This window comes from Podarcis pityusensis (genome assembly GCF_964106645.2).
Source record: "Podarcis pityusensis genome assembly, chromosome: 4".
Lineage (NCBI taxonomy): Eukaryota > Metazoa > Chordata > Lepidosauria > Squamata > Lacertidae > Podarcis > Podarcis pityusensis.
Genome location: NC_138027.1, coordinates 37,198,547 through 37,318,475, shown reverse-complemented (window position 1 = coordinate 37,318,475; position 119,929 = coordinate 37,198,547). Strand labels below are relative to the sequence as shown.

At 41.5% G+C, this 119,929-nt stretch overlaps 1 protein-coding gene across 1 annotated transcript; it reads left to right on the top strand.

Annotated features, from left to right (window-relative positions):
* The first annotated feature begins 24,940 nt into the window (after positions 1 to 24,940).
* Positions 24,941 to 111,144, top strand: MYH15 (myosin heavy chain 15). Its single transcript, XM_081002594.1, has 42 exons — positions 24,941 to 25,086; positions 26,674 to 26,777; positions 29,151 to 29,294; positions 32,495 to 32,651; positions 35,590 to 35,617; positions 37,317 to 37,410; positions 38,458 to 38,478; positions 39,694 to 39,786; positions 41,878 to 41,941; positions 42,052 to 42,150; positions 44,706 to 44,809; positions 48,611 to 48,749; positions 49,512 to 49,630; positions 50,709 to 50,858; positions 52,087 to 52,257; positions 53,349 to 53,528; positions 54,907 to 55,039; positions 59,076 to 59,149; positions 60,070 to 60,157; positions 60,280 to 60,397; positions 61,580 to 61,703; positions 64,743 to 64,879; positions 66,318 to 66,573; positions 71,870 to 72,112; positions 72,856 to 73,032; positions 73,649 to 73,794; positions 74,785 to 74,875; positions 77,450 to 77,839; positions 80,853 to 80,979; positions 83,015 to 83,133; positions 83,527 to 83,723; positions 86,145 to 86,494; positions 89,087 to 89,211; positions 95,857 to 95,972; positions 96,712 to 96,904; positions 98,217 to 98,420; positions 99,802 to 99,927; positions 100,941 to 101,111; positions 101,407 to 101,511; positions 102,216 to 102,311; positions 104,733 to 104,870; positions 111,010 to 111,144. The coding sequence occupies exons 1-42, from the start codon at positions 24,996 to 24,998 to the stop codon at positions 111,025 to 111,027; spliced, it is 5,820 nt and encodes a 1,939-aa protein (XP_080858720.1). The 5' UTR covers positions 24,941 to 24,995; the 3' UTR covers positions 111,028 to 111,144.
* Positions 111,145 to 119,929: the final 8,785 nt, after the last annotated feature.

The following is a 119,929-nucleotide window of genomic DNA, read 5'->3' as shown; positions in this document are numbered from 1 at the left end:
AATTGATTTACTTCTTCATAGGCTGTTTGGGAGAATAAGCATGAGAGAGATCAGAAACAGGTTTAAACAATTTTGCATTTGGAGAAACATGGATTATTTTGCAGGAAATAGAACTAAAGAATTTGTGTGACTATATATTTCTGGAGGAGAATAAGAAGAGGCCAGCACACAAGCACATGGCAATCATAACTTGATTTTAAAGTAAGTGTTTATTTTGTTCAAAAGTCACAAAATTTGCAGTCAAGCAGAGCTTTTTAAAAGTTGCTTTCTCAGTTTCAATTCCAATAATCAGTAGAGGGGTTCACAAGTGAAAAATAATTTGTGAGTGAAATACATTTATAGTTCATCGGTACAAATTTGGCATAATCCAAATAAGTCTCATGGTCTAATTGTTGGACTAGGACAGGGATGCCAACTTGAATCTGGGGGCCAGGTAAGCCCCTCCCTCCCTGCGTAATCGATCATAAGATGTGGAGCATGCACACCATTTGAATGGCATTGCCCATGAACTTTGGGGGGGGGTAGCCTCAAATATTTTATTGGGGGGACCGAAGGGATCTCGGCCCATAATGAGTTGGCTCCTATGGACAAGGACTTGGAAGACCAGGATTCAAATCCTCACTTCGCCATGCAGCTCACTGGATGCCCTTGGGCCAGTCACTGTCTGCCTAACCTACCTCACAGGGTTTGAGGGAGGATAAAATTGGGAGAACCATGCATGTCACCTTAAACTCCTTGGAGGAAATGTGGAATATGACTATAATAAATAAAAGTGTTGCGCATACATCGCGTATCCTCCACCAAAATCAGTAAGACTTGAAAATGGTGAACCTTGACTGGATCATGGCTGTGGGGGTTTACCAAGCAGCATGTGCGAGGAAATGCTTAAGCTACTAGGAAGTACTTTTAAGCTAACTGCTGTTCCTTAGGATTAGAATATTTTGGGTATATATATATATATATATATATATATATATTAGTTTTCCAAATTTATAACAAACATATCCACAAACATAAAAATAAAACATCAAAAAACAAACAAACATATATCCTGACTGTAGAAATTCCGCTTTTGTTATTGTTAAGTGACTTTCTCAAATCCCCCTGGCTGAGTTTCCATATAAATCATTGTAGCAGTTTTCCAAAACTGATTTCACATAAAATTTACTTAGTCCATTAACATCTTTCTTTTCATTTTAACTTTTATCCCTAGTATTCTACAACATCACATATTTAAATCCTAAGCCAATCTGATACTCGCAAGTAATTCTATTTAAGTTATCTTAACATATTTAACTAAATAGTCTTTGAATTTCTTTCATTCCTCTTGATATTCCTCCTCCTCCTGGTTGTGGACTGTTCCGGTCAGGTCGGCTAGCTCCGAAAAATCCATCATCTTCATAGGATTAGAATATTTTGTGCAGCCAATGGCCAAGATGAGTCTCTGTTCTAAATTTGAGGAGGAAAATAACTGGCATATGCTGGGCAATTCCCTCCCCACCACCACATTACCAATAATGAATAAAGCAACTATGTAAAATGGGGTTTCTTTTCTGTAAAGAATATATTAGATCTATATTGTTGAATGGGGGGAATTTATAACCAATGAAAACCATTGTAAACAGTTAAAATTGTTAGGATTGGAATATCACTTGTAGCTTAATGGTGAATTTTGGACACATTGGAGATGTAAAAGATTTGGATTATCGTATAAGATGCAGGAGGAAATGATTAACAATAGGACCCACAAAGGGGAGGAGGGAAGTCCAGGAGATTCCTTGGAATCTTGTTTTTCTGTTGTATGTTCAATATGTGACTGTAAATTTTTAATTTGAAAAACCAAATAAATTTGTAATAAAAAAGATCTATATTATTGATACTCATTTTATATCCTTATCTATTTGCTAGTGCTACCAACTTACTTTCCTGCTCTTTCAATGCGTCTACCCATTCAAATGCCAGACTTGGCAGTTTTCATCCGAATTTGGTTTATCAGAACTCATAAATGCTGAAGGAAACTTCATTGCTTTTTAATGCTCGAATACAACTGCAGATGAATTACATCTTTCCCCCAAATGCTCTCCTAATGATCCCCAAGCACTCTACACCCTTTGGCACTAGCTAGAAGCATCTGTCCTCAGGGCATGTGTCAGTTAAGATGCAGCTCTACTTGATGGTTAGAAGGGGGAGAGCTTTTTCGACAAGTGACTGTAAATAGCTGGAGCCAGGCTGATCTCTTCTCTATCAGAACTTGACAATTACATAGGAGAAGCTGCCTTCTACTGATTCAGGCCATCAGTCCATCTGTCAAGAAAGAGGAGAAAATATGGAGGAGGGAAATGGGGTTACCTGGAAGGGGAAAGTGGTTTTTTGGGAGATGTTAATTGAAGGAGAATTAATTTGCAGCGAGCAACCAAGAGCAGCACTGAAGGAGGGAAGAAGTGCTGTTTCAATCAATTTTTTAAATTTATTTTGTGGTGATCCATGTAAAAGAACATGCGTAGGGATGCCTGTACCTGATAAGCATGGAGTAAAGAGAGTAAGTAGGGAATGTTTTTTCTCCTTTTCTCTACAAATGAAGCCATATGGCAGGAGATTTAGGGCAGACTGAGGCACGTACTAATTCACACAGTGAAGGTTAAGGCTATGGAATTTGCTTCGAAAAGATGTAGCAATGGCTGCCAATTCTGGTGGCTTTGAAAGTTAGAAGGTTAGAAGAAGAATATTTGCATCAGCCACTAGCCACAAAAATAAAATAAAATGTACTGAAGATAGAGATAAAAACTTAACTATACAAAATACATACTCTAGGCATCAATATTCAAATAATCTTATTCTAATTGCTCCTATTTTTTAGCAATTTTTGCTGCGACCTGATTATCTTGATCTGTTAGAATAAAGGACACAGTAGCAATGGTTGAGCGACCTGGTATGGATAGTAGTAGAGGGGGAATAACCTCACTCCTCAAATCTTTATAAAGAGTGCAAGCTCGAAGCACGTGGGCTACTGATTCAATACAGTACTGCCATCTCTACATGGACATAACCGTTTTTCCAGCGGGGTTTTTTAAATTGACCCTCAAGTACAGCTGAAGGCTTTCATAAGTGAAAGCGTGTCTGTATTTTGGAATTGATAAATTTAGCAAATAGGGTGCCAACGTATCAAAACGACTAAGTGGAAAATAATCACACCATGGATAAAATTTCCTTATCGTGGCCAAATTATTCTGTTGCTTGATATATAGGCACTGTCTAATTAAATTATTTGCTTTAATGAAACCCAGTGTTAATAACTGTTGTGGTGATAAACCAGAAAAGTACAGTGGTACCTTGGGTTAAGAACTTAATTTGTTCTGGAGGTCCATTCTTAACCTGAAACTGTTCTTAACCTGAAGCACCACTTTAGCTAATGAGGCCTCCAGCTGCTGCCGTGCCGCTGGAGCACGATTTCTGTTCTCATCCTGAAGCAAAGTTCTTAACCCGAGGTAATATTTCTGGGTTAGCAGAGTCTGTAACCTGAAGCGTATGTAACCTGAAGCATATGTAACCCGAGGTACCACTGTAAAGCTTTTGGTTGACAGTTTTAGTCCAAGTGCTCTCATGACAATCTTACAGTACTAAATGCTTTTTCCTTTGCATATTTCTGATGTGTTCCTCATGACACTGTTGACTGAAAAATAAGGTCGAGGTATTTAAAAACTTTAACTTGTTTGATCAACTGATGGTTCCTATGCCATCTATGGGCCCTATAGTTTATTGAAAACACCAAGACTTTAGTTTTCTTGTAATTCAGAGCCAGCTGTTCTCTTTGGTGGTATCCTGAGAATGCCCTCAGCAATGTTTTTAAACCCACTTTTGTTTGAGAGAAGTATGGCATCATCTGCGTAAAATAATATAGAGATGGCTTTTGTGGCCAAATTAGGGGCATGATACTCTGGGGATGTTAAACTCTGGACAATATCATTTATATATAAATTAAACAGTGCTGGAGCCAGGATACAACCTTGCTTAACTCCCTTTGTAGCTGGTACAGATCCTGTGAGCTGCCCATTTGTAGAGGAATGCATTTCAGCAGTGCTTTTATATATACATTTAATCAAGAACAACAATATGTTATCTATACTTGAAGAGTTCAACTTATCCCATGGTCTTACTCAAGAGATTGAATTGCATGCAGCTTTCAGATCAATGAAAGCTGTGTGTTGCACACCACCTGGTTTCTTAACAATACTTATCTATAAAATGGGCTAGTACAAAGCAATGGTCTATAATGGATCTGCCTTGTCTAAATCCTGCTTGCTCTTCGGCAAGAATAGCTTCATCAGTTATCCAGTCAACTAGCTTATTGTAAAGATGCTTTGCACATAATTTGCTAATTACAGGTAGCAAACTAATTGGTCTACATATAGCAGGATTGGATGTAAGGCCCTTTTTGTTGTTTTTTTTTAATATAATATTTATTGGAGTTTACAATAAGAATAAATGTAACAGACAATATAGCAAATATCTTAACATAGTTTCACTTTTTTTTTTTTTTTTGGACTTCCTCACATCTCCCGCTCCCACTTTCATCGTTATAACTTTTTAGCAGCAATTTGTTATCTTATTTGCATTCTTATATCCCTTCTATATTTCATAGTCTTCTAGTTCTCAAAAAAAGAGTTATATTTTCTCAATCTCACTTATTTTCTTAAATCATCTAAGTTAGTGGTGCTCAGTTATTTATGATCTAGCATCCTGCTTAGCATTCACTCAAGTTGCAATGTTTTTGTAAATAGTTCTTAAATTTCTTCCAATCCTCCTCCATCCTCTCTTCTCCCAGGTCGCGGATTCTGCCAGTCATCTCAGCTAGTTCCATATAGTCTATCAGTTGCATCTGCCATTCTTCCAGTGTGGGTAGATCTTGAGTTTTCCAGTACTTTGCGAGAAGTATCCTTGCTGCTGTTGTTGCATACATAAAAAATGTCCAATCCTTCTTTACCACCCCTTGGCCGACAATACCCAAAAGAAAGGCCTCTGGTTTCTTAGTGAAGGTATACTTAAATACCTTTTTCAGTTCATTATAAATCATTTCCCAGAACGCCTTCACTTTAGGGCAAGTCCACCAGAGGTGGAAGAATGTTCCTTCGCTCTCTTTACATTTCCAACACTTATTATCAGACAGGTGGTAAATTTTTGCAAGTTTGACTGGGGTCATGTACCATCTATATATCATTTTCATTACATTTTCTTTCAAAGCATTACATGCAGTAAATTTCAATCCAGTACTCCACAACCTTTCCCAGTCCTCAAACATAATATTATACCCAATGTCCTGTGCCCACCTTATCATAGCCGATTTGACCATTTCATCTTGTGTATTCCATTTTAACAGCAAGTTATACATCCTTGAAAGTACCTTAGTCTTTGGTTCTAACAATTCTGTTTCTAGTTTCGATTTCTCCACCTGGAACCCTAGTTTCTTGACATTTTTAAAAACTTCTTTAATCTGAGCGTAATGTAACCAGTCTCGCACTTTATCCTTCATTTTCTCCAAACTCTGCAATTTCCAATTGTCTCCATCTTTTTCTAATATTTCCCAATATTTAGGCCATTTAGCCTCCATATTGGGTCTTTTTCGGGCCTTAGCTTCCAAAGGTGAAAGCCACCTTGGAGTTTTATTTTCCAACAAGTCTTTATATTTTGTCCAGACATTAAACAGTGATTTTCTGACAATATGGTTCTTAAAGGCCTTATTTGCTTTAACCTTGTCATACCATAAGTATGCATGCCATCCAAAAGCATTGTTAAACCCTTCCAAATCCAACACGTCAGTGTCTTCGAGAAGTAGCCAGTCTTTTAGCCAGCAGAACGCTGCGGCCTCATAATACAACTTTAGATCTGGCAGGGCAAAGCCCCCTCTTTCTTTCGCATCAGTTAATATCTTAAACTTAATTCTGGGCTTTTTGCCCTGCCAGACAAACTTGGAAATATCTCTCTGCCACTTCTGAAAGCACTCCGTCTTGTCCAAAACCTGAAGTGTTTGAAACAAAAACAACATTTTTGGCAATACATTCATCTTAATAGCAGCAATTCGGCCTAACAAAGAAAGTTTCAATTTTGACCAACTATCTAAGTCTCTCTTGATTTCTGCCCAACATTTTTCGTAGTTATCCTTAAATAGACTTAGATTTTTTGCTGTTATGTTTACCCCTAGGTATTTTACTTTTTTAACCACATTAAGTTCTGTCTCTTTCTGAAACCGTTCTGACTCTGTATCTGTTAAGTTTTTCCCCAAAACTTTAGTTTTCTGTTTATTTAGTTTAAATCCAGCCACCCGACCAAAGTCATTAATCAGTTGTAATACTCTTTTCGTACTAGACTCTGGCTCCTGCAGGGTCAAAACCAGGTCATCTGCAAAAGCTTTTTAATTTATATTGTTTTTGTCCGACCTGAATTCCTTCCACCAACCGGTCCCCTCTGATCATATTCAATAGCACTTCCAGAACCGAAATAAATAACAAAGGGGAAATAGGGCAACCTTGTCGTGTTCCTTTTTCAATTTTAAACTCCTCTGTAACCACATTATTAACTATCAGTTTGGCTTTCTGCTCTGAATATATCGCCTCAATCCCATTCTCAAAACCCCGTCCCACTCCCATTTCTTTTAAGTTTCCCATCATAAATTTCCAGGAGATGTTGTCAAAGGCCTTCTCCGCATCTATAAAAATTAAAACTGCTGTTGTGTTTATATCTGTTTGCAAAAGTTCCAAAATGTCAATAATGTTCCTTGTATTAGCAAACAAATGTCTACCTGGGAGAAAGCCTGCCTGGTCCTTATGGATTACTTCATTTAAAACTTTTTTAAGTCTACTTGCCAAAATGTCTGCAAATATTTTGTAATCCACGTTTAAAAGAGAGATGGGACGATAGTTCTTAAGTTGTGTCTTTTCAGCTTCCGTCTTTGGTATTAATGTGATAAACGCTTCCTTCCACGACTGGATGTAAGGCCCTTTTTGAATATAGGGATGACTACCGCTGTGGTCCAAACTTCAGGAAATAACTTTGAAAGTTATTTCCATCTAAAATAAAGCTATTAATGGCTATATATTGCCTTCAGTATCAGAGCTTGTCTCTGAATACTAGTTGCTGGGGATCATGAATGCTGCTATTATTATTATTATTGTTGTTGTTGTTGTTATTACATACATACATACATACATACATACATACATACACCGTCTCTTTCCCTGACAGGGACTCAAGACAGCTTACAGATAAGAATAGCTAAGAATAGAAATTGTTCTAGCCCAAATGTGTGGAGGCATCTGCATCAGCCGTGGCAAATGGTACATTCTAAGAAAATGAAAAAGAGGTTGATTTCCAACTGTTTACCCATTTATCTGGAAATAAAACCTATGATTAAGAGGGCACTGTTAGTGTTTTTAAAAAGTGCTGATTGACAGCATCACTTGGCCATTTTTAGCTAACCAACAAAAGTGGTATCGTGAGAAAAAGCTTACCGCATTTTTCGCTCTATAAGGTGCACTTTCCCCCTCATAAAAAGTAAGGGGAAATGTGTGTGCGTCTTATGGAGCGAATGCAGGTGGGAGGCTCTGCTCAGCGCTCCCTTTAAAGAGCCGCGTGGAGTGTGTGTATATATTTATATATGCATAAAATTATGTGGTAGAATACAAATAATTAGTATGGTTTTAATCTGCTTCAGTTTCAGTTGACCTTACCAAAAAAATATTCTTGGGAATTTTTTGAGGTTTGTAAGCTCTCTTTCCCCACCCCTGAGGCAAAAGATCTCTGAAAGTGTCATTTGGCTGCCCCAGCCTCAGAAAGCAGCATCTTCATTCCAGGATCCCTTTCATATCAGAACTGGCTAGCCAGGAAGGAGGAGTGCTTTAAATGAGTCTTTGCAAAATAAGGTAAATACAATATGCCAAGATAATGGTTTCAAAGTAATGGCAAGTACAATACATTCGGGGCTCCAGCTCTGCATTATGTTATTAAAAACTAATTTTGTCTGGAGGCAGCTGTTGTGCTGGCTGGCTATTACGGTAAAATAGCTGGCTATATTGTTTATGTTAGTATTCAAGGGTTACATTTCAACTGTCTTATAAGACAGCCAAAAAGCTTTAACATCTGAAAGGAAATAAAAGGGCATAGTAATTTCAGACTCAAAAGGCTTATATGATAAACTCTGAAAAGCAACACTTATCAGTTACACTCAAGTCTAGCCTCATCGCAGGGGGAAAAGGTCAGGGGGTCATTGCTGTGCCTTTATTTGCCTTGTGTCAAGTGCTTTTATTGTTTCCCACTCTGCCTCCTGAGGACATTTCAATCAATTTTTAATTCATACCCAACCTTTGAAATTGCCTTTTCTCACCCCCTTGCTTTCAAAGTTTGCCCAGATTATGAATCCCACTCATTTCTAGACCACTTCATGCTGTTGCTGAAGGAGGCTCTTGATAGAACACAACTTACAACACAACAGATGTGCCTTTTTTTTTATTTCTGGCATTTAGAATCCACTTCTCTCCCTGATATAAAGTACATGAGATGGCGTTAAGATTCCTGTTGCACCTTAGATACGTTGCTGTTCGTACTGCAACAGATTAAGGACAAAATTAGTAGCCAAGGTGTGAGAGAGCTGCAAAATGTTAAGCAGCGTTAGGGAGGCCTACATTGGCTCATGGCCTTGCTGCTTGGGTGGTTGTGGTATTTTAAACCCTTCTCTGCTCATTTAGGATAAGACTTCTGCAATAAAAATGTAACAGATCTTAAACCAAATATGGATTATTGACAACATGAAAGTGCAGGGATGCCCAGTTAAGCCCCACCCTGCATAATTGATCACAAGACACGGCGCATGCCCACCATTTGAATGGCAATGCCCATTAACTGGGGGGCAGCACCCTCAAATATTTTAGGCGGGGCTGAAGGGACCTTGGCCCCAAGGAGTTGGCTCCTATGTGAAAGTGCCATAGTTTGATCAGTTGAAAGGAAAGCAAAATTTCCCAAATTCTGAGCTAGGGCCAAAGAAGGGAAGTCGAAGCAGGATGAAGTGAATGTGGAAGTCACGTGGAGGAAGGATGAAAGAAAATGGCAGTCTGGCGAAGGTCATTGGGTACAAGTTAAGTGTGAAAGAAGGAATGTCAAGAGACGAGTAAAAATTATTGGGAAAGTGTGTTCGTGTGTCAATATAAAAAGTTTTCTGCTTAAAGCCTCTAGATCAGTAAATTTTGACAAAATTGGGCATGCTATGTCATGCAGTCTCCAGAACAAATGTACATGAAGAAAACTAAACTCACTTCTCTACAAGGAAATCACAGCGGCAAAGAGCTTAGCAATTTCCAAGAGGGAGTAGATATTATTTTAAAAGTCAGTAATTATGGTTGGTTATGCCAATCTCTGCCCCCATCCACATCCATGCTGTGACTAGCTCTGCCCTTGCACCACGGCCTCAGTAAATTTTAGCCCTCCCAAGTGGGCCCTGAGGATGGAAAGTTTGAGAGCCCAAGATGAAGAGGAAAAATGTTAATCCAGGAGGACTCCACTTAACCTGGAGACTTATGTCCTTCAAAGAAGGGGCTTTGAATTTGGAGCAGAATACCAGGCAAGAATTTTTCTTCTGAGTTGAAATCCTATCCCAGTACTCTCTATTTGTGAGAAAAATGGTTCTAACAATCTAACACGCTACATGGTGAATAGATTTATTCAGTGCTTAAAAAAAAAAAAAAAGTTTAGAGGTACTCTTATTTTCCTACCCATATTGAAATATGAGGCCAAACCTAGATTCACAAAATGTTTAGGGGTATGCGTACCTCTGTGTCGCCCAGGAAAAAACCACTGGATTTATTTGAATAAGGGCTGCTTTGAACACTTTGACACAGAAGGCTTAGAAGAGACAAGAGGAAAATCCTGAGGCCACCCAGATTTAAGCAATGCCGTAAATTATGTAGTAACACTTCCCTCCCCCCGCCCACTTGCAGCGAGGTGTGATCTCACATACCTGTGGTATATGAATGAATATCACCGCAATGTTGCTGAGCCGATTGGGTCTTTCCCAATCAGTTGTTGTCTTTTTCCTGGTAAAGTGAAAATCATTTCAACGAAACCCATACAATCAGCCCTGCCTGTGTGGCGGAGTAGGACACTTAATTTATAATAGACAAATTAGCAGGGGAATGATCAAGTAAGGATGCCTTTAGGAAATGCGTTTGTGGAAGAGGCATTTTGTTCTGTAGCCTCAAAAGATTTACTGTGTCTCAGACAAAAGTCCGTTGGGGCAAAGTGAATAGTGGCATTATTATGAAGCTTACTTAACACTGCAAAAAGTTTTGAGAAACTTGGGTGCAATCCTGCCTAATCTCCTGGTGTTAAAGACTGAGGGGATGATCCTTCTGAGGGGCTTGGGCCTCAGCTGTGCCTGCCTGGAACCAGTGCAGTAAAAAGAAAAAGGAAAAAAGGAAAACCATCACCCTCCTGTGAGCATCTGCCCAGAGACAATGGAGGACTCCTTACTCTGCACCTTCCAGGCCCCAGCTCATATTGTTCTGTTATATAGAATGTATTATAGAAATGTAAATATTGGATGCCACTTGTTCGGATAAGTACCATCATTCATTTCTAAGACTTCTAAAGATTCTGAAAGCAAGCTTCAATTTTATTTAGAGCCACTTTTAAAACTAGGCAAACGTTGGCAAGCTAATAGAAAACTCAAGTGGTGGGTGACTGGCGGGTGATAGATGCATGTGACATGACTGGGTGGGGGACACTGTGGTAACAATAGACAAGTGCACTATCAGTGGGTGATGATTAAGGCAATGCAGACACAAACATTCTCCCTCTTGATTAGACAGATCAGCTGTTTTCTCCAAATTCTAATCTTGACTGGATGAGTTTTAAAAACAGAAATAAAATCCATTCAGTGTAATAACATCTTTGCTGGTGTAGTAGAGCACTCATTAGCAAAAAAAAAAAAAAGTTATAGCAAATAAATATTTTTCAGTGTGAACGGACTGCACAAATCTATTTCATTTTTTTTAAACCAAAAAACCTCCCAAACAAACCCTATAGGAACTTATGAATAGAAATTCATTTGCACAGAACCAACCTGTCAATCAGACCTGCTGTTCCGTAAGGATTTGTGCATCTGTTTGATGTCTTTCAGTTAAATAGCAGCCCTTTATAGCAGGCCATACCAGCTGCTTGGAATGTCTGTCGCCTTTATTTCAGAATTCTGTGGACAAGATGCTGGCACAGCTCCAAGGGGTCCTTTTTGTCTTGGACTCTTGACCTAATTAATACCCCTCATAGGCGTCAACTTGGGGGGACCCTAAGTTTCGAAACACCCACAATTTTTTTACTGTGGGTGCCTGGCTAGTCGACCGAATGCAGCGTGCACATGACGTCACACAGCACAATGTCATGCGCATGCTGTGGCATGCCGTGTGATGTCACCTGTGTGACATGTGACATCACATGCAGATGGCTGACACCCACAATGTGGGGCAGAACCTCTGGCACACCTGATATCCCTATTGCACCTAGCAATATCTTGCCCACAATACTCATGATGTGCAGCTTGATGAAACACCTGTAAGGCTGAAGTGGCCTATGGCTAAGTTGGCTCTTCTCACGCTTGGCATACATGTGTTAAAGAGGCATGTTGAGTCTTTTTTTATGTAATGCACATGGAAATATTACTGTACATCATTATGATTTTTTTGTTTTGGTTAATTTAACAATGTGCAATAACAATAGAATTTTGGTTTAATTTTTTAAAATTCAAAAACGTATATTGTTGTCCTTTGCTACATTCTTGAACAGGATATGAAATTAACTTTAAGAGAAAGAGAACTGAAGGACAGCCTTCACCATCATGATGTCCTTCAGGCAACCATCAGCCTCAGGCAGCACAGACTGCTTTCCATGTATATGTGAAAGCCTTTTTCATCCACTGTGAGGCAACTCATGCAGTTCTCAGATTTAAAACCAGAAAAATAATGTTTTGGCTCTTCTACCCGGCTAGCCCCCAACTAGTACTCTCTGATAAGGGCTGGGGAATCTAGCTAGGCACTCTAGCTAGGATTCTTCTGCCAAATGGCTGAATAAGTGTATGGGAAATGCATTCGGACGACAAAATGTATTGAGGAGTTAGTGATCTGACACGGAGCACTTCCTGCCTCTGTTCCTTCCCCCTCCCGCACACTTGTTAAGTTTTTTGATGGTATGAGAACAGTCTTTAATGTCCTGAGAAAGTTGGGAGGAGGTGAAGGCCCCCACACAGCTGCCTTAATCAGTTGTGGAACAGAATACTGGGTACCTTCTTTGATGCTGGACATTGTTTTGAGAAAGTGAGGCATTGGGAGGAGGTGGCTAATGGACGATCTGCACGTAACCAGTCTTGGAAGCCCCACAGGCCGTCTATAAAATTGGACGGTTTGGGCAGAGTTTCTCTGAAGCTCATGCACAGACTGATTGGCCGCAGGGCCATGCAAACTAAGGTTACCTGGGAGAGTCACTTCACCACTTCTTGAGGGCTTCTAGGTGGCAGGTTGAAGTGTTTGCTTGGTATGTACACATTGCTTGCTGTTTTGGAATAAAATCTTTAAACTTCTCACTCACTTGTATATTTTGTTTTGCTTCTGAATCTCATTTTAAAAGAACCACAAGAAGCATGAGAAGTAGATACACATGGCAAACCCCAAATACTTAATAAATGAATGGATTTCTTGGATTAACATCAGCGGTGATCTTCATCCCCCAGGTCCCTACCAATATTTGCAGGGTGGGGGGTTAATGTCACACGTCCCTTTGGATCCAGCTTTGGCTTTTGCCTTCTGTACTTGGAGCCCAGTAGTTGCTTCGTGAGTGTTGGTGATGACTAATAAGAGCTCCGAGAGCTCCATCAACCTCGCTTCCTGCAACTGAGTTCTCCCGCTAAAGGCATGACCTATTTAGAAGTTCTTAAGATACAATAATGATCAAATGTCAGCAGGACAGAATGAGTAATGACAGCTTTGAAATTTATCCCTACTTAGACTGGAATAGCTGGGGTTGGTGGGAGGGAGGAGTGGCACTTGCATAGGGTGTTTCAGTAGACAGTTGTGTGCTATGCTGCCAAGCACTCTTGTCCACTTGAAAACACATTAGAGATTAGGCGTGCCTTTGTCTGCTTGGAACCAGCGAAGTATGCAGCATTATTTTCCTTTTGCGACCTGAGAGTTTCTTTTGATCTCTTCTCCTGACGCAACTCCAAACTGTAGGCCTTATTGAGGCCAAAGAACAATAGGGCATTTTCACACGGCATGAAACAGATCTAATTGCTTTTGCATACGCAGGGCAAACTGTCAATCAGGCGTTCAATAGGTGGCTTTCAAGAGTAAATCCGGCCATTTGCTCACCACCTGGGCACCATTTCAATGCATTTTTCATAGGCTGAGTAAAGAGCCCAGGAGAGCCTCAGTGACAAGCTGACCTGATTTCACAGTGAGCAAAAACTGCTAATTATGATGACTCCATTGCAAGGTTTGCATGTGCCGATTCTACAGATGGCCTGGTTCATAGGACTAAACCAAAGGAAATGGTGGAGGGCTGCTGTCAGATTTTCTGTGATTTCTGTGACTTTTGGCAACTACCTGCAGTAGGGGTGATCTGCAAATTACCAAACGATCAGCCAGCAAAATACTGCCATTTCATTACTGTGGATGGACCTCTCTCCCTAAGGTTTTGCCTTAAAGAGATGCTCAAATAGAATCATGCTGCCAGAACAGGACTTCGAGGCAGAGGCCCTAGGACCCAGGACACCACTCAACAGAATGAGTAGGAGAACACTTTCCTGAATCTAAGCATTAACCATATGGTTGGTTTGAAAGCCACACTTAACAGTATTGTATTTTTACAAGGGGTAGGGGATTGACTTAAAATGCAGAGATCATAGCGAATGGGACCAACATCAGCACTGGATATCCTTAGGCAGTTGCCAGGGATCCAGCGCTTTGCGTGGGACCCACCTTTAATTTTTATTTTGGCTCACTGGTCACTGAGTCTATCTGTCATTTAAATTTTATGTTGTAGCATCACTCTGAGCAGGAATGGCCCACCCATGAGGCAAGGTGAGGCAACCACCTCAGGAAGCAGAATGCATGGGGGCAGCAGACCCAGAATGCATCTTCTGCTGCTGCCACCACTGCCTGCCACTGCCATGGTGGCCGTGACAGCTGTGGCATGCTCCTTAGAGGAAGGACCTGCTGTTTCCTTGGCAGCCCCTCCCCCCCCCAAATATTGCCTCTCCAGCAGCAGCCTCTTGGTGAACAGGTTCCAAAATGTCTTGGGCCAACCCTGGTTCTGGGAGGTTCAAATGGCAGCTGCTAGGCACCTGGTGGTGCTCAGAGTGCTGATGCTGGCTGCTACCACTGCCATCTCTATGAAGTAAGCTTCCCAGGTCCCAGAGGAGAGGGCCTATCCAAAGATCTACTCACATCTGCCACTAAGCCTGGTTGTCACCAAGTGCTTCTCCATCTCCATGTGCGGCTTCAAGATATAGTGGCTTGCATCACTATCATCATCATTACAACTATTATTTCAATTTTTCATGGACCCTTCACTATCTGGTCCCAGGGAAGGAGGCTACAACCATCTAAAATTCAGTACTCAAAACAGTTCAAAACAAATTACAGTGGTACCTCGGGTTGCAGACGCTTCAGGTTACAGACACTTCAGGTTACAGACTCTGCTAACGCAGAAATAATACCTCGGGATAAGAACTTTGCTTCAGGATGAGAACAGAAATTGTGCGGTGGCAGCAGGAGGACCCATTAGCTAAAGTGGTGCTTCAGGTTAAGAACAGTTTCAGGTTAAGAACGGACCTCCAGAACAAATTAAGTTCTTAACCCGAGGTACCACTGTATAATCACAGGAACAGGATGGGTCCTGAAAACATGCCAAAGACCAGGGTAAAGAGGCGCATTTTCAGCAAATGACAGAAACTGTAGAATGAAGGTACCAGGTGCATTCGGTGTGGAGGAAATGCCACAGAAAGTACCCTCTTCCAGGCTGCCAGCCCTCGAACACATGAGGGCAGTGCAACTACCAAGATGGCCCTCAAGAGGATCTGTAGGAAATGTGGTCTTTCCTATAGTGGGGGCCTGAATCTTTCAGAGTTTTAAACAGTAATGTAAGCACCTTGAATTGGGCATAGAAATGAACTGGCAGTCCAGACTGACATGGACAATGCTTGACAATAGTAGGCAATTGCAGTTTCTCCGTGCTGGTCTTTTAATAAAAAACATGCTTCAGCACCCAGTCTTGCCTCTGGAACAGATGTTTTATACCCAGGGCATTATATGAAAGAACAAAACTGTTGACGTCAGTTACCAATTTTAAAAAAATGCATCTAGTTCTTCATTTAGAAAGGAGTAAGGTGTCATAAGTAGATTTTACACAATCCAGACAACCACTCGAAGATTGTGGCACTCTATTTCACACTATCTCTGTGCCTAGAGAAGATAAATCTTATTACATTCTTTTTCCAAGAGGCAATGTTATTAAAAATAAACTAAACTAGTTGCAGGATAATTTATCAGCATTTCTTATGTGCTCTTGTTTTAACCTACCAATTAAAGGAATTTTGACCTTTCCACATAATTAGTTATGGTGTTTGTTTTGTTTCCAAATATAACAAAGAAAAGTCACCTTTCACATGAATTAGTTCAAACAACGGGAAACATAAAAATATGACTGAAATATTATCACAATGAAAACAGCCAAAGTTAGTAAAGAAAGCAAATTAGCCATTTCTGACAGCAGCTAGAACTTGAAATGATACATATGCCAACAGATAAGGAACCATTTATCATCTCAGTATGGGGAAATGGTAGAAATGTTTCCACCAGCTGTACTTATTTGTGCGGTATCTGATTTTCTCACTATATTGCATTAAACATCCTGTGGATACTAAGTCTAAGAACTTTGCTGCTGTATACTGACTTTCGAAATTTGAAATGTTGATGATTAGAGGTCCCATGTGGGTGTTCAGACTACTTGCATGTAGGGAGAGTAGAAAGTGTGTTGCAAAGACCTTCCCCCTTCAGTCAGTCGTCAACCCTCCCCGAGTGAGGGCAACCGAAGCAAGAAACCTCTCACCACTTGTGGAGTAGAGCAATTTATGTTCTAGACTCTAAATTGTATGGAGTCTCTATGTGTAAAAGAAGAGAAGAAGGGTTTGGATTCGATATCCCGCTTTATCACTACCCTAAGGAGTCTCAAAGCGGCTAACAATCTCCTTTCCCTTCCTCCCCCCCAACAAACACTCTGTGAGGTGAGTGGGGCTAAGAGACTTCAAAGAAGTGTGACTAGCCCAAGGTCACCCAGCAACTGCATGTGGAGGAGTGGGGATGCAAACCCGGGTTAACCAGATTATGAGTCCACTGCTCTTAACCACTACACCACACTTGGCTCTGCTTCATAAAATCACCCTCCAACTCACAGAGGGCTAAAAATGGACTGAAGGTGACACACTGAAGGGAGCAGAGAATTATTTGCACACATGCAAATAATTTGGACATCTAAATAAGGCAAAGGTGGCCAACCAATTAGGATTGTCTTTCTTCAGAACTTGGTGGAGCCAATCAGATTTCAGAACTCTCTGGGGATCTTTTCATTATTTTTGAAGACTGCCTTTTTGAGGCACATCTGTGGAAGTACAGGTTAATTACACTTCTTGACAGGGTTTCTGTCCCACACCCTGCCTTCACAACAATGTCCTCCTGGTTATAAACGAGGGGGTTGCAGCCCATCTTGTTTGATGATGCAGCCCATCTTGTTTGAGGCAGCATCATTTAATCAAGCTCTTACAGGATCAATAATTTGTTCCTCAAACAGGGTGAATAAAAAGGATAAATATATATACACCCGTAAAATGAAATGAAGTTCTCTATTCCTGATTTTTCTAAGTTGGGAAGGGTGTGTGGAATAGCTTCAAGGATCAGAGAATAAGAAAATATTTCATCTCCTCTTGTTTGTTTGTGTTTAAATGTTGGAGTGGGATACCTTCCCCCTGTGGCTCTGGTGTTCTCATGGGTGTACATGACTCACAAAGAACTCTGTGCATATGGAACTTGGTGTTTTTTATGCTGTTTTCTACAAACAATAGGGGAACTTCTCATACATCCATAAAGCTCTTCAGCTCATTAAAAAGAAGAATGTAACCATGCCATGTGGGAAGCCCAGCTGCTTATAAGCAGTTCCTAAACCCAGCGGAATACTTTGTTTTTACACTGCAACATTTTGGTATAAAATGTTTTGGGTTTTACAAAACCGGATGAAGGAGTGTTGGCTCTTAGCACGTTCTGGATACTTTTAACAACCTAACTGGAGATGGATCTCCATTGCAAGGCTGCTTTCAGGGACATTGGATCCAGTCATGCTTAGGGGAAATATATTGCAAACAGGCTTTACTTAATTTACACTGGCTTTCCCTAATTTATTTGCTCTGCTTTTACTTCATGGTTACATCACATTGGACATTCCTCTGGTAGAATAATGTTGAATCAATTTGGCTGCTCAAGGCACTTTTGAATGCAAAAGAAAAAAGCTATTATTTTGAGTTTGTGTTTTCAGTGGAGAAAGAAATATAGTCAATGGGCATTTAAATTGTGGTGATAGATTATAGAGAATGTGGCTTCTTCCCGGTTCAGGTGCACATTCATGCAATCTTATTTCAGCTATTGTGTGAAAGGTCTGCACCATGAATCCTGCCAGTAATTGGTGCCTACAGTTTGAAGGAAGTTGTTATTTACTTTTTAAAGAGATCCAGTCCCTTGCCTACTGAACCTAATTATCTTGTTATTGGGTCACCAATTCTCAAAGCCTGTTGAATCAACACTTTTTGTGAAAGTCCTATCTTCTGCAAATCTTTATTGTGGCAAGCTCTCTTTCCCCTGGGCAAGACGGTTTAAAGAGCACATTAGCAAGAGCAGATATAATCCGTAAACAATGGCTTTATACTTGGCTGGCTCAAAATAGCTAATTGCCTTTCTGAGTAGAATCTAGGAATAGAACATCCAACCTTTGCTCTCTCTCTTTTTTCACTGTTAGCAGCATTCAACGTTTGCACAAGCAGACTATTTGGAGCCTTGTTAGCACTTCGGCTTCTAGTCAACTTAACATAACTTGCAGTATTTCCATTCCAACAGGACATCCAGACTGCACATGAACCCTAAGGCATTCAAAGATGTGGGAAACTCATACACTTGAATGCCTCTATATTAATAAGGATTTTGGACCAGGAGCTTTCTACCATCTTTGAATGGTCTGCCAATGGCAGCCTTATCTGGAGCGTACATTTTTATAAGTTTGAGGTTTGAGAAACTGCATTCACCACTTGCCATTGAACACTAGAAGTGTGAGAAGTATCCTTACAGCAACAGAAACATTAGGCACAATATTCAAGATTTTTTTGTTTTTGTTTGCTGTAGTATGAAGAGAAGTACTCTTTGTGGCAGCATAGACTTTGAAAGTCTTTGGGCTATTGTTATAAGTTCACAGCACAGCTCTTCAGCATCAATATCTTTGTTTCCATTGTGGATCGATTATTTTTCCAAATTCTTGCAGGCCTTAAGTACATTATTAGTAGAATTTTTTTTAAATAATTCCAAATAGGGAATTAGTATATTGTTGCATCTGTTATATCAACAGATTGTATGGTCATGTCTAAGAAAACACAGGAGGAACCTACTGTACTTTGATTTTCTGCTTTAGATCTTGTGGTGCCTCTTCTTGGGCCTCATATTCAAACTGCTATTTCTTTCTCCCTTTTCTAACTTGATCTGTCTCAAGGTTTGGTGGTATTTCTAGCTCCTTGCGATCTCAGTAGCATTTATCAAAACTTTGAGAACTCTGCATCCCACAAGGTAATAACTGATCACTCGCAACTGGATTGTAGCTGAATTTAAATCAGCTTCCTTATTTTTCGGAAGCTTGCTTGTAAGTTTGACTTCAAAAAAGGATGTTGTCCCATGTAACAAGGGAATCTCACAAACTTGAACTTACAAATTGTATCACCAAGGACCTTAGCTTCAATTTGGGAATTATTTCCAGATACAATGGTACCTCGGGTTAAGTACTTAATTTGTTCTGGAGGTCTGTTCTTAACCTGAAACTGTTCTTAACCTGAAGCACCACTTTAGCTAATGGGGCCTCCTGCTGCTGCTGCGCCGCCGGAGCATGATTTCTGTTCTCATCCTGAAGCAAAGTTCTTAACCTGAAGCACTATTTCTGGGTTAGTGGAGTCTGTAACCTGGAGCGTATGTAACCTGAAGTGTATGTAACCCGAGGTACCACTGAAAACCTTTTAGGCTTGTGTCATCAAAGATTTAAAAAGAATGCATTGCATGATACAAAAGAAGGGCACATGGGTTAATGTCCAGGACCCTTTTTCATATGCCATTTTCTTTGCTTTTCATGTCACTCCCATTATCATAACCTTGACCATGCAGATTCCCAACTGGTAATCTCATCTGCTCAAGCTGTCCAAAACAGTTTCTGTTATAAAGGCACCTGTAGTAGTAGTAGTAGTAGTAGTAATAATAATAATAATAATAATAATTTATTATTTGTACCCCGCCCACCTGGCTGGGTTTCCCCAGCCACTCTGGGTGGCTTCCACAAAGACCAAAAATACACTAATATAGTGTAGTCTCCTTTAGAACAATTCCCAATAAATATTATCTTAGATAACCTCAGGCCCAGACATATCATTATCTGATTGTTTGATTACATCAGCATAACACACAATCATTGTCATTTCTTCTACTTGACTAACATCAGGTGTGAAGTCCATAATAATTGAGTAGTTTTCATTGAGGAGGTAAATCTGTGTCTGGATGCTACCATTGCAGATAAGGGCTTACCTGATTGAACACTGTACCATATGAAACATGCCCCCTGCACAGAAAACGTATGGTATTTTTGAGCCCAGACTTGCTCCTGATAGGCTTATTTTCTATGTGCAGGGTACTCTAGGGATGTGGCCAGAAGTTGCACAGTCTGGACCACAAGTTCTCTATGTCAGTCAGATCTACATCATCTAACTATCCAATTCTCTGACTTTACTAGTAAATAAAACACTTTGTACTATGCATGTATTAAATTCCAACAGCTTTGAAAGTTTATAAACTACCGTATTTTGGATCACACTTGTTCGTCCCAATCTAGAGAGACATATCAGGATATGGATATGTCTTCTTCTTGCAAAACCCACTTTTCTGGACTGGAAGCATCTAAATGCTTCCCCCTATCCACATTCTGGCACATGAATAGTAGCTTGAAGGATGTTTCTTTCAAACTGGTGTGCTGTTAGTTCCAAGTAGGCCCTGGAAAACATCTTTTTCCAAGTCACCCTCCTATTCTATTCTGTAAACTGCAGTACCCCGAGTAGAATTTTCCCAGGTGATCAAAGTGATACAGGGTTAGGCAGTCTTTCAGTTCATATGCATGTAGGTCTGTTCATGCAGTCTAATGAATGCTTGTAGGGGTGTGTGTGTGTGTGTGTTGGGGAGGGGGTCGTCTTTTGACATGCTCTTCTTTCCTCTCCTCCATGCGTGCTCTCTCATTGAATTGTTTGTCTGCAGAGGGCTATGAGCTTTCCTTCCTGAAAAGTAACATCCCAACAATCCTCGAAAGTTACTGGCTTGCAGTTCGTAGTTTTTCGATTGAAGCGAGCTATGATTAGACAAAATTCTGCCCCCCTCCCCAAATTAAAAATAAAAACAATGTGTATTGCTTAATGAAAGGATGCTGAAGATAAACCACATATCAAGTAGCAAACCACTCCCCTTAGAATGCCACACATGCTGAAGTGCTTTGTGGTTTTTTTCCTCTTCTTCTTCCAGGGCCCAGAAGACAAATATAGAAACAAGGGGAACTGTTGATGCCCTGTACAACGTTATCATCAATGACCTTGGTAGAAGGTGTATATAAAGTCCAGAGCAAGCACAAACCCCTTACTTGGTCCTTTACTTTTCAGGGTAGGTACCAATCTCTCTTCTAAATATATATTTGTAGTCCAGAGTGCTGTAACCTTTTCTCAGTATTGTATTTTATGCTGCTAAGATGTAAAGGTTTTAGTTTTGATAGCCGTGTTTAAGTTGCTCTGTGATGCTGCCAGCCAGCATGGGGGCTCCGGGAAGAGATCTCTCTGCTGAGACCCACAAAGCCAAACGCTCAATCAGCTGGAAAGAACCATATTCCTTTTGAAAGGAGATTCCTGTCCTTGGTATGCTGAGGATGGGTTGATCATTTATTATATGCAAGTCATGTTTTCTATCTTTCCAAATACCTTAGGGAGCTTTTCAGTTATACAACTTAAATGCTCCGGTGGATCAGCTAGCTAAAACATGCTTAGATGAAAACGAGGCTGAAGCACCTTAGAAAATGCACAGCCTAAGCCAGTTTTCAGTGATGTTGCAGACAAGAAAACACTGGTTGGGATTGTGGAGGGCAAAAAAATACAAATTTTTGCTTTGGGTTTCAGTGGGGAAATCATTCCTTTTAATTTCTCGTTGTGTTTCACTCCCCGCCCCCTCCAGAGGCGTTATTTCTTTCAGAGACTATAGGCTGCCCCATAAATTTTAATCCTCCCTCTTTCAGTCCTGAGCTTTCATACCCACACCAGCATTCATGCCCAATACCTGTTTAGCCCAGGAAGTATGCCCTAGTTAAACTTTGTATAACCATCACATCATTCATACTGTGCATGCAATGCATTATTTCCTGGGAATCTGTGAAACTTGACTAATACTGAAGAGAGTCAATGAATGGAAAGGCTTCATGAGAGAGTCTCTTATGAGTCAACTCAGTTCCAGGTGGTTCAGTCTGCAATCCTTTACCTAAGAATGAACCGTACTGAACTCACTGGGACTTGCTTCAGAGTAGACTCATTTAAGAGTGCAGTTTCAGTCTCCGATGCATGGACACATACAGATTTGAGACAGTGAAGACACGAGGAAGAAATCCTGCAGTGTTCTTATATTTGGTAATGAGATTGCAAGCTTGGGTCAATTGCTATTGATGTAGACGAAAGTTAATGAGGCCTCTGGTACATAGAGGTTAGGTGAGCTTTCTGCTTTCTAGTTTTTAACAAGGCTGTCTTGTTGTAACATCATGCATTGACTGTTAGAGCATTTGTCTAAAGTTAAGGAGGAATGACAGCAGCATGTACACTTCAAAACAGAAAAAAAATCTTGCAATTGGACCAGAATATTTTGCTCAGTTGTTTCAGTAATAAAATAGCATTCGCTGCACCCAAATACAGTACCCATTGAGAAAAACCCGGTGTCAATTTAATGTTTCCCAATGCAACCCTTCTCCCAGTTGGTGCTTGATTTTGGAGATGAAAATATATCAGAGTGCTAGAACCTGCTGCAGCAAGATCCGAAGGGACAGTTTTAATACAAAATTCACTTCGGTGCAGGATGAGAATAATGCACAAAATGAATGAGAGCCGAATGGCTATTTCATTTCCCTTTAAATGAAACTTCTCATTTAAAGATGGCTGTGATTTCAGGCACAGGGAGAGTGATGTTTCAGCACTCCCATTATAAACCTGTAAATGGTTTTCATTCTAGCTGGTCTCTGCTGGCCTACATAGATGGAAAAACACAAGTATCGCATGACTACAGACTGTTCTGTCTTGAATCTTGTGTTAATTGAAGGTTAAAGTTAGCTATCTTCCCCCAGATTGCTCTTCTGTCCCTCTACCTGTACATTACGTCACTAAATACAGAAGGCTCATTATCCAAGCGTTAAATATTTTATTATTTAGAAAGCAAAATACACAAGGATCCTTCCCCCGCCCCCATTACCACCACAAGTATTCTGGGATGAATAAGATAAAAGGACCTGTTAAAGGTGACAATCTTGTGCATAGGTACCCCACTGAACACAACAAGACATTGTTCAAAGTAGGCATCCTTAGGATTGTACCGTTAATAAACTTAATGCCATTAATCTGCTACTCTTTAAGGGCTGCATGTTTGGGAAATATTACTCCCAATCAATCAGTCCTTGGTAAGATTCCCTTTTCCTTCCAGAAGCATTTCTTTATTTTCTCACTATAGATCACTATTGCAGCTTGTTTTGAGAGATCTACCAGATATGGCACTGGATGGGAGACAGACATAGGGTTTGCTCAACTTGGCCTGCTCTACTGTTTTTTTAAAAAAAGTGAACACCTTTATTCACACACAGATTCCTCATCAAGCAGTCTATGTATTGCTGAGCCATGAGAGCAACTGATGATCTCTTAAAGAACATTGTCTTCATGGCTTATATTGCCAGCTCTACCTGTGTCCTTAGAAAGCCAGCACCAGTCTAGATTAGACAAATACTAGGCAAAATGAACTGATGATCTGACTTAGAATAAGGTAGAGACGAATTTTCGGAGCGCAAGCTAAAATGATAGGCCATTTGTTTTGTCTATGTTTATTGAATTGTCTTTTGGATATGTTGTGAGTTGTCTTGAATATAAATGAATTAAAGCTTTCAGTGAAGATTAATTACAATAAGTAAATACAATAAATATGCATAGGAGTGCAGCAAAAAAAAAAAACAGAGAAAGGAATAGAAATATTTTAAAGAAATAAATTAAAATTCCTTCACCCGTGAATGATCACAGAGTTTTCCTGCATTCCTGGCTAAGGAAAGGGCCTTCAGACCTGAGTCTTTGTATCTTTATACATGCATGCACGCACACGCACACATACACTTTATTTCTAGCAAATCTTAATCAGATCTAAGAAACAACCTGTTCTCCAGGTCAGATTTCAGCCCTGAAGTCACAAATCTCCACTCATTCACCTGAGAGTTGGGCAGCACTTGCAGCTTGGCAGAACCCTGCTGCCACCTTCTGGCTTCCATGTGCCAGGCTCCCACAGCCAATGGGAGATGTTGCTGCCTCTCCCATCAGCTGAGGAAATTAAAACTGGCCTGCCTGCCAACTGGCCAATCACAGGTAGGCCTGTAGGTGGTGCTGGGGTGGGCGGGTGGACGGACCTGACTGGGACACCAGAGGAAGTCTTTACTCAGGTCTGCTCCCTGGCCATTTAAAGTGGTCCACCTCCTTGCCTGGCACTGTCTTTCAGATTTCCCTCCCTCCTTCCCTTCCCCTTGGCTTCTTTCTTTGTACTGGTATTCGACTGACCTTGCTATGGATTGCTTCAGTCTCCGTATTTGGGGCCAGGGAGGAATTTCACCCTCAGGCTAATTGGGCCTGTCTGGTTTGTTTGCCTTCCTCATAGCAATCATCACAACTTTGGTGGTTATGGCATTGGGTTTGATCCTTAGTCTTTGCCCAAGGTGAAGACCCTTCCGTGGCAGTAAGGTATTATATTAAATGAATCCAGGCGGAGGAGCTTCTGTCCATACACCCAGGTGGCAGTTAAGGGCCATAGCACTCCCTAGCATGGCAAAACTGTCAGATGGTATCCATTTGATGTATGTCATAGGTCATCCTTTAGCAGGCTTGACCCACTAACTGACCAGCAGGCAGGCTGGATAATAGCAGAGATGCTCAATACCATGCCAGACTTGCATCCGTACTCAATAAAGTTGTGGTCTAATTTGAACCCATGATGCTTCTCTGAGTCCTTGCTTTAATTGTTGCAGTGGATAAGAGACTGGTGAGCTACATTGCCTGGGCACACAACAAACCAACTCCGAACATGTGTGGGATTAATTTTCCGTAACCCTGTACAACTACAACTTATCTCTCAAATACCACATTGCAGGCAGCTTTTAGCTGTGCAGAACAGAGTGACAAGACACACATTTGAAAAATAAATGCATGCATAGTTCAGCTTTCCTTGGAAACTGCTGCCATGTGGAAGTGCTATATATCGCTCTGCTTTGGATATTAGATAGATAGATAGTAATTTTGTTGTTGTTACAGGCTAGATTGCTTTGTTTTTCTTTTGGGGAGTGCAACTTTCAGCTTGCTCGCCAAGATGATGGACATGTCGGAATTCGGGGAAGCTGCTCCCTTCCTCCGGAAAAGTGACAAGGAGTTGATGGTGTTGCAGACTGTGGCTTTTGAAGGTAAGGTATTAGTTGTTGATTCTGCCATCAACCAGGAAGGCTGAATGATGCATACTTCTATAGCTTATGATTAGAAGTTCTATCGTAAAGGGCCAATGTCTTTACAGCAGTCTGTTTAGACTGGTGCCCCTTATACTTCTGCACTTTTTAAAAATGTGCATTTATTCTGCTGGTCTGACCAGCTGCATGTTCCATATGTAGCTTAATATGTAGCTTAAATTGCACTGCAATTTGAATATGTAATAGGTAGCCTTTCCATTTTACTTGACAAGACCCCCCTTTCCCCATTGATGTTGTGATTATTCTGATGTCAAGATCTTGCAAGAAGGGTTGCAGAACTTTGATGTTCACCATCTCAAAGTATAAAGTAACATTGTCTGGAAATAGCACAGCAGCTCTTAGCCGGCTCGGAGAACATGCATTGTTCTTAATGGTATTTTAAGAAGGTAAGTACGTCTATTGCATGTGGGTGACATATGGCCTGCCTGGTTTCAGTGTGTGCTTTTAGACATCAAAGTAAAGAACACACAGCTTCCCAGGCATTGTTCTATAAGCATCAACTAGCTGGAACCAGAAAAAACTTAAAAGCAACAGAGTTCAGAGCGTGATGCCATGCCTTTAGGGTGATAAGAAACGGCTGAGGTCATTTGCAGTTCTTATGACTTGCACTGCATACTGTAAGATCAACAGTATAAGTGCATCCATGAAGTATACTCTACCCTGTGGTATGATAGATTTTACACTGGTACATTGTGATGATGTGCAAATGTGTCAATTATTGCATCTCTGATTCCTGAATTTTCAGCTTGAGTTTGTTGGCTTCTTTGATTTGAGCAATTCATAAAAGCGAATGCTCCAAAAGCATTTCAAGTAAAAAGTAAGCTAGTGTAAGAGGGTGGAGCAATGGGGAGTGGAACATACTTGTAAATTACTCAAAATTCCAAACAATCAAATTGTAACCTGTGAATTGCACACTTCCTTGCATTTTGCTGAGGTTAACCAAAAGCACATTTGGGTTGTGGTTTTTTTTGTAGTGCAGAAATGGTGCCAGAGCATTTGCTGCGTGCAGCAGGCACAGGTTATTCATCTTCTGTCTGGAAGGACCAATGCAAGTGGAATATAGTATTCAGGAAAATGTACTATGAGCTGGAACATCTCTAGTTAAAATCTCACTTGAGCTGCTAACACAAATGATGGTCTTGTGCAGCCATAGGCAGACTCGGTCCTCCAGATGTTTTGGGACTACAATTCCCATCATCCCTGACCACTGGTCCTGTTAGCTAGGGATCATGGGAGTTGTAGTCCCAAAACATCTGAAGGGCCTAGTTTCCCTATGCCTGGTCTTGTTCAAGGCCACTGCCTGCTTCAACACCTTCCCAATCTGAAGGAGGGTCAAAGCGCCATCTTACGTTTCAGGGCTGTTGTCAGGATTACTTGAGTTTGTGAATGTGCTCTGAACACGTACGAAAACAACACAATTCTATTCTATTAATTAATATTCTATTAAAAATAATTCATAATTTATTTTGCAATGTTGAGTATCAAATATTTTTGCATAACAATGAAGGACTCATTTTTCTATGCTAGGGAAGAAGAAATGCTGGATTCCAGATGAGAAGAAAGCTTATCTTGAAGCTGAGATAAAAGAGACTGGCGGTGGCAAAGTCACTGTTGAGACTGCGGACGGGAAGGTAAAGAGCCCCCCTCCCTGTTTGATTAGTCACAAGAATAAAACATTCTAGACATAATGAGGACAGAGAAACAGTTTTTGCTGCGTACAAACTTAGGCCAGAATCAGTTAAACAGAAAGAAGCAACAATCCGAGGAAGGGACGGAGGATCACACAAGAGAGAACTGTATAGAGAGCTGGAGATTTCCTTGCTGCTTCGCTATGTATGATCTCACTGTGCTTCTAAAACCAAGGGCCAAAATGCATGTTAAGCATATATATATATAGCATATATATACAGCTACACCTCCAGATTTTGTTTAATTCATTTTTGCTGTGTGAGGAGGAGCCTGATAGTTATCCAGACCAAAGCACAAGGGAAAGGGAGGCTTATCTCTCTTCCCCCAGCCATGTTCACAATGAAAATCCTCTCCCCCCCCCTTCCAGTATAGCTAGGAAGCTTAGGCAAAAAAGTTCACAATGGGATATTTTTCTCTAAGCCTCCTAGCTCTTTGTGTGTATGTTATCTTCATACATCCAGGAACCTATAAGCAATTACCTATAGGTGCACATGAGCTTATGAGACTTGCAGTCTTGGGGGGGGGGGACGACGACCCTACAGATATGCCGTTTATTGGTACCTGCATGTGGGTAGTGTATGAGGAGCCCCCTGCATTTATGTGAAAGCATTTTTGTTTAAGCTTCTACCCATGGCAGTTGGGGTGACTGAGAATATGTGGCACATATGGAAGCCACAAACATCTCCCTGTGATTCCTATGGAATACATGAACAAGGCCTTAGTATATTTAATTTGTTTTTATATTGTATGCATCAACCCAAAGGATTAAGCAAGAAAGTCTTTTAAAATCGCTGTTCACACAAACAAATGAATAAAACCTGAGAGAGATTTAGTTATGAGTTTGTAAAATATAATAATAATAATAATAATAATAATAATAATAATAATAATTTATTTACACCCTGGTCACTCTAGGTGGCTCCCAACAGAATATTTAAAACACAATAAAACACCAAACATTAAACATTAAAATTTTCCAATACAGGGTTGCCTGCAGATGTCTTCTAAAAGTCAGATAGTTGTTTATTTCCTCGACATCTGAAGGGAAGGCATTCCACAGGGTGGGTGCCACTACCAAGAAGACCCTCTGCCTGGTTCCCTGTAACCTCACTTCTCGCAGGGAGGGAACCGCCAGAAGGCCCTCAGAGCTGGACCTCAGTGTCTGGACTGAACGATGGGGGTGGAGCCCCTTCTTCATGTATACATGAAACAGATGCCCTGAATTAAGGTTCACCAAACGCTTCATTGCTATGACCTGTAGACTGAATTGGGACATAGGTTTTTTATTTATTAAATTTCTACCCCACACCATGGTCCTGCTCACACATGACACTAAGCCAAACCATGGCTTAGCATGAGTGAGCGAACATGTGGGTTTCTGGGCTACTCCTTTGATCATAACCTTCTCTCCAGGATCATGACCTTTGCTCCTGCACATCTGGTCATGGCTTGTACTAAGCCATGGATTGACTTGGCATTACACGTGAATCAGATCCATGTGAGTTAATTGACTTACCAATGCTAGGATGTCTCTGATATCAACAACTGTCCTTTGTGAATAATGAAAATTGTTAATTTAATTGTCGTGGTCTGTACTTTCTGCATTTACTTTTCTTTCTGACCTCACTGTTTACAATCACGCCTATCCCACCACCACTTGTATATCTACCTACAACCCAGGATAACACTTAATGTACTTGATTAAATGGACCATCACCCACACTACTCTTTTGTCATAATAAATTTGTTAGTCTTTATGATGCCACAAGGGTCTTCATTGTTTTTGTTGCCATGGTCTAATATTGCTACTCCTCTGCAAGTAATTTATCTACAAACTATAATGCTTGGTAACTGTTATATCTTCATTGGTTCCTGTTTTGTTTTAAAATCACAACCGCTTCAGGTTAATGCTTTGCTACATCCTTCATTGGCAAATTGGGATAGCATTTAGCTTATAACCAGTTCTCAGTGTTTGACCACTTTCTCCATCTTGCTTTTTAAACTTCAGATGGTCATCATCATTATTGCTTTCTTAAAAATCATGTATTCTACTGTTTACAACAGTGGGTGGCAGTATCCAACAAACTGAAATGGATAAGAGATGCATTTTCTTTTTTTCTTTTCGATCAGTCTCCCAAGAGACCAGATATTTAGGGTTGCACAGAAGCCTTCAAAGTTGAGTTTCCACTTGTGGGCAGCCTGTCCTTGAAAGTAATCCTTAAACAATCTTTTAATTTTAAAAAAGTGTTGTCAGATCGCTCTGTAGTACAGGAAGTTTGGAAAGGCCGTGGTTACAGTGTTCCCTTTTCTTGCAGACAGTCACTTTGAAGGAAGATGATGTTCAACAGATGAACCCTCCCAAGTTTGACATGATTGAAGATATGGCTATGCTGACCCACCTCAACGAGGCGTCTGTGCTGCATAATTTGAACAGACGCTACAGTAACTGGATGATCTATGTATGAGTCATTCATTGATTTTCATTTAAAACTGCATGTTGAATTGCATCTCCATTGTGCAGGATAAGAATCAATACTGCCAGATGGACATTCTGACCTTTGACCCCTTTGTGGTTCCTGTTCCTGGCTTATTATGCATGAGGGACTCTCCTCTGTATACTCTCTGCTCCCTTGTATATTCACTTCTGTGATCTTCCTTTGAAACTGAGTTTCTGGTCAGTTGCTGGTCAGAAGTTTCCAGAATAACCGTTGACAGGCAGACAACCAAAATACCCTTGGGTTCAGTTCTCTTCCCCCAAAGCAGGTTAGCTCTCTATACCCCTGTCAAGGGGTAAGGAGGTTATTGCTGCACATAGTGTCAAGTATGTGGTTAAAATGAGTGGTAGATTGCGTCATAAAATTGTAATTCTGTATGAGCTCTCCAGCAACTCCTTGAACATGGATTATCTGTCATTCGAGCCTTTACAACTACTCAGAATGCATATTACGGAATGGTTGCTATTTTGTAAACCCCCCTAAGAACATAAGACTAGCCTATTGGATCAGGCCAGTGGTCTATCAAGTCCAGCATCCTTTTCTCATAGTGGCCAATCAGCTGCTTATGGGAAACCTTCAAGCAGCAGGACTTGAGCACAATAGCATTCTCCCCTCCTGCAGCTTCCAGAAACTGGTGTCCAGAAAATTCCAGAAACTGGTGTCCAGAAAATTCCAGCAACTCGTATTCAAAACCATTACCTTTCTCATTTGGTTTTGCCTACTAGGAAGAAGACAGGAATGAGACATGTGATTTCTTTAGCATCCCTGTCTCAAATGTTGTGGTGTCACCAGAAAAAAAATGGGGGCATAGAAGAGGAAAAGTATATTTCTAGGTGGGAGAGTTCTTCTCTGAATTAAAATTACAGTAGCAGTATATGTTATTTGCAATGACTGTCCAAGTGGGGGTGGAAGATGACTATTCACCTTGTTTGGAGTGCTAACCCCCTGTATCCCCTCTGGTACTTCCCATGTTTGTAATGCTCAGTACAGTGGTACCTCGGGTTACAGACGCTTCAGGTTACAGACTCTGCTAACCCAGAAATAGTACCTCGGGTTAAGTACTTTGCTTCAGGATAAGAACAGAAATCGTGCTCTGGTGGCGCAGCAGCAGTGGGAGGCCCCATTAGCTAAAGTGGTACCTCAAGTTAAGAATGGTTTCGGGTTAAGAATGGACCTCCAGACGAATTAAGTTCTTAACCAGAGGTACCACTGTACTAACATGTTACCTTGCCTCTAGCAAGCTAAAGTGTTTTTTTAAATCACCGTAAGTGAATTAAATTTTTGTCACTGTGTCTTATCAGATGCTGTAGCACATTAAATGATCAAAGGTTGACTAGAGGGCTACTTTTTCATTTTTTAATGTCTGTCACATCCTTAATTCACCCATTTTATGACTGCGTCTGTGCCTTGGGCAGCTGATAGAGGTCAGAATGTTCCTAATTCTGTCTCCTGAAATACAGGTGGTATCAAACAGTAGACAACTTGCCTCTGTGTACCCAGTCTCTAAATATTCAGGGAGCAGCTCTCTTTCTAATATATTTGAATAAATGAGGGCACCCCTATAATTTGGGTACACCAGGCATCTGTTTACTTTGTCTCTGTGGCTTAGCCAGCCTTTACCTGTTGGTTTCACTCTGGTTGGACAATAGGTTTTCATGCTTTACACACCAGCAGAAGCAGAATAAACTATGCATATTAAGCAAAGACACATGCTGCATAATATTATCAAAATGCAGTAGTTTCCTTTTAAAGTGCAAAGTTTGGATAACTGCTGCAGAATCTGGATGTTTACAGCATGGCGTGTGCCCAGTCCTGATTGCAACAGGAGTTGAACGCCTTTCTTAACAAATATTGTTAGCCGTTAAGATTGCTTACCTTTCTAAATGCCTTGTGCATAATTTGATTGTTGTAGATGAAGTGTTTGGTATTGGAAAATCATGTTCCAATGCATACTACCATATTTTTCGCCCTGTAGGATGCACCGTCCCATAAGGCGCAACTAGTTTTTTGGGGGGGAAATAAAGGGGGAAAAAATTATTTCCCCCCCAGGCACGGGGCTGGGGCGGGGGAAGCCCGAGTTTCCCCCGACCCCAGCCCCCAGAACAGGCAATTCTTTGCAAGCCGCGGGAGCCCGGCACGGGCTCCCACGGCTTACGGAGATCTGCGCGAAGCCTGGAGAGAGAGAGGGGTTGGTGCGCACCGACCCTCTTGCTCTCCAGGCTTCAGCGAAAGCCTGCATTCGCCCCATAGGACGCACACACATTTCCCCTTCATTTTTGGAGGGGGAAATTGCGAAAGGGCGAAAAATACAGTAGTTTACAATGAAATTCATTGTTACTGGCCATGTTCCTCATTTCCAAGGTTAAACTAATTTCTAATTGAGTTCTACTAATGAAATGCGTTTTTTTTATTCATGAGATTTTCTTAGTGGGCTTCAGTCTACACATCATCAAAGTCTGGGGATACTTCATATATATCACACATTTCTTCAGTAGAATTCCAGGTGGCATGGATATGATTCTCAGGTGGCTTTCCATCCCATTTAGTTTTAGAAAGGTTGCTGCATCAAGTGACTATGGGCCATCTATGGGAGCTTGCAGCTCTTCAGATGTTGTTGGACTCCAACTCCCATCAACTCTAGACAGCATAATCAATAGTTAGAAATGATGGGAGTTGTAATCCAACAACATCTGGAGGGCCACATGTTCCCCATCTTTTTACCGTTATACAAGTCCCAATCAACTAATGTTGCTTTCCCTTAAAAATGTTATCATTTATATTTACAGAGGTTTGCATTTTCAGGTGAATTGTTGGAGGCTGGGATTACGAGGAAATCTTGAGCTGAAAGTTACAAATGGTTGGCTGTGACCAACATATCCATTGGTCCAAAATGAAACAGACAACTTTGATACAAACCATTATGCTATCGATGGGATTCACTTTCATTTTGTGTGTTTAGTATTAATATATGAGTAAATTTCTTTCTCAATTTCCATGCCAGTGCAGTCTGGTTCTGTTAAGCCATCTTTTGTTAAAAACAACAACGACAAACCCTACAAATGAACTGGATTAGAACAACTGCACTGTTGGCATTAGGACACAGTGTGAAATCCTCATGTTCTTTACCAAGGTTCTTAGTGATTTTCTTCTGTTTTCCTTTCCAGACTTATTCGGGTCTCTTCTGTGTGACAATAAACCCTTACAAATGGCTTCCTGTCTACAAGACAGAAGTTGTTTCAGCTTACAAGGGCAAGAGACGTTCAGAGGCTCCTCCTCACATCTTCTCCATAGCTGATAATGCTTACCATGACATGCTGCGTAGTAAGTAGCGTCATTTGCCCACACGGCCCTTATTTGTTTGTCCTACAACTAAATCTTGCTTTCAAATGTTTTCCAAATGCTGACAAGAGAAGCTTCTAGGAAGGGCATTTAGGCACTATATCATGGGCAAAGAGCCTGGAGATGGTAAGATCTGTGATCTTCAGTGCCACTCAGATTAGGGATAATATCTACTGAACTCCTGACTGTCGGAACTGTATATCCTTGAAGTGACTTGTAGCTTAACAATGCCAGAAAGGCCACAGGTTCCCTGCTCTTGGTTTACAAGAAAGAAAGAGAAATTGTTGAGATAATTTTTTTATTTCCCCCCCAGTAATGCTTAGGTTTTATAAGACACTAAAACCATCATTACACAGTCTTCCCGTCTCTGAGCAGTGAGAAACTCCAGGGATGTGCAGCGCTCACTCTGAGTTAATTTATTTGGAAGAAGATCAATGAAAGGTTATGACAGTTTTTAAGCATTTGAATTTATTTACAGGTGCAGATCTAGATTTAATATTCCAACAGAAAGCCAAATTCATTGTCATGTGTCAGGTCTCCAACTTCCCTGACACAGTTTGCTTACTGTGCTCCTAAAAACTCAGCTCTCTGTGCCTGTCTCTCAGAAACTAGACTTTATCCCTTTTGTTCACTTCCCAGGCACACACAGACCTAGTATACACCATTCTTAGCTGGATAGGGAAAGAACTCACCCACTTCAAATGACTTAAGGGAGATCCATCTATCAAGAGCAATCAGTTAGCAATCTGCGTAAAAAAAGGTTTTGCAACTGTGTCTTAAAGGAGCTTCAGCAGTCATTCTTGCTCTCTAGTCTCTAACACTCTCTTGTCAAAACCTCCAATCTTACAACACAATGATCCAGGTCACCTCGCCTGTGTTCCTGTGCTCACATGGACCACCCATAAACAAGAATTTCTCCATGGACATCATTGTCAGAGGGTGAATCTGTGTACTCAGTAGCCCCACAACTCTTTCTGACAGTAAAGTGAATGGCAAACCTTGGTTTGCTTCAATCTCTATGTGCACATTTCTGTTGCTCCTACCCCTGCCTGCTCCCTGTTTACACAGAGAAATAATCAGCCAGTAGGTCAGGGCACTTTCTTTTCTTTTCTTTTTTACAGTCCTGCTTCCCTTTGGCTGAAAGAAAGGAATGTACTGTAACAAATGAGCCTTCTTTGAACAGAAACCACAAGGCAGAAATAGTGATCTCAATAACTGGAGCAGCTGTTTAAGAGAAGGAGCTCTCCTGTTGAAATCAATGTGTGCTAAAACTGCCTGGCTTTGGCTGCACTACAGCCAAATGTTAAAGGCCACTGACTCTAGCCTCCCTCAAGCACTGGAGCAGTGATATAACATCATGCCACCAGAACTGGAGCACACTGCAAATTCATGTCCGAGCAGCAGATTTCTTCCATCAGAGGGCAGTGGTGATGCATGCCTGATTATCTGGAGCACTAATATTTGTGCAGCCATCAACATTCTGGAACATTACCAAGGGAGCTTGGGGTTTGTGCTCATCTGTTTCAAATGTGACTCTGCACAGAGCACAATAGGTATACTGCCATTGATAACATTAAAATAATATATCAAAGTATGAGACATTTTCCTGTCTTGTGCTTTTTGTTAGAGCTGGCTGAGTTATAATAATGGTTGAAGCATAAAAAGCAAAGCAAAATCTATAATTATGCTTGGCACAGTAATGTGTTTGGCTTTCTAGGTCCTTATAATTATAGCATCTTTAAATGCGAGGTGCCTGCCCTTAAGAGGCATGCACTATTGTTACAGAGCTAGTTTGTCTAGATCCCCTGAACTAAGAACTTTTCCCTTACCCCTATCAAGTCAGTGCAATACTGCAGCTATATGGGTCTTGTTTGCTACTCTTGTATGGAATGACCATTCTGTGCGGGGTTGGTAGGGGAGGCAAGTACTTCAAATTCCATCGACGGTCATTTGCAAATAAAGCACATGCTTGCCCAATATAACATAAATTCCTCTAGGTTCTCTCCTCTCTCAAATCACTTGCAAACAAAAAAGATTGCTAAGCCGACATGTTACACAGCTGGTACTTTGAGACAATCTCTATGCCAAAGAAGGGGAACCTGTGGCCCTTTAGAAATTGGACTGCAACTTCTATCAACCCCAGCCAGCGCAGCCAGTTGTCAAGGAATATGGGATTTGTAGTCTAGCAGCAGCTGGAGGGCCACAAGTTCTCCATCCTTGCCCTGACCAATTGGACTGCCAATGCCGATTTCCTTTTAACTCACAAAACATGCCCTTTCATTAGAAAGCAAACAGAAGCCCCATGCTCTCGAAATTGTTGCGGGGCAACCAAACCTTTTGGTTTAAATGCAAAACTTGAAACTTCACTACGTTTCTTCCATGTAACACGAATAGAGCAGGTTGAAGGGATGCATCTAACACAACAGGTTTAGAAACCCTCTAATCTGAATGTCTTTAGCTGAATGTGTTTTCCATGTTACAGAGCCTTTGATATGCTAATTAACCCCAACCTGTCAAAAACCCATCCCTCCTTTGTTTCTCTTTGCTCTCTTCATTCCTACTTCCTTTGAAGAGCCCAGTGAATTTCAACAGCACACCTTGCTCTTGGAATTTCTACCAAGAAACTGATCTGGTTAAATTGTCTTTCTCTGCTTGTGATGGAGTAATGCAATGGCTTTTGCAGCTACCTCCACAGCAGGCATATGGTACTAAATAATGGAGAGAACCCAAAATGAATTGGTTTTGCAGGGCAATGCATTTTGCCAAAGCACTTAAAATATACTAAACAAGATATTTCCCATGTTGAGGGGAGTTTGCCTAAATGGGTTTCTTCTTGTTTATTTCTGTTTGTATAAGAAATTATTCCCTGGTGACTATGTAGCAAGTGCAATTACAGGTTCCTTTTTTCCCTTCTGCACAGATCGAGAGAACCAGTCAATGCTGATCACGTAAGTGGATCTTTTTCTAGGGAGGTTATTTATGCAATGCCAAAAAAGGAAAAATTCATCTTCAAAAAGAAGGGCAAAAGAGGACACAGATTCGCCTAACATTTCTATATGCTAATTATAGTATAGATGCAAATTGAGAAATAATTGCTATAATATAAATAAAAATACAATATATCCCACCATAGTGGGAAAGATTGTGAGCAAGTGATCTATGTGCCTACTCAGTAACTATTTATATTTATTTCAAGGCCCAGTTCTCCCTTATCTTCAAATCTGATCAGACAGTCCTTCACACAGAGGACTCCTTCCAAAGAGGACTATTCTATGTAAAATAGGACACATAGCCACCCCCATCTTCTCAGATGCCTCACATCAGCGAAAGCAAACATCAGCAAAAGCAATTGGTTCCTAGTATGCTTACCAAAGTACACAAAACTGAATGCATTTTATTTCAAAGCACATATTCGCCTTTGCTAACTTGTTTGCAAGGTTTTTCAGCATGGGCATTAAGAGAAGTAAATTTTACCCTTGGGTTCTGGGTATAAAATTAGTTATTGGGCCAAGAGGGAACACCTGGTAGGGGTGAGTGTGAGCAGAAAGGCAGTGTGGGCCTGGGTGGCAAGGATTAACCAGGGCTCCCTGGCTACTGTGCTTAAATATTGCTGTTCCTGATTGGATTTACCTGAGGTGCCTTGAGTCTGTTTCTAAGAAACACAGCTCTGTTGCGTCACAACTCAGCTTCTGATATTCAGGTTTTAGTCAGTGTATATTTTGTTGGTACCTTTGTTCCAGAAGAGCTGTGTTTTATTAGACCAAAGACGTACTAAGTCTTGGCCCAGTTTCCCACAGGGGCCAACCAGGTGGCTTTGAGAAAACTCACAAGGAGAGTTTCAGTAGTCCACTGTTGCCTCCACCATCTTCTATTCAGTGGTGTTTCACATGGCCATCAATAAGACCAAGGCTTGTATCTAATGTGATGCTGAATAGCTTGTTCCCTTAGCAAAGGATTTGCCCTCGAATAATTCTATTTACCCTCTCTCTGCCCCCCTTGCCCTCCTCAAATCTGCTCCAGAAGGCTGGGAGAAAGCCCCATAACAGATTTAGGAGGTGAATGAGAGGGGGAGAAAGTTCCAAATGTAAATTATTGCACTGATGGAATGAGTTAATGGGATACTGCCCTGATAGCCACTGATAGAGCTATTCTTTCCATACTCCTATCCTCTTGTGTGCCCAGATGCCACGGTTCTCAGCATCCCAACCTAGAGAACAAAATCAGACATAACACAGTGTATTTGGGTCAAATAAAGCCACAACTGGCCTCCTTTTATACTCAAGGAGCAGACTCAAGTGAAGCTTGCTGCCAGTTGGGTTCGCTCCATGGCTGAGCACCCACTCCTTAGCCTGCTCACCATTGGCCAATTTGGCTGCAGGCATGGATTCAAACTTCCTGGCAGGTGAGGAGGCCTATCTGGCCTCCTGTCTGCCGGGAATCATCCATCATGACAAGCCTGTGTTGAATCAGCGCCACTGGACTTACCTGTAAACATGGATCGAAAGTGAATTCCTTAAAGGTGAGGTTGCTGGACATGATTCATTCAAATGTAGCACAGTTTAGAGTTTGGAAAAAAATGCAAATGTATAAGGCTGATGGAAGTGAAAAGCTTGAGATTAATAATGTCATCTTCCTTCTGTTTCATAGTGGAGAATCTGGTGCCGGCAAGACTGTGAACACAAAACGTGTCATTCAGTATTTTGCCACAGTAGCAGCAATCGGTGAACCTGGAAAAAAGAATGTAAATATTCAAATGACTGTTTTCTTCTTCTGCGCAAATAATATTTATTACCCAACAGGTGGAAGACATTCTGTTTCCAAGGCCCTGTAAGCACCAGTTAGCATGGTTGTTAATTGCATGGGGATATGTGAGAAGAAGCTGTAATATTTCAAAGTGATTCGAAGGAAGCAGAGCTCATGGGAGTTTGCCCAATGAGTCTGGCTGTTGTTTATCATCATATCATCATATTTTTTGGGTTCTGAATGTGAAGAAAGGGGCAGAATGGAGAGTAGGGATATTGAAACTGGTGAAGGTTACTAAGAATTTTATATTAGAGATCTCTAGTCCTTCTTCCAGGATGACAGATCCCAGGGAAGAGTGAATGATTGTAAATCCAGTTCAAGCCTGCAGTGTAAATGTACCCTGGGGAACTGAAGATAGAACAGTGCCGTACCTGGTAATGCTCCATTAACAGCTATAGCCATTCCTGGTTCTGCTGTACTAGCACAAGCATTCTCCACCTCTGATCTGTCACCTCTTTTTCCTGTGCTTTGCAACAGAGTCATCTGGACACACGTCAAAGCATCAGGAGTAGCATAATGTGGATAGGGACAGAACCCTGCAAATCTAGTGTGTTGGGTCAGTGGCTGGGCTTCAGACTCTGATTATGGGTGGTTGGATCTAAAGCATGGCAGGGACTGATGGTTTAATACCGACAGCAATAATGGACAACTTGATAGGTGTAGGAACAAAGCATGTGCAAAAAAAAATGGGTTCTGAATGTGAAGGAAGGGGAAGAATGGGGAGTATGGATATAGAAACTGGTTTTGCAGCCATACAGAAGATCCACATATGATCGTAGGACTGGGTGCCTCTTCTTGGTTCAGGACAAGCAGCTTAGAAGTGTTGGGAAATTTACTCTAGAAGTCTCTGTGGAAAAGCAGTTGCAGAATAAAAAAGGTCTCTGAAATCACAAATAGAGCGGGATTGATAAGCAATGTTAAATGATATTTTCTAATCACTTAGACTAACTGTTTGTTTAATTGTCTTTTCATTTTTCTTTGAAAGCAACCAGCAACCAAGACTGGGGTAAGTAGATGACTTTCTTGTAATTGAATTTGTATTTCACAGATTTTGCTGACGTGCCGTGAATGTTGTTCACAGGTGTATATAAAACTTTATTTGCACTTGCCCTGCTTCTAAACCTAGAAGAACACAGCTGAAATTAATTTTTGTTACAAAGCCAACTCAAAATCATGGCAACTGTCTCTGAGCAATCTAACCGTATGATTCTAAACATTTTTTGCTTTCTAGACCAATCCTATTGCATCTTTTTATACTTAGTGTTTCTTTCATTTTGTGGAGCTGGGGTCAGCCTAAGCGAGAAGTGCTTATGCTCTGCTGATTTCAACTGGAGAATATTAGCACAGGTTTCATTCAGTGACATGATTGTTGTTGTTTTCCCTTTTTACACAAACTTGCCCCTTCTTTCCCTTTCCTTCAGCTTTGTTGCATGTCTTGAGCATAAAGTATGCTGGCAAGAGACTTTATTTTTTCCAGTAGGCATTAGACTACACATCAAATCTGTTGGTTTTTAATATTTTGTATTTCGTTTTAAGGGAAAGTACTATAGGTAAAAGTGCAAGTAGATAACTAGGTACCGCTCCAGCGGGAAGGTAAACGGCGTTTCCGTGCGCTGCTCTGGTTCACCAGAAGCGGCTTAGTCATGCTGGCCACATGACCCGGAAGCTGTATGCCGGCTCCCTCGGCCAATAAAGCGAGATGAGCACCGCAACCCCAGAGTCGGTCATGACTGGACCTAATGGTCAGGGGTCCCTTTACCTTTACCTTTACTATAGGTAAAATAAAAGGAGAATTCCCTGGATGCCTGAGATTCAGGTTTGGGCAAGTACTCTTTGGTGAGAGAGCCTCAGCAGAGATTTAAAACCACAAAACATACAGCAAAGTAAAGTGTGGAAAGATAGCCTGTAAGACTTTTTAAATATCCCCTTCTAAGTTGCTTCCAAACTTCCCCACTTCCCTTAGCATAGAAAGAGACCACACATTTGGCATCTTTGTAAAACACTTTCAGGTTTCTTTCTTTCTTTCTTTTTAACAATCAAGCAGTACATAAATTTTATTAAATAAATATTTGGGAGTTTCCACAAGTGCATTTTTTAAAAAATGGCAGAGATGCATTCTGCCAGAATCGTGGAGTTTCCGCCAAATCTTAAAGCCCTTTAGTTGGCAAATTGTGAGTGCAGGGTTGTGCCCTAAATGTACTTCCATCTTTTGCATTGTAAGGGGACTTTGGAAGATCAAATCATCCAAGCCAACCCAGCCTTGGAAGCCTTCGGGAATGCCAAAACTCTGAGAAATGACAACTCCTCACGCTTTGTAAGTATGCATTATTGCTGTGGTACTTTACCAATCTGCCTTCATTAGTAATACCGTATTTATAAAAATGTTCAGCATTCAACATAAACAGCTGTACGGCTGATACTTAGGGCCTTTTCACACCTACCATTTGTGGTGAAAGAGTTGTTTTTTGATCTGACATTTGTAAGAGTGAATTTGTAGCTGGTTATCGACACTTTTGCTCACACTTCGCTATTATTAGAGAGCAGTGTAGGGATTTCCTGTCAACGTGATTGGCAGGTTGTGCCTGAGCTGAGAAAAGTTCAGTAACTGTAGTCACACCCCTAATGAACTCTCGTGTTCTGCCAGCCAGTAAATGTCAGAGTTATGAGCATGAGCATGGGGATAGCTCTTTCGTGGCTATTTAATTAACTAATTCCAGAATACCGACCTTGTGGAAGTATAGGAGTTTAGAAGAGGAACTACATGCCTGCCTGAGGCGACAGCAAGCATATTCCTATGATGAAAGTTTGTCTGCTGCTGTCATGGCCAGTACTTTGCCTCAGTATCTTCGTCTCTTTCTGCCACATTTCTTCTCTCAACTGAGCTTGCATACCAACAGCTTGCACCCGTCAGAGAGAAGTGGCATGAAACAGGCATCTTCCCAAGCCCACCCACCCTCCTCACAGAAACTGGGATGCTGCTTGCACACATGCCACACAACTGAAAATATTGAGAATCCATTCTGGATCTTCACAAAAGTTGGGGGAGTGGTGGTTTGCATTCCAAGAAATATGGGGTTGTGAAGCCATTCTTCTGGGATACTATCTGAATGATACCAATGTTGTCTAGCAGTATGCCCCCTGATCTAAATCCCCAATTAGCTATTTCACTATAAAATGGTAAGCGTGGAAAGGCACTTATTGAAACATCTACAGATGTTGCTTCCAGTCCCACCTTTTGCCCTTCTGACTAAGCACTTCGCAGTAGTCTCTGCCATGTAGCGAGTGGAAGAGGACTGAAGCAGCAATCCCTGTCTTACCAAACATTCACCCAGCCAACTACACAATCCATACAACTGAAGACATGGCTTTTTGCAGAGTTCCTAACTTGAGAGGCAGGAGTTGAACGGACAAGCTTTGAACACAGGTTGGCTTTGTCTGGAGGCTGCTGCCGTGATCTTGCTTCTCCCTCTCATAACAGGTGTTTATTGAACACATTGTACATATTTTGAATGTCAGCCAGCGGACTTGAATTCTGTTTGGACAATCACTTGATATTTATAAAGCACCCGTTACATCCTCCATACAGATATTTTAGGAGCACTTCACAGCAAAATAACGGAGCTTGCTAATTGGAACTAGGAAGGGATGGACATAGCAGCATGCATAAACCACAGGAAATGTCAGAAAGCAGAAAGGTGCATGTATCCATGCAAGAAGGTTGTCAAGGGGATAATTTGACCAATTAATCAAGTACAGCAATGACGTATCAATGAACTGAGTGCTGCATCCTCCTGTCCAGCAGATGGAAGGTGGTTACATCTTCTGAATGGATGAGTGGGATGCAGATAACAACTGCAGCACAGCACAATTACTGCTGTACTCTTGTGTAACACTGTGTTAAGTAAAGCACACAAGTCATGCGGAACAATGCCCAAAGGATGCAAAGCAAGCTGGTCACAAGTCAGCAGAAGGGTTATAATTTGTTGTTATAATTATGGTATGCGGAATGCAAAGCTACTGAAACCATAGTCTGTCTCTGCAGTTTCCCGGTTCCCGTACTTAACAAAGACAGAGGAGATATGAGAATCTTTAGACACCTGGAGGTTGCACAATCTGTTTCAAGCAGATTACATGGGTCCCCCCCCCCACTTAATCTCACTTCATACATGTGAGGTGATAAACCTTGCCTACCTGAAAGGAATGTTTAAAATTATTTGAATGTATCCACTCATCATTTAGGCCCCCCACCACCACCTTAAACCATGACAACCAATATCTAAAGCATCTCCAAATAGATGCTCGCCCTTGCTTTTTTGTTCATATTTCTACTTGGTTCTATATTCCTTTTCTATCTGTTGGCTGTTCTGGTTATGTGTATTGATATATTCTCTTTTGTACAAATTAGGGTAAATTTATCAGAATCCATTTTGGAACTACAGGCAAGCTATCTTCAGCGGATATTGAAATTTGTAAGCAACATGCTAATTTCTATACTTACTTGAGCTATATTACTTGAGCTATATATTCAGATTCCATGATTCAACCTATTTCTCAATGTAATTCTTCATTACCCAACCAGATCTGCTAGAGAAATCCCGAGTTATTTTCCAACAACCAGGTGAAAGAGACTACCATATCTTCTACCAGATCTTGTCTGGGAAAAAAGCAGAGCTACAAGGTAAGAGAAAGGAAAGATGTGGTGTTTCCAAATTAAGAAATGCAACTATGATCAGCACTGCTGCATTAAAGAATGAAAAACTAAAGACAGGTGACTTGCAGAACCCAATTAGGTTCAGTGGTGGGTTGTTGTTTTTACACTTTTTGTAACTGCTTGTTGGTGCAATCCTATGCACACTTTTATGGGAGTGAGCCCCACTGCTTTTCATTTTTTCATTTGGGGTATGTTCACATTGACAGCTCAATACACGGCAAGGTCGTTCCCCTCCCCTGCTGTGTTTGAAGCCTCAATTTACATGGTTTTGTTCACCTAAGAGAGAATTCTTCACCCAATACTCATGAGCTTTTTGGTTTTCCTGTCTCGGCAACATCACCCCCTACACCCCACCACTGAAGCTGTCACCTGTGCAATGGCTGTCTCAAATGTTCAAACCATTCTGCAGTATAAAGCAAATGTGGCTTACTTTTTCTAATTGGATTGAAACTGGTTTGAGAAGCTACAGGGCTGATCTGGATTGGCACTAATGTTGTGTTAATGCATACTAACAGTGGGAGCACACTGGGTGTGGAACTATTATTTGTTTGTTTGTTATTTATTATACCCCATCCATCTGACTTGGTGGCCCCAGCCACTGAGCGGCTTCCAACAGATATAAAAACATAATAAGACAGGGTTTGTGTGAACATACCCTTAAAATGCCTTTGGGCTATGTGATGTCCTAGAATGTTATTGGTGCTGGTGCTAAACAAAGAAATTGGCAACACTTCCCAGGGTATCTGGCTTCCACCCCAATGGGTGGATCTCCTTGCTTGATTCCCTTCCATATATTTTCACTTGTTCTTTTTTAAAAAAACAGAAACCATTTTAATTCAATCTGTGTTTCATTAATTGCTATACTTGGGATCAATTTAATGTGTACATGGGTTCAAACGATAATGTTATATATAGTTTCATTTCATTTTAGAATTGTATACTGCCTTGTAAGGGCATTGTGTCCTCTCAGGCAGTTTAGAATTCCTTTCAATAAACAAATGCTGGAGACCATGGGAGGTTACAGTGCTCAGATGCCCATGTTCTGCTTGTTTTCTGGGTGGCCACTGTGAGAACAGGATGCTAGAACTAGGTGGGCAATTGGCCTGATCCAGCCATCTTCTTTTTTATGTTCTTATATATTATCCTCTAATATATTATTCTCTTTGAATCTGTAGATAGGGTTTTGCCTAAGACACATCTTTGCCTCGTGACATTTATACATGCTGATTGTGAGTTGATGCAGATTGCTAGAAATCCCCAGCTAGGCAGTGCTTCTTCTAATATAGCGAAGCATCCCTTTATCCATGCGCTAAATTGCTGCTTGGCAAAAGCAGTAATAATCTCATTTGAGTTCTTGTTATCCCGGCAGAGTGGTCCATCTGCTAAACCCTTAACCCAGTTAGCCTTTGCTGTGGTCTAATTAAGGAAGATTAAAGGAACTGTTTCAAAGTAATTTTGTGCTAACAGGATTTGAACGCAAATATTGTACTGTGAAAATGTACCTTCCATGGTGAATTTATTCCTCTGCTACACACATTCGCAGAGATGGTTGCATGCATCAGTCACCACCCAAATTTTTATTTAACTATTACAATCAGTTGCTCATAAGTAGTCCTACTGAGAGAGAGAAATTACTGTCGGTAATAATGTCTATAATACACACACATCGTGTTGTCTTAACAAATCTCCTGAGTCTTCCTTTTGTCTTGTTTTTTGGCTAATATTCTTGACTGTCATTTGAATTTCCAGTGCTTTTCTACAGGGGATCAATGCACTGGAATCAGCTGAGGCTCTTTAGTTGACTTAGAGTTTGTTGGGCCCTGTGCAATTTCCCTTGCCTTTTATCTGTTGCAGAAGAGGAAGGATCTGAAAGCATGGCACCGTATGATACCAAGTTGACCAAGGTGTGAGACTTGGGGGCTTTTGGCCAAGTGGAATTAGCTGTATGAGCACATGAGCGACTAGATGGCACTGTGCAGCAAGGTCCATTAATTTCAACAGGTCTACTCTGAGTAAAACAGAGTTGAATATCACCCTTGATTATTTGAGGACAGAAATAAAGATCATTTTCAGTTCCACCTCAAGATGAAATCCAGGCACTGCAAGATGTCAGAAGTGGATTACTTATTTAACCTAGCAACATCTGAAGAGCAACAAGTTCCCTAGCCCATATCAAAGTGGTTTGTGGTGGAGGAAACTTTTATGTACTTTTGTGAACAAATAGCAGGTTGGCTCAGAAGAAGTAATTGTCAGACTTCAAGTGGTGGTGTCCAACTTCTTTCTCCTGGTCTTTCCTGTGGAAGTCATGCATATGGCACTTATAAGTGATCCAATTTAGGAGCTAAACTCTACACATTTCTGCAGGTCTAACTTCTTCCAACGATATTCCACTGTCATTGTGATGCCACCATAAACCTTGTCTTATGACATTGCATTTATGGGTACATGTTGACTCATGAGGTATACTCAGTAACAGACCAGATCTCAAGAAGAGAAGCTATTTTAATTTTTCTTATTTGCAGATATGCTCCTGGTGTCGACAAATCCCTACGACTTCCACTTCTGCTCACAAGGTGTAGTTACTGTGGACAATCTGGATGATGGGGAAGAGCTGCTGGCAACTGATGTAAGATATGATTCATTTTGATTAAAGATTGCAAAATCTTGCTAGCCATAATCTGTTGCAGACGTTGCTGTGGTTAGATATTTCTTTTGTTCTCACTGAAACTGTGGCAGCAGATTTGAAGCACTGCACACCCAGCCCATGGGAAATGTGCTGTAGCATAGAGTAGCTGAGCACAACTGTGCTACCAAGTCAGGGCATCTGGTGCATTTCAGTATTTAGGATGCTCTTAGCATAGGGTCCCCTTTAGCCAAACCTCTCTTCTTGCTTTAAGTCTTTCAGAGTAGGAAGAGTGGGGAAATGCAGACATAGCCTTAGGGCTATGGTTTCCATTACACTTTGTAGGTTTCCATTAGGTCTTGAGTACATAGGAAAATAATTCTTATCTCTATATGTACAGATATTATAAAAAGCAACACTAAATCTGTGTATCAGCATTAATAATTCTTTCAAACTTGGCAGAGACAGTAGGTGGTATCCAAAATTTTTGTTCCACAAGGGATTTCCATTGAACATTTGATACAACGCGATGGTCATATCATAGAATCATAGAGAGCAGCACTAAGAAAAACACACCAGGTATAAGAAGTCCATTTTGATGTAGGGCAGTGGTGGGTAATCTCCAGGCCACAGGCCGAATGTGGCCCTTGGGATTCTTCGCAGACTATGCCTCTGAGTAGGCCATGCTCTGCAGCCTCCTCAAGTGTCTGGGCTGTGATAATGCCTCTTGCTTGCCTGCATAGAGGAAGGAGAGACACGTGGCTGGAATGTAGCCTATTGTACAAAGTTAAGAATCAAATCTGTTGTCTCTGATCCCACTCACTTTGCTATCTCTTATCTTGCCCACAACTGGCATGGAGGCCCCAGAAGGTGGGCCTTCAGCGTGGGCTGAAGGTTCCCCCTCTTGATGTAGATATCTATGTAGAGATCAACTATTTTGCTCATTGCAATCTCTGTAGTCAACCTCAAGTAACCTTTTGAGAGTTCCCATCAAATGTGAATGGTGCTTCTCTGAGGTACTCTTGGTGACTGTTCCCGAGCTGTAAAATTTCATTCCTCTGGGATTCACAAGATATTGACATCATTATGTGCACATATCCCATAATGGATTTTTAATGCTATCCTATAATGCGTTTTTAATGCTATTCCCTACCCTTTTGATGTTCTCAAGTACTTTGTAATGCATTCACATTGCACATAATGCATATTTTTGGTATGGAGAACATAGCAATCCAGAATATTCCCAATAAGTTTCCCCTGATATTGGTATTAAACCATCCATCCTTTTATAGTGTATTTAGGGATTGGAAAGGGGAGGTATCTTACTGGCTAAGGTACTTCTGTATTAACACCCCTCATCTGAACAATGGGAACAATAATTTGAGAGAAAGATAAGCCAATGCAAAAGTCACTTGCTTAGTATCTATCAGATAAATTATGTTGTTTCCAACAGACCAAGTGAGCAGCAAGCAACCAGAGGACTCAGGCATTTTGAGAATGTAGTTTTGGATACGGTAAATGATCAGAGGGTCCTGGTTTCTGCATATGTTAAAGGGAATACATTAGAATAGCCCACATGTGGTATTATACCTCAGTGAAACTGACACACATGCAGGGCACAATGTTTCCAGACCATTGGCAGGATTGTGGACAGGACTGAGAGTGGCAACAGATAGTGAGATTTTGGGTACTCAATGAGAGTAATATAATAACTACGCAGATTTTTTTGGAGGGGGAGAGAGAGAACGTAGTATTTAAGGGCTTGATTAGATTCATTTTAGCTGCTGAAAGATTTGTGATAATGGAACTGTGGAAAGAGCAATAGGACTTTCACGGTACATCTCGGTTACAGTAAATCTTGGGAAATTACCATTGCAGAAAAGTTTATATATCAAATCCATTTCATCAAGTAACAAACAAAACAAAGCACTTTTTTTTTTTTAACAGAAAGGAGTAGCTTTTTTTAATGCTAATAAGATTGACAGTACATGGCAATATATAGTGATTTAGGAAAAAACAATCAATGATTTAAGTTTGTGGGGAATTCTCATTGGTGGAATACAGAAGAAGACGCGTTGTTATATTTGTCATTCAGGGTGACTTAAAGCATTACAAACAATATTCTTTATCCCCCCATATTTTAATTGATTTTCCAATAATATATATTAAATGGACACAATTAAATCCACACAGTGAGAAAGGGTCCACCCTCCTCTTGCCAGAAGTAAGTGTTCTTGTTCATATTATATTGTATGCTCTTCAATCATATTCACTTACTGTCTATTTTTGTCAATCATTCAAGCAGGGATCTTCTATATCATATGATCACCATCATCTCCATCAATCAAAGGAGACATCTCATACACAAACATAGTTCTAACAAGGAGGAAGCAGCCAGGAAGTCCAGTTCTGTGCTGATGGCAGCCAACATAGTGTTCTCCATTCCACACGTGTAAAAAAATGGCCACTAATTGGCACAGAAAGTATCTGGCTTCTTTTCTCCCCGCTATACTGCTACATCATGGGTTATTTTCTCCTGAAGGAGCTATTCATACATTGCTAAACCATAAATCTAGCCCTATAGACCTTGTAAATTTCACTAAGTTTGGACTATAAAGATTCTCACTACTAACGTTCTGAACAGACCTGTTGTATTAATATATTTATTCGTCTCCTCAAAAAGAGAAAGCAGAGACAAGTGAAACAACAATGTTTATGATGCCTTAAGTCTCCCTGATTGATGAATATGATAGCAGTGATTGTCTTCTTCTGTATTAGTCCCATAGCAAAAAAGAATATTGTTCCAGGTCTGGGGCAACAGAGTTTGGGGGTGCAAGGGCACCCATAAATGCTAGAGTTAGTGAATGCTAGAAATTAATAAATGGTAGAATTTAGATAATGTTTGGAGTATTGAAGGAAAGGTGCCAGGCCAGGGCCTCAGTTAAGATAGAAGTTATTAAGAATGGCAAAAGGTGCTGGAAGTGAGTCATTAACCCATCAATAAAAACCATCAACAGGGCAAGAGATTTTCTGACAAGGACCTAGTGGGAAGCTCCCATGGTTACCATGGGTGTATGATTTCAGCTTCCATGACATAGGAAAACAGGGAAGGTGGGGCTGTGCCCACGAAAAAAATAGCTGTTTAACACGAGACGGGGTTTTTTTCCTAGCAAGGGTCTTTGAGCAGGAGAAGGGTGGAGCCAGAACTCCAGGCAGAAGCCATGCAGGGCAGAACCATCTTGGCAGGCTGGGACAGAGACTCCAATGCTGTGCTGCTGTGGGAAGCAAGTCCCTCTTGTGATGTAATGCTCTGAACTCTCTCCAAAGTAGACCCAGGTGTAAATATGGGTACAATAAACCATATTTCTTCAAGACTGTGCCTTGATTTCCCAATGGAAACAAAACCCTGGCTGAGCTCCTGGAACCCCTGGAACCTCAAGCAGCCGCTCGGCGGAGATTGGGTTGGCGTGTAGCACTATTATGTTCAGCTGTCATGCCATTGCAGTTGTTGGGCTATTTTTTTGGTTGATGGTTTTATTTGCTTACCTTAAAAATGAAAAATCTCTCTCTTTCTCTCTCTCTTCAGTAGATTATTAGTGGTAGGAACTATTCTCTGTTTTTGAGGAATAGGGCAGATTCAAAATAAATAGCAGAGGCTTCTTGTTCCTCTAGTTTATTTTTTGAAAGATCAATACCAGAACAAGCACAAATATCAGCCGTGCCGCGAAAGAGCTCTAGAAAATAAAGCTGCATGTTGTTTCACAGGCAAGTGACAAAACGTCCTGTTCTTTTTACTTTCCACAGCAAGCCATGGATATTTTGGGCTTTGTGGCGGAGGAAAAGTATGGTGCCTACAAGCTCACTGGTGCCATTATGCACTTTGGAAACATGAAATTTAAACAGAGACCCAGGGAGGAGCAGGCAGAAGCTGATGGCACTGAAAGTAAGCTCTTCCGTATCTGCCTATTCACAATGTTCCATGCCCTGTGTTGAGCTGTGAGGCTGCAAGGCAAGGTCTGTTTTAAGTGACTGCAGGGATCTTCACAAGTTACATTCAATGAGTGCACAATCTGTGTACACAAATAGTTGAGCTGTGCACATGTACAGTTATTCACAAGTCATGTTCAGCAAGTGTACAGACTGTCCACACAATAGTTAAGCTATACATCAAGGGTACAATCTTTCACACAAACACTTGTACATTTGTAGGGCCAGCTTATATCTGTGCTCATTGAAACATGTGAATAACCCTTGTTATTGCTGTATGATCTGTATTCAGATCATACATAATCTTCAAGTTTTATTCCTCTCACTTCTGCGATTGTCATTTCCATGTGATTGGAACATACATATCATGACACTTCTGTGTATTCCATGATGTTGATATTACTCTCCTGGGGGAAAATAAATGTCAAAACACAGCAAGAGCAGCAGCTAGACTTTCAGACTCAGGTACTTGGGGTTAGAGAAACACAGTTAATTCAGGAAGAATCTATGATGTAGAGGTCTGCAGTCTTTTAAATATATTAAATTCTAGTACAGGGTAGGTGTTAGCTAGGATTTATATAGCCAATTTGATTTTCATGCTCCATTGTTGCTGTTTAAAAAATGCTAGAGTCTATCCCAGTAAATGAGTGATCTGTAAATCTAAACCAGTCCTATCCTGTTTCAATGAACTTGTTGAAATATTGTAACTCTCTATCAGGTGCTGACAAAGCTGCTTACCTGATGGGAGTTAATTCCTCTGATATGCTTAAGGGTTTGGTGCATCCTAGAGTGAAAGTTGGAAATGAGTATGTCACCAAAGGCCAAAGTGTGGAACAGGTAAGGAGGTGTTTAAACTACATGAGCCAGCATGATACCAAACCCATATTATGGGATGGAGAACCATCATTCTTTTGAGGACTGCAGTTCCCTTGGGAGCAGTCTGTCTGGGACTGCATGCCACTGGGGGGGCTGAAGCCAGCAGTGGAGCTAAAAGTGGGTGGGGGACTCTTTTGAGCTTCAATTTATTATTTGTATTGTCTGACCCTTTCCAACAAATACTGTACATTGAGCTCAGATTGGCTCACAATAATAACAAAGTGTTAGAAGTTAGCAAACAACATTTCCAGTCTATGAAAAAACAAAACAGCATATAAGTGAAGCAAAAACAAACTCAAAGAACAATTAATGCAAGAACTATTTGGATACAAGCCATTGTCTTTCTTCAGTACACATTTCCTTACCACATTTCCTCAGAAATAAGTGCTACTGATTTTGATACAAGTTAGTTGGGCTTAATGTAGAAAATTTTAAAACCTCCCATGACAATATCATGAAACAAGGAAGTACGTAGCTGGATTTTCATAAAACAAAACTGTAAATCCAGCTTCAAAGATTCCAAAGCTATATTGAAATCCATCTTGCATGCAGCTGTGTGAGCATATTTATGCCGAGTTGAAACTGCAAAACCTATGGCTTTGGGCAATTATTAAAGCACACATTACCACACTGAAGTCCTTGCCATTGGACAAAGCAGTAAACTATGCAAATGCAAAAGGAACTAGATAAATTGCCGTTGAGCCAATAAATATGTTGCTTGGTGATGAAAAAATATAATTCCTCTTGCAGATTTCATATGTAGCTATATTTATTCCTGTTTTATAAGTCAGGGACTAAGGGTGAGAAATGATTTGCTTTATCAAGGTTGCATAGTTGGATCAAGTATCCCAGGTCCAACACCCTCTATATTGAGCTACACTGATCTATGTTTTAGGTCAATAATTGTATGCTAGGTTTCAACCCAGAATGTCAATAGATCTGAACCTGGCATGTAGGATGCTCAGAGGGAGTATCTTCCACAGATTTGATCACAAGGATTATTATGGTATTGTGTGATTGTTCTACCTCTCTTCTACAGGTTTCCTATTCTGTTGGGGCCTTATCCAAAGCAGTGTATGATAGGATGTTCAAGTGGCTCGTTACTCGCATCAATAAGACCTTGGACACCAAGTTGCCAAGACAGTTCTTCATCGGGGTGTTGGACATTGCTGGCTTTGAAATCTTTGATGTGAGTAATTGCCTCCCAAAATTTTCATGATAGCAACAAATTGATTTAAAGTAATTATGTTTAGGGAAGCTTTTAATGTTTGATGGATCACTGTATTTTAATATTTTGTTGGAAGCCGCCCAGAGTGGCTGGGGAAGCCCAGCCAGATGGGCGGGGTATATATAATAAATTATTATTATAAATTATTATTATGTCTCTTAGCTAGAAGATAACATTTGCTGAACGAATCAGTTATCAGTGTTGTATTAGCAGGAATGTCACCTCAGATGTTGCTTGACTCCCATCATTCCTGACCACTGGCCATGTTGGGTGGGGCTGATGGAGGTTAGAGTCCAACATCTGGAGGGTCACAGATTACACACCCATGTTGTACAGCTTGCTGAGTTTATCAGGAGCAATGAGAACTAGTCAATAATGTATAGGTGTAGTTTATTTATCATTGATAAGAGCATGAGGAACATACTCCCAAACCCATCTTGGAAAGCAAGGAACTGTAACTAGTATTACAATTTTGATCTTTTGGTGATGGTAAGAAATAAGCAGTAGTCAAGTTCTCATATGAAAGTTGCAAACTTATACTTGCAACAGGCTTACCAGTGTTCAGCTGACCTACTTTATTTGATCCACCCAAGGGCAGTAGAAATGCACATACACACACAAAGGCAGAGAAGATGCACATAAATGTTTAACCATAAAAATTAGAAGGGTCAATAAATTGTAGATAGTATTTATATAACTTAGCACCATCCACCGCAAGGAAAATGCCATAGTTTGCACAAATTTACTTCTCATGTTCTTAGCAAACAGCCCCGACATTTGCAGGACTTCAATTCTTCTGTTGCTGGAAAGTGGAAAATATTTGCCTTTTGACAGATACCTTTCATAATGAGTCTACTTCAGCCTCAATCCAGGAAATGTTGGTTAGGCTTTGACTTCAGTTCTGCTCAAAGTTTCATCTAACAGCAGTTCCAATGGGACTTAGGCACAAGGGGAACTTTTCTGAATCAGGGCTTCAAAAAAAATGCCTGGCATATTATGCCTGGCACACTTTGGGAATTCAGTGGCGCTCTTCTATCCATATCTGAAAATTAAGCAGTTGTGTTCTGCACATTAGCACTGAAGTTAGTCTTAAAGGAATTCAGATCATATACTAACAGACTTTACATATATTTGCCTTCGTTCTTGTTCCTCTGTAAATTTAATTTTATGTCTTTCCTCCCCCTCATAGTTTAACAGCTTTGAGCAGCTTTGCATCAATTATACAAATGAAAAACTGCAACAGTTTTTCAATCACCACATGTTTGTCTTGGAGCAAGAAGAGTACAAAAAGGAAGGCATCGATTGGGTGTTCATTGACTTTGGATTGGATTTGCAAGCCTGCATTGATCTCATTGAAAAGGTATGGAAAACATCATTGGGGTTTCTGTTTGATAGCAGGAAAGGCTTACCATAAAGACAATGATATTAGGGTGGATTTAGGGGAGCGCGACTGGTTTGGTCACACTGGGAGTGGAGACTTGGGGATGCCACAGGTGGCACCACAACTATGATGTAGAACAGAAGGCAAGATGTGAGGGGGGCGAATTTTGGCATTGCACAGGGCACCGCTGAAATTTGACACCCCAAGGTCTACCAGTGATGTGATGTAGTGACTAGCGTGTCTGACTAGGTCCTGAACTAGGTTATGTCTTTGTGCAGCTGTAAAATTTACTGCTTGACCCACGGGCCAGTCGTTGCCTCTGGGCATAACCTACCTGACAAGCTAGTTTTGACCATAAAATTGAGGAAGATAACCATCTATTCCAGCTTGAGTTCTCTGAAGGAAAGAAGGAATACAAACATACTTTTGAAGATTGATTTCTTCTACTAGCACCATGACAAGCCTAAACAACAGCAATATACCTGGTACCTTTTGATTCTTGATGTTTCCACTGGAGATACAGATATACCTATATTTATTCATTTTTCCATAGTTGCCCTTGCTCAGAGATGTAGCAGTCACATTCAAAACAAATAAATCTTCTTGACCAGTTTTTTCCATTAGTTAGGAGAGACCATTAAACAACTTTTGCCCCACCAAGGCAAATGTTGCCTAATAATGCAAGAACTGCAGAAAAAGACTGGGATGGGTGTCAGTAACTTGGCAAGCCACGAGACACAGCTGGTGGTATGTGTTCATTATGCTGTGTAGTAAGTTATATAGACCTCAGCTATTATAACGCTGGGTTGTTTTCTGACTGATTTATTGAGAAAAGTAAGTCAATCCAAGCCTTTTTGAAAACCAAAGCATCAATATTGTGTCAGCAATCTGTATAAAATATAATATTTTCACACTGTGTCGTCAAGTCTGATAGCAGTCTGAAAGAGTAATATGTTAACAGCTATTGGGAGCGGGGAGATTCTGCAGATGCAGTATTCATTCATGCTAACCTAAATGACATCCTTGGGGAAAAAAACCCCTAACATTTATCTCCCTATTGCCGTGCGTAGCCCTTGGGGATCTTGTCTATCCTAGAAGAAGAATGCATGTTCCCGAAGGCTACAGATATGACCTTCAAAGCCAAGCTGTACGACAATCATCTGGGCAAGTCACCCAATCTGCAGAAACCCAGGCCTGACAAAAAGCGGAAATATGAAGCTCATTTTGAACTCCTGCACTATGCTGGAGCGGTAAGTTTTTGGCATTTGCAGATGGGGACAATGGCATTAACCTCAAAGCATGAAGCCCTGTTGGAATGAATGTGTCAGATGCTGCTGGTGGTTGCTCGCGAGTAACCAGGCAGGACTCCGACCTGTCATTTACAGGTTTTATTGTGCAAACTATTTACAGTGCAGATCTACAAAGTTCATGCCCATCTTAGTCACTTGCAGAATCCGGGAGTGGCCCCTTCCGGCTTCTCCCCCAACATAAGAACTTCGGCACCCCAAGCCTCCTCCCCCCCTTGCGTTTCACCCCTCTGCGCAAGCTGGGCTACGGAAGAGGCGTGCGTCCCTCCTGGCCAGCTTGGTGAGGTGAGGCGCTGGGTGCTCCTCAGGAGTTTCAGAGGCTCTCTGTATCCCAACGGCCCCCCTGCCTCCCTCCCCTGTTCCGATGGCAGTCCCCTGACAGAATGGAGTCATGGGCCAAAGTGGTTGCAATGGCACGAGAGGAATGCCACGCTTTGAGTTTTGAAAAGTTAACTTGAGGGTGAAGTCAGTTGAGCTTCTGAGTGTGCTGGAAGCAGTTTGAAATTATCTGCTCTTGAAACATATGCTTTAGAATTCAACCACAGAGTCCCTGTCTTCATCTCTAGGCATTGTTATTATTATTATTGTCTCTACAAAGAAAGACTGAAACTCAGTGGTAGAGCACATGCTCTGTATGCAAAAGGTTTAATTCATGTCGTCCCCAGGTGGGGCTAGGAAAGACCCCAATCTGCAACCCTAGAATCAGGAGTGATGGGAGTTGCAATCCAAGAACATCTGTCACCATCTTAGCTAGCCGTGGTGTGGACAAATGGATTAGTAGTCTGACTCAGTAGAAGGCAGTTTCCCATGTTCCTAAGGGATAGGAGGAACTGAAAGACGGGGGGGGGGGATGTATAGAAGAAAGATGTGGTGATTATTTAGGAAAATGGAGATCTGATATTAAGATGAATATATTACTGGGAAGACTCCTGAAGTGACCCATAAAATCCCCCTTAATTACCTCCCTTCTTTCAGATGTCCTTTGGAAACTATATTGTGCAGACAGACCTTTGCAATATGAATGTTCTCTTTTCAAACCAACCAGTATTTACTGTTTTTTTTAATTATGTTTTTATGTATGCTTTTTGTTGATTTTATTCTTAAATGTTGCATTTCCCTTCCATTTTTTTTAATGAAAGTGCAGTTTATAAATACATAAATAGATAAATCTGAATTTTAAATGGTTGTAAGGTAAAAGCAAAAGGCATTAGACTTGATTATTTAATCTGTTTTATTGTTTTGCTTCCGTTTTGTCTGTCTATCATCTCTCTCCCTCCCTCCCTCCCTCTCTCTCTCTCTCTCTCACACACACACACACTAGGTGCCCTATAACATTATGGGTTGGCTTGAGAAAAACAAAGACCCACTCAATGAAACTGTAGTGAGCACTTTTCAAAAATCTTCCAACAAACTTCTGGCAAGCCTATTTGAAAATTATGTCAGTGCTGACAGCGGTAAGTCGAATGACCGTTTCCCTTTAATTCCTAGATCAAAGCTTAGCAGAAATGTTGAGTAAATATACCATCTCATGAGATCTGAAGGTCTTGGTGCCTTAAATGTACTTTTTCCCATTACATCTCTGTGGGATGACTATTTCTACTGATTCAAACAGTTGGTGCATCACTCAGCTTTCTTTCTGGCTCAGATGTTGGTACATCACTCAGCTGCAGCCATAGGCACTATGAGTTACATTTTGACGGTGCACCCATAAAATGCTTTATAGGTACATCTTTAAATGCTAGACAGTTAGGAATGTCTTTAACACTCCTGATGAATACACTGTTGGTGGGAATGATACTGTGTAATGAGTGAAATAACCTCTGCAAAGAACAGATTGGAGTACTGTGGGAGGTCAGAACCATGAATCATGAAAATACTGGAAGTAGCAAATGTATATTACAGACATGCCCCCACTTATGTGAGACTGACACATGTGTGACCGCATATATGCATGGCGCTGGGAAATAAATAAATAGATATATTCAATCCAGGAAATGGTGGGAGAGTTAGAGAGTCCTTGTGGCTCATGAGGACACCCTCCCCATAGCCCAAAGAGGTCTTCAGAGAGGGTGGAGGAAGCCCCAAAGAGACTGCAGGCACAGTGGGGCTTTGTTTAGGCTGCTGAGTCTCCCCGCCTAGCAGATGATGCGTGCGGTAGCCACCTCTTTTTCGCATCCTCCAGCCTCTAGGCATCCCCAGAGCTTCAACTCTAGTTGAAGAGAGTTGTGCTGAGAGGCAGAGAGAGCTGGAGGGCAGAAAAAAATGGGCTTTTTTGACAGCTCCCTACTTACATTATTTTCACTTATGCGTGCGGGCCCTGGAACATAACGTAAATGGGGAGACACCTGTACTACGCACAAATAGTATGCATTTTCCAATACATTGGAATTATATATCCTAGTTGGGGCCATGTCATTTTTCAGTCGTGGCCTACTTGGGCATGAATGCTCCTGTGCTCATCAACATGGACACAAGGATGTACCAATTAACCTCTTCCGCTAGTCCTGAAATGTGAAAAGCATGACCATTTGTAACAACAGACTCTTTCTGCCCACAGCTGTGCACATGAAGGCTTCTGGGCTTCTGCACCATTGGGAGTCCATGTTTCGAGGAAACCTTCATACGTAGTGCTGTACGTGTGAAGGCTCCACTGCCACAGGTGGTTGTGCTTTTTGCGCAAAGGCTAGAGGATGAGGCTGCTTGAAATGTCACCACTCCCACAAAGATGAAGATAAGAGCCTGCATGCCTGCACACGGCTTCTGTAGGGGTTTGAGTGGGCACATAGTGAACTGGTTGTGTGAATCAGCAACCATGAGCGCAAGTTACTGCCTTGAGCACAAGTAATGTGTGAGCTCATTGCACCTCAGCCCAGCAGTTGATGCTTATAATAGATGCTATTGAAAAATGGTTATATGGATTGGAAAGAAGGGGCAGTATCCAGCTAAACCCTCCAGAACATCTTTAAGGGGCACATGGGCAGAAGAGAGGGAGAGGAAGCTTTGTTGTGTAACAAGGTGGTTGCACTAGGGGAATTGTTTACTTGGCTGTCACCCAAAGTTTAAAAAGGAATAGTATGAATTGTTTCTTTGTAGATATAGGCTATGTTGTGTCACTTATTGGAATAGAAAGCATTTTTAAAAATTGCGACACCCCACCTATCTTTTATAGTATAAAGTAAAGTAAATGCAGCTTCAGGAAATAAAAAATATTGTGCACCTGATAATTAAAGAAAATGGTGGTTCTCAATATCAAATCTCTTAGTTTTGAAGGTTCTGCTCCACTGAGCAGAAATAATTCTTAAATAACCGCATTTGCAACTGTCCTCTTTGGGCACCGCAGCAATTTGCAGGTTTCCATAAAATGATGTTAAATAAGTAGGAGTGTGACTCATTACAGAGATTTAGCTGTTATATCCTACAGCCACAATCAATTTACAGAATATTTATTAAGAACCTCATGTGAGTAGATGTAGTTGTCATGAATCATAAGAGGGTGTCTGGAAGACGCAGCCAGAATGCAGGCTCCATAACACAAATTGGAGAAGGAGCTGAGCCAAAATAACACAACCTGCCACTTGCACATCATTGCAGGTAACTAGGAATCATCATCTTGCCTGTCGGGATTTTTTGTTTTTTTAAATCTGCCACGGAATGTTATTCCTGGGACTTGTTATGCGGTTTTCACACTATGTCTGCCAAAGGGCATGGCCGTCTTAGTAGTAACATGAAACACATGGCACAACTCAGGTCTTTTTTACACGGACGCTTACTATCAGGAGAAGCTTCCTAATGCCGAGAGCTGTTCTGTATCAGAACCAACACATCTGGAGCTGGTGAGGTCTCCTTTCCTGCTGGCTTCAGCAGAGGCTGGACGGCCATCTGCCAGGGATTCTCTAGTCACATCCTGCATTGTTGGCCCTACATGGATCAGGGGACTGGACTAAATGACCCTCAAGATCTCATCCAGTTCTGAAATGTTATGCTGTAGAAAATAGCAGGTGCCCTCTCAGATTCTTTGCAGGTCTTCAGAACTGACTCCAGTTAGTCCCATGTGCAGTATACCTTCAAAGCGGTGTCATACCACTTTAAACAATCATGGTTTTCCCCCCAAAGACTCCTGGGAACTGTAGTTTGTTAAGGGTGCTGAGAGTTGTTAGGAGACCCTTATTCCCTCACACAGAACTGCAGTTCCCCAAGTGGTGTGACTGTCGATCCCTCTTCCTCTGGAACTCAGGGAACTCTAGGAATTGTAGCTCTGTGAGGGTGCATATGAGGCAACATCACACTAACCCGACAAGAGTGTTTGGAGCATGATCAGGGTATGCTTAGAGGATGATCAGAGGACACTTTACACCACAACACCATAATGTTCTTGATGTTATCTGTAACCCACACATGGTGTTAAGCAGCAGAATATATGGCTGATTTATTAAAACTGCCTTTCCTTTCTAAAATGTTCCTTTGGACACTTTTCCTATGACATAATATTTAACTTATAACCAAAGCAAATGCCTCATGGAAAGTCCCCTCCATGAAGTTCCCCTTATTAATCAGTTTAGATGCCTATATTGTCCTTGGCCTACAAAGCTTGGGGGCCTTATGCAAGCGTATTAGGGAAAGTCATACATTGCAGACAAAGCCAGAAAGTCTCTGGGTGGAATTCAACATTCCCTGCACGAGGCCTCCTCTGATAGGGTTTGGTAAGTGAATCCCTTCCAATGTATGTATCCCATTCTTATGAAGAATACCCAGAAACCTACCGAGTGGCACAGGAACTAGTATTACTGGACAGTTGTTAAAGCCTCAACACTATGGAAGGACTCACAGTTGCCTGGAGCCCCTATTGCTGCTTCTTGCTGCCATTGTCTCTTGCTCACCTGAGGGCCCAATTCTCACGGCTGCCTAGAGAAAGGCTTATAGCTCAGTGGGAGAGCATCTGCTTTGCATTCTTAAGGGTTTCAGTTTAAATTCCTAGAATTTCCAGATAGGGCTGAGACTATCCTAGTCTGAACCCTTAGAGCAGAGCTTTCCAAACTTTTCATGTTGGTGACACACTTTTTAGACGTGCATCATTTCTCGACAGTAATTCAGTTTTACTAGCAAACCAGAGGTAAACTAACACCTTTCCAGCCCTGAGAGGAGCGTGGGGAGCATTCACGCGACACACCTACACACTGTAGGCAACACACTAACATGTCATGACACACTGTTTGGAAAGCTCTGCCTTAGAGAGCAACTGGTAGCAGTGCTGGATTTAGGATGGTGTGGGAGGTTCCTCCATACAAGGAAGAACACAAGGAACCAAGCCAAGGGGCCACAAGAAAGCTGCATTGTAGCTTGTAGCAGCTGAAAACATCACTGGACCCACACTGCTGCATATGGCTTTGCAGAAAGCCATTGATAAGCATGCAAACTATTAAACATTTCTGCTTCATGTCAGTGGTGTAATCAGTATTTAACTTAGTTGCTCTGTCTTTTTTTTTTTTTAAGCACAAGCTGATAAAGGTGGAGAGAAGAAACGCAAGAAAGGTGCTTCCTTCCAAACAGTGTCATCCATGCATAAAGTAATTTTTCATTTCTTTTTTAAATGTAACCTGTCTGTTGTCTTTGTCATTTTACACCAACGAGCCGGAATATTCCTAACAGAGAACCTAAAATATTAGAAACAGGCCTCCATACAAGACCTGATTGTCTAGCTTCCTAAGTCATTAGCTGTACATTTTATTGATTTCCTCTTCTGATTCAGCACTTGAAACCAGATGGGTAAACTATACTCAGCTGTCATAGCTCATCAAGGATGGGGTTCAATACAACCACCAACGCATCCAGGAGGACTTCAAAAAATTACAGGGTTTTATTACATAAACTTTAAGGGAATAGGGTGAACTTGTTAACCTTTAAGGGACCATAACAGACAAACGGTGGCAACTCTTGCATTGGCAGCAACTGTCAAATATGGCTAGCCCTCTAGAAGTTGTATCCAAAACTTAGCAGGTGGTTGGCATGGTTGGATTTGACAACATCAGTTGCTTATTTTGGGATCGGGATCAGAAGCTACAGTTTGATACTGGCACAGTTTAATAAAGCATAGTTTAAACTAACCACAATTTGGTCCTCTTGAGATGTAACTGAGAACTGTGCTTAATTTAAACCAAGACCTGGGTGCTTCCAGCCTCCTTCTCATGACTACATCAGATGGGAGGTGAGGAGAAGGAAGTGCACTAGCAAGTTCATTGACGTAGCTTAAACTATGGTTTAGTGTGACATCCAAACCAGAGCAGTGATTGTGAAGCAAGTGTACTAAGAAGTAACCAGGCACCGGGAAGTTGTGGGCAACAAAGGAGCTACAGTAGTCCCAGTGTATGTACCTGCCTACTGAATCACTTCTTTATCCCATGGAGATGGGTGGCTTGCTCATCAGATGCTTGTTGTTCTGAAATGTTCCATGATTTTGCTTGTTTTAATCTCCCTTTCCTCTCCAAAGGAAAATTTAAACAAACTGATGACTAATCTGAAGTCCACAGCTCCCCATTTTGTGCGCTGCATTATTCCCAATGAAACAAAAACTCCAGGTAAAGCAAATCCAGCATAATTTTATTGGATTTCTTAGGTCTCACAATACAAATCATCATCTCCGGTGACATGTGATAAAGCCACCCTGAAATAAAATCCTTACGTTGGGCTTTCTTTCCAGGTGCTATGGACCCCTTCCTTGTCCTTCACCAGCTTCGCTGTAATGGTGTCTTAGAAGGAATTCGTATTTGCCGCAAGGGATTTCCAAACAGGGTTATCTATGCCGACTTTAAACAAAGGTATCGTGAAGATCAGTGGCCTAGCCAAGTTCTTACTTATTTTGATCCCCCAAACCCAATAAGCAACCTTCCTTTTTAATCCTCTTAATTCACTTTTGGATGGCTTCTTTTGTTTACTTGATTGTTCTTTCCACAGCTGAGCTGAATCAAAAATTTTGCACATGCTGGAAATTTGGCCGGTGTGTGGATTTTGGCCCAGAATTTTATTTATTCATAAAAGTATTTCTAGACCACCAGTTCATACTGGGTGTTATGGAAGTTCAGCTGCCTACCTACCTCAACTTCATTTGGGCCAGGGCTCTCTTTTGGCCCAGCGTCTGTTAGCATGCCTGCCTCAACCCTGTAGCTTGTGAAATGCATGCTTTTGAACATGTACTTAGCAGATGTCTCTTTGCCTCCAGCCACTGCACACCTGGGAGTTGGGCAGGAGGGTAGAGAATCTAGACAGGATTGCGCCTGGTTGCTTCTATGTTGTAGTGGTTTTTTTTATTTTAAAAAATCAGTGTTATCTACCCTAGTTTTGAGGAAACAATTACCGGTAAATGTCAACGTTTGTGCCATTCCTTTTGGAAAAAGGAAGTTGTCAGTGTTTACTGCTGCTGCTGCTGCTGCAGCTATATAAATCTCCATCTGGAGAGAGATAAGCTCATTATGTTTAGATTCTGGAAGGAGAAATCTTTTTAAGTTTGTTTTGTTAATAGCAATGCTATTACAGGGAATATTTATGACCCTTTGTTGCTTTAAATGCTTTCTATAACTTAAAGTTACAGGGCAAAGTTTGCTCAATTGGCTGTTGGGGTGAAGCCTTGGAAGTTCAAAGCTATCTCCTTTCACCCTAATCTTCCTTATTTTACATTATTATCTAGCTAATGTGTTGGGGGCTGGGTAAATGAGGGGGGGACACAAATGACTGCTCTGACATCACTGGTTAATTGGGTGCATTAATTGAGGAAGGGCCATAGATCAGTGGCAGAGCATATATTTTGCATTCTGAAGGTCCCGTATTCAGCCCTTGGCATCTTCAGTTTAAAGGAGTAGGTAGCAACTGCTGAAAATGGGTAGAAAGGCAGAGAATCTGGTCTTCTGTCTGACATACCTCCTGTATTCCAGTGTAAAGAGAGGCATAGCAACCTGGTCCAGAGTTTCATCTGCTTACACATTTTTTTAATCTATTCTTGCCAGGTACCGCATTCTGAATCCTTCTGCAATTCCCGAGGACAAGTTTGTAGACAGCAGGAAAGCTGCTGAAAAATTGCTTGCCTCTTTAGATATTGATCATAACCAGTACAAGTTTGGACACACAAAGGTAAAGCAATGGTTTCAATCTTTCCTTGATCTCAGTTAATCATCTGAGAGAATCTGATGCAATAACACTGTTGGAGGCCTGGATGGATGGATGATCACTCGAAGATCAATATACACTATTCTGTCCCATCTATGAAAGAGTGGTGGTTGTGGGGAAGTAGGAAATGACATCTGGTTAAAGAGAGGCTATCATCCTATAGCCACTTACCCAAGGATAAAAAAAACAAACCTCATTGGGGCTTACTTCTGAGTAGCCTTGTATAGAATTGTGCATTGATTAATCACAAGTGTTAATCAATCCCATACACGTTACATTAGTTAAAATAACAACATGACAATCAGAAGTGGAAATCAAGAAGAAGGTAGCTCCGTGGCACCTAACACATTACACCAAATTGAGGCTCCTTGTGTGTCATTATTCAGCTTTAAGCACCCAGGCCAAGGGGCAAGCCAAACAAATATTCAACAAGAACAAAGATCAATGCAGGTAGAAGGCTAAATACAGAGACCCCCATGGTAATAACTAGGCAGTGTGGATCCACCCATTAAAACAACTAGTTAGGTTGGGCCTTCCTAGTCCCCCTGAATTCAACCCCTGAACAATAAAATTGCAGCACCACTAGCAGTCAGCACAGCCAGGCATGGCATATAAAAACAACCTTAAAAGCAAAAAAATTACCTGGCAAATGGCCCCTGGAGTAAAACAGTCTTCACTAAGTGACAGAAAACAGCAAGAGAATGGCACCACTGCCATTTTCTCGCTTCCGTTCTGTGTTGTATTTATGTAAACCACTTAAGATTTCTGTTGAAATATAGAACAGTATACAAGTTAGTTAAGGAAATGAAAGAGAGGGGCAAAGGGAATCTCGTGTGACAAGTGTTCCAAAGCACACAAAGAAGGCTATCTAGTCCATGGGTAGGCAAACTAAGGCCCGGGGGCCGGCTCCAGCCCAATCACCTTCTAAATCCGGCCGATGGTTATTAGCGTGCTTTTACATGAGTAGAGCGTGTCCTTTTATTTAAAATGCATCTCTGGGTTATTTGTGGGGCATAGGAATTCATTCTTTTTTCTTCTTTAAAATATAGTCTGGCCCCCCACAAGGTCTGAGGGACAGTGGACCGGCCCCCTGCTGAAAAAGTTTGCTGACCCCTGATCTAGTCACCATTGCTGCCTTCACATGCAGCTTGCTTGGCTTATTGCAATTAGTGTGCAGAGGACCTGGGCTCATGCAAGGAAGTTGGTTTGCAAAAGGAACCCCATTTCAATAAACCTTAGCCAGAAATGCTGTTGATTTTTGTGGGCGAAGTGTTCTAGTTCTGTGCTAGACACTATATGGTTGGCCGTAGTGAGAAATGGGATGCTGCACCAGGTGGGCCTCTGGCCTGATCCAGTCAGTGGTGGACTTTGGGCTCTCAAATTTCATCAGTGCCCTGTGCAACACTAAAATTTGGTGCCCCTTGCCTCTCACATTCTGTTCTATGGCAAAGTTGTGTGACCCCCTGCAGCCCACACCAATTTTGCTACCCTAAATCTGCCTCTGGATCCAGCAGGTCTCTTCTCATGCTAAAATCTCTAGCACTGTTCATAAAACCGATGTGAAGAAGTAAGGGAAACACCTTTTCTAGCACTTCAGATTAAATGGCCAGAATAAATGCACCCCATAATGTTGAATGTCAGATCAAATTATAAAACAGGAAGGAAGTAGATCAGAAATACCACCAATTGTCTACCACCCAAGGATATATAATTCACAGCTCTGATTGTACCTGTAATGCTTCAATTGCCATTCATCATTACTAATAGCTAGATTTTTCAAAGGAATTGATGTAAAAGAATAGAACTAATTGCCACTTTTATGAATAATATTTTTTAAAAACCTTGCCAAGGGTAGAGACATACCCCCTAGCTTTCAAACATCCAGATATGTCTTTATTCTTTTTCTTTGACTTTTTAAAAATATGGCATGCTTTTTGCAAGGTAGAGTATTGTAATATAGGGTAGATATAGGAGAGTCTGTCGCTATTTTCAGTCGCATACTGGTAAGTTCAGGATGCACAATTATAGTTGATTGGGAAGCCTTGTGCAACAAATCTGTCCCCCCCCCCAAAAAAAAAAACCAACCCCAGACTTTTTGCAATAAGGAAAAGGGTGGTATAATTCGTTGGAAAGAGTGGGAAAACAGTTTGATGCAACATCATCTGATCTCCTGATAAACTAAACAGAATGGATGCTCATTAAATAGCCAGTGCTGTCCAATCTCTCTGCAAACACATCAGGATGAGTGTTCAGTAAACAGGTCATCTGGAAGCATTTACAAAATAACATGCATAGAGCTGTAGAAATTTATGATGCAATCCTTTTTATATATATATAATTTTTATTAGTTTTTTTAACATATCATTTTCAACAGTAATTAAACATACTTTTACATCTTATTCAAATTTTTGACTTCCATCAGTCCTGTCTGAAAATTTTCCAATCTAATCTCTCAGTATGCATTTCTTATCTTCCCTATTACATTTCAAACTCATAACCAATATCTCTATCTTTTTCTACTTTGTAACACTTTGTATATTTCTCCTTACAAAACTTCTTGTAGTCCTATTAGCGTAATTTGTTGATTACAGTTGCTCTTCAAATAATTCATATACTTCTTCCAATCTTCTGTAAATCTCTGGTCCCGCAGGTTTTGAATCCTGCCTGTCATTTTGTCCAATTCTGCAGAAATTTATGATGCAATCCTAGTCAGGTCTGCACAGAACTAAGTGCTACATATTACCAGGAAAGGGGTCGGTGGGTAGGATTGGAGCCTTGAGCTGTTTTGAGGAGCAACAAAGCACACAGGACACTATAATGTCACTTCACCTTCCCTTGGTACAAGATTTTACACTATTCAAAAACCAGCCAGTATAAATTGCATCATTAGTAATCTGACCCAGTTAGCACTGTTGTTTTGGAAATCTAAGATTGAATTGGACCATATTACACGTCAAGGCTTTGTTGAATTTGTAAGTCTTAGATTCATGGTATACATTTCAGGTCTTCTTTAAGGCTGGTCTTCTGGGACATTTGGAAGAAATGAGGGATGAGAGATTAGCCAAAATTTTAACACTAATTCAAGCAAGAGCCCGAGGCAGATTGATGCGCATTGAGTTCCAGAAGATCGTAGAGCGAAGGTATTTATGTATGGACTGCTTATGTCATAGTAAAGGTAAAGGTAAAGGACCCCTGACAGTTAAATCCAGTCAGGAATGACTCTGGGGTTGCGGTGCTCATCTCGCTTTACTGGCCAAGGAAGCCGGCGTTTGTCTGCAGACAGTTTTTCTGGGTCATGTGGCCAGCATGACTAAGCCGCTTCTGATGAACCAGAGCAGCGCACGGAAACACCATTTACCTTCCCTCCGGAGCGGTACCTATTTATCTTCTTGCACTTTGACATGCTTTCGAACTGCTAGGTTGGCAGGAGCTGGGACCGAACAACAGGAGCTCACCCCGTCACGGGGATTTGAACTGCTGACCTTCTGATCGGCAAGCCCTAGGCTCAGTGGTTTAGACCACAGTGCCACCCGCGTTTCCCATAGTAGACAGATATATATTTGGACACAAAATCATAATGTTTTCTGTAATTGATAATGCCTTTCCAAGTTCTTCCTTAAGATTGGGGAAATCCAAGTGATGAAACAGTAGAAGTTTGCTGGGAAGGGACTATGTCCTTGTAGCATAAGTGGTACTTTGAGGAAAACCTCTGACAAGGCTTTTGGATGTTATAATGATGTGAAGAGAAAAGGAAATGTGAGTGTTTTATGCTTCCTGATTCTTCACATCTAGAAATTGATCTTCTGGCATAACCCTCAGAAGGGAGATGGGGAACTGTGGGGGCAGTTTTTGCCTTTCCTTACACGGCGGGATGAAAAGGATTTTGCACAGATGGAGAAGAACAGAAAGCATTAGACACTTGCCAGTCCTGTTCCATTTATCTCCTGTCTTTCTCACCTTGAAGGACAAGGCAACTCATGATATGATAAATATTGATTAAAGGAGAATACAGGTAGCTTGCTAACCAACGACAATTATCATTATTATGACTGAAGCTGTTTCGCATCCAGAAGACGAAATAAGTAACCATGCAGTCATTGCTTTCAAAATGAAAAAAATGTAGAAAAGAAGCAGACAGTTCCAGCATGGGCTAGACCAACTACAAATGAGAACCATGAAAATATTTTCAAAAATTGTAAGATTTAGTAAGATCTCATCCACAGCATACATGTAATGCACTCTTATACCACTTTAACAGTCATGGAGATTCCAGGGAACTGTAGTTGTTAAGTGTGCTGGAAATTGTAGCTCTGTGAGTTTGGCACCCTTAACAAGCTACAGTGCTCAGGATTCTCCATGACTGCTAAAGTAGTATAATTGTGCTTTATATGTATTAGGTGGATGTAACCTAAGAGGAAACAAATGAGTAATAAGTGTGTACTTGTTGGAAAAAAATAAAAATAACAATAAAAAATAGTATTGTGATGTGGGAAAGTCAAAGGACCATAGATAAATTTGCCCCATTACAGAGATCCTATGAAGCATGCTCAGGGGAGTGTCTTATTCTTCTTAAACCAGGGATGCCCTGCTTGTGATCCAGTGGAATATCCGAGCTTTTATGGTTGTGAAAAACTGGCCCTGGATGAAGCTTTTCTTTAAGATCAAGCCTCTGCTGAAATCTGCAGAAACTGAAAAAGAAATGGCCAATATGAAAGAAGAGTTCCTGAAATTAAAGGAGGCCCTGGAAAAATCTGAAGCCAGGAGGAAGGAGCTTGAAGAAAAGCAAGTATCTCTGGTGCAGGAGAAGAATGACCTGCTTCTTCAGCTGCAGGCAGTAAGTGGACCAAAATTTGTTGTTGGAATATAGACCCATTTGGGGGCAACAGCATAGGTGACTCATCAGTTGCAAAGTACGAGCCTCACTTTAAAGCTGAAGAATCACACTTTTTAAAAAACAACAACGTGGTGAATACAATTCATATAACATTTTATTGCATGGCACTTGCTATGAATCATAAAGTGGAATGAATAGTGAAACAGAGCGCTAAAGACGTAGCCCGAGCAATTATTAATATGCTGCTCAGTATCTAGTAAAAATAGAATCTACAGGCACTCGTGTTGTTTACAAGAACTGGCTCTGACTGAGAACAGATTGCCAAACATTTCCGCATTTGGGGTGTGTGGGGGGAGGATGGAACAGAGAAGATAACGCGAACCTTTCCAGATATGCCAAGGGGAAAACAAACACTTTCTGTTTGATTTGACTCGTTTGCTGGTGGCCTGGGGCAGTGGTCCGCATGCTGTAGGTGATGATGGCTCCAGTAGAAAGCAAGAGAGGGGTTGCCAACAGGTAACCTCAGACTGAATCTTAAATAGAAATATTACACAGTTTGGGAGGTTAGCTCTGCCCCAGGTTATTACAAATTTATTTGGAATGCCTTGTAGCAAGGAATTCATAGATGAAATGAATAAATAATGGAAGCTTTTTTAGTTCAAAGGGGCTTGCCTGTTTGTGGTTCTGCTAGGTCTTCTGGGCTGGAGGCATCAGAGTCATAGGATGACAAAAGGTCCTCTTCAGGTCTGACTGGTGTTGACAGAATGGACTCCTCCTCTGCTGGAACTTCCAGGGCAGTGGGGACTTCCAAGGTTGGCTCAGAGGGCAATTTCCCTCCAAGGACCCTTTGTTCCCCGATGAGGTGTCAAATCAGAAGATTATAACAAGTAGGCAGAATATCACCCCATAATGTTAACAGCAGCAGCAGCAGCACCATACAGAATTCACTAGGGATAAATAAAGTGTTGCACGCCTCTCAAATCTCCAAGCAATGCAAGATTCCAGGGGTTCTGTGTGATGAGGGACAGTGGAGACTGTGGTGTTTTTATGATATATGGTTTCTTTACACAGCATTAACTTACAACATCAACACCCCATAGCTTTCCCCCTAGCCACAGCCTTGAATTCAAGCTTGCTTCTAGTCCAGCTCTCACACACAACTCTGACTCTTGTGCTTCTCACTACCAGCCAGGTGAGGGAGGGGGCCCCACGCATTTGCCCTCTGGCACAAAGCCACTTTCTTATGGTAAAAAAACCCCCATATTTATGGGCCCTTGGCTGCTTCATTCAACAGTGGGATCCTCCATTAGATGTTAATCCTTTCTGGATCCAGGAATGTTGTTGTTGTTGTTGTTTAGTCGTTTAGTCGTGTCCGACTCTTCGTGACCCCATGGACCAGAGCATGCCAGGCACTTCTGTCTTCCACTGCCTCCCGCAGTTTGGTCAAACTCATGCTGGTAGCTTCGAGAACACTATCCAACCATCTCGTCCTCTGTTGTCCCCTTCTCCTTGTGCCCTCAATCTTTCCCCACATCAGGGTCTTTTCCAGGGAGTCTTCTCTTCTCATGAGGTGGCCAAAGTATTGGAGCCTCAGCTTCACGATCTGTCCTTCCAGTGAGCACAGAGCACGGATCCAGGAATAGAATTGAACATTGTTTTTTAAATACCAAGGAATTAATGCAAGATAGCAAAGGAGCCCCAAATGGATAGAATAAACCTGCACTAGGCACTTTGAAGAGCTCAGGCCAGCTTCCAGATTAAGGATGGCTCCAGCAACATAACCAGGATTCCCAAATATTAACCTTAAAAAAAAGTTTGAGTTCCTTCAGATGAACTCTTTATCAATTTCACTTTTTCTGCCTAAAGTGGAGATGTAGAATTGACATGGAATGTCCTTATCATTCAGCTTGGACACTGAGATCTAGCTCCGAGGGCCTTCTGGCAGTTCCCTCATTGCAAGGAATGAAGAGGGCCTTCTTGGTGGTGGTGCCCACCCTGTGGAACGCCCTCCCGTCAGTCGTCAAAGAGATAAGCAATTACACAACCTTCCATAGACATCTGAAGGAAGCCCTGTATCAGGAATCTTTCAATGTGTGATGTTCTGTTGTGTTGTATACCCTGTTGGAAGACACCCAGAGTGACTTGGGCAACCCAGCTAGATGGGTGGGGTACAAAAAATAAATAATTATTATTGTTAGGGTTCGTTCACACATTCCACCAGGAGGCATCTGTTTAGAGTAATCAAGTGAGGCAAAATCAAGAGATCACATACATGTGTGAAACAGCCCCAAGTCTACGTGCAAAGTTAAAATGACCAAGCTGCTTCACGGCACTCCAAATAAAAAAAAACCCTAAAACTTAACAAAACGATGGGACATTGCAGTAGAAGTAAACTTGCTGTAATAAAGACCATAATTTTATTTTATTTTTAAAAAGTTGTTATATATATAATTCCCCAGTGATTATATTATATTACACACACACACACACACACACACACACACTTACACAAATTAACAAAGGGGCACTGTCAATTATGCCACTTCTCATTGGTGGTGTAACAGGGATTGCTCCGTAGGTCCTTGTGACAGACAGACAGACAACCATCACATTACGATCTCAATATTTAGGAAAGAATAGCAGTTTTTCTAGTGACTAAATATTGCAATAGGAATGTTGAGAGAATGTGATTTTCTAGCAATAGATGTGCTGTCTTGAAACATAAACTCCAATTCTCCTGCAAAGAAACAAGCAATATGCTTGCATTTATTATATTCAGAGCAATCATACTGGAAAGTCTCTTTAAAACTGTGGACATGTGCAATGAGAGATGTACAAACTACCTAGCAAAACCATGATAATATGTAGAAATTAACAAAGGGGCACTGTCAATCTTTTGATCTACAAAATCTGGAAGAAAGAAGTTCTTTTTATATTACAGTATTGCAGTTCATAATTAAATATTCAGAAAGTTTCTTCCTCACAGTAAAAGACAGACATTAGGAACATTCATATTCAGTTGTGAGATGTCAGCGTGTATATTTTGTATTAAATTTAGACTTCTCGGGAATCTTTATCTCTAAATAAGTACATTAAAAGAAAATAACAATTGCTTTCCATAATTTGTTCAACTAAGGACTGGCGTCTTAGTTTTGCTTTGCATTAGTTTACATTACTTTACATGCAAATAAAAGAACTGCAATACTTAAAAGGCTTGGATATAAATACTAATGTTTTTCATCTATATTCCAATCAGTTGAGTTGGTTACCATGGCAAACCACTGAAGCAAGGAGATGTTAAACTTGGAGATGTGGCATTTTACATGCAATTTGCAAGCATGCTGTTGAACTAGCAAAGAAATTATTTGAAAAGATGACAAAGAATGCATATTTTAAATTTTTGAGAGCTTACAGCACATTCCAAAATGAGTGACTGTTTATTATTAGTACACAGAATGTTTTTATACACAAAGTGGTTTGTAATCACTATCGTGTTCATCTTCCTAAATCCCTTGTGGGACACTATTATTTTCATTCAGAAGACGAGGAACTGTGGCTGAAACAGTCAATTGAATTGTTTCCAGATGGCAGCTTATTGTGCAATCAGTGTTACTCATGTACACAAGTCTTTTTCAACATCTACATGACAATGTTGTCATCAGAATGCCAGGCCATACCTTAATAATAATCAGTTTCCCCTTTACCATAGAAAATCCATAAAAATAACCCATTATACTGTATATCTGCAGTCACTATTAGGGTGTAAACTTGATTGCGTGTTTTTTGTGGTGAGAAGTTTGTCACATGGGTGGTGACATTTCCGTCAGTGGCCTCTAATGCAAACCCCTACTGCCATTTGCTCCTCACCTGTGAACCACCTAGCTATGTTGTTTGCGACAACCCACACAGTCTGAGTGTGCTTATTTCCCCTAATTGCTGCACGCTGAAGGCACTTTCAGATTTCAGCAACCAAGCCAGAAGGAGCTCTTCTCTCAAGATCTCCACACAGAACGTGTGGGATTCTGTCGGAGACTGTAATTGCAATGGTCTTAAAAATATTATTATTTAAATAATGCAGAGGTCTTACATGAGATTATTCTAGTGTCAGTCTTAGCTAAAGACTTAGCTAAAAATAAAATAGCCCTCTAGCACAAAACATCAATATTAACAAAACAAATGGAAATGGGTATTGCCCCTCCACCCAAAGGGCAACTTTCCGTTTTGCTTGTTGTGAAACATGATGACTAAGGCTGATAACATTTGCTCTTGTAGACTTCATTCTTCATGTAGAAATATTTGCATGTGTAGGCAGTACAGAAGGGTGGAGGAAGTAGTGGAGTGCAAGGGAAGAGCGACTGAGGGAAGGGACAGCAAACAAACATCCAGATAAATTCCATCCGGCTCTGCCCACTGGCTTGGATGGCAAGTGGCGAAATAGCAGTGAATAGCTATGACTGAAAAATGGGAATGTGTGGAAGCAAATGCACACAGAGGAAAATTAGATCCAAATGGCCGATTGGCAAGCCAAGGCCCCCATCTGGAAGCATCCCCTATGTCACTAATATCATTCATTCATGTCTATGTATCCGCAGAGATGTTGTTGTTGTTATTTAAAGCAGGCCTTTTTCACCAGCAGGAACGTCTTGCCTCAGAAGGCTTGCTTAGCAATCCTTTGGCTCTTTCAGGGGGTTAGGGAAAACAATTATGTTCAGAAGAACCTTTCTGTCACTTGCAGGGTTGATAGAGGCAGTGATATGGGTCCTATCTTGGCCCAACATCTCTTATTTGCTGCATAGCAGAGATGGGGAATCTGTGGCTCTTCACAAGTTATGGGACTGTAGCGCCCATCATGCCAGACCATGGGCCATGCTGACTGGGTCTGATGGGAACTGTAGCCTAACAACATCTGGATTGCCACAGATGTAATCCCACTGTATAGTCTCTGCTCAGCTGTTACATTATCTTCCAATGGTGTGTTTCATTGTTAACCTTTACCAAGAGGACTCATAATGGGTGCATTTGGTGAGGGGGCAGAAATGAATACCAGTCATTCAGGCCTGTTATCTATTACAGGGTTATGAAGGCGCCCAGAATTAATGCGCTGAACAATTAATGTCAATTATCTCCCAAGCTGTTCATATCTGATCGTTCGTCTGTGTGTAAGATTGATATATCAATCTCGCAATGTGTGAGAGCACACGCATCCTCAAGAGAGAGAAAATTTGTGGATGAGAAGCCGTTTGCTACGTAAGTTTTCTCCCTAGCCACTAACGCAGTCCCTTGCAAATCCTGACAGGAGCAAGACACCCTGGCAGATGCAGAAGAAAGATGTGACTTGCTGATTAAATCTAAGATCCAGCTGGAGGCCAAAGTCAAAGAGCTGACTGAGCGGGTGGAAGATGAAGAGGAGATGAACTCTGAGCTGACATCCAAGAAGAGGAAGCTGGAAGATGAATGCTCTGAGCTGAAGAAGGACATTGATGACCTTGAAATAACACTGGCAAAAGTGGAGAAAGAGAAACATGCCACTGAAAATAAGGTAGCTTTAATACTTGGCCATTAAAAAAAAAATCCACCCTCAGAGCAGCTTTATGGCAGTGATCAATATGCAAGTCTATAATTTTCCAAAACTCTTGGCTGGGAAAAGATCTGGCTACATGCTCCGCCCGTACTATGTCAGGCTAATAAGAAGACAGCTATATTTTTGCCATGGGAACAGTCTAGGGATTCTTTGAAAGACTGATGCAATTTATGAACCAGGAGATCTGTGATCTTGCTATCAGCAACCTTCTGCCTGGTCTATTTAATATATTTATACTTTGTCTTTCTCTCACAATGGAACTCAAGACAGTGTACATGTGGTTCCCAGGAGATCTCCTTTTAGGTACTGACTAGACCCGGACCTGCTTACCTTTCACAAGGTGGCTACATCATGTCCCTTAGACTAGAAAGTTGTTGTGCAAGTTGTTTCTGGCCCTATATTTGGTGCCTGGATTTTCCTGTTTTAAGAACTGGGAATTGAACAGTACCACATTAGACACCTGATGTATGCTCCTTGCTTTCCTTGCTTCCCCACCTGATATCTGGAATTCAGTTCACATGAGCAGATATCCAAGAAAGCCGAGCATCACTTGCATGGATGAAAAATTATTTGTGGGAATCAGTCCCACATTCATACACAGCACTCGGTACACTTCAACCACAGCACAGGCAGGGAAGAGAAACCTTTGAGCTAAGATTTCTTTGCAAAAACTTCTGGCCTATGTCTTCCTTCCCCAACAGGTTAAAAATCTGACAGAAGAAATGGCAGCACTTGATGAGACCATCAGCAAGCTGACGAAGGAAAAGAAGTCATTGCAGGAAGCTCACCAGCAGGCCTTGGATGACCTGCAAGCAGAGGAGGACAAAGTCAACACACTGAGCAAGGCTAAAGTGAAACTGGAGCAGCAAGTTGATGATGTATGTTTGCGCTGCTGTTCATTCACCTAGGTTGTTTGGGAGCTGGGGTTGGGCATTCAAGTGGCTTTGATTGTCCTGTTATAAATGTTGGACCTATTATTGAAATAGGTGACAATGAAAGTCAATCTGTTGTTCAATTTCTGAATGGAAGGTAAATGTAAGGAATTCATTTGCATTCCAAGTTGCACATAGAGGTGCAGTGGGGGGGCCATAGCTCAGTGGTAGAGCACACCAAAGTATAATCCCTGGGTCTCCAGGTAGAGCTGGGAAAAGACTCCTGTCTGGAGCTCTGGAGAGTCACCAGCAGACTCAGTCAGTGTTGACAGTTTGGAGCTAGATAGATCAGTGGTCTGACTCAGTATGGTATCTTCATATGTTCCTATGAATGGTGGGGAGAGGGAGGTAGTTCCACACCCCTTTCTAGTATTTTTTTCGGCATGTTCTTTATGGGGAAAGAGGTCAGTCTGTATACATCAATAAAAAGAGTACTCGGTTTCTCTAAACTTCAGTACGGCTTACAATACCTGAAAATGCTGCCAAATGTCTGTGGTCTGCCAAGAACTTGAAAAGTTGAGTGGCTATTTTCTCCTATATCTGTCCCTTTTCATTTCTGTAGCTCGAGGGCTCTCTTGAACAAGAAAAGAAAGTGAGGATGGATCTGGAAAGAGCCAAACGCAAACTGGAGGGTGACTTGAAGCTGACTCAAGAAAGTGTCATGGACTTGGAAAATGATAAGCTGCAGTTGGATGAAAAGTTAAAGAAGTAAGGTGGCGTTAGATTTCTTAGCAGCAGAGGCTGTTTTTATACTGTAAAACATTCACTGCCCTATGATGCTTTGTACTCTGTGTAAAACGCAAGAAGTGGGTAACAATAATATCTTGCAGTGCCACTATATTTTCAGTCCCAGGAAAGCAGCCAAAAACAGGAGGTTTGTTTAGTCCCTGGTGAGTTGCCATATGTGACTGGTGGGTGTGTTTAGCTTGATGGGTCAAAGGTTCTGTAGGCCTGCTATACACACACACACACACCACAACTAGAAATAGGGTTGCCTAGTGAGACAGTTCCATAAAACAGTAACAGCATAGAAAATAGAAAGGTAGACCAAATTTGCTACCTCCAAGTGGAGGGCAGCCAGCCAGATTCAACTCCCCATGCTCCAGTCTGCTTTTCTTCCTTCCATCTGGTATGGTTTTGTGCTCCACGTCATAGCAGATTGGGCTTTGGCAGGCAGATCAAAATGTAGTTCACTTAACCAGCTTTTCCCTCCAACAGAGTTCTAACAGGTACCAGATCTCTGTGTTACTTAGATTGCAGATTTGCAGGCAGCAATTTCCTAAGGACCTTGAAACGTAGCAGGAATGAGTCATATTCAGGCATTATAGCTCCTGTATGGAGCATCAGATGGATAAGGAATGGAGCCAAACTAAGTAGCCAGTCCCCCTTTCGTAGTGTGTGCTGACTGCTAGCCCTGTCCTTCGCATCCTTGCATTCAGCGTGAATGTACAGTGGTGGCTGGTCTTCCATCCAACCTGGAATTCTGCGTGTTTGGGGAGAAGACTTCACATGTGCTGCTATACACATGAACACCCCTCCCTGCAAGGGGGAGAGGAGGTTAGTCATGCATGCATGTGTTGCTCTATGCAAACACCTGAATAGGGCTATAGCAATTGTTTGTTCTGAGATGGCATTTCTGCTTAAAAGCAACCAAATAATTACTCCATTGTACTCAAACCCAATCTATTGCATTAATAGGAAAGAATTTGAAATCAGTCAGATGAGCTCCAAGATTGAGGATGAGCAGGCCATAGTGATGCAGCTCCAAAAGAAGATAAAAGAGCTTCAGGTAATTATTCCTGCTCAGTTTCTCTCAGTACTGGATATACTGGACATTGTATTGTAAGAAAGCCTTGGGCTTTGTACAGGTTGTCATCCCATTTGATCTGAATTCCAGGTTATTAGAAATCTTTTAAGGTCACAAGAAAAGCTCTACTGGATCAGATTAGACACCTACCTCTCTCTCTCTCTTTTTAATATACCTTTATTAATTTAAAATAAATACATTTATGAAAAGCAGACATACATACAAGTAAAAAAAATTACAATAAAACAACAAAAAAACAGAAAAATCAAACAAACCACCACACTATAAGATATAAGAAGATTAATATAATTATTCTCATATATACTCCTGGTATTGAACACAATTATAAAATTTATAGAAAATAAATTTAAAACTGACTTCCAATTAATCTCACTGTACTTTGTCTATCCATTACTTTATACCGCACAGTTACATATTTCTTGTATAATTTCTTTTTACCTCCCTACAAACTTATATTTATACAATACAGAGATCAGTCTAATTCTGCCTGATTAGATATCCATCTCATTCATCACCCTGTTTTCCAAAGTGGACAGCTCTGGGAAATCTTGAAAGCAGGGATTGAAGGTGACAGCTTTCTCCCATTGTTTGGCCTCCTCCTTCCCAGCATCTGGTATTCAGTGGCCTAATACCACCAAACCTGTAGCTATCACTTAGCTACCAGAACCAACAGCCATTATAGATGGTGGAGAAATTAAATTAACTGTGCATTGAAAGGTGGACCTACCTAATTTGCATATTCCCAAGCAGTATGAGAACAGAAACACAGCCAGCCTTCAAAATTCACACTTCTCTGAATTTTGTGATGAAATTCTTCAACCAAACAGTGTTTACAAAAATGTGTCTTATTAGGTGAAAGTGTCCATAAACATGAATATATTAGTGAAAATAAAACACAACAATTCATTCTATTAGGGGAATCCTTGCAAAAGATGTAGGTCAGTCAAAACTGCATACAAGAATGGGTTTAATTCAGAGAAATTCACAACAATATTCTGATGAATTTTCATGAGGATTAAAAAACTAGCAAATTTTATAACTTTGTTACGTGTCATGTGAAGAGCTATGTTAGTAAAGAATGAGGAGGAGGAGAAAGATTTTTGGGCATATGGTTTGGCTTTTTCTATTTTTTGATTTATTAACCTATTTTGAAGGCTCAGAAAAGGTTAAACAATTAAAACCAAATCTACACAAACACAGAAAATAAAATTTGTAAGATGCTCTGTGGATGCATTGTGGATGCTATGTGTGTGCATTGTTTATGCATATTGGCTCTTTTCAGACCTTCAAGTGAACATGTAGAGCAAGGATGTGGAGCCTAGGTCCTTCCAGATATTGTTAGATTCCAACTTCTATTAGCCCCAGTTCATAGTCAGGCTTGGGGATGAGGGGAGTTGTGGCCAAACGTTATCTGGAGGTCCTCAGATTTCCCATCCCTAGTCTATAGGCTGAGAGTGGGCACGAGCCTGCTTTCTCCCCTTCTCAGCATGTGTTCACTGAACGTCTTCACAGGGCTTGTTGTGCTGGATTTTGAGGGTGAAACCATTGATCACAAGCAGGCTTAAATGAAATTCCATTCTTGAGCAACAAGAATCCTAATAACAGAAGGTGCCTTGTTGAGTTGGTGGTTGGGAAAGATAATAAGAGACACATTTGAAGGAAATATATTTAAGAAGAAAGGGATGGAAGCAGGGAAATTGGCTTCTAGGCAGTATATTCTTAATGGAAAGGGAACATTCGCCTCTGACTGTATTGTCCTTGGTTACAAGCACCTAGGGGCTTGCGAGTCAGTAAAAGAACAGAATACACCTCAGAGGAAGACAATGTGAATTGCAGTGATGTGTTAACACTGGCAACAAAGTTTGCACAGAAGTAAGAAACTCTGTCAAGAATAAAAACAGTCCCTTTGGCTGCTGATCTATGGAGGTTCTATGACCTCCTTGGTTTTGCAGCTGCCAAAGTTGCTCTTTCTTCCCTCTGGAGGGGGTGGGATGTTGCATTAATAATTCTGCAACTTGCTTGCTGCCCAGAGGCAGAATGTGTGACTAACCAGTTTTGACAGTTCTAGTACAGAGGTGAATTACGGAAAGGGACCACAAATGCTTGCTGTTACCCTATATTTCACCCCCTACTCACAATTTTAAAGTGGTAGGGGACACTTTTTGTAAGGGAATACTCCACTTCTGATATTATCTTGCTTTTAAAAATGTCTATTTTGCCATACTGTTGGAGCAATCCTGCACAATATTAGTTGGAAGTAGTTCCCAGTGGGCAATGGAGGTAAGTGTAAGTAGGACTGCAGCCTGGGTGTCTGATGTCTTGGAAAGATGGCAGAGAACATTTCCCCAGATGATTAAAAACATCTATCCGAGTTGTAATTCATGATTTAAAGTTCTGACCCAAATTCAGAGTGAGAGAACACTCTGAATTTGAGGGTTCAGAGTTACCACAAAGGTTATTTCCAATGTCTTAAGATGGAGGCACTGTGGTGTCTAGGGCTGTGCTGTTATGCTCACATGCTTCTCTGTCTGATAGGCCCGCATAGAGGAACTTGAGGAAGAGCTAGAAGCAGAACGAGCTGCCCGCGCAAAAGTGGAGAAGCAAAGATCAGACCTGGCCCGAGAGCTGGAAGAGCTGAGTGAGCGGCTGGAAGAGGCTGGGGGCGCCACTGCGGCACAGCTGGAGATGAACAAGAAGCGGGAGGCCGAGTTTCTGAAGCTGCGGCGGGACCTTGAAGAGGCCACGCTGCACTACGAGGCAACCGCAGCGACACTCAGGAAGAAGCATGCAGACAGCATGGCGGAGCTTGGGGAACAAGCAGACAACCTGCAGCGGGTCAAACAAAAGCTGGAGAAAGAGAAGAGTGAGCTGAAGTTGGAAGTGGACGATCTGTCTTCCACTATGGAGCAAGTGATCAAGGGAAAGGTAAAGCCTCTGGGGTTTACTGTGAAGACAGACCGGTTGGAGATAGGGGTTTTTCAAGCCGACCTGGATTAGCTACAACCAAAACTAAAACCATTCAGTTCCACAAAGTCTGATCAGTGAATCAAAAATAGGAGGCTTTGTCCAGCCAAGTTCTGCTGGGAGTAGGCTCGCTGAAATGAATAGAGCCAAGTTAGTCACATTCACTCATTTCTTAGGGGAGTTGCATTCTTTGAATAGCTGCAAACAATGTTCATGCAATACATCAGGTATGCATATAGAAAAGGCCACACAGAAATGCCAAGTGGATAAACAATGGAGCAAAATATAACAAATGGTTGGATCCAAAAATCTCTCTGTTCATGTGGGGATGTCATTGATTTTCTTTCCTGGCTGAGCCCTCCTGCGTCACCTTATGTGTCAGTCACACACTGGAGGGTCTCTTGATCTGCTGGAACAGCTTTTCAGGGGGCTGCTGGGGGGAGAGGGGAGTTGTAGCCAGGGGGTCAGTAACTCCCAGATACAAGTAGAAGAACCTTTTGCTCTCAGAAGGGGAAACCTTTCAATCCAAGAATTTTCAAATGTAAAGCAGGCAATTGAGAATCACGGGAAGGAGTAAGAGAGGAAGTACAGTGTGTGTGGAGATGCAATGACAAAATATTGTTACACCCCACACCAATCACTGAGCAGTGTGAGATTCCAGGGGTCCAGGCACTTACCAAGGGTTTGTGTTTCCTTTTGGAAATGAGGCACAGCAGACACTGCAGTGTTTTTATGATATATGGTTTATTTACACATATATAGTACTGGAGCCTACAATGAAGAGGTTCCCAGCGTTACACTACAAGAGAGTCTCTTGCTTCTCCCACAGCCTTGGATCTAAAACAGAAATCAGCCGTGTTCTCTGTCTCCCTTCACAGTTTTGCCAGTACATCATTACTAACTGCCATCCTTAAAAAACTAACACTAGCTTTTTGTCTTATTAACTAAAATCAGAGCCTGGGGAGGGGCTTCACCCATTTGGCTGTCTGGCATTGAATCTCCAGATGATCCATCTGGTACCTTTGGTTGGGTTAAAGACTCAGCCATTATCAAGTGGTTACCTCATGAGGAAGCTGGCCAGCATTATTTCCAACCTTTGCTCATTCCAGGAATTTAAGGATTTGCTGAAATTTGAACCCTTTTAGGGGAGTCTGATCCCACCACAAACTCATAACAATAAGTTTCTCCCTTGAGTCCCCGCCTTCTCTGAGAATCATGCTTGCCTAACTTCTTAGCCTACAAGTGTCCATTTTAACTTCTTAAATTAATTATATACAGTCATACCTCATGTTATGGACGCTTCAGGTTACGTGTTTTTGGGTTGCGGACCGCAGGAAACGCAGAAGTACCAGAATGGGTTACTTCTGGGTTTTGCTGCTCGCACATGCGCAGAAATGCTAAATTGTGCTATGCGCAGAAGTGCCAAATCGCACTTCAGGATGCGAATGCTGCAGGTTGCGGATGTGCCTCTGTCACGGATTACATCCGCAACCCGAGGTTCCACTGTATTTACTTTCGCTCATCTTACTATGCTTTACAACTCTAGGATATTCACCATGTTGAATCAGACACTGGGGTTTCCAAATTTTTCTCCATATATCATCCTGTAATCATTTCTAAAACTCCTTAAGTCGTACTTGGTACTAGCTTTTTGGCAAACCGTAGTGCATCACTATTAATAAATGTCAAAATCCATATTAGGGCAATATATTTATTAGGCCAACCAAAATATCACCAAATAGCATGCAAGCTTTTGCATCCTCTAATAATTCATAGATATTCTGATATATTTATGATGGCTTTGCAGCTCACACTATTCTCATACAGAATGCTAAACTAGTATACTTTCTGATTTTGGCAGGAGGGGGAATGAAGGTGGAGTATGTTTTTTTCCACATTATGATTTTTGGAAAGCTCTCATCATGTGTAGGTTTTATAAATGATATACAGAACAATTGAATAATACTCCTCTGGGGATATTTAACTCCCAAGCAACTCTTAAGGAATCTCTTAAGAAGGATGTGTTTATGGCTCACAGATGTGTAATTTTCAGTGTGAACTTTTTTCTTTCGCATCAATTCAGTTCAATAATTCAGAGCTGTTATTAATTACATGATTGATTCCCTTCCATTTGCCACACACTGTCATGTAACGATTTCTACTAGAGAAGTAGCTGTGCTAGTCTTTTGTAGCAAAAACGACAAAGATTTTTGTAGCACCTTAAGCACTAACAAATTTCATATGGCATAAGCTTTTGTGGCCTACAGGGAACACTGCAGCTGATGGAGTGAACTCTGGTCCACAAAAGTTTATGTCATAATAAATTTATCCATCTTTAAGGTGCCACAAGACTCTCAGTGCAAACAACAATCATATAGTAGCTCAGTGTGTTTGCTTTTGCTTTTGTATGACTCCAGTAAGATATTAACAACAGAAAATAATGTTCTTCTTGTTGTCAAAATATATAATATAGCTGAAGCAAACTGGTGAGTATGTATGTGATAAAGACAAAAGGTTGTCGAAGTCTTGTGTGCAAGATTATGTAAGTCTTACTGTACTTCAAAACTGTTGGACACAATTAATTATTTTAAAGGAATCTGTTTTTATTATTCCTTCCAGTAAACTGAATCTTTGGTATATGCATATAAAAATACTTTTAAAAAATATATCATTGCAGCTATTGCTCTTTTTCTAATTATAATTGTTGGTGGGCTCTTTTCATGTTTGCAAATTTTGTAAACCAAATTTTACACTTTGCACAAAAATTGTGGCCCTAATGTTGGATGGTTTATGTTTTGCCTCCTGAGTTTCTAGACTAATTGGCATATGCCACGTTTTATCTTTCTGTTACATAGAAAAAGATTGTCATGATCTTTCTTAATTGTCAGATATTGGTCTTTTTATGGGACAAATGAGATGAGCAATGCACTTTGATTGGGATGGTGTTTGATTACCTTTGTTCTAACCACATTAGGCAAATGCAGAAAAACTCTGTCGTACTCTGGAAGACCATCTCAATGAGGCAAAAACTAAAGTGGACGAGATGACTCGTGTGGTGAATGACCTCACTGCCCAAAAAGGGAAGCTGCAAACTGAAAATGGTAGGTTGGGCAAACATTATTATAGCCACAGGAAGTGTGAGCATGGCAACACCTTATATGAGTAAGGAGGGATGCTTGAAGATTTAATTCAGTCCGCATCTTTATGTGGTTGCAGAACAATCTGATTTGCACTCACTGAACCACTGTGTGGAATAAAGTGCAATTATCATACTGTATTTCTCCAAATTTTGTGAGAAATTTTATACTCCACACACACACACACACACACACACACACAAAATATACATAAAGATTTGCCAGAAATATGGTGCACACACATTTTTAAATTTCATACTTTTTGTTCTTTTTAAAACTTATCAGAAATATGTATATCAGAAATACACTGATCTGTACATCCCCACATAATTGCACATGTGCAATATTTTCATGAGGAACTCATGTCTCTTTCTTCTCCCTTTCCCCTACATAAGAACAGATCCCTTTCATCTGCTGGTCAATTGCTTCTTCCTTTCCATCTAGTTTTCTGTACTCTCCTTATATACCTGTCCACATGATGAAACATGGGAAGGGAGGGAGGACCAGTTTCATGGCTATACAACATTTATCACATTGACTCCCAACCTTTACTGCTGCTGTTGATTTATGCTGGATGCTCAGTAGAAGTTTTCCTGATGCAAAATGCACTTGTCTTTCCACAACACTCCATTCATTGCCCACCAAGGACTCATTCCGGTTCAGCTTGCAATAACAGCTTTCTGTGATCTTTTCCCAATTGGCAACTTCTTTTTCCTGACGTGATGATATCATTTTATTAGATTCCTGGGCATGTTCAGACATGACTCACTCAAAGTGGCTTACAAATAAAAAGCAAACATGAAAACAACAGTGACCCAATCATTAAAACACAAATTGAGAAATCTAACAACATGGCAAGAAGCAAAAATGCAAAGAACAGCACTAACAAGCAGCAACAGAGGAGACAAAACTTGGTTTGAAAAAAAGAAATGTTTTCAGTTGCTGGAGTGGGGTGCGTCACAAATCAAGAGGAAGTTACTTCTGCACATGGGGTGTCACCATAGAAAATGCCCTCTTGCATGTTGTTTCTACCCTTGCCTTAGAAGGCAAAGGCAGGGAAGATGGGTGTGCTAGCTAGTCAAAGGACAGCCAGATTCACACAGGAGAAGCTAGATCCCAAGCTGCTTAGGTTGTTATAGCTAATAACCAGCACCTTGAATCATGTGTTCATACTATTGTTTTTTCTGGTGCATTTCCAGCTCCCCCCTGCCCCCCACCTGAATGCATCATTAGCTTCTGATTCATTTCTGTTTGTGTAAACACTAGGAGACATTGAGGGGCTGGGATGTTTGTACCCTATGCAAAGGTGTTCACCCCTTGGCTAGGGATGAATTAGGAATGACTTAAAGACTCCGGTCGGCATGAAGCTGGTTTGAAAACAACACATCAAACAGTAGTATTTTATAACAAAGTACAGAATGCATTTGGGATAAAGTCATGTGAACACAGATTAAAGACTCAGCACAGGGGGTACAGTGACTGCACAGTAAACGGCCCTAGAAGATTGACTGGGAGTTGACAGAATAAGGGGGAATCACATGACCCCAGAAGCCAAGATTTTAGCAGCGGCATTCTGCACCAAATGAAGTTTCTGAATGGTTTTCAATGGCAGCCCTGCATAGAGCATGTTACAGTAGAGAGTGCAGCACAGCATATGAGCACTTTAATACTGTGATCAGTGGGACTCTCCCATGCATGTTTCAAGTCCATCATCAAATACTACGGTTTCCCCAGTTCCTTTGGCTGGGTCCAGAGGACTTCTTAGGATGTCCCCTGTCATGCTGGCAAAGGGAAAATGTGGGCCTAGCTAATTATGTCCAGTGCCACAAAATCCCCAGTCTACCTCATCAAGCCACCCCTGTATGCCTGAAGGGCAAAAGGGTCACAGGTTACTTTCAATTATTCAGAACTCCTGGGAATATCTTCTCCTTGCCCTCCTCCTCCCTTGTCATGGAAAGCTGATGCTCATCATCTTTTTTTTGTGCTACCCCTCCGGCAGGTGAATTTACAAGACAGCTGGAAGAGAAAGAATCGCTTATAAACCAACTTTCCCGAGGGAAGTTGTCTTTCACTCAACAAATAGAAGAGCTTAAAAGGCAGCTGGAGGAAGAGAGCAAGGTAAGGCTTTGATTGAGGCTCCCAACATGATTCTGACTCCGCTTGAAATGACGACTTGGTTTTAAGGTATTGCCCTTAAGCAGGTATAGAACCGCATGTGCTCAAGTAAGTGCAGTGGAATGGCACTTAAGTGCATAAGCCGAGGATGTGCCTCAGTCTGCAGATATCAGTGAAATACAGGATGCTGGGGATACAATAGTCCCAGTATGACTGGGAAATGCTGTGGTTGCTATTAAGGATTGAGACAGTGTGATGGAAGAAATAGGAGTAGGGAGTTTGGAAAAGGGGAAATTTCCAGGTGGCGAACCCACCATCAGAACGAGTTTCAGTGCTTGTAGTAGCTGCTTTGTCCACAGCTGGATGTGCTGACTACAACCCCCCTCTCTCCTACAGTCAAAGAATGCCCTCGCCCATGCTTTGCAAGCTGCCCGCCATGACTGTGACCTCCTACGGGAGCAATTTGAGGAGGAGCAAGAAGCCAAGGCAGAGCTTCAGAGGGCACTCTCCAAGGGGAATGCGGAAGTGGCACAGTGGAGAACTAAATATGAAACCGATGCTATTCAAAGGACTGAGGAGCTAGAAGATGCCAAGTAAGATATACAAGAGATGCCACCCTACGTTTCCACATGTATTCTTGTTTTAAACTGTTACATTCTAGGTCACAGACTGCATGCAGTTCCATGCAGTGAGATCATAGAATCTTAGAGCTGGAAGGGACCCAAAGGTCATTTATTCCAACCCCCCGCAATGCAGGAACCTCGGCTAAAGCATCCATATCAGATGCGATTATAAATTACAATCCAGGCATATCAACGTCTTATTTCTTATGGCTTCCTGTTGCAATCATGTCAGTAATCCAGGATGATCAGGAAAACCAATGTGAGCCTGCTCATTACTTGAGAAATTCATCTAAGGCAGTGGTTCTCAACCTGTGGGTCCCCAGATGTTGTTGGACTACAACTCCCATCAACCCTGAGCTCTGGCCTTGCTAGCTAGGGGTGATGGGAATTGTAGTCCAACAACATCTGGGGACCCACAGGTTAAGAAAGGCTGATCTAAGGCATCCCTGACTTGAGTGGTAAGACTGGTGGCTGCGTGTGGTGCCCCAGTTAAAGAACTCTCTCTCTAGACATTTTCCCCTTGCCCTGTCACTGCTATCTTTCAGATGTCCATGAAGTTTCATTTACCATTTTACCATCCATTCACTCATTTTGGAGAGGTCCTTGTGGACCTCTTCATGGTCTCTTCTTGTTTTAGCAATTTCATGTCACCAGCAAACCTGGCCACTTTACCACTTGCTCCTAACTCTAGACTGATTATGAACAAGTTGAAAAGCACAGGTCCCAATATTGATTCTTGGAGAAATGTAGAAACTGGAGTCCCCCATCTGCCCATTTATTCCTACTCACCTGCTGCTTAACCAATCCCTGATCTACAAGAGGATCTTATTTTTTGACTCAGGAATCTTGGGTGAGTTACCTTGTTGAAAGTTTTTTTAAAGTCCAAGTGCACTATATCAACTGGATTGCCTCTACCTATGCACTTGTTGACACTCCAGAAGCCATGCTGGCTGTTTTTGGTTATTTTATCTTTCACTTTACTTTCCACCAGTTTTCCCAGGGCACACATTAAGCTATCAGGCCTGTAATTTCCAGGATCCCCCCAGATCCCTTAAAAAAAAATGTTACATTGACTACTTTCCAGTCATCAGGTATGGAGGTTGAAGATCATCAAGTTCACCTTTGAGTTCTTTGGAAACTTTCAGGTGGATGCCATCTGGAGCTGGTAATTTGTCAGTTTCTATTTTGTCTGTTAGACCAAGAGCTTCATCCCTCATCACCACTATCCACCTCAGTTCCTCAGTCTCCTTTCCAGCAAAAGTTAGTTTAGGCATTGGGATCACCCTATATCTTCCATTGTGAAGACAGATGTGAAGAATTATTTCATTTTCTCTCTTAATCCTCCTTTAGCACACCTTTGATTCCCTTGTCATCCAAGGGTTCACCTGCCTCCTTAGACAGTCTTCCACTTCAAATTTATTTAAAGAACTTTATGTTGTCAAATTCATTGTTTTTAGCAATGTGCCCAATGTTTTAGCATCCCCAACTGTCCACTTGCACTTTGTTTCACCAAAATTTGTGAACCTTTTTGTTCTCTTCATTTGGACAAGGCTTCCATTTATTTTTGGAAGGAAGCCTTCTCGCCTATAATAGTTTCCTTAACTCTGCTCATTAACCAAGGTGACATCCTCATGGCACCTTTCCTGATCTGTGGCACACACTCCTGCTGAAGTGTGAGGTCCTTTTGAAGGGTAGTTAGGCCCAACTGGTATTTGGCTCCTCTCTTCCCAGAAACGTCTCATCAATTCTTCTTCTGCTTGGCTGCATTGGAGGCAGAGATGAGACAGCAAAACCCTCTTCATCAGCTTGCCCTTTGGCTCCTCCCTTCCTTGAAATGTCTTACCAGTTTTCATTCCTCTTGGCTGCCTGAGAGGCACAGATGAGACAGAAAGACCCCCTCTGTTGGCTTGGCTAGGGCCAATGGCCATCTGATTCCTCTTGACCCAGAACTGTCTCTGGCAGTTTCACAATGTGGCTTCATAATGTAACATGATTTTATTTTATTGGTGGGTTTAAACTGTATTCTTTATCTTGTGTGTGCATGTGTGTGGTCCCTATTGGTACTCTTGGTTTCAATGTACACTACTTGGAGGTGATTATCCTGTTTTACACAAAGCGGTATATAAGAATGCTCAATAATAAAGAAAGGAAACATGAAATATGGAAACAAATTTGCTTATTTTCATTTATTTTCATCCTTTACACCCCCTTCCTTTCCCCTTTTATATCATGCATCTTAAGCTGTAAGCTGCTATTTTAAATTGTAAGCCACTCTGGCTGCTTAAATGTATCAAATAACAACGCCACAAAGGGAAATTCACGCTGTTTTGATTTGGTAATATTAAGAGCCTTTTCACTGTGGGTCGTTTTACCATGTACCTGTTCTGTTAGGAAAAAGTTGGCAGCTCGTCTCCAAGAGGCTGAGGAAGCCATCGAGGCGGCCAATGCCAAATGCTCTTCTCTGGAGAAGACAAAGCACAGGTTGCAGAATGAGCTGGAGGACATGATGATTGATCTGGAAAAGTCCAACGCAGCAGCGGGGTCCTTGGACAAGAAGCAGCGCAATTTTGACAGGATCCTTAATGAGTGGAAACAAAAGTATGAGGAGTCCCAAGCAGAGCTTGAAGGTGCCCAGAAGGAAGCCCGAAGCCTCAGCACGGAATTATTTAAGCTGAAGAATGCATACGAAGAGAGCATGGACAATCTGGAGACCTTGAAGAGGGAAAACAAGAATCTCCAAGGTAAGTCCTGCACTTTAGATGTGGGACAGTCAAGCGAGTTGAATCGGAGAGTGGAGGGGGAAGCCAGATGGTGAAAGAAAGAGAGCTCGTGAGTCCTAGCGGTTTAGCTTCACCATTGCGTGAGACAAACAAGGCAAGGAACCAGTCTCTACATCATAAAATATTTTTGCTCTGAGGACTGAGAGATATATTGGGGCCAGATGCCTTTTGTCATTAGTCTAAGAGCCTAGTTTTTTTCCAGTGAGACCAGCTAGTATCAGATCCTCCTGCTATTTCAAAGACTGGCAACATAGATGTAATCGTAAGAACATAAAATGAGGTCAATGGCCCATTTATTCCAGCATCCTGTTCTCAAAGTGACCAACCAGTTGCCTATGGGAAGTCCACAAGCAGGACCCGACCCGAGCACTGCAGCACTATTGTGGCTTCCAGCAACTGGTATTCAGAAGCATATGAAGTGGTTCACTTGAAGCAGGCATGGGCAACCTTAATTTTCTTTGGTGGCTGAGAGGGTGGTGACCAGATATGATAGCGATGGTGAAAGGGAGTGAGGAATGGATAGGAATAACACTGCAGTTGCCCATTTCTTCTCCCACATCAAGGCTACCAATCATGTATGGGCTTAGTATCATATTGTTCCTATAAAATGGGACTTGGACAACTCTCCTGCAAAGTCTAAAATAATCTAGGGCATGAACTAATTGTATCAGAACTTAAAGAATCCTACCACCTCTGAAGATTGCTTATAGCTAGGGGCCAAACTAGATGTGGCCATGCTGTTCATTTGCCTGCCCCATTCACATATAAAGTCATGGGTAAGCGGTCTTGTTTTAATAAAGAGGGGTGTACAGGTGAAAAGAGTTGAAAATGTGCATGTGTCTCTCTTATCTCCCAATACCAGAAGTTAGGTGGGCTGGGGAGAAAAGGTCCTGAAGTGATGGCACATTAGAATGTGAGGCAGTGTAGGATGGAAGGCACAGCTGTTCTCACCCATGAGCCCATTTCAATATCCAATAAGATATCCAGCCATGCTTTACATGTGGATGGGACAGGGATGTGCATAAGTAAAGCTGAATGTCTTCTCATTGCCTCTTCTATGACCCATGTTAATGCTGTTTTATATACTAATCTGAAATACATTGACACAATATATTCAATATTTTGTCCTTCCACAGAATATGTTCTTTAATAACTATTGCATATTGACCATTTTATAATAAAATAGCATGTGATTGTTCAAAATATTCCCTAACTTTAAGGAAGCTGTTTGAACTGAGCTTGGAGGACCTTTCCCCCTCTGCCAGATAGAATCTATCTTAATGATAATTACAAGCCATTCATTAATATAATGAGCTTAACAAGATTTGCAACAGCCTTTCCGGACTAAGTAGAGTTTTTGAGAGCAAGACAGTATTGCCAGTATATAACAGGACTTACAAAATCAGGAGGATAAGAATCAACAACTGCAAGAGGAGAGACTGGATCTTAATAAACACATTTTAAAAATAATTGGTGCCATTGTGCACCCCTGTCTGAGTCCCTGATAAGTGCTGGATGAAGTGGTAAGGTGGCCATTTATCCCACCTGAAGTGGAGTACTGGCAACTGTCCGTTTATCCCACTAGATTTCATAGGCCACTGTGGCAAGAGCAGATTTCAGGTCAATTGGCCCCTGTTTGAATATACTTCTCAACTGTATGGGGTAGTAGAGAGCAATGATATAAGATACACTGGCCTTGTCTAAAGCCAGCTCCTTCATTAAATAATATACCTTGTGCTTCTATCTAGTCAATTCATTTATTGTATAAGTGTTTAGCTTACAATGTACTAAGAAGACTTACTGGCAGGAATTGGCTGGATCATTTCTAAGCCCCCTTTTAAAGATTGGCACCACAATTACCCTGCTCCAGTCGATTGGCATGCATCCTGTTTTGTCTGCAACTGTGAACAGAACTGCCAGAGCTGGAGCCAACCAATCAATGTTTGCTCCAAGCGGTTCTGTCAGGATGAAAATGTAGCCATGTAGCTTTCCTTGATTTCAGCTGTGTCGAATAAGAGTTTTCACCTCTGTTTTCAGGAACTGGGAACCATAGAGGAAGGAGATCAAAACCCAGTTCTAGAGGACTGATTGTATTGTTATCATTATCACTTTTGATCATTAAAAAACAATCATAAATATAAGAAATATTTCATTGTTCTTTGACCAACTAAGCCTAGAGCATGCACACACTCATACCAATACACACATCACAAAGCAAAAATAATCCTCAGAGTAAGTACATACAGAATACATTATCCATTAAAAAAAATCATATTAATATTCCCTCACAAAAGCAGGGCAATGAATGTGTTTTAACCTATGTGATCTTCAGATGCAGTCGATAGATTTCATTTCTCCATAAGCCTGTTTAATAAATTTGATGGTTCTATATGACACCCACCCACCAATTTTTAAATAAATAGATAAACATAAAGTTTTTAGCAAAAATCCAAGATAGGAAAAACTAAATTGCCATTGTGAAGAGATAACTTGGTGCATTCAGGACTTTCTGACACTTTGGTCTTTCTTTTTTAAAAAAATAAAAAAAATTAGAGGAGATTTCAGATCTAACTGACCAGATCAGTGAAGGAAACAAGAACCTTCATGAGGTGGAGAAGATGAAGAAGCAGATTGAACAAGAAAAATCGGAAGTCCAGCTAGCCCTGGAAGAAGCTGAGGTAAGACAAAGGTTTGGAACAAGAAATGAGGTTTCTAGAGTCGCTGTCAGTTTTCCACCCAAAAGAAAAACAGAGGAAACAAAGGATAAGCAAGATTCGCTTCATGTGCATAGGCAGGGAAAACAAAGTGTGGTAAAATGATGTAGTACTTATTATATGGAATATTATTGTTACTTAGATTTCTTCCTCCCCTTCTCTTTACGTAGGGATCCTAGGGTAGGCTATGTACAAGTGCTGTTGCAGTACACTTTTCAAAAGATTTCAACTTTCACATTTTGAAGTTTCCGTTTGAATTTAGTGTGGGTTAAAAAATGTTTTTGGGGAAAAACCCAGTCAGATTAGACATTTGAGCTATGGACTCTAGAAATCCTTGGGCATATCAGGAATGGCAGACAAGTTTCCCTGAAGGTAGCTTTCCCACCATTACCTATTTTACCCCTGTAATAAACAGCCATAGGGGAGTGTTGGGCATGTTCTGGGGCAGCGATGGGAAACTCGCAGCCCTCCAGACATTGCCCAATCCCGAGTTCCATTGTCCCCAGTCAACATGGTCAATGGCCATGGATGATGGGAGTTGTAGTCCCATAACATTTTGAGCACCACAGGCACCCTATCCTTGGTTAGCATATGGTGATGAGCAAGCACTACAAGTCTGAACAGAGTGCTGCATCAACGGAGACTATTCCCCTGGACAGGGATGGACAAGTAATGGCTTGTAGGCAGCAGTACCCCAAAGCAAGGTTCTGGTCCCTGGTGACCCTGCCAAAACATGTTCAAGTGTTGTTTTATTTATCTGTGCCTGCACAATGCAATTACGATATAGATAGTACAGATAGATATAGATGGATAGATAGATACACACACCCACACACACGCACAATGCATTAGAAACAATAAAAAATCTTTTTTTAACCATAATAAACAAACACATATGTAAGAAAGAGGGATTCTACACTTCATATCACATCTCTCATTTGGATTTTATATGCAATATGCAAATGGACCTATCTGGATGTAATGTGAGGCTGTACAGCACGTTCTCCATAACTGCGAAGGTTTTGCAGCTCAGTGGTGCTGACCATTGCTGGTTTCCAGTCACAGTCTAGAGAATCAAGTGATCTTGAGGATCAAACTATATGTGATGTTAAGCAAGGCTTTGAATCTCATAACTGGAATTGTTTTCTCTTTTTAGAGCAGATGTAGGGGTGTTGATCTCCCCTCCCTGCCATTTGCCTGCTGGAAATCCCCCCTTAAAACAAAACAAAACACTGTTGAATGCTGCTGGTTAGCCTCAAATAAGTGGCATGAGGGGCCAATTTCACTGGGAAAACAGAATGGGGCTTGTGGAACTGTTAAATCTTTCTCCCCCTGATACCATGCTCCCAATCTGAATTAACTTAACTTCTCCTGCTGTTAGTTAAAAAGAGATCAGAATCTCAGTCATGGAATTAAAAAAAGATACGCTGAATGTACCCCCAAGACTTTCAGGAGAACATTGGTTTCCTACACAAGTAGGATGAGATTGAATATTTGAGGACTCTTGATGCAGGCAAAATTCTAGCACCTTTTGGGGAGAGTAGGGGCTTACCTTGAAATAAGAGCCTAGGATTTCTCTTCTCCTTTCTTTTAATTTTCTTTTATGCCTGGCCACTGTTTCAAGCTAACTACAGTCATCCATCAGCCTCATTCCCAGGAGTGTTTTTGGAGGGAGGAAAAATGGTTGCTCATATCTGCTACAATACAGCCAATGCCATCAGGATAATGTGAGGACTGGAAAGCTCATATACCCCCCAAATCACTTTTATTTTTATGAAGCTAGAGTGAATATATTCTTAAAAGCCATCAGTTATTCTCATGAGCGCCTGAAACATTTTGGCTTCCCCACCTGGCACCTGCATTTGCTGTGATATCTGGAGGTTTGTTCAGTGCACTGGAACATGATTTGTTTATATTGTGGAATAATTTAACATCACCAAGGGCATTTTCATGAATTAACCTTTAAAAATAACACATAATTAGTTTTTTAAAAGTTCCATTTCTTCATCTGTTAGAAATGTTTGGAATACTTGAAAATAAGATTTAGCTTAAGCTATTTAATTTTTATCAAAATCTTTTCTTTCTTTTTTTCATCTTGCAGGCTGTTTTGTACTTTGCAGGGATTTCCCCTCCAAATAAAAAGGTGTTGCTATCAGAGCAGAGGAACAGCATGTTTCATCCCACTGCTTTGAATAGCTAAGCATGATAGATAGATGATCGATATATTATATTTTTATATATAATATATGTTGCGAATATACTCTAGCTGATTGGTCATAATGCATCAGCTTGTGGTGTGTTCAAGAGCTTTACCTTGACAGATCACCCTAGAACGTGCCATGGCATATTAGTGCTAAAAGCAGCACGGCCACAGATCTGTAAACAAAATGGAAGGGGAAGTGTTTTGCTCTTCCCCACTTCTTAAGCAGTGTGTCATACTAACACACCAATCCTATAGGTCTCCATTAACTGCAGAAATGCTTTCAAGGCATTCTCCCAGCCCTTTAGCTCTTTGGATTGCATATGGTATCATCCCACCACTGGCCTTTGCTGATGCATAATTTCTGCTTTTCTGTTGTGGCAGTATTGGGATTCAAGTGTCTTAGGCAGGTGCTGTGCATTAGTAGTGGTGGTGGTGCTGGGCCAGGGACTGGTGCTTGGAAACTCCAAAGAAAGCTGCAAGCCATTTGGGAACATTCAATATTATTTACAAAGGTGGGGGTTTGTTTTCCAGTTGTCTGGTATTCCTGGCCATCCACGCTAAAGATAACAGCTCTAAAGGCCTGATACAGTCAAGCCACATATCCTCTAAACTCTACTAGCACCCTGCTCTCCCTCTCCAAAAGCCCCATTACTCTGCTGTGGTAGTTATTGTACAGAAATTGGAACCCGGCTAAGGCATACATCTTTCCCCTTGCTAACTCAAGATGGGGGAAGTTCACAGCCATTGCTTCTGAGCACTACCCAAATATTAGAAAGCTTGAGTCAGCTGTAGATCACCAACAGTTTCAGTTCAGGAATTATGTACCTTATTGCTTCTATGATTTGAGACCCACCAAGAACAAATTATTTGCTTAGGATATGTGGCAGCCAATATTAAGTGGCTGCCTTTTGATGCTAATTTAGTAGAAACCCCTCCTTTCCCCTCTTGCACAAATGGGTTTTTATTAGGAGGTGCATGAGTGAAATGTTACTTATGCAAATAGTGCATGATGTATTTTTTTGTGTGTGTGTTGGCTATTTTCCTGGAGTAAAAAAAACCCCTCTATCCTTCATAGAACATTTCAAAATTCTCTGACTTTTGTCACAATCCAAAAGCAATATTGGACAGCATTCAGCCAGATATTGCCTCTGTCTTTTATTTCTAAAGGTAGTAGATACCAAACCATATCCAATAACTATCTAAAAATCTTATTTGATTCTGTCTGTCAGATTGTTTAAATCAGGTAAACTTGTTGCTTCATTTGCACTGCTTTTGCTAATAGCTGAATGGCACAGATTTCCTGGATGGCATCTGCTGATGACCGGATAGTCAAGAACTCCAGAGACCCTAACTGATCTTCATATTGTGGGCAATGAATTATCTAGTGCATAGTATGGTAGCCTAAATAGGTACCGCTTTATAGTGGGAAGGTAAACGGCGTTTCCGTGTGCTGCGCTGCTGCTGGCTCGCCAGAGCAGCTTCGTCACACTGGCCACGTGACCCGGAAGTGTCTCCGGACAGCACTGGCCCTCGGCCTCTTAAGTGAGATGGGCGCACAACTCTAGAGTCGGACACAACTGGCCCGTACGGGCAGGGGTACCTTTACCTTTATGGTAGCCTAAACTGTACACAAAGAAGAACAAATTTCCATTTTTATGGATGTTGAGAGAGAATTAAACAGCCCTTAGAGCCCCTATAACCCATTAACCTTATTTACCATATAGATTTAGCTCCACAACACTCTTACATTCACAAACACACACAGTCCAGCCAAATCTCCATGTCTTTTGCAGTCTCTAGACTGCAGAAATGCCAAGTTCTTCCTTGACTTATCTCAGTGTCAGTCCCCAAACCCCCAGCCTTACCACTTAAGTTTTTCTTTTTTTATCACCTCCCATGCCTCTTTGCTTCTCAGCTGATGGAGGGGAGAACTCTTATGCATATTTAATATAAACTCTGCAAAAAGATTATGCAAGAAGAGGGAAAAGAGATTAACTCAATGGCCAAAACAGACACGACAGTGCAATCTTATACCTGTCTACTCAGGTATAAGATTGCAATACTCACTGATTGCAATGATCCCAGGTATGTATGTGAAGGATTGCAGGCGAAATGTGTGAATGCATTTAATATAATCCCCCCCTCCAACTTTAAGAACAGTAGCTGTGGGGAAAGGTTACTCCTTCCAGTCTCACTTCTTAAGATCCTGCCACAACATCCCATATCATAGAAGTTGAAACCGGAGCAAATTACATCAATTCTTCTGATAGCAAAACCAGACTTTCTTCTTATTGATATTTTAGGGGATCAATAAGAAGTCTTGTCAGCTAAAGAGGATATTTGTGCAGGAATAAAACGAAAGACTGTAACTTACATCTTGAGTCCCCCGCCTGAGTTCACTGACGTAGATGCTAGAACAACACAAGCAGTGTCTTACATGAGGCAAGCTCACGGAGCACCCTTTGCTGAAGGAAAATACTGGTGCTACTTATGAAGCTGCTCTGACATCACTTTGGTTGCTACTCAATGCTCATTAACCTGAGAACAGCATTGGTGCAAGACATTGCACCGCCTGAGGTGGGCTGTTGCCACTGTCTTCCTCCTCTGCCTCCACTGCAGCTGCTTCCTCCTGTCCCACATTAACATGCAGGCTCACCTAGTCAAACACTTGCTGACAGCAGCATAAGAATCACTTCTAAGATAACCAGGATCACCACACACCTCAGTGTCAAACTCTAAGAAAGAGGTCCTTCATCAGAACAAAGCATTGTTTGCTGGGTGGCCCCAGAGAGTGCTTGTGCTGCCCCTGCTTTGCCGCAGTGGTGGAAATTACGGCTGAATACTGTTTACGGACGTGCGTGGCACTGTGAGTTAAACCACTGAGCCTAGGGCTTGCCGATCAGAAGGTCGGCGGTTCGAATCCCTGCGACGGGGTGAGCTCCCGTTGCTCGGTCCCTGCTCCTGCCAACCTAGCAGTTCGAAAGCACGTCAAAGTGCAAGTAGATAAATAGGTACCGCTCCGGCGGGAAGGTAGACAGCATTTCCGTGCGCTGCTCTGGTTTGCCAATAAAGCGAGATGAGTGCCCCACCCCAGAGTCGGCCACGACTGGACCTAATGGTCAGGGGTCCCTTTACCTTTACTGTTTACAGAAACCTGTGGTCCTCCAGGTGTTGTTGGACTTCAGCAAGCCCCAATCAGCACAGTCAGTGGCCCAAGATGTCATCCAATAGCATCTGGGGGCCACAGACATCCCATTGCTGCTTTAAAATTTAAGAGTCTTTCCTACCCTAGGCCACCTCACCCACATTGCCTCAATCTTAGGAAGGGGAGATGTAGGCCTGGGCTTCACTTCCCTGCAGTGGCAAATGCTTTTTAATGCTTGCTATAGAAGCAAAAGCAGAAGTGCTTCATGGTGGATTGGTGACTAGGTGGCAACTGCAGTGGTGACAGCGGCAATGGCAGGTTCATCCGCCGCCTGAACCACACAGCTAATGCTAGGGCCAGCCCTGAGACAAGGGTGCTCCCTGGCCAAAGGAATGCACACGGCAGATAGTTAACTCTATATTGTCAAAGCTCACACTTACAGTAGGCTCCAAGTACCACACAGGCCGGTTTAGCATCTAGGCAACTATTCCCAGGTCTGAGCTCTATGGAGCAGTTGCAGCAACAGGGAGCCATGTCCCCTCCACCAGCTTATGTATCTTCCCCCAATAGGCTGTGCACACACAGCCAGAGACTATGCCTGTGTGGAAGCTGCCACTGCTCTTCTCACTTCCACCCGCTCCTGATTCTGGGAGACAGTGGTGCAGGAGAGGGTGAGGAAGAACCCAGCGCTTCACTTCCCTGACCCACCTGTTCTTCCTTTTCCTCTAGCTCTTGAAACTTCCCTTGCTTCTCACTCTTGCCATCACTGTACCCCTCTCCTGAGTCAGACTTCCCCGGTGCACACTCATGAGCGTCCCTGACTCTTGCCATCACTGTACCCCTCTCCTGAGTCAGACTTCCCTGGTGCACACTCATGAGCGTCCTACCAGTCCCTGACACCCTGCCTGAGAGATGCGGTGCAATCCTATAGATGACTACCTGGGTTAAGTCTCACCGAGTTCATTGGGAGATCCTTCCAAGTAACCATACATAGGATTGCAGGCCTAAGTCCCTTTGTGCACAATGGGACTTACTTCTGAGTAGACATACATAGGATTGTACTGTTAGGGTGTGATAAACATAGCTGTTGATATCCCTTGATTCTCACTCCTAGAGACCCATGCAGCTGCAGAAAGCTTCATTCCTTAGACACTAGAATTGGATCCTATGTATGTTCCATTGCACAATGAAGCACAGGATTAGGCTGCATATTTCAAAGTTATTATCTCCGTGTTGTTAACATGCATTACACATATTTTAGGGGGCTCTGGAACATGAAGAAAGCAAGACATTGCGTTTTCAACTGGAACTCTCCCAAATTAAAGCAGACTTTGAAAGAAAACTGGCAGAAAAAGATGAAGAAATTGATAATTTCAGGTATAGTATGCACACAAGGCAATTAACAGAGCCAAGTTATATACGAAGTGTGATTTTTAAAAAGAACAGGGTTGGAACTAAAAAAAACCAAGACTTCTAGTTTTAGTATTTCTCAGCATCCAGAGTAGGTTAACTGAACTTAGATGCAGTTTAAACTAACGGGACTTGAATCCTGAATATCTTCCCCCATGGAATTCAATAGAACCTAATGTAGTCTGGCTCCAACACAGGTTTTTTTGTTTCTTTTTAAGAACTAGACACAAGTGATCAGTGTGTCTCTTACCAATCACCAGAATTTCTCAAACTTGTCCTGGCAGTAACACATTATGTAGAAGAGGGCAATTTTCTTCTGCTTATGTATCTGTTTTGCCATCTGTACATGCTGTCTTAATTTGCAAGAATGTTGTTAAGGCTGATTGATAATTACTGTCTGCACAATATGTTGACAAAAGATACATTAATAAACAAGAGGCAATAAACAAAACAAAAAAAACCTGGAATCTTTCACAGTTGAGAGTATTTCAGGGAAGAGATTCAAAATGAAATTATTTTACAGAGCGAAGTAAGAAGATCTGGAGATGGGAATGGAGGGGAATGCTGGATTTTCCTATTTACTCTTTATGCTAAAAAATCTATATGTGAAAAGGTAGACTTCACTAGCAGCACAGGGCATTGTCAAAAATTAGGGAAAGAGAAGCCTGTGCCCACATTTGCTTACATGACATGATTTCAAAATCAGGAGAAACCAGCAACGTGCCATAGACACATTACAGTCCACCTTGGATTCGGAAGCCAAGAGTAGAAACGAGGCCATCCGACTGAAGAAGAAGATGGAAGGAGACCTCAACGAGATGGAAATCCAGCTCAGCCATGCTAACCGGCATGCCTCTGAGGCAACAAAGACCACACGCATCCTTCAGGCTCAAATAAAGGTACTTCTTGTTGCTTGTGGGACCTGGGCATTAACAAAAAATATTCTGAGCGATTGCACTCAAAATAATGATAATTATAATAATGATAATGATAATATTTATACCCCACCCATCTGGCTGGGTTTTCCCAGGCACTCTGGGTGACTCCCAACATAATATTAAAAACATGATAAAACATCAAACATTAAAAACTTCCCTAAACAGGGCTGCCTTCATATGTCTTCTAAAAGTCAGATAGTTGTTTATTTCCTCGACATCTGATGGGAGGGTGTTCCACAGGGCAGGTGCCACTACTGAGAAGGCTCTCTGCCTGGTTCCCTTTAACCTCACTACTTGCAGTGAGACAGGCGTAGGCAAACTTGGCCCTCCAGATGTTTTTGCCTACAACTACCATGATCTCTAGCTAACAGGACCAGTGGTCAGGGATGATGGGAATTGTAGTCCCAAAACATCTGGAGGGCTGGGCTGAATTTGCCTATACCTGCAGTGAGGGAACCGCCAGAAGACCCTCGGAGCTGGACCTCAATGTCCGGGCTGAACGATGGGGGTAGAGACACTCCTTCAGCTTCAAACTTAGGGTTAGAAGGCAAACAAGAAGTTACCTTTCCCTTGTAGTACTAAAGTGGTTTCTGGGGAATACTTGCAACCTGGAGAGAATGTGAGGGAAGGTGTTTAACCTTTTCCTGTCCTCTCCCCCATGCCGATTTTATTGAGCATTCATTCTGAGTTGTTTGCAAGGCAATTATACAACAACGAGCATCCTTATTTGCTTCTAAGGTGTTTATATCCCTTCATGTTAACCATTTCAAACATTTCAATGCAGTTCCCCATCACTTTCCTAACAGCAAAAAGTCCATTGCAAAGAAAAGTGGATTTATTGTACTAGGTAGGGATAGGGAACCTCTGGTCCACAGCCTGATTAGGCCTGCCAGGTCTACCCATTTGGCCTACTAGGTCATTTTGGCCAAGCCATGGCTATCAGCCCTACACCTGACATGAGGTATATGGTAAAGGTGAAAACCACATATGGGACAGGTGAAACCACAGTAGGAAAATGAAAGGGGGTTCCAGGCACTCCTGGCCTGGATCAGGGGTGCCTTTGAAGCTCCAACCATCAGCTGACTACCAGGGCTTCAAAGTACAGTGCACCTTTGGTTGAGGAATAGGATTCCTGCACTACAATACAGTCAGTCCTTACCCTGAAAGACAGCGATATGGGGGATCCCATCTATAAGATTCCTTCTCTGCATAACAGGTGTAAAGCCTGACTTCGTTGGGCCCAGTGTGTGACCATGCTGCTGTTTTTCTCCAGGAACTGCAAGTACAACTTGATGATTCAACACACCTGAATGAAGACTTCAAAGAGCAGCTGGCAGTCACTGACCGACGTAACACTCTCCTCCAGTCTGAGTTGGATGAGCTCAGGGCTCTGCTGGACCAGACAGAACGTGGCCGTAAATTGGCAGAGCAGGAGCTGCTGGAAGCCACTGAACGTGTGAACCTTCTGCACACCCAGGTTGTTATATCAAATGTTGTTTCCCTAACCTGCCTCACCCCCCATCACATTAGATCATAAACCAGACATTCTTACATAGAGTAGTGATTCAGAGCAATGCAGGTTTCAGACAAAGTATGACCCCATTAACAAGGGTACACAAAGACTGTTCATTCTTGAGGGGGGGGAGAAATTAAAGCGGAAAAGAGTAATTTTAACACATTTATAGTTCGAAAGCCTCTAGATAAAAGAAAAATGGCTTTGCTGAACATTTCTGTGACATCTACCACCTTTTAAAATTGTCTAGTTTGCCTCCCGTTGTGCTCTCTTTCTGTCAAAATGATCCCTTTCATGATTTTACTCTTCGCTTATCCCAGTCTCTGCTACAATAACATTAAAGACTCATCCCTGTCAAGGGAGAGTTTAGAGTATTTACCCAGGTTCTATTGTTTTAAAATTGGCCTTACCTATATTGTTCAGAGTGAACTGTGCCTTAGAGTGGACTGTTCTCAATAAATATAGCCTTTCTTTATTGCTAAAAATGTTTTCAATGTCCAAGTTTCAAAAATATGACAGCGACCACCACTTTCCAACTTTCCAATATGAAACAGCTGAGTTGATAATAAAACATTAGCCATTTTGGTACAGACATTATGTTCCTTATTGCTGTCGTCAACCATACTGAGATCAGGACATGATCCAGCCAATATTAACTACCTTTAAATCCAATTATTTTAGCAGGTAACAGTTAATTGTAAATCTTTCTTATGGAAATAATGAGATTTACAAATGCATCATTTTGGCTCAATCACACTCTAGCTCTCTCTTTCACAGATTAGCATAAAAGTATCTGTTCAATACTGATTGTGTGCTTAATTACCCAGAGAAGTGGGTTAAGTGATATACGGGTTACTTTGATGAGGGATGCTTTCAAATGTCATTTTTTTCACATCAGGTGTAAAAAGCAAAAGACATTCCTACACTACTGAATTCATTTCTCTCATAAATTCTGATGCTGAAAACCGAGGGTAATATTCAATACTAATCTTACTCAGAGTAGACAATTTAAATCAATGGCTTTAAGCTGCATGTCCATACATTTCACTAGGTCTGCTCTGAGTATGACCAATGGTAGATATTCTGATTCTATCTTAAAGCAAAAACGTGGCATTATTGATACTTTTGGTCTGTTCTATATCTCTAATTCTATTGTCTGCCTAGGAACTCCAAAGGTAGTTAATGACACACATTCGCTTGTGCACCCAAGTATAATTTGTGAATTATACCCACCCCCAGGTACAATGTGTGAATAGCCTCAGTGTAGCACTAGTCCTAGAAGGTAATAAAGATGATCATGTGTCCCTGAAGGATCTTCCTTTCTCCTCTTCCTTTCAAACTCAAGAATACAAGCCTGATCAACCAGAAGAAGAAGCTGGAGACTGATATCTCTCAAATGCAAAATGAAGTGGAGGAAGCCATCCAGGAGTGCAGGAATGCCGAAGAAAAGGCCAAAAAAGCAATCACTGATGTAAGTAGACAGCTTATTCCTGCTTGCACAGATGTCCAGTCTTATTCTTCCTGGTTTGCTGATCTTTTGTTGCCCATGGTTTTCGTTTCTGAATCAAGTACTGCTTTGCATGCTGGCAAGTCAGGGATTGTGAAAATTTATTTATTTAGACTCACTAGCAGTGGTGATCTGTTGTCATCAGAAGTCATATATGTTAGAACATCTATCATAATTTAGAAGGATGTTTGGCATTTTTATAGTGAAAGTGACCTTTTCTCCCCATATATCTTCATGCAGATTGGCTTTCACTGCATTTCAAAAACCCAGGTGTGAAATTTGGTGAAAATTGGTAGAATAACAGCAGTGTTCCTAAATTGGGTGGGAGAAGCATTTGCCTCTCTGAAATATTAACTGTGTCTGTTTTGGATTTTTCCTATTGTCACCTCTCGTGATAATTACATATGTGTTCAGTTACAGCTTAAATAGAAGATGGCTCAAGTGTAGGGATATCATAAAGTGATATCCGTACATAATACCAAGGTGTACAACAACTCACATTGTGCTTAATTATACTACATGAAGTTATAAATAAAATTTTAGACTAAGGGCTCATCCAGCCTTGTGCTTGTCCCATGCCTCGGAAGCATGGGTCCAAGAGGTTTTGTTCCTGGGAAACACACCCTTTGGCAATAAATCAGAGCCCACATCAATCTTGAGAAAAGTTTATTTATGTTTGCTCCAATTCAGATTTTTTTTTGGGGGGGGGGGGCAAAGGCAAGGCTGGATGAGCCCTAAGTCCTAGAAATGGTTCATTACTTTCTCCAGATCGAGGGAACCTGTGATCCACCAAATGCTGTTGGACTCCAACTCCCATTGGCCCAGCCAGCATGTCCAATGGTCATGCATGATAGGATTTGTAGCCCTTCCTCCTGTTATAGATATTTCCCAGGATTTTGTAGTTGTCTCAAATCGCCAAAATCATTGGGACTCGTTGTTTGTTTGGGGTGGCGTTTCACACATTTATGTTATTATAGGCAGCAATGATGGCCGAAGAACTGAAAAAAGAGCAAGACACCAGTGCTCACTTGGAGCGAATGAAAAAGAACATGGAACAGACCATTAAAGATCTACAGAAGAGACTGGACGAAGCAGAGCAAATTGCTCTAAAAGGGGGCAAGAAGCAGATTCAAAAGCTGGAATCCAGGGTAGGCTTCTAAGAGTCCACCTTTAGAACCTGTTGTGTCAGCCTCCTTGGAAAATGGTTGGTGTGTTCATTTTTAAAATGGGAGCTCAGCTCTGGCTAGAGTAGTAATGTTTTATTTTGAAATGCTAAGTGCTGGAGAATGATGTAAAGGAGCACTCAACAAACGTGCCAAAAGCTTTTGAGTATATATTTATAAAGCACGTTCTGAAGACCTATTGCTAAGACTAAGTTCTTTGAGCTATTCCTATGAGGCAGAGCCCAACAGGAGCACATAAACGCTTTTGATTCTGCTACAGGTCCGCGAGCTGGAAAATGAACTAGAGGCAGAAGCCCGCCGCAATACGGAATCTCAGAAAGGAGTCCGCAAATATGAAAGGCGCATCAAAGAGCTGACATACCAGGTAATAATAACTAAAGTGGGTGAACTGAAATATTGCGCTAGGACAAATACACATAATTTCCAATCACAGAAACTTGTTCTGATGTAAAGCAGCATTACCAAAGACTTTATATATTATAGGCAGCAGCTAACAGCCTGCAGGCGATTCTCTACCACTTTTCTTTTCCTTCTGGCTCTTTCATCTCCATGCTGACTAAAATAGCTTTGTGGGATGAAGGACAGAGAGATGTCTGAGTCAAAGGAGGAAATGTTCTTATCTCACCAGCACTCTTCAGTTTCTGTCTCTTCCTCTGCCTGAACCTCTGACTCATTCCAGGAAACACTGAAGCAAGGGAATGAGAATGAGGACTGGTAGCTGAGAGGTCAATGGAATTCTCCAAGCATCCCTATAGCTAGTATGTTGCAGCTGATAGAGTACTGGACTTGCAAAATTTGGGTTCAAAATCTTTGTTCAACCACACATTTTTCTGGGTGAAGTTCACTGTGCAACTCACTATCAGCAGAAACCTCAACAGGATGTCTGTGAGATAAAATGGAGTGACCCAATTTAAGTCATCCAGAGCTCATTGGAGGAAGGCTAGGATAAAAATTAGATAGAGTCTCTTAGTTCCATAATTCTAGATTTCCAGTGAAACAAGCTATCTAACTCTGAGGAGTGGATGGTTGCCAAGTTAACACTTATTTTTTCCTATTTGTTCTACAAAGGCAGAAGAAGACAAGAAGAACTTAACAAGGATGCAGGAGCTGATTGATAAGCTGCAGGTGAAAGTGAAAAGCTACAAGCATCAAGCAGAAGAAGCTGTAAGTTGGTGCAGTGTAATGTGTGGCTCTTATCAAATCAGTAATTCACCTAATTTCTGATTGGAGTTGTATTATTCAAACCGGGAAAGGAAGACAAACTGCTGATGTGTGACAACAACACTGCACAAAGAGGTATCATCAAATCGCCTCAGAATCCTGAACATTGCAGCAATTTCTCTTCCCTTTTTGAAAAGCACATTTCTTCTACCTTCAAAAGCATGGAGGAAAGTTTAGAGAGTACATCTAAATCTCCTACTAAAGATTTTGAAAACTGGGAGGCACAGAGAGCTGTGTCATTGCTTTGACCCTAAGTCCAGAATGTTTCCAAACTCCAATTTTTTAAATGGTTTTCTTTTCCTCACCCACACCAGACCTTTCCAAATTTTACAACAAGAAAAACTTGAATTGGAAGCACAAATAAATTAGGCACAGTTACTTAATTTTATTCAGTTTCCATAAATGGTTTAAATTTTTTGAAAAAGCACAGCACAGAAGCTTCTCAGTTTTGGAATATTTGGTGTATTATTATTTTTTTAAATCACATCTCCCCCTAAGAAATAAGGATGCAGACCTTCAGCAAATTGCTGTACTGTGAAGCACCCCTATTCACTGTCAATCATGCCTCAGTCTGTCAGACTTCATTCCATTTTCCTCCCTGCTAGTTTTCTATGTATACCTCTCCCCCACCTTGGAAAAAGGGTTAGGGAGCATTTCAGGGTCACTGGGCACACTCAGTCTTGACTAGGCCGTCTTGATAGGTTCTCGCAACATTAAAGGCTACTTTCTCAAGATATTTTGTACTCCTGGAACCTTGCACGTTCCTTCTCATCTGCTGATACTGCCGTCTTATGTGGGAGTGGTGAAGTTTTGGCTTCATACACAACAGCACGCATGCTGCATCTCTTACCAAAAACAGAGAGGATGATGTTTCTGCTGCATTCCATTATCTACAACAAATCTAAATACAGTTTCATCTCACAGAATGGAAAATGAACGATACTTTGGTACAGAATCATTTGTCTAAGGCATTCCAGTGCTTGACAAAATGATGCCGCTGTCAGAAAACATTTCACTCTGTATTCCTGTTTTCGCTTCAGCGAATACCACAGACAGATCTTCTGACTTAATGCACTAAAGATCTGAAACAGAGTAGTATGTGTTTACTAAAAGTGTCTCAACGTATTTGGAGTTCCATAGCACAGCCACTGGCTGTACAAGCAACTTTCACATGGCTTTCTGCCTAGAATGAGAGTTCTCAAAGGGCGAGGCAGGCCTACTTACAGCAGTAAAATCTGTTGCTGCGCATTCCTGTAAACTCAGATGTTTACATTTCTGGATTAAGTCACAAGGCTGATTATGGAACTGTTTGTGGAGTCTATGGATATGTCTTTCTCAACTTGGTGTCTTCTAGATGTTCTTGAATTCCATTATCCCTGACTTTAGATGGGTGACTCTATCAATTCTTATTTTTCTCTTAAGTTCCACATCTCCACATCAGTCTGCAATTTTTAAAAAATCTTTGCGGAAGATCACCAGCATTTAGTGTGAATTTCTCTTAATTTACATTTTTTTAAATAAGCCATTTTGCCTAAAATACACATTTTTGCAAAATAATTTCCCCTAATATAATGCATGGTTATGTTATATTTACTACTGCATTTGTTTTTATGGACATTTTACTACAGTTATATGCATTTTTGTACACATTACGTGGCTAGCGAATTGCATTGCCAAAGTTGGATATGTGCGGATGTCGAAGGATGAGTGTTTCAGTTCATGCATTATTTTGGAAAGTGAAACATTCATAGGCTCATCTTTAAATGTAAACTGAATCAGATTTCTCTTCCATTCCTATCACTAGCTTTTTGCCTTGCTGGCTGGAGATGATGGGAGTTGTAGTCCAATAACATCTAGAGGGCATCAAAGGTTGCCTTATTTAGTCTTGGAGGCCTTTGTGATAATAGCACAACTTGAGGGTCTAGAGCAATGGTTCTCAACTTGTGGGTCCCCAGATGTTGTTGGACTACAACTCCCATCATCCCTGAGCTCTGGCCTTGCTAGCTAGGGGTGATGGGAGTTGTAGTTCAACAACATCTGGGGACCCACAAGTTGAGAAAGGCTGGTCTAGAGCAATTTGCTATTTCTTCACCACAGAATGTGGAATTTTTCTACGCTGTTTGCTTTCCAATTAAAGGCTTGAAATCACTACCTGCCATCTACAAAACTCTCTGACTGATCACTGATGGCCTCCCAGATAGACTTTTAAAGATGAAATTGCCTTTCCTGTGTAGCAAATCCCACAAAGTTCCATGAAATGTTTACCACTGACTCACGAATGCTTTTCACAAGTAGTGGAAGGTCCACTACTTGCTAGATTATGGAGGCAAAGCACTTTTGATGTTCTTTTCTCCCTCCTACCAGGAAGCTCAAGCCAACCAGTACCTTGCAAAGTACAGGAAGCAGCAGCATGAGTTGGATGATGCTGAAGAACGAGCCGAAATAGCTGAATCCCAGGTCAATAAGCTCAGGACCAAGTCAAGAGATATTGGCATAAAAAAGGTATGTCAAGCGAATCGGGGGAGAATGTTTCTTGTAGAACCTTCAGAAAAGCAGGGCAGGACATTGGAGTGAGGTGAGGATTTCGCGGGCCTGCATCTCAGACAACCCATCTATGTGCCTGCATACTTGGAATAGTCTTTCCTATTTCTCCCCTGCCTGCCCAGTTTGGGAGAAGGGGCAGGAATTCCAGCCTGATGGGTTGACTCCTGAGGTCCCAAAATGCAGCCAAGAAGCACTGAAGGCTGAATCTTTCTTGACAGTTTACAGCCGAGCAAGGTATGCAGCAAATAACACTACAAAGGCACAGCTGTGAATGAAACACTGCAGACTGCAGGAAGCCATTCTGTTGTGGAATGCTTGTTATTCCAAGCCAAACTGCATGGTATCAATATATTAATTTAGTCTAGGCAAAACCGGATAATGCCCAACACATATTAATCACACAAACTCTATGTTTTGCCCATGTAATGATGCCTTTGGAGCTACTGTAATTAATATAAGAATTAATCCTCAAAGGTGCAATCCAGATCTATTAAAATCAATTTGGAGGATTGACAATGATTTTGTTAGGATTTGGATTACATCCTAAAACCAGCTAAAACTAGCAGTTAACAACCTTGGCATTGGCTTATTTGCATTATTTTGGCAGCTGCAACTCATAGTTTCTGGTTATATCAACATTATTTTCTCTAATGATGGGTATTGAGAAAAATCTTATTCACGAATATAAATGAAAGTCCCCATAGAACAGTAGAGGCTAAGAAGGAAGCCTGTTCTGGCCGACATCCATATTGCTTAATCCTATGATGCTGTTGTCATGGCCACCATTCTGAGAGCTCCACGGGGTGACACTAAGGTAGAAAACATAATCGCTTTCAACCTGAGTGAAGCAGCAAAACTTCCTCCTTCACATGATGTCTGTAATAGTCAGAGACTCACAACCATTTCCACTGCAGGTGAGGAAAGTGCCCACATTGCCTGTTGCTTCTTGTTACAAGCAGTTACAACGCTATAATAAATCCCTGTTGTGATTTTGTAATGCACAGTGGAGGTGGCAGTTCCTAGCAATTTTTGGAAACTTGGAGGCGGATAACTGATCACGGACTGCAGTTTCTTGAAGATGGACTTCTGGCAAGCGATGGGCTGCACCTCACAACGGTTGGGAGGAATGTTTTTGCCAAAAATCTCAGAAACCTCATCAGGAGGGCTTTAAACTGACTAATGTGGGGGAGGGAGACAGTGCTCCTGAAGGTAGGAGTCTATCAATTGATGAAGATGATCATCCAAATGTCATAGACCAAATGGAGTAAACAGCACGCAGACCTAGTGGTGGGAGGAAAAAATCCTTAAATAAGAGACACGGGGGAATGATTAATGGACTTCAATGTCTGTACACTAATGCGCAAAGCATGGGAAATAAACAAGATGAGCTGGAGCTCTTGGTACAGCAAACTAAATATGACATAATAGGCATCACTGAAACCTGGTGGGATAAGTCCCACGATTGGAATGTAATAATGGAGGGATACAATCTATTTCAGAGAAACAGACCAGACAAGAAAGGAGGAGGAGTGGCATTATATGTCAGGGATGTGTATACCTGTGAAGAGATCCAAGATTTAGAACCTCAAAGCCAAAGTGAGAGCATTTGGGTCAAAATTAAGGGAGAGAAGAATAACAGTGACCTCATTGTGGGAGTTTACTATAGATCCCCAAGCCAAACGGAGGACATAGATGATGCCTTCCTGGAACAGATGGCCAAGCATGCAAAAGGAAGGGAGATAGTAGTAATGGGGGACTTCAATTACCCGGATATTTGTTGGATGTCAAACTCAGCCAAGAGCATAAGGTCAAACAGATTCCTCACTGGCCTTGCAGACAACTTCATTGTCCAGAAAGTGGGAGAAGCAACAAGAGGAACAGCCATTTTAGATCTGGTCCTAACCAATGTTGATGACCTGGTTAGTGGGGTAGAAGTGGAAGGATCGTTAGGCGCGAGTGATCATGCTCTTCTGAAGTTTACTATACAGCGGAAAGGAGCAGCCAAGCATACTAGGACTCAATTTCTTGACTTTAAGAAAGCCGACTTCATAAAACTTAGGGAAGTGCTGGGTGAGATCCCATGGACAGTAATACTAAAAGGAAAGGGAGTTCATGATGGCTGGGAGTTTGTTAAGAGGGAGATAGTAAAAGCACAACTTCAGGCAATACCAATGAGACAGAAACATGGAAGGTGCCTAAAGAAGCCAGGGTGGCTATCTAAAGAACTTTTAACTGAGTTAAGATTAAAAAAGGATGTGTACAAAAAATGGAAAAGGGGGGGAACCACCAAAGAGGAATTCAAACAAATAGCCAGCACGTGTAGACACAAAGTCAAAAAACTAAAGCACAGAATGAACTCAGGCTTGCAAGAGAGGTTAAAAGCAACAAAAAAGGCTTTTATGGGTATGTTCGTAGCAAAAGGAAGAACAAAGAAACAGGGGGGTCACTTAGAGGAGAAGATGGTGAAATGCAAACAGGGGACACAGAAAGGGCTGAACTCCTCAATGCCTTCTTTGCCTCAGTCTTCTCCGATAAAGAAAACAATGCCCGACCTGAAGAATTTGGAGCAAATGATTCAGCAGAGGAAACACAGCCCAGAATAACTAAGGAGATAGTACAAGAATACTTGGCTAGTTTAGATGTATTCAAGTCTCCAGGGCCAGATGAACTGCATCCAAGAGTATTAAAAGAACTGGCAGATGTGATCTCAGAACCACTGGCAGTCATCTTTGAGAATTCCTGGAGAACAGGTGAAGTCCCGGCAGACTGGAGGAGGGCAAATGTTGTCCCTATTTTCAAAAAGGGGAAAAGAGAGGACCCAAATAATTACCGCCCAGTCAGTCTGACATCAATACCAGGGAAGATTCTGGAGCAGATCATTAAGCAAACAGTCTGTGAGCACCTAGAAAGGAATGCTGTGATCACCAATAGTCAGCATGGATTTCTGAAAAATAAGTCATGTCAGACTAACCTGATCTCGTTTTTTGACAGAATTACAAGCCTGGTAGATGAAGGGAATGCAGTGGATGTAGCCTACCTTGATTTCAGCAAGGCATTTGACAAGGTGCCCCATGATATTCTTGTAAAGAAGCTGGTAAAATGCGGTCTTGACTATGCTACCACTCAGTGGATTTGTAACTGGCTGACTGACCGAACCCAAAGGGTGCTCATCAATGGTTCTTCTTCATCCTGGAGAAGAGTGACTAGTGGGGTGCCACAGGGTTCTGTCTTGGGCCCGGTCTTATTCAACATCTTTATCAACGACTTGGATGATGGACTCAAGGGCATCCTGATCAAATTTGCAGATGACACCAAACTGGGAGGGGTGGCTAACACCCCAGAGGACAGGATCACACTTCAAAACGACCTTGACAGATTAGAGAACTGGGCCAAAACAAAGAAGATGAATTTTAACAGGGAGAAATGTAAAGTATTGCACTTGGGCAAAAAAAATGAGAGGCACAAATACAAGATGGGTGACACCTGGCTTGAGAGCAGTACATGTGAAAAGGATCTAGGAGTCTTGGTTGACCACAAACTTGACATGAGCCAACAGTGTGACGCGGCAGCTAAAAAAGCCAATGCAATTCTGGGCTGCATCAATAGGAGTATAGCATCTAGATCAAGGGAAGTAATAGTGCCACTGTATTCTGCTCTGGTCAGACCTCACCTGGAGTACTGTGTCCAGTTCTGGGCACCACAGTTCAAGAAGGACACTGACAAACTGGAACGTGTCCAGAGGAGGGCAACCAAAATGGTCAAAGGCCTGGAAACGATGCCTTATGAGGAATGGCTAAGGGAGCTGGGCATGTTTAGCCTGGAGAAGAGGAGGTTAAGGGGTGATATGATAGCCATGTTCAAATATATAAAAGGATGTCACATAGAGGAGGGAGAAAGGTTGTTTTCTGCTACTCCAGAGAAGCGGACACGGAGCAATGGATCCAAACTACAAGAAAGAAGATTCCACCTAAACATTAGGAAGAACTTCCTGACAGAGCTGTTCGACAGTGGAATTTGCTGCCAAGAAGTGTGGTGGAGTCTCCTTCTTTGGAGGTCTTTAAGCAGAGGCTTGACAACCATATGTCAGGAGTGCTCGGATGGTTTTCCTGCTTGGCAGGGGGTTGGACTCGATGGCCCTTGTGGTCTCTTCCAACTCTATGATTCTATGATTCTATGAACTTCCCCCCCAAATCAAAACCATTTAGCTCCTCTTCCTGTTTTTCAAACATTACCAAAAGAATGCTACTCACAAGTAGAAGTGCATTTCCGCATGCAGGTCAAGCAGTGCTAAATGCAGGTGTTGGACAGGGGGCAAGATCTGGTTAATAAATGGGGGACTGTGTACATGCTGTCATTCAAACATATGAAAAGATTCGACATTGCCTGCTTCTGCTCTTAGAAGTAAATCCTGTGGGATGAGCATAATGTATGTAGCTATAAGTCATTATCACGCTCTTGCCTTTTAGGGTTCCCAAATAGAGAGAGGTGACACAGTAAACAATAATCACATGCACGGTAAGCTTATCATTATGCAAAAAATATTAATAGAATTCTTCCAGAAGTTTTTCAGGCGACAAGAAAAACAACACTCCACCAAACACCCAAAGCCAAGTTTTAGTAAAGAGATTTATCCTTCATTTTACTTTTCCACATTTGTTTGGGCAGCAGAAATCCATGCAAATAAAATGCAAATAGAAGACACAACATTAAAAAAAAAACACTTCTTGATATCTTGAAAACGGAGGTTATTCATAATTCTTACATTTTAATCCTGCCAGCACCTAATATCTGAAGAAACACGCTATGCTTTTTAATAACGTTGAGGAAGCTGCAACTTTGTTTATCACCACAACACTAGACCCTTACTCAGCCTCTCCATTCCACACAGTTCTTAAAGACACAGATTCCCTTTTAAAGCCAGGAAAACTTTCTGCCCAAATATTTCCAGAATATCTCCCTTTCCCACCTCCCATGGTATGTGGACAGACTGGCTCAAAAAGTCCCCTTCATAGCCTCATTCCCTATAGTGCAGTTCACTTAGCCCAACCCCCTGTAATGCAGGAATCTCAGCTATTCAACCTCTGTTTAAAAACCTCCAAGGAAGGAGAGTCCTCCACTTTCCAAGGGAGTCTGTTCCGCTGTCAAACAGCTCTTACTGTCAGAAAGTACTTCCTGAAGTTTAGTCAGAATCCCCTTTCTCATAACTTGAATCCACTGGTTTGAGTCCTACCCTCTGGAGCAGGAGAAAACAAGCTTGCTCCATCTTCCATGTGGCAGCCCTCAGTTACCTATACATCTGCTTCCTACACTTGGCCCTCTTACATGTAATGTAATCAGGTAGAACATACATGTGTGGGGCAGGGATAGCAAGCTCCACCCCTGACTTGCACACCAGAAGAGAATGGGCACTCACCCCAATTCTGGTGGGGCAGCGGTTGCAGCTCAACCCAGCGCTCCCTGGGACACAATGTAATCATCCCCAGCTGGCTGAAAGGGCTTGTGGGATTGCCCACCAAAATTCCCATTTGAACTGGCCAATTGCGGGGAGTGGGGGCTAAAGCAGCAGACCAGAGTAAAGAATAAATTAGTTGAACTTAATGGAAGTTATGGCTAATCTGTCGCATTGATTTCAGTGGGAATGATGTTCAAGGAACAATGCAATTCTGCGCATGTCTAATCAGAAGTATGCTCCATTGTGCAAAATGGGTCTTGCTGCCAAGAAAGTGGGTATGGGATTAACGCCACTTTGCTACAGTTCACATAGTGCTTTATATGCAAATCATCACTGGATGCCACAGCCATGAGGTGGTGCACCATTCCTCATGGATGCTACTGTACATTCTTAATTTTGTACTTAGCTATGTGCAAACGTGTTGTGCCCTGGTACTTTTTGAAGCCTTGTAAGACATTCTGTGTTTCACTTCTATCTATATTATATATTCTTCCTACACAAAAATGCATTCCACAAAGGAAATTCAGGACGAATTCAGTGGGCCATCTTTCCTAGGAAGTGTGTAAAGGATTGTTGCTTTAAAAAGCCATGCAGTCATTTCGGTTGAGCCTAAACTGTGCTGTCATTTTTTATAATGTATTTCAGGTTCACGATGAGGAGTAAACCTATTATGCCTTGAGTAGCTGCTGGCTAGACTGGTTCTTACATAGAAACCAGCAGCCCACCGCTGAAGCAGAAGAAAGCAGGCATCTTAACAAATAAACAAATATCAAATTAAAATCTGCTGATGCCCTTGTTATATGTGTTTTCAGTTGTGTTTCACAAGGCTTGGTATTTGGATGTGAAAAAACAATTTCAGAACTTTTTATTAGTATTTAGGATTTTGGAGATAAAGTGCAGATTTCACGGGAAAACATGTTTTGTGGAATCCCCATTGAAATATCTGGAAATTGCTTAATGACTGCCTTTTGATGTGACTTGTACAGGACAGATTTCAACCACTGCCCTAGACCTATGAATCAAATAGCCTCTTTTTCATGATCTAGAGGTGGTCATCTGGTTTAATGGCACAGTAAAGCATACTAAATGCTCCCATGCCAAGCTTCTGTTTTTGGAAACGCAAGGAATTCAAAGAAGGTGAGCTATAGCTTTTTTATTTTATTTAAAAAGTCCCTTTGAAGACTTTGTAATGAGTTACCTTAGCCAAGAGCAGTCTGTCACATACATGGCCCTAACTCCCAATCAAAGGCTTGTACCAATCTCAAATTCCAGCAGGCTAAATCTTCTAGCATCTCCTCCTTGATGTTGTGAGCTTCAGATCTCCTCTATATATGAAGCTACTGCAGAGGAAAGATGTGAGACGCATGAGCAGGTGTGTGAGATGACAAGACGTTAGAGATAGGTAATAACTCAGCAGTCACCCAGTTTATGGAGAGATTGAGGCATTCAGATAAAGGAGCCAGGAACTCCATGAAAAGCAGCAAGGGAAATATAGCTCTTATTAGGCTTATGCATGTTACCAATTTTGTCACACTATATTTTCTGCTTTCCATTGACCTTTCCGCTGAAGATTTTCATTGAAAGGGGACATAGACTGGATCTATAGTATATATTCAGGCATAATCATTCATATATCTGGAGTCCTACAAAGGAACTTCCCATCACAGCTGGCTGCCACCAGTAGCTGGTGGACAAAAAAAAGTTAATTTGTTTTTCTTATTTATCTTAGATAGTGGCTTCAGGGTGCATGACTCTTTACAATAGTGGTAGGGAACCTGAGACCCCCATTGTGGTTGGACTTCAGCTTCCATTGGCCCCAGTCAGTATGACTAATAGTCAAGGACAGGCCTTTGCCCAGAGGGTTTTTAATTCACTTTGCAAAGGGAGGTGACAGATGAAAGAAAGGTGAAATGGTAGCAAAGTAAACAGGGAGAATATGCATTATTATGTATGTAGATAGTACAGTTGTACCTCGGCTCCCAGATGCCTTGGGAGTCAAATGTTCCGACTCCTGAACGATCGAAAACTGGAAGTGAGAACGTTTTCAAACGTTCTTTTGTAAGCTGAACGTCCAACGGGCTTCCGCAGCTTCCGATTGGCTGCAGGAGCTTCCTGCAGCTAATCAGAAGCCACACTGGTTTTTGGAATTCGAACGGACTTCCAGAATGGATTCTGTTCGACTTCCGCGGTATGACTGTATATGTATTTAGGTTTTGTAGGGCAAGGGGAGTAGGTGGTTGTGCCAAATGCTCCACCGAAATGGTGGGTTTGGAGGAGAGAGTAGAAGGAAAAGGAGGCCTCCATCCTTTCCACTAGGTCCAAGGCGAAGATGTGGAAGCCTCTTTGGTTTTGCCAGATTTGCCGTGACAACATCAATGCTCTTCCACCTACTTTGTCAAACATAAGTCAGGCGTGCCTTCTGACAAGACATGAGGAAGTAATTATGTACTAATGATTCCAGGCTATTAGTGGATTCTTTGGAGAGTGAGTGACAAAAGAGTCTTTAATTTTGGAAAGTGTACCTCTGTCACTGCGTTCCATTCTTCCTTGACAGTAGACAAAGTGGCTTGAATGCATAATCTAATGGCCACGAGGGATTTTAAAGCTTTGCATTGAAATATGAGCCAGCACTCAACTAGCACTCTGTCACTTCAGGGTTGCACACCGCACACTGACAACATGTCCACACAATGGCGAAGATTTAAATGCATTTCTCTTAACTAGCATTCCCAAAACTGGTGTCCTCCAGATGATTTCAGTTACAACTTACATCAGCCATAGTCATAGTCTGGGGATCATGGGAGTTGTAGTCCAAAAAATATGGAAGACATCTAGTTTGGGAAGGCTGCTCTTAATGACTGACAAAGCAGTTAAGGATTTGGGAGTTAAAATGGGTGTCTACTTCCAGAAAGACTAGGGAATTCTTAGGTTTTATATGAACTTGCACCAATCTTCCTTCATGCAAAGGGACTAATAAGCACATAAATCAATCATGGCTATTCCTCTGTATAGGTAGTTATTATTGTTGTTCATTCATCTACACCAGACACAAAGGTTGTTATTTTTAAGCTATTTTTAAAGGAAATTGGGCAAAAAAAATGACACTTCTGAGACTTCCGATATGGCCAGACATTTTAAACGCTTTTTGAAAATTCTGCCCGGACGCCACTTTTGACAGATGAATCCCGGCTATATCCAGGAAATTCCAGATGTATGGCAGCCCTTTATTGTGGATCCTTGTGGCAAGAGAATAATCTGCCTCACTATAGTGTCTTGTAAATGTGTAAAGGGTAGCTGAGAACATTTTTTTGCAAAAATAGATCAGAGTTGGATTTGAACTTTGGCTGAGCACTGGTGACCTGTACTGCCTGGGTTATCTGTCTTATTCTGATAAAGACCGATGATTTTTCTTCAGGGGAACCTGGAAGTTGCATAATACCACCGAATTACCAGAATCAAGGGGAAATCTGTAGACTAGGGCCTGGCCACAAGGTTACTGACCATGCACTGCTATATAGGTCTATTGATTTCAATTAGTCTATTCTATGATCTAATATTCAGTATCCCACATAATTAATGCCAATATGATATGATATGATATATGCAAGTAGGAGCGGTCTCTATTATATCAGGATGAGTGAAGTTTGACTATGTCTATGACAATTGGAAAGCAATGTGTTTTCCCCCAATGGCTTCAAAATGTCATTCTGCTTCCTGAAGAAGTTCCCTGCCTGTTTTCATTCAAGGGATGTTGTTCCATCTGATCATTTCCCTCAAATACAAAGTAAGAGTTGTTAGAGCTAGTACTATAGGACATACCCCCAGGGACATTTTAATTGAAAACTTCTGTACTGCATGTTCCGAAAAATTTCAGCCAGCTGTGCTTGAGCTATAAAAGTTCATTGCAAATCAATGACAAAAAAGAAAAAGAAAGTATCTGCCAAATACAGCAGAGGTTGGAGGATGAAGGTTGCATTCAAAAAAATTCAACCACAGTTTATTTTCCTCAAAAATTGCACTATATATGTTGTTAGGGTCTGTTTTACATTTAGAAACACCTAGATTGCCAGCGTTCAGCACAAGGAAAAGAAACAAACTTTGCAAGCATAAGTATGGGGAAAACTCATGGGATATATTTTTAAAAATATATATTTAAACTAATTTTGTTTAAAATGTTGTAATAGAGAATTTTGAGTAATATTAGTTTTGGCATTAGATCCATGCAATTATCACACACCTCTTCATGTGAGAGATCCCTATTTGAAATGAACTTTCCTGGTCATCTTAATTCTAAGCATTAAATACAATGTGAACATAAGAGGTGCCTTACACCAAGTCAGGCTTTTGAACAGTAATGTTTTATGAACTGGTGGTGGCCCTCCAGGTCTCTTCGAGTCCAGCCTGCCAGGAATCAAATCTAGGATTGTCTGTATGGAAAGCATGTGTTCTACCTCTAAGATGTGGCCCTTCTATCTGCCAGTGGAGGATACAGAGGCTCTGCTGCACGCACATTAGGATGAAGACCAAGAAAAATGTAGTGTAAAGAGATGCACATTTAAAACACATTAATGTGAATTAATGTTGGGTTGAAATAACGACAGACGAGTAGCAGGTGTCATGTGAGAGGCATCTCTTGAGCAAGCCCCGAGGAGACTCTTTTATTGAATATTACAACATTGCCACAGGTGCGCTCGTTGCTGATTGGTTAACACAAGTACAAAGCAAAGGTTACATATAGGCATTAATCACCAATAGATTAAAGGCTGGGAAAGGGAGCACAGAACTAGACAGGCATGAAACCTCCTAATTAAATTATAACTGGTGATTGATATAGCAAGACTAAAACAATTACTAACGATTGATCATAACATGAAAGAATACAACAATCATGTTCCGTAGATGTGGTCAACTATGCATTAAGAACAGGTCAGGGTACACTGTTTCATGAACTCAATGGGAACTGTTCAGAACATTCTCAGACTCATGTGCAGAGGCAAAAACTTCCCAGCAAATTAAGATGCACATTAAGTGGAGTCCCTCAAGGATTAGTACCCAGACCTGTGATTTTTAACTTGTTCGTTTAGATTTAGAGCTAGGGGTTAGCACTGGGGTAGCCACATTTCCCAGAGTTACCAAATCATTCACGGTGGTCGAAACAAAACAATCGCAAAGAGCTCCAAAAGGCTCTCTCCAAACTAAGTCGATAAGCAGTGGAATGACAAATGCAATGCACAGTGGGTAAACAAACAAACCCCAAATTTCACATCTATGTCCATGGGGTTTGAAGTGGGGGTAACTGACCAAAAACTGGCCATTGGGGTCACAGTGGATAACAGCTTGAAGAAGATGTTGACCCAGTGTGAAGCAGCAGTGGAAAGGTGAATTCCATATTACTGTGGGATTGAAAATAAAACCGGCAATATCATTTTACAAATCTATGGTGAGAACACACTTGGAATGCTGCGGTCAATTCTGGTCGCCTTACTTCAAAAAGATACCGTAGAGCTGGAAACGTGTGGGAAAGATGAACCAAAATGATCGAGGATCTGGAGCAGCAACTCCCCTATGAGGAAAAACATGACATTTCAGGTTTTTCAGATTGGAGAAAATGTAGGGAAGAATACAGTAGAAGTGCATACAATTATTCTTCCTCTCTCATAATACTTGAGAGCCCATGGTCATCCAATGAAACTGAATGCTCGAAGAAACAAAAAAAAAGCATTGCTTTGCATGGCGCATAGTTGCATTAAGAAATTCACTCCCACGAGATGGTCACCAATATGGATGGCTTTAAGAGGATTAGACAAATTTGTGGCAGATAAGTATCAACAGCTACCAGGCTTATTCAGAGGCTGAGAACTACAGCAGGTCTTGCTTGGAGAATCCCTAAAGGCTTCTGGTTGGGCCCTGTGATGTTGGACTAGATGGGCCTTTGGCCTGACCCAACAGGACTCTTTTATGAATGAGCATCCATTCAGAGGCACCTTGGCAGGCTCCAACCTACACTCATTCCACAGACATGGCTGCAACAGAGGGCTGTCAGGCAGTTCTGCATATATTTTGACTACTCTCTACATAGAATAGCCCTACCTATGACATTTTAGCAGGAAGTCCATGGTTGGATTCCTTGCAGATTGCATTCCTTCCAAAATCTGTGCACTGTGCTTCCTGTATCACTACCCCCTCCCAGTTACATTCCTTTTATCCAAATGCCTGAAATGCTGCAATATGTACAGCCCAAGGTGTGTGGCAGCGATTGCCAACACGTATAATGCAGTTAAGGTGTATTCAGCCTGCTATCAGTTTTCCCGGCTTAACCATTGCTTCTGTTGTATCCAGAGTTGTGTTCCAATAACAGCTGTACAAGCTGCTGTCACTCAGCCGAGGGCTATGCAATTTTAATGTGCTTGCACGTACATTTCCTCAGGGATTTCTGCATGAAAAAGGACTGTTCAATTTTTGTACTTGGGGTTTTGATCCAGGAGCTGATCTTGCTTGTAATGGTGGCGGCACACATTTCTTCCAGTGAATTGCTTTTGTCATTACCAGAATAGACCAAGGCAGGATATAGTCTCCAGACAATTGCCCTGTTCCTTTTCTACAGCCTTTAAAAGGCAATGTAGAAAGATATAAATATTTAGAGAGAGAAATGGTGCATTTCTTTCCCAAATTGCAAATGCAACCTGCCAGTAGAACCATTCGTCTGGACGCAATGGTGCAGAGGAAGAACTGTTTGTTCGCTTAAATGTAGCTGCTCTGATAATGTTTTTCGTTCTATCTTTTAAAAATACATTATTAAGGGGAAGAGAGGGGCAGTTGCATCATCCTTGCTTCAGTTGCATCACATACTCATTCTCAGGGCTCAACTAGACAAAATGGTGAGAGATCTGTGATTGAATCTCCTGCCATCAATTGTTTTGAGTTAAAAGCAGCCCCGGGAGGCCATAGCGCAAAGTGGGGTGGGTTTTTCAAACCTCTTTCGCCCTATGTCATTTTCCAAATCGAAATTGCCTGCCCCCGCTGCTGCTACTTGACCTATATATGGAAACATACAAGTGCTGGAGAGAAGTATTTTGAAGTGGAAAATAGCATGAGGAAAAGGTATGGTCAAGGTCTCGCCCTGAGTCCCTGCCCCAACCATTTAAAAAACAAATAAATCAGAAATCTCAGATTGTCTTGTCCCGTTTGGCCCTGGTTTCTTGTTTGCCCAGGACAGGGGATGAAATATCAGTAAATGTTGTGCCTCCCCTCTGCCCCAAAGTTCCCACTTTCCCACATTTGGGAGAAGTTCCAGGGGCAGCAGCGCTAAGGCTTCACTTCCACTTGGAGATTGCGGGAGACTTTAGACACATTCGAAGTATTTGATTTATTTCTAAATATGTATATAGAACAGGGGTGGTTTGGAGGTCTAATATGCCCCAAGCAAACCTTTCTGGCATGAAAGACCCAACCATGTTTTAACAGTGGCAGTGAAAAGGTTGAAATTAAACAAAAGTAAAGTACACAGAGCACTGGAGTAGGCAAGGCCCAGGGCTGCAATGCACCCCTGTGCATTTGATTGAGCATTTAATGAGTGTTAAGGGGATGATTTGCCCTCCAGCTGATCTGAACAGCTAAGCTAAGGACGGGGGGAGTGTGTACAAAAAGGTCTATCTGCCTTTATGAGTGTGTGGATGTGAGATGCGCCTGCATCCTAAGGTGCCTTCAGTTTATTCTCACACTTTAGCTTGCTCTTCTTTGAAAACTGCTTCTGTTGTTACCCTGAACTGAACCACAGATACTTTCCTTTAGTTTCAGCAGGTGACGCCTTCTCCAAAGTGATGCCTTTCCTTGCATCCTGACATATCCTTGACACCTGGGAATGTTCTCTAAGCCTAACTAAACAGTTTAATAGCGCTGACATTATCCCATAGGGGCAAAGCAGCTACTTTTATTTAGTTTCACTTTCCTTTCTGATGTTTGTAGTTGTTAGTCCTGCCCAGGTTAGCATTGGAAGAAGACTATTCTTGGCTCTGATAAAGCTCTCAGCCCCGTTTGAATGGCTGCTGGGGGATTCATTACAGTTTTCTCTGGTGATTCCAGAGAAAACTCTGTATCATTAAGCCATCTTACAAAAATTAGCTCCCATTAGTGAAACATCTACCAGCCATCCCAAGCCATTAGTTTTCTTGAGAAAAATTGTATCCTTAACAAGGGCCATAGCTCAGTGGTAGAGCATCTGCTGTGTGTGCAGACTGTGAGTTCAATCTCCAATATTTCCAGGCAGGGCTGGGAGACATGTCTGTCTGAAACCCTGGAGAGCCACTGCCAGTCAGAACAAGATGGAACAATGGTCTAACTTAGTATAAGGTAACTTCCCATGTTCCTATATAAAACAAAACCTATGAACAGCTTGTATTCAGCAGTATTCATAATATGATCTTAGATAAGCTTCCTTTGCTCATGGAGACATGACAACAGAACACTATTCTTGAAGGCAGTCAGAAGTTTACTATCTGCCAGTTTAGCTATCATATGCAGATGGCCAACAAATGTCACTGACTTGGCCAGGAAGAAATTTGGCAGAGGATGTGGTCCATCATTTTCCAGCAATGAAGAAACTGAACCAAGTCATTTGACACCATGCCAACCAGCACTGTCATGTTCTGACAAGTCAACTGCAGAAAGAATGCGCATCCAAGTCCCAGATGGAAATTTATGTTTAGAATTGAGAATGGCATTCAATTGGGCTGAAGAGTTCCTAAAATTCTCTGGGTGCTGACACTAATGATGAGAAAAATGTACAACTAGCATTTTTAATTGACATCTACTACAACAATGCTGGTAGTGTCGGAGTGGTATTCAGTCCAATGCCAATTGAATTGTATTAGCCTACTGACTGTTGAGATTCACTAAAAAGCATGGGTTTAAGCCTTGATTTTGATGTATCTCCATTTTTATCTGCAAATCGGGACTATTTTTAATAGTGCAAGCTTATGCAAGTTTACTCAGAAAGGAGTCCCACTTTGTTCGATGGAACTTACAGGCTAGCTCACTGTGCAGTCTAAGTGCAGTCTAAAACATGTAAAATTATATTCCTATGGTTTAAGTGTGCCCATAAAGGCATTATAAGAAAATACCTACCTTGAACTTTTTATTTCAACTGTCAGTCTCCCTTCAAAACTACAGGGCATTTCAGTTGCAACATTCCATAGGCGGAGAGGAAATGCGGAGAGAGAAGTATAATAAGAAGGGAGGAGAGCAGGGGCCTTTGAAAGCTGCACACTAACAGTGCCTACCTGGACAGCGGACCTATTACAATGAAATCTATAATACATCTATTTAAATTACAGTCATGACTTCTAAATCTGCATATGGGAATAAAATGCAGCTCGTGCAAATAATAATAATAATTTTATTTCTACCCCGCACATGAAATCTGCGCACCCCTTTTTAATTTTTGCGGGGTTCGTGTGTGCTTGATGCGTTTCCTCTTTTTACGGCGATGCGTACACACGTCTCCAGCCGTTATAAACGCGCAAAGGGCTTAACCAGTTCCCTTCCGCTGTGACCGAAAAGAAAGGGC

Bases quoted from the DNA above. Each gene is read 5' to 3' on its own strand.
- MYH15 (XM_081002594.1), top strand. From the start codon at position 24,996: ATGATGGACATGTCGGAATTCGGGGAAGCTGCTCCCTTCCTCCGGAAA. The intron at 41,942-42,051 runs GTAAGCAACATG...TTACCCAACCAG, and splicing joins TTCAGCGGATATTGAAATTT to ATCTGCTAGAGAAATCCCGA. The intron at 60,398-61,579 runs GTATCGTGAAGA...TATTCTTGCCAG, and splicing joins TATGCCGACTTTAAACAAAG to GTACCGCATTCTGAATCCTT.